The sequence below is a fragment of the Trematomus bernacchii genome, unplaced genomic scaffold, assembly GCF_902827165.1.
Source record: "Trematomus bernacchii unplaced genomic scaffold, fTreBer1.1, whole genome shotgun sequence".
NCBI lineage: Eukaryota > Metazoa > Chordata > Actinopteri > Perciformes > Nototheniidae > Trematomus > Trematomus bernacchii.
Window position 1 is genome coordinate 4,746,784 of NW_022987739.1, and position 144,179 is coordinate 4,890,962.

At 38.5% G+C, this 144,179-nt stretch overlaps 10 protein-coding genes across 16 annotated transcripts; 1 reads left to right on the forward strand and 9 right to left on the reverse strand.

Moving 5' to 3' along the window:
- Positions 1-4,812: 4,812 nt before the first annotated feature.
- hsd11b1la (hydroxysteroid (11-beta) dehydrogenase 1-like a) lies at positions 4,813-10,174 on the reverse strand. The gene is made up of 6 exons (XM_034147376.1): positions 9,954-10,174; positions 7,075-7,205; positions 6,238-6,441; positions 6,010-6,103; positions 5,228-5,393; positions 4,813-5,072 (listed from the first exon to the last, which is right to left on the reverse strand). Exons 1-6 carry the CDS (start codon positions 10,036-10,038, stop codon positions 4,889-4,891), a joined length of 864 nt encoding a protein of 287 aa, XP_034003267.1. The 5' UTR covers positions 10,039-10,174; the 3' UTR covers positions 4,813-4,888.
- A 1,525-nt stretch (positions 10,175-11,699) lies between these two features.
- On the forward strand, positions 11,700-14,555 carry micos13 (mitochondrial contact site and cristae organizing system subunit 13). Its single transcript, XM_034146964.1, has 4 exons — positions 11,700-11,844; positions 12,378-12,534; positions 13,310-13,367; positions 13,639-14,555. Exons 1-4 carry the CDS (start codon positions 11,816-11,818, stop codon positions 13,734-13,736), a joined length of 342 nt encoding a protein of 113 aa, XP_034002855.1. The 5' UTR covers positions 11,700-11,815; the 3' UTR covers positions 13,737-14,555.
- LOC117495611 (spindlin-W-like) lies at positions 14,243-20,591 on the reverse strand. Of its 4 annotated transcripts, none has more exons than XM_034146960.1 (5): positions 20,255-20,591; positions 19,536-19,574; positions 19,081-19,328; positions 18,676-18,909; positions 14,243-17,839 (listed from the first exon to the last, which is right to left on the reverse strand). In XM_034146960.1, exons 2-5 carry the CDS (start codon positions 19,553-19,555, stop codon positions 17,634-17,636), a joined length of 708 nt encoding a protein of 235 aa, XP_034002851.1. In that variant the 5' UTR covers positions 19,556-19,574; positions 20,255-20,591; the 3' UTR covers positions 14,243-17,633. The 4 variants fall into 4 exon arrangements, with proteins under 4 accessions (XP_034002851.1, XP_034002850.1, XP_034002852.1 ...); XM_034146959.1 differs by having other exon boundaries at positions 19,536-19,577; positions 20,255-20,588; XM_034146961.1 differs by lacking the exon at positions 19,536-19,574 and having other exon boundaries at positions 20,255-20,590.
- Positions 20,592-21,401: 810 nt separating this feature from the next.
- LOC117496135 (serine protease 57-like) lies at positions 21,402-23,918 on the reverse strand. The gene is made up of 5 exons (XM_034147843.1): positions 23,814-23,918; positions 23,568-23,721; positions 22,982-23,111; positions 22,633-22,887; positions 21,402-21,697 (listed from the first exon to the last, which is right to left on the reverse strand). Exons 1-5 carry the CDS (start codon positions 23,854-23,856, stop codon positions 21,545-21,547), a joined length of 735 nt encoding a protein of 244 aa, XP_034003734.1. The 5' UTR covers positions 23,857-23,918; the 3' UTR covers positions 21,402-21,544.
- A 1,753-nt stretch (positions 23,919-25,671) lies between these two features.
- Positions 25,672-70,125, reverse strand: LOC117496177. Its single transcript, XM_034147899.1, has 14 exons — positions 69,961-70,125; positions 69,878-69,886; positions 66,757-66,892; positions 66,503-66,635; positions 40,924-41,184; positions 40,556-40,833; positions 40,299-40,431; positions 39,788-40,010; positions 28,829-28,866; positions 27,129-27,275; positions 26,709-26,824; positions 26,464-26,587; positions 25,928-26,188; positions 25,672-25,833 (listed from the first exon to the last, which is right to left on the reverse strand). Exons 1-14 carry the CDS (start codon positions 70,016-70,018, stop codon positions 25,672-25,674), a joined length of 2,079 nt encoding a protein of 692 aa, XP_034003790.1. The 5' UTR covers positions 70,019-70,125.
- Positions 55,132-56,723, reverse strand: LOC117496126 (granzyme K-like). The gene is made up of 5 exons (XM_034147829.1): positions 56,557-56,723; positions 56,325-56,469; positions 56,068-56,200; positions 55,519-55,779; positions 55,132-55,428 (listed from the first exon to the last, which is right to left on the reverse strand). The coding sequence occupies exons 1-5, from the start codon at positions 56,612-56,614 to the stop codon at positions 55,267-55,269; spliced, it is 759 nt and encodes a 252-aa protein (XP_034003720.1). The 5' UTR covers positions 56,615-56,723; the 3' UTR covers positions 55,132-55,266.
- Positions 70,126-76,411: 6,286 nt separating the features above from the next.
- On the reverse strand, positions 76,412-85,412 carry LOC117496134 (mast cell protease 1A-like). 2 transcript variants are annotated; one of them, XM_034147842.1, is made up of 5 exons: positions 85,342-85,412; positions 77,894-78,044; positions 77,629-77,761; positions 77,163-77,414; positions 76,412-77,070 (listed from the first exon to the last, which is right to left on the reverse strand). In XM_034147842.1, the coding sequence occupies exons 1-5, from the start codon at positions 85,397-85,399 to the stop codon at positions 76,915-76,917; spliced, it is 750 nt and encodes a 249-aa protein (XP_034003733.1). In that variant the 5' UTR covers positions 85,400-85,412; the 3' UTR covers positions 76,412-76,914. The 2 variants fall into 2 exon arrangements, with proteins under 2 accessions (XP_034003733.1, XP_034003732.1); XM_034147841.1 differs by lacking the exon at positions 85,342-85,412 and adding an exon at positions 78,120-78,229.
- LOC117496122 (plasminogen-like) lies at positions 84,055-90,746 on the reverse strand. The gene is made up of 9 exons (XM_034147825.1): positions 90,585-90,746; positions 90,353-90,497; positions 90,110-90,242; positions 89,574-89,834; positions 89,342-89,483; positions 85,123-85,267; positions 84,855-84,990; positions 84,440-84,694; positions 84,055-84,338 (listed from the first exon to the last, which is right to left on the reverse strand). The coding sequence occupies exons 1-9, from the start codon at positions 90,640-90,642 to the stop codon at positions 84,189-84,191; spliced, it is 1,425 nt and encodes a 474-aa protein (XP_034003716.1). The 5' UTR covers positions 90,643-90,746; the 3' UTR covers positions 84,055-84,188.
- Positions 90,747-96,721: 5,975 nt separating this feature from the next.
- On the reverse strand, positions 96,722-98,217 carry LOC117496128 (trypsin-3-like). 2 transcript variants are annotated; one of them, XM_034147832.1, is made up of 5 exons: positions 98,107-98,217; positions 97,875-97,980; positions 97,618-97,750; positions 97,070-97,330; positions 96,722-96,979 (listed from the first exon to the last, which is right to left on the reverse strand). In XM_034147832.1, exons 1-5 carry the CDS (start codon positions 98,162-98,164, stop codon positions 96,821-96,823), a joined length of 717 nt encoding a protein of 238 aa, XP_034003723.1. In that variant the 5' UTR covers positions 98,165-98,217; the 3' UTR covers positions 96,722-96,820. The 2 variants fall into 2 exon arrangements, with proteins under 2 accessions (XP_034003723.1, XP_034003722.1); XM_034147831.1 differs by having other exon boundaries at positions 97,875-98,019.
- A 22,016-nt stretch (positions 98,218-120,233) lies between these two features.
- LOC117496132 (granzyme K-like) lies at positions 120,234-123,235 on the reverse strand. 2 transcript variants are annotated; one of them, XM_034147836.1, is made up of 5 exons: positions 123,069-123,235; positions 122,851-122,995; positions 122,594-122,726; positions 120,603-120,863; positions 120,234-120,508 (listed from the first exon to the last, which is right to left on the reverse strand). In XM_034147836.1, the coding sequence occupies exons 1-5, from the start codon at positions 123,124-123,126 to the stop codon at positions 120,350-120,352; spliced, it is 756 nt and encodes a 251-aa protein (XP_034003727.1). In that variant the 5' UTR covers positions 123,127-123,235; the 3' UTR covers positions 120,234-120,349. The 2 variants fall into 2 exon arrangements, with proteins under 2 accessions (XP_034003727.1, XP_034003728.1); XM_034147837.1 differs by lacking the exon at positions 120,603-120,863 and adding an exon at positions 122,058-122,318.
- Between the last annotated feature and the right edge of the window lie 20,944 nt (positions 123,236-144,179).

Consider the following 144,179-nt stretch of genomic DNA (forward strand, 5'->3'; position numbering starts at 1 on the left):
AGCGAGGACATACTGTGTGCTCACTGGAAAAAGGTTATAGACTTATTTTACATGTCGTTTGATTTTTACAACCGCTGCATATATACAGATTGTCTTTCTTTATCGGCCGACATAGAGATTAAATAATATGCTGTATCACGGACATTAAAGCAGAATTCAACCTCCATTACAAACCTCTGTAAGTAAGCGTCCAATTGGCCAATCAGTCAGCCACCTTTCAAGTTTTATGTGTAGTCAGTAAAGCAGCCAGCCTCAGCTTTGTTCTTGGCCTTGGCTGTTTGCAGTCATAATGAAAATGTTTGATCTTGATATAGAGCCCAGTGCAAGACCCTGGGGAAAACCGCCATGATGCTGAACCAATAGGAGAGAGATTATGTTAGTGTAGTGCAGTTTCACTTGCATCATGTAGGCTGGATGATACTGAGAAAAACAATGCATCAACTTTTCAGTCTTACATACCATATTTTGTATGTGTTGCTGTGAAGGATGTGGGCGGATGCTCCTCAGCCTATAAGATCCATGCTGGGTGGAGATGGAGATGCTAGAGAAGGGTGAGAGGAATTATTACCTAGCATTAGGAACTCTAATCTGTTGCAGGTGTTTCTGGCTGTTCTCCCTGGCCATGCCTTCTCTCCTACCCGGGAGGCCCCACCATATGTGTGTGTGTGTGTGTGTGTGTGACAGAGAAAGAGACAGAAGAAGCCAGAGGAGTTTTTTTCCCCTTCCACTGCATGTGCAAGGAGATGATACTACCTCCACAATATCTCAAATCATAAAGTTTCAAGATAAGGACAACGAGAACACTCACTCCAATGACATTCCCCCATCATTCATAGCATTGCAAAGACCTGAAATAAAAAGTGTGAGAGAGCTGTGCAAACTTTTATATTCAATATTCATGACCACTTGCTGTAGTGTCATGTATATGCACCCAGGAGAAAGTGCCCTTTATTCAGTTTCTCAACTTTTCAAATCAACCTTTTTTTTTTAGCAAGGCATTTCTTTTTGACAATGACAACTCTCTCTGGGAATACAGTAGAAAAACACTTTATCAGCAGGGTACAACCTCTAGGGTGTATTACAATAAAGAAAAGACCACCAGGATGGATTGAGCCAACAGCTTCACAGGAGGCCTGTGGTGCTTTTGCGGGAGGATGAACAAAGACAGAAAGGAACCCACTGAGAGGTCCTGCTCTGTAGGAAGTCTGCAAAGCCTACTGTGGCCGGCTTTGGAAAGACAGAACTAAGGGAAATAGAGAAGGATGGAGATGGAGAAAAATCAAGGGGTGAAGTGAAGACAGGAAGGGAAGGATGAGGTTTAAAAAACAAAAAAATCTGATGATTCAATCTATGAACACATGGGACCTGGTTATTTATTCCAGCAGAGACATGAGTAATGGAGATTAAATTATTTGAAACTAATTTGCTATATCAGTTTTAAATGCATGATAGTCTACAATCAAAATGTTTCTGTTGAGACTGAAGCCATCTGACTTCACTACTTTGGCATTACTGCCCTCATGTGGATATCCAAGGTAATACTCCATTCAGATTTTTCGTCAAAAGGTATGATGGTTCAAAGACTTACAGATTCAAAGTTCATCATATGATCAATAGCTAGTGAAGTTGCTGACATGAAAGTCCCAGGCTCCTCCAAAGTGCAAAATACAATATTCTCAAGACACAAAATAAATAAAAAGGTTGAGTGACGTATTTATATTACAAATTATGTGTTTTTTATGTCTGTCATTTTTGTGTCACATGGGTCCTGATGTTTAGGTGTTTAATACTTTATACCAGGGGTGTCCAAACTTTTTTCACCAAGGGCCACATACATACAAATATACGAAGGGCTGGGCCACTCCCTAGAGGTGAGGTATTTTGCCTTAAGGAAGTCAGCAAAATCAATCACATGAAGGTCAATTATGCTTTTTACTTGAATATGCTTTAAGAAAACAAACAGCCTACATCCCAGTTCTCTGTAGGTTTTTACTTATTTTGTTAGCAGCTCATTCCTTAAAACAGGAGCCTCAGATTGCTTAAAACAAGAGGAAATAGGAAGGGTCTATTTCAAGCTTCTTATGTAAATAAGTTATTATTATCAACTTAGATTTGTTAGAAATAGTTTTCAACTTTAATTGACTGAATGTATTTGAAACATTTGGCCTATTAACTCATGAATACTATGAAATATCCGTTTACATATATATTTGAGAAGTACAATATAAGACAAGCACAAGTTTCATTTGTGGGCCATATTTCATTACAATTTTGGAATTCGCTGAGGGCCGATTCAAAATGGCCCGCGGGCCGCATTTGGCTCCCGGGCCGTAGTTTGGACACCCCTGTTTTATACTGTTATAAACTTCGAAATGATGGCAATAACCCCATCAAAAAGTACATAAAAATACATTTTCACAAGCAGGAGGAATACAGCGTGATTTGGGAAAATGTATTTATACAACTATTTTACCAGGTCTTTCACACTTACCACAGAAATGCAGTTATGTGAAATGTTTGATCATTCAAACATCACTAAAATAAAGAAAAAGAGGGTCCTCTAATCTCCAGCAACTATGTGCAATATGTGCTATATGTGCAATATATATCAATCAATCAATCAATGTTTATTTATATAGCACGACACCCTCTGTCCGTAGACCCTCACATCGTACAAGGAAAAACTTCCAGAGAAAACCCACAGTTTAAAGGGGAAAAAGGGAGAAACCTCAGGGAGAGCAACAGAGGAGGGATCCCTCTCCCAGGACGGACAGACGTGCAATAGATGCCGTGTGTAAATTGAAAAGATAATACATTTGCAACATAGGTAGTCCAAATGTTTGGAAATGCATGTGTGTATAATAGGAAGATGAATCCACGAGGATATCCATCCAGGACTTATGATTCAGGACCACAGCAACAGGCACAGCCACGACTCAAGATCCAGGGCTCGCGATCCAGGACTCAGGACCACAGCAACAGGATCATCCATGACCCATATATATGCCGTTAATAACTGTGCAATATATAGGGAGACCAGGGACAGTTGCAACACTTTTTGGGCTTTTCCCCAATAAGTAAAAAGCCATTTACAATAGGATAGCCATTTTGCTATATTATACATTATCAATATGTCAGCTACTGAAACAATGTATTTAAGATGTTTTTATGAAATAAGTACAGGTTGGAAAATGTATTTAAAAAAAAAAAAACTCAACTGTTACAACTGTCCTTGTGTACAGGGACAGTTGTAGCACATGCCAGGCACGGTTGTAACATGTTAATAACGGTTACCTTTTTTCACACTACATGACAACAAATAGGGAAAGCTGTCAAATTCTAAGGCAACGAGATTTGAATGGGGTTTCACACATCCTCCAACAAACAATGAACAATGAACAGGATAACAGATTACACACACAGCTCTCACACTGTGAAGGATTAAACTGTTCTCTGAGAGGTGCTTCTACCTTAATTATGTAGACCTACCTCCTTTGAGCTGAGACCATAGTATAAATCAGCTGCCTCCATCAGATAGTCTCTCAAAAGCATCTCCTGCTCTGTTGAGAACACCTTCTTTGGTGTCCAGTAGCCTACTCTTGGGGGTGTTTGTGATCCCTGACTCTCCAACCTCAGCCTCTTTGTATGGAACCGGTACAGGGTGACATGGCATATATCCAGGGACTTTGCCACTTCCCTGAATGATTTGCCCTTCTCAACTTCATTTGAGGCCCTTTGCAGCAGAGCAAGTGGCACTCCCCTGTCTGTCTTCCTCTTTCTGACATTTGGCATACTGTAAACACACACACACACTTTAGGCCTACTGTACAGTATTTTATTCTGTTTATTTTTACAGGGACAATGCACACCAATCAACAATACAACTGTATGCTTGAATGAACAATTGATCATTCAAGCAAATGTGCCATCATTGTAAATGTGCCATGTTACAACCGTCCCGTTACAACCGTCCCAGGACCACCAGTCTTGCTTTCACCCCCTGTGAAACTGCCTGATTGCTAGCTTGACCCATATTTAGCTAGTTATATTTGTAGCTTACAAAACAGTGATTCTAATAATACTAGTTTGGATTCCTAGACATTTGAACTCAAGACAGTATCCAAAAAATACATCATATAATTTTAGTTAATATTTTACCTCAGAAACACACTTTTGCTGATATCTTACGCGAGAAATTCAAACGTGGCTCCTTTTTTTCTCAGCGATCTGACCATCTATCTGCGCATGTGCAGAGTGAGTTTCTTCACTCTAGCTTGTTTGTGATTGGAGATATTGAAGGTGTTACAACCAACCCGTGTTGCAACTGTACCTGGTCTCCCTACCTGGCTGCTAAATCCTAAGAACTGTTACAGGATGTGTATTTTGTAAATTGTGTAACTTTGTATTTTATTCAATTTTTTATTCTATTATAACTTTTTTTTAACTTTAATACTTTTGTATGCATGCTTCTTCGTAACATTAAGCTGTCTTTGGCTCTTTTTCTGCTGTAACAAGGTACATTTTCACTCTGTGGGACTAATAAAGGTATTCCGATCTGATTCTGATCTGATTTCCTGACTCGTATATCAACGCTGCACCTTATCCTACTGTCTACTGCCCCCTGTCTTGCCTTCTAAGTAGTTAACCCGTTTTTGTTTTTTTACTTGTCCTTAGCATTGGTGCTTCAGATGGTGAAAAACTCTGGCTGTGTGTTATGGACAACATTTATACAAACCCAGTCTATAAGCTTTCTTCCCTGTGAACCTGTTATAACATGACCTCTCACAAAAGCAAGACGAGGAAAGAACAAGATAGTCAATTTTTTCTCTTTTAATATTTTATAGGCAGATTTTATGTAGTGGAATATATCAATTACAATTAATGTTTTTCATGGGTTGTAGGTGTAGGAGTTCTGCATTATGTAGCCTGTGATGGAAGGGAATATTTCTTTGGTTATAGACACGATGTAGGTGAACCAAGGGTAGAAGAGCTCCGACTGTCTCGTTGCTCCAGTAATGATGATGTTCATCGCTGCTTCTGTGGCAGGGTAGGCTGGAACACTGGTGACTCCCCTAGGACACAGAGAAATACTGCTTTTAACTACTACTGAGGAAAGCGGCAATGTTTAATGCAAAAGAAAGTAGCAGGATATCAGTATAAATGTAATCCGTGATGACTTTGATGTATCTGTGAGACACTTTGCATTTGGTTTTTACACTTGACTCACTTGACTTTCTCCATAGCTGCTTCAGTGTCAATTAGCCCCAGTGTGCATATAGAGATGGACACGTTGCTCTTCTTCATAGACAGCTCGTGCTGAAGGGCCCCGAAGAAACCATTCAAGGCAAATTTTGTGGAGGTATACGGTGCCACAAAGGGACTGGGCATTTTACCTGTGAACCATGAATAACTATTACACTTCTAATACATTGTTTAACAGATGTAAAACATAAGAATATATTGTGGCCTTTTTTGGGCTTCATTCATAACACTGCAGTAGGCCTACTCATAACTAGTGCACATATTCACTTAACTATACTTTTAGATGTTTTAATTTATTGGAACAGAATATAAAACACAATTAATGCATCTGTAAAATACTGAAAATAAAAGATTTGAATAAATGTAGTATTTCATCATTTTACAAAACAGTATCACTAGGTGGTCCATTTAGTAGTCAGATGACCTTCTTGTGTTCAGGGTTTTTTTCTCTGAAGACTTTAAGAAAATAGTAAAATTATCAAATATTTATTTTAGTCCTCAGAAAAAACTGAAAGTCTGGACACATACATTCTGAATGACTGCTGATTAAGCAACATACCAGATACTAAATAGACATGGTGGGGAGTTTTTGATCTGCTGGTCAAAAATGTACTTTGAAATCCCAATTGTTTTCAAATATTATGATCATTTTTGTGAAATTCATAAATGAATACATTCATCATGTGTTTTTTAAATGTTTAATCTCATCATCAAGGTGTGTTTGAATAATGTCCCTATGTTGCTTACCTAAAAGCGATGAAACAATCACCAGTGATCCATTACTTTGTTCAAGGGAGGGCAAAGCTTTCCAGGCCATCTGAATGTAGCTGAAGAAATTGACCTTTGGAAAACACACACACGATTTTATTTTCCAAATCTACACTGTAGCTTTTGTGCATAAGATGATAAAGACTCTTTGAAAGTTGAATGTTGAAAACACAGAGATGCTGATAGACCATGAAAACGCTGCACTACCTTCATCAGCCACCTGGTGTGCTCCACGTCTCCCTCCCACATGCTGAAGGGGCTCGGGCCAATGTGGTTGAGAACCAGGTAATCCAGCCCTCCAAGCTTTTCAAGTGCAAAATCTACAACTTTGTCCGGGTCTGACTCACTGGCCATGTCTGCGGCTATGTAGAGAGCTTTCTGGGCTCCTAAACTCAGACACTTCTCTGCCACCTAGAAGCAAATATCAGAATGAAAAGATCAAATGCATTTCTGAAAAAAATACAGAAAAAGCTTGTGGCTTAAAGGTGGGGTAGGTAAGTTTGAGAAACCGGCTCGAGATCGCTAGAATTTGAAAATACACAACCGGAGAAAATCTGCCACTTCCTTATAGAGCCCCTCCTCCAACACACAAGAACGTGCACATGACCAATGAGGGCACGAGATAAGTTTGTGCACAGATGGAAGGCTGACAGGCAGGTAGGCCATCCAATCATTTTAGCCGGGCCGGCTAAAATGATTGGTCGTACTTTTTACAGTACTACGGCTTCCACAGATGACATTTTTTTATGGATTTTTTGTCAAAGCACTTAAGATATTCATTGCTATCGGGATGTTAAGAGCATTCCATGGAATATAACAAAAAGTGTATCTCGAGCCGGTTTCTCAAACTTACCTACCCCACCTTTAATGCAGGCACTTTGAAGAATGTGTTATTATAACCTATTGCCAGACATAATGTTGTTACATGTCTGACTTGATTTATAAACAAATACACTTTACATGATATGATGGACACAGAACTGAATGATTAACACTTAAATATTTGAGCGTCAAGTCCACTATGATGCTGTTAAGATCACTAACCTGCTGTAACACTTTCTCCCTCCTTGCTGTAATTACTATCTGAGCACCAAAGCTGGCATAGTGGTATGCCATTTGTTCTCCAATACCCGCACTGGACCCAGTCACCAATACCCTGGCCCCTTTGAGAGATTCTGAAAGAAACACAAAAACAAAGACATAGTCAAATTTGAGTTGTGATGGTGGAAATTAATTAAATGTTTAACTTGAGTGCCATTGATACAGCTTTTGAAACAATAATGGTGCTTTGCCTGGGCAAGTATATGTGCCAACTGGTATTAACTCTGTAGATATCTAATTGGGAAGTCATAAAAGATATGATAAGATATCAGACTTTATTGTCAATATAATGCTCTGCAAGACTAATAGGGTCAGGGTTAGGATCACACTTCTTTAATTAAAAAACCATAATAAAGAAGCAGTGATTAAATTGCTATCCATAGTGACATGTTGCACAATAGAGAGTTAAGCAGGCCTTTTTATCATTCAGTGATAAACCAGTTCCCGATATGCCAGTTTTCAGTTGACAAGGCATTTAGACAACTCTTTGCTCATTGGACTCTGACACTGACCCTAGACACGGCCACATTCGTCTGCCATATCTTTGAACAGGGAGGTAAAATTGTCAGATACATTGTTTTAAAAAAACCTAATACTACATGTTTAATGTTAATGTTAATGCTATTTCTGTGTATGTACAGAGGGAAACACAAACTGAAGTCAGATTCCTCGTAATTGTGATTCTCAACCCTCCTTAAATATGTGCATATGGCACATATTATGAGCACCTTTGTTCCCTTCATAAATCCATTTATATGTGCAGACAGATAACACCTTGTCATACAGTTTTTTAACAAAGTAAATACAAAAAGAAGAATTTGAAGAGTATACAGGCAGAACTGCACCTCCTTTAATATACTTTGAATGGCTGTGGATGCAGAGTGCATCTGAAACAAATCATAACATTTCATTAACTATGTGTAAGTTGTAGTCATAAAAAGTTTCTATGTTATCTTAATGAAGCTGTAGTATCAGCAATGGTAGTAGCTGTTCATAAGGCAATATACTGTTGCAATTGTGGGAAATATGACACACTAGCCTATTCACTTTACCCCATGATTTCATTACTTGTGGAAACTGGCTTGTACACTGAATCCTCACATCATGGATAAATGCTACTTTCTCTCTCTGGTAATGCAAGAGTCACAAGCGTAAAGCGTGTCTGATTATCACCAATTACTCGCTCAGCTTGTGCTTCTTTTCCTAAACTTCCCCAGTGAAGCTTTACACTCTATCATTATTATACACGGATATTTAGAGCATTGCAGAGCGGTCAGCAGTACAGCATCCCATCACTGGACATGATGAGTTCACATGATTCAAATTCAAGAGATGACCACGTAGTTCAGACGTCACGTGGTCCACACTGTTAGCCATGGGATGGGATGGTGCTATATATAGTGATTTTTTATTAAGGACAAATTACACCTTAGATTTTCTAATATTTTTGTCATTAGAATAAAGCCTTTTAGGAATATAACTTCCCTTCTATATTGTGTATATTTCTGTTTAATTGCTTCCTCTTATAACTGCCCATGTTTTGGATTCCCAGTGAACATTATTATTTTCTTATTGGACTTGCTTTTGTGTATATTTATATTTTTTGTAAACATTGATTTTCAAACTTTTAAATGTAATACTATATTGTATATTAATTTATATGATTTATATATTTATGTTTTTACAACTCAATTCAACTTAATATGATATGGTCATCATTATGTTGTAAATATACCCTAGTTTCTATTTGCTTAATGCACTTTTAATAGTTTGGTCATCCTTAATATGCTTTTAATTACCTTTTTTCTAATATGAGCCATCCCTAATTTATTGTCAGATTGCATAAATGAATATATCTTAAAAAGTTAAATACATTTTTTTTTTTTTAATTACTTAATGAGATTTAGGATATTTTGGATCCTAATTTTATATTTCATAATGTGCAAACAGGTCTTAAAAACCAAGTGCACGAAGCTACACTTTATCTTAAATAAAACATTGCATTTTCAAACGTAGTCTAACAGGAGACCATTAATCTATAACAGTGAAGTTATTGAATATTCTCAGGAGAAATATCACCAAAATAATGCAACAGCATATTTTCCCACACTTTGTGTTATAGTAAAATCAACCAGAAAGAAATGCATGTTGATGTGATTCAGGTAGACTACTGCAAAGCAGTGGAAGTATTACATATTTTTCAAAAGAATAATAATCTACATTTAGCAAAATACCCTTTTCTCAAACTAAGTGTTGTAGTATAACCAACAGGGGATCATTCATTTGTAACTTTATTTGAGTAGGTCAACACTTTACAGCAGTGAAGTTGCTACATGTTTTGTGTACTTAACCTATCTCTTTTCGGCATTGCACTTTGTAGACGGTCCCTGTGCGCTTGCCCCTCACTTGGCTTCACATGAACAATATCATTAGTCCATCTCCAAGGACTCTTTGTTTTGGCTCGTTTTGTTTAAAATTAGGTTGTAGGTCTTTGTCTACTTTGCTAGCCAACTGCAAGAAAGAGGAGTCCTTAATGTTAAAACAATGCAAAGAACAATTCGTCTTTGCACACACATGATATGCACCTTTAGCATGAAAGCTACACCCACACTCCGGGTATTTAAATGTGTAAATGCCTGTGCATTTTAAGCGACTTCAATGTAATTTGTGTGTAACTGGTATTTAAAACACAGCCGTTTAGGACCGTTTCAAAACTCTTCAGTAATCAGCACAAATAAAAAAAAACGTCTAAACAAGAATCCTATGCAAACATCCCAAAGTATCGTTAGTCAACAACAAGGTTAGTTAACCCACTCTCTTACCTTTATTAAAACTGGGTGAAGTCCACTTGACAGCTAGGAAAGCAACACATAGAGACGCTAACAGGATCTTTGTAAAAGTTCCCATTTTTTGACCTTGTTTGTAGCTTTGTTACAGCCTTCTTCCTTGCACTGGGATGAGGACTAAAAAGGAGTGCCGTTTACCAAACCCTTCCCCTCTTCAACTTGACATGCATAGGAGGGGTAAGGTTATTTTTCTGATAAAAGTTGAACATGTTGAACTAGTTCTACTCGCTTGGATGTGGGCGGAGCCGAAGGACAACGTGACGGAGTGCTTAAACTGGATACATTGGATTCTTTCCCATTATATTTATTTTGTCATTTAAATGAACTGAATATGCTTTATTGTTTCAAATGTACAGACATTTTCATTTTAATATAGTTTAACTTACATAGGCTACACATGGTTACATTCTTCTACTGCTTTACTGTTGCTTTACTGCAGCACCCCCTAGCGGCAGGCTAGTCTGCACATTTTATTTTTTTATATATATATTTTAATTTCATTTAATTGTGCCTAAGATATATTTTATATTATATATTAGTATTCAAATGATCATTTTAAACTATATAATAAATTATTTAGCTTCAGGGAAGAAAAAAGGGAAGAAAAAAAAGTGTTTTGTTTTTAGTCTGCTACTTTTAACATATGCTTTTAACCTATATATACAGTCTATGCTTTTAACGTGATGCACAACACAAGTGACAAGTAACTGACATGGCGCAAAAACGTATCTCGGAATTCTTTCTCACAAAAAACGCTAAATCTGCTAAAAATATTGAAATAGAAGATGCAGGGGCAGGGCATTATTATGCAGAATGTGTGTAATATGTAGCCAGGAATTAGCAATGCCTGATAACTTCAATGAATGTAAATTCCACATTGATGGTAAAATAATATTTTGTGTGTGTGTGTGTGTGTGTGTGGTGTGTGTGTGTGTGTGTGTGTGTGTGTGTGTGTGTGTGTGTGTGTGTGTGTGTGTGTGTGTGTGTGTGCTCGCGCTTTTGTGCATGCTCTATAGTGCCCGTAATAGCGTGCACTGGAGTCCATTGTTATGCACTGTGTGTGTGTGGTTTTGCTCAATGTATGTCATCATCACCCCCCCGTGCGTAATATGCACATCGGACAGCACCTCAGCACCCCCAACTCAAAATACCTTCCCGTGCCTCTGGCTTTACTCCAAACGTTTCCCCTGACATCTGATTTGATTTATTATGATACTTAATGGTACATCTATATAACGTCTTTCTGTAGAGTAAAATGTTTTTATCTAATGAAGACACAATTTCATTAATATGTGCTTTCATACTTTTCTGAAACAGTTCAAAGGATCAAACGTTCCCTTGCTTTTGTATCCACAAGCTATTACTATTTTCGTTTTAGATTAAGTATGTACTTTTAGCCAGGAACCACTCACTAATAGTGTTGCAAATAAGGGCTATTGGTCAAGAACTAGATTTCTTATACATAATTTAAGCTTCATGATACGCTTCCTCATCATCCTGTATAAAGAACTACAATTTATTTGACATTTTCCTTGAGACGCCTTTCAGAAAAGAATTACATATTCTATTTGTTTGGTATCAAAAATCTGCTTCAAATATTTATTGTGTGAAATAACACACAAGGTGTCAAAGTTGTGATTTAAGTCAAAATACATGCAAAACGAGAATTAGATCGAATCTGCTGCTCTTAAATACCACTAACGCTGGCTTTTGAAAGGGCAACTTTATTGACACAGCCCTTGTACGCAGTGTTGTCCTTCAGCATAGCCTTCATTCAAGCTTTTTCCTGGCGTAACTGGAATAACCCTGCGTTGAAGGACACTACACCACTGTGGACCATGGCGGCAAAGATTCTGCCCGTAGTAAAGTAAGTAATTGTAATTTTACTCGTAATTTTCATTATGTTTTTGCTGCAGTGGAGCGTGCTAGTCGCTCCATTAGCCATGTAGCTTAGTGACGCAAAGCTAACTGTCAGTGTGCCGGAGAGATTTCCAGCTGTCATGAACCACTGTGATTACTGGATAGATAGCTTAGTCTGTTTAATAGATCACTATTTAGCTTATCATAGTCTACCTGGAACGTTATACATTGCACTTTAACTGTAGCTTTATACACACCAAGCTTCGTCGTTCACCAACGTGAGCTAATGTTGTATAACTAGCTAACGATACTAGCTAACCGTTGAATAGTTAACTGATTATTTATACATAGATACTTTATTCATCACTGTTCTATAAAAGGCCAAAATACTACAGCAACTTCAGAGACACTTTAAGCTGTACACCGCACTAATGGTAACATTTTAAGCGTGTTATTCATCTGTTTGACATGTATTTGACAGGATACTGAGGTGGGTTTTCTTGGTTTGTTGCTTGACTGCCTCTCTCCCCATATTTTTAGACTGGCCACCAAGGTGACCATTGGAGGAGCAGCTCTCTACGTCGCCTACGGCTCTGGCCTGTTAGGAAGCAGCGAGCAGGGCTCCGTGGCCCTGGGGAAGGCCAAGGCTGCGATCCCCCCCGCCGTACAGGAGTGGATGAAGTACTTTGGCCTGGAGGTACAGATAAGATGCTCTACTTATGATATGAGGTGGTAGTAGGCATGGCCTTGCAACTATAGGAAAATATGAAAAGCAAACCCATTGATATCTATCTTTTGTTTTTTAAATGTGCCTGCAGTAGCTAAAAAGGTAAATACTTTAAACACTGCTGATGATGCTATATTTGTAGACATGGATATTATGTTCTATTCTAGTGTCCTACCATCTCATAGTCCTCCCAAACATAATTTGAATCCACTATTACAAGATGAAAATAATGTATTGTTAGTTTGTTACATTCAATGAAAAGTTCTCAGTTGTGTTTACTACAAACCAGACCAAGTTATTTAAAAGTAACAATCATAAACCAATGGAATCACTAAATATGTTTTGTTGTGGATTATTTTTAAACAAGCATTGATCCGACCCATTCAAATCTACCAGCTCACTTGTATTCTTTCCCATTAAACAAACTATCATGACTTTCCAGGTACAAAGCCCGGTAACAAAAAAACATAAGATGAAGATAACTGTCAGATTATTCTTAAAAATATCCAAATTATTTCAGTATATATTCCTATTCCGGTGGAATTCTGGAGTATCATGCCCACCTTTTTTAAGATAATGTATAAGGTAGTATTGGGAGTCATCAGCCAAACTAATATCTCTCAGATTGCACACTGTCTATTTGCACCGGTGTTACAATATTTAATATAAATGCAATATAATATACATATTTACAAATCATGTAAGCAAGTCCTGTGGTGTTTCAAACTTCTCATCCCCTCCTCAGGCTCAGCTTCCAACCATACCTACAGTGGAATTTTCTCCCGTTCAGGCCTGGAACTCTGGTAAGAACTGAAAGAAAACTTGTTCCCTTTTTTTGAAGAGATTTTAACACGTCTGATACCATCATGAATTTGTTCTTAATACCCACATTTTAAATTGTGGCAGTGACTTAGATATAGTGATATAGTTAGCATTTCATTTGGTCTGTTATCAATTGAAGCATCACTACTATCGCTCCAATATAATTGTTGTTGTATTGGTTTATACCTGTAATGCTTTGAATGTATTTCCGATATCTCTAAACCAAACCATTGATTTTTATTTGTATTGCAGGGGTGCGGAAAACCATTTCAACTCTTTCAGAGGCGCCAACAAACGCAGTTGGATACACAAATCAGGGTTTTCAGTACATGAAAGACCTGACGAAGTAAACAGGACCTCAACCTGGACAACCTGACATTTATTCATGTTTTTGAGTTTTGCACTTGAGAAATTCTTCAAAAGTTGTTTCCCCTCCCAGGAAAGAAGAAACTCCCAACATAGAAGGAAACAGTTCAGCTATAACGAGTGGAGACTGAATGGGTACTTTGGTTCTCTAAATGTTAGCGGCATTCGTTTTGAGTTGTTTTGTACATAATGCTAGGAAGCTAAATGTATGTTAAAAAACAAATTTATTTTTTCCTTTTGTGTATTCCATCCAAATTAATTTTGCTTAATACTGTCTAATAATCAGTATTTCACCCTCCTTTGTTCTCAAACAATCCAAGTAATCTTATGAAGAGAATGTCTGTATATTGTGTATATATATATGCAATTTCACCAGTTGTCACAAAAAATACATCAATCTTAAAACAAGTCACGTCTTTAGTTTGATTTATTAAGGAAAGAAATACTGCATGTTGATCAAGGCAGCGTGTCTTAAGAACAAGACCAGACAAATGTGCAAAAATCTTTATTACTCATGACAGAATAATAACGACACAAATTGCCTGTTGATGCTGCTACATCTTGGAACAGGAGGTGATTTAAAGCATAAAGAATAGCGCTTACAGTCATTTGTAACTCCACTTTACACAACACAGAAACACTACACAGCACCACTAGTGGTGATGTACAGTGAGAACCTTTTTTTTTTTCAATGTAGGTTAAACTAACGGTACCTATTCTGCCACACATTGTCACTTCCCTACTGTCAAAATAAGGTTTAAATATCTCCAGACACTCTGATCAGATAATGCATGCAGTGTTTTGAAAGCTAAAAATAACAGGAACAGTTAAACCACTGATTGACTAGTTAACTGAGGGATACACTTGAAGAAGACTGACGGGGCTAGACCAATTCAACAACTGAAAAAGTGTGGATGAGACCAATTTTGCAAGCATACATGTTGGCAAGAGACAAAGTTATAAAGCCTATAACCAGAGTTAGTGAGTTGCTGTCAACAAACTTATTTTTTCAGTTGAATATACCTGTTATCATTTTTGGAAATAAACAACCCTTTCACTAAAAGCTGGTGTTGTTTGGATGAGAAATTTATATAAATGAGAGTAACCACTACAAGCAACATTACAAGGCATTTTACACAAGTCTTACATATTGAATACTGTCATTTGAACATATTGCAACACATTTTTCTTTTTTTCTTCCATGCGTATGATATAAAGCATTTATTCCGCCACATTTTCTCTGAAGGAAAAAGCATTTTGGGGAAACTACAGTTGTGGTCAAAAGTGTACATACACTTGTAAAGAACATGTATTTCATGACAGTCTTGACTTTTCAATAATTTCTACAACTCTTATTTTTCTGTGATAGAGTGATTGGAGCACATACACAAAACAAAAATCATGAAGTTTGGTTATTTTATGAATTTCTAATGAGTCTTCTGAAAATGTGATCAAATCTGCTGAGTTAAAAATATACATACAACAACGAAAAAAATTGGTAACATTTCCCTTGGCCATTTTCACCTCAATTAGGCGCTTTTGGTAGCCATCCACAAGCTTCTGGTTGAATCTTTGACCCCTCCTCTTGACAGAATTGGTGCATTTCAGCTAAATTAGTTGGCTTTCTGACATGGATTTGTTTCTTCAGCACTGTCCACATGTTCTCAGTCAGGTTTAAGTCGGGACATTGGGAAGCCATTCTAAAACCTTAATTCTAGCCTGATTTAGCCATTCCTTTCCACTTTGTATGTGTGTCTGCAGTCATTGTCCTGTTGGAGCGCCCAACCTTCTGGCCGATGATTTTAGGTTCTCCTAAATAATTTGGAGGTAATCCTCTTCATTATTCCATTGACTTTAGGAAAAGCACCAGTTCCATTGGCAGCAAAACATGCTCAGCACATAATAGTAGCACCACCATGCTTGATGGTAGGCATGGTGATGTTGGGGTTAAAGGCCTCACCTTCTCTCCTCCAACATATTGCTGGTAATTGTGGCCAAACAGATACATTTGTGTTTCCTCTTTACTCTAGAAGGCCGTTTCTTCGTCCATTTGATCAGCAGCAAACTTCAGTCGAGCCTCAATGTGCCGCTTCTGGAGCGAGGGCTTCCTTCCTGCACGGCAGCCTCTCAGCCCATAGTGATGTAAAACACGCTTGACTGTGGACACTGACACCTGTGTTCCAGCAGCTTCTAATTCATTGCAGACCTGCTTTTTAATGGTACTCTGTTGACTCTTGACCATTTTTCTCTCCGTAGCAGGTGATGGCTTGCGTTTTCTTCCTGATAATGGCAGTGACGCAACTGTGCCATGCACTTTATACCTACAAACAATTGTGTGCACAGTTGATCTTGGGACCTGTAGCTGCTTTGAAATGGCTACAAGTGACTTTCCTGACTTGTTGAAGTCAATGATCCGCTTTTTCAGATCCATGCTGAGGCTCCTTTGACCTTTCCATTGTGGATGAGTCTAACGATTGTATCATATGAACCCTATTTAAATGGGGTACCAGCTATAGTCAATTATAATCACTCACAAGAAGTTAAGAGGCCATGTCACAAAGTTAATTTAAAACAACTTTCTACATCCCAAAAATTGATAATTCATGTTGCTGTAAGTATATTTTTGACCCAGCAGATTTGATCACATTTTCAGAAAACCCATTATAAATTAATAAAAGAACCAAACTTCATGATTTTTGTTTTGTGACAAAGTAGTATGTGCTCCAATTACTCTATCATAGAAAAATAAGAGTTGTAGAAATTATTGAAAAGTCAAGACTGTCATGAAATACATGTTCTTTACAAGTGTATGTAAACTTCCGACCACAACTGTGTATAGCGTACTATAACCTAAACATGTAAACTTTATACAATAAAGTGCTCCCCGAAGATCAACAGTGAGCTTATACAACCAATGAAGTGTGTAATATTTAAAGAACATTTGATACTGCATTAACAGCAAAACACAGCACTCATAAACTGATGGTTGCAAAACTTTCCTCAAGCTGTCAGTGTCCTTACATCTGAATGAAATCCAAATAGCAGCCTTCATACGCAATGATTTAATAAGGGCGTAGATGGTGGAGATATAGTATTTACAATATTGCAAAATGACAAGCCGGAAGGCACTTTATGATTTGTGTGGGATCTAATTTATATGAGAATTTGGCAAACTGTGTCTTTTCCACCAGTGCAAAGTATCTTATAACTTGCTAAATATGGTGCAACGGTGCAGGAGAATCTTTACACAAAGCATAATTAATCTAAAAGGCTTTTGTAAATATAAGGGACCTCTTTTACAATGCTGATATCAGTCATTCCTACCATTATTAACAATAATTGTATAATATTGTTAGATTAATACAATACACATATTCATCTACCCATTTAATTTAATAAATGCCTCAGTGGAATGTGTCTATCCCAAACGTTATGTGTATATCGTGCTTACTAGCTATTTAGTAGATCCAAAGAAAAGTGTCTTCATAGGAATATTTTGAGCAGCTTTTTAGTCACACTTTGATTTAATTAGGATAATTACTCCAAGGACAGATTAGCGAACATCTCAAGGAAAAACAAAACAAAATGCAGAAATCAACTGCCCTCTTTGCAGCTGTTGGGCCATCCTGAACTGTCCAACCTTAAATAAAAATGCAGAGCAGCAACAATAAAAACAAGTTGACTCCATCTCCTTGCGATAGCCGAGCATAGCGGTGCTACAGTTCTGCTGTGCATATGAAAAACAGATTGCACTTTCTTCTGAACAATAAAGCGTTTTAACTATTCAACCCTGCCATGGCTTTGGATAACAGATTATAACGATGAGTGGAACAGACGCAGATGGAGGGAGGCTGGAGAGTGAGATAAAGTGTCCACTATGCCTAGGTGGTTTTCACCAGGTCATAGACATGGATATGAAAGTCATCATCATATTTGATATAGTAGACAGAGGGCTTGGCTGGGACCTGGTAGATGACCAGGCCTGTTCTCTTCACACCTTTGTCAGTAACATACTCCACCTGTTTCCCCACCAGACTCTCCGTCTCTTCTCCGGGCTTCCTGTCTGCAGGCAACAGGTGTTTGTTTTCTGAGGAGTGAAACATTATAGCGTTACATGTGAGTAAGTCCAAGTTAGTTTGACATTTGCTTGTGTGTAACTCACCAAACACGGCCTACTTAAAGTATAAAGTGGATACAACATACAGTGGTTTGTTTTTCAAGCAAAATGTGCACGGAAAATGATTAAAACCAAGAGTTCTTTATTATTCTAGAAATGATCTGTCCCATCATTTATCTTATTCATAACAATAATAGGATGTGCTAACTGTCATCAGCAGAAGTATACATCCTAATTTTCCCTTTCCAGTCTTAATTTCTAAATGTCCTCTTTACTTCAATAAATGTACATACCTTAAAATAATTCTCTAGACTTTAGACAACTTTTAAGGCAAGTGTAAGGATCCTGGTTATCTTTATTTTACTTTCTCAAGCCTAAATTAAGCATGTAATCTGTATAATATAAATAATGATGGCAACAAATCTTTAAAATAACAAACAATGTGAGTTTTTAAATGTGTTCAATATTCAGATTTAGAGTATTGGATATAATTCGACCTCATACAGAATATATCTCTTATCTCCAAACACAACTCCAAGCGTAACTTTAAATTATGTACTTAAGCCTGTTTACTATTACGAGTATAATTATTTGATGAATACTATTGATAAATACAGACTTCTAAGACCACCATGAACTCACATGCTATCCATGTCAAAGAAGTTTAAACAGTCCTCCAAAGTGGAAAATTAATTTCCATCACATAGCAGATCTTGATCTATAAAGCTTTAGGACACAGTTATTGAAGACTTAAGAAAGCCTTGTTAAGTATCAATCAGTCTTTGTTTAAAAAAAATCCCCAGTACCTGCTTCAGGCAGAATCCTGAGGTCTCCGTCAGCATAGTCGTCCCACAGCTGGTACATATAAAGCACGGGGTCCTTTTCATAAGTGATATAATACCAGTTGGTCATGATGGGAGCTCTGGAGAGGACCATGCCTCTCCACTCGTTCTTCTCTCCATCCTCCTTTTCAAACAGATGCTCCACAGCTTTGCCCACCAGCTCCTCCGCCCCTGGTGGCATCTTGATCTTGTTGTTTACTTTGGAAACACAGCCACAAACGATGTAAACATTAAAAGTGAGAAACATGGCAATTGGTTGCCAAACTGCAAGTAAACGTGAATAGCATCTTCATTATATGACAAATGTTTCTCTTTGTTAAAAAGTCTAAAACGACATGGTGCAGATTAACGAGAGGTGTGGTAACTCACCAACTTTTTCTGACAGGACCTGCAGGTTCGACACTCTCTCGTCCTTGAACAGCTCGATGCCATAGACGCAGTCGAAGCCGTCATACTTCACCATGAAGAGAGAAGTGTTCACACTCAACCTGTCCAGTACCGTTCCCTTCCATTTGCTCTGGTTCCCCTTCTCACGCCAGTTATGCTGAATGCGGACTCCCAGAATGCTGTTCGGATCCGGGGTCAATGTGTCACTCAGCTCCCCGCTACTCCGCTTTCTGAGAAAACAGGAATATTAAGGGCTGTGCGTCTGTTCTCGCCATTAAAAAATAATCTGTTGTTTTGTATACAGCTGTTTATTTGAATGCAGTGGGATTTTTTACCATTTACATTATGTTATAAAACCACCTCTAATAACTATTACACTATATTTTAAAACAATCATTAATGGCCTCATGTGATGACATAGCTTTGTTTCAACATACCTGCCTCTTTTCTTGGACATGCCTCCAGAAAGTCAAAGGCTACTGATAAAGAGAAAGACAGGGACACGTTTCAGTGATTATGAGAGAGTATGACAGCTGCCATACCTCTATGTCCTGTATATAACCTATATAACAGCATGAGGAAGGCCTCTGCTCCAGCTAAGAGGCTGTCCTCTCTACAGAAACCTGTGACAGACTGCAGGCTGCTCAACAGAGACTGACAACTGCAGCAGCCAATAGCTTAGCATGCAGGAATAACTTCCTGGGTATTTACTCTAACTACACAGACATGGAGGTCATGTCTGGTGCGAGACTTGGTCATATTTCTTACACAACTTCAGCTCCGTTAAGGATTTAAAACACAATCTGGCAGACACAACTTCAATATGTCAGCCATTTCACTGTAGCTGACATATTACAGTATACAACGTTAGCCGGTTACATATGACTGTAAATAACTTGAATATTAGCAGCATACATGAACAATATATTGAGGTGAGTACCATAAACCACGTTATAAGGCATACCGTATACCACCTGTCCTGGACTTAATCCAACACACCTACACCTCACTGTACGTTATCAATAAGGCTAGCTCTACCTCAATGCAGATGTGAAGGCAGCTAGCTAAACCCGTGTCCCTGAAACCAGGTATCACACACCAGCAACAACTGGGTGGTTACAGCCCATTTTCTCCCCACGTAACATCTCTCCATTACCTTTACGCAGATTTCATATCAGTATTGTTCAGTTCGTCTGGCAGGGAAATGCTGCCACACACCAGCCCGCCTATGTAAATCTCGCGAAACCTGTGGAAAATGGGAGATGCGGAGACGAGACTCTAGTTCCCAGGGAGCCTTCGGTTGCCACGACCACAGAGAAAGACAGCAACACTCGCGCAATGAACGCTGGGAAATGGTGTTTTAATGACAATGATGTGGACTTTTTTTAACAACCGGAGTTACACAGGTGTTGTGCTGCATGCTGCGTTCGAGTGTTTTCGGAAATAGCGTCATTACGGTATTATAGCGCATGATAGACATGAAAAGGTACACAGCAACTAACCACAGCAGGAGAGTGAGGTCGGAATTTTCTGTGACGCAAGACTCGCCAATAATTTGACTTAAAGGGGCAGAGAACGTTAAGGAGATTTTAAAGTTAGAAAAGCAACATTAGCATAAGATCTGGTGTTTGGACTGTATTGCCAAGCATACTCTTTCTATAACATGTATTGCAACTTTAGGTCTTTCACAACAATTAGAAAATCAAGTTTGATCCACATGTTAAATACATTGCACTGTTGTTAAATATGGTGCAACCAGTGTTGCAAATATTCAAGGGCACTAGGGCAGTAATGACCACATTTTAAATGTATCTTGAATTATGAACTGAATGCCTGCAATACAATTGTTCCAGTAATCTACAGGGTCGTTAGACAGCTACAGTGACCTCTTGCCTAGCATTTAGGGCAGGGTTAGTGAGCATGGGCAAATCAATGGTAAAATCAGCTGTGCCACTGACTTTAATGATGTCTCAAAGTGAGGTGTTCATACTTTATCTGTGAAAACATTCGTGAAATACGCCCTTTTTCTTTAACAAATTCAACATGATATATCCTGAACCTATATTGTCATTACTACTAATTCTGCTTAGTACTACATTTTTTTTCTAAAGCTGTAATGACAGAGTTCATGATTTCCTGGTGGTGTCACTGTTTGACAATTCAAAACGTAGTGCTGTGGGATTGACTACACTCATTTTCACTTTGTTGCAGGCCAGTATATTTTTTAAATTTGATGACGAAAAAACAAAAATCCTGACTTATTCAAAGGCATGATGCATAACAGAAACAAAAGGCAACAACAGTTGGGGTGACAAAAACTTCCTTTATTATCTTATCTCAACAGCCACAGCACTGCATGGCACATGACACCTCATTATAAAGAGCATTGTCTTACATTTGCATCCCAGTCAAGCATATTGACTCATAACCATTATACCTAATTTGCCTAATTCTTGTTTAACACTCTTGCTATCCAACTCCTGAAGGTTGAAATGCGTGTGTAGACATCAGGAGTCCTGGGGTCTCCACATCTCCGACCAGAGAAGGAGACGACGCCTGCTGTAGCTCCATCACACACCAACGGACCACCTGAATCCCCCTTAAACAGAAAAGATAAGAGACCGTTCACAAATTGTGTAGTTTGTTTGAAACATCCTGAGATATTGTTTTGTTCTCAGCCTTACTTAATAAGTGCAAATATAAAATAAGACGGTGTAGTGGTGTGAAAATAGAGACTTCTATCTTTGACTAGTCTGCCTCTGTGTTACGGGCCGTCTCCACGGCAGCGTTAAAAAATCTTGAAACGCTTCTGCCCATTCACTTTGAATGGGGTGACGTCACTTTTTTTCGCTTTCGCCGAAATGCATTGTGGGCAGGCGAGCGGAGATTCTCAGGATTTTCAAGATCCAAAGTTGAACAATGTTCAACTTTTGAGGCTGAGGTGGAAGCGTCAGCCAATCAAATCCTGTGTACGCAAATCTGACAGTTCAAGCTCTAGCCAATCAAACGGCGTGTATGCTGGGAGAGACAGACCGCAGGTCATTTCCTCATATTCCAAAAAATGGAGGAGAAATTAGCGGTAGCGAATCAATCACCCGGTGCTTTATGACCAGACCTACCGGGATATAAACCGGAGGAGCCAGGCATGGAGGGAGGTGGCAGAGACAGTGGTAGGTTTTCGCCTGTTTTGGGGAGTTTATATCCAGTTTACTTCGGGCTTTTTTGCTTCGTATGTCGCGGGCGGGAGATTCATGTGATTGGTTGCTCGCAAAAAATCCTCAAGCTTCAGATACGCCCACCTCCAAGATTTTTTTAACGCTGCCGTGGAGACGGCCCGTGTATGTGAAGATAAAACATCACAGAAAAGACACATTAGTTTCTAGTGTTTAACCACAAAAGGTTAATTATGTCCTTCGCTACAGTGGCATCATTTTGAAACGAAAAACAAAGATATTATTAACAAATGTAATGTTTATTTTTAACATATTGAAGCACACTCTTTGAAAGGTTTGCTTTTTAAGCGTATTCTCTTACCGAGCAGAAGCCTTGAAAGACACCGGCTCCAATGCCACAAACCATGCTCCTGGTGATGGGAACAGTTCTCCACCTTCTAATACACCCCCGCTGTGGCAGGGTGGTTACGTTGACTTCCTGAAGCCTGTTCGGTAAGGTGCCATTGTCTCCTACATCCCCCCAGCCAGCTGTGATGCACTGACTGGAAGTACGCAGCCTGCCTCTTTTCGGAGAGATCAGCTGCACGGAGTCCGTCAGTTGTGCACTTCCATTGAGCTGAGACAAGAACAATTCAATTGATAAAGAAATACGTACATCTAAACCTGAATTTCCCCTTAATAATCTCATTCACCAACAATGTAATCCTTACCTTTAAAAGCATGATATCATTTCCATGTCCATCATAGTTGGGATGTGGAATGGATCTGACTACAGTGAACTCCTGCTTTGTAGGCTCATTAGCGGTCAGGGAATTAGCTCCAAGCACGACTGTATATGGTCTAGAAATCACAATAAAATGATGGATAGGCGTTCGATATGATGTTAAGAGTTCAAATAATCTCTTTTGAGATTAACATTATTTTCAACATTGAAAATATCATTACATAAAAGAAAACAAATTGACCACTTCTAAGAAGAATTGATGTTTTCTAGTTGTCCTACAAATCAGCACTTTCCATTTATTTATTAAGTAGACAATCACCTTGCCGACTTTAAAGAAGAACGGTATTCACTACAGTAAAACATTGTCAAAGAGTGCATCCCCAAAAACATTTCCTGCTTGTAACTAAGCCTTACTTTGACAAATATGTAATATGTAAAAATGTTTGCTGTAATAAATTACTTCGGTCTGACAAATTAAAGGTCCCTGTAAGTTTATATTTATACTAAATTGACCTGATATGAAAAAACACAAAATAACAGAAACATCTCTGACTGTTTTTTTAAAATCTTACATGGGTATCTCACAATGTGCTGCTGTGAGCACAAAGTCCCCTCTCACCAGGGCCCCCCCACAGAGGTGGCGTCCTCGGACTTGCAGCGAGGCCATGTACGGTCGAGAATTAGGGGCAGCATCTCTTCCTCCAACAATATAAGAACCATCAGCCCCTGAAATACAAAATCACAATTCATTCATCGCCTGTGTTTATCCAAATTGCTCTCAGTTGGCAGCCAATGCTGATTTATATGTCTCATCTTACCATTAATGATGAGGAGCAGCAGTAGTAGGGAGCTGGTTGCCATGGTCTCTGCTCAAATCCACACCAGCCACTAAAGGTCTTGTCGTTTTTAGAGAAGTAAAGATATTACTTAGTTTGTGGTCTTTATTGCTTCAGTGTGTTTGCTAACAGTCTGTTGACTTTTCGTAAAAGGATGGTTGGATTACAAAACACGTGTAACTTGCATGTTCAAAACAGGCTTTCATAATAGATGCAAGAAACTTTTAGTGTTAAAGATAACGGCCATATTGAGGCCCACAACGCTTTAAGGGTTAAAACTGCTGTATGTGTCACAGGGTACAAGATTACAATTTAATGTTAAAGTTGTTTAGCAAAGGAAAAAAAGGCTACGAATAGACGTTTCCTGGTTCCACCCCTGGTACATTGCAGCCTCTGTCAGAAGTGTGTGTGTGTGTGTGTGTGTGTGTGTGTGTGTGTGTGTGTGTGTGTGTGTGTGTGTGTGTGTGTGTCGAGAACTCTTACAAACTTGTGTTTTATTTTAATGTTAGTGCTTAGATTTAACTCTTGCAAATTGTTGAAAGGATTATTTCTCTTTCCTCTTTTAGGTTACATCACATGTATGTGAACAAGAGCTTTATTGAAGAAATAATGTGGTTTAGTGTAATGCAACACATGGTAGACAGAAACGCTCTAACATGTAACTGAGTTCCTCAGTTATGTTGAAAATATTTTCAAATTCTCCTGTTGAAACTGCAGTAAATGTCAATATAAAACTGCCATTTTAAGAATCAAGTATCACTGTTTTGATTACTAAACACTAGAAATATATATTTTGCATTTCTCATAATGACTTAAATACCATTTTGTGTACCCTGTTGAAGACCGTTACCGTAGGAAACAAATACTACAATATTTAGAATTTGGTTTTGTTTTTTATCAAATGGTCGTATTTATTCATCATTATTTAGATGAATTAATGAGGACATGGTTCATGTGTGCCTCGCGTGACACAGCCCAATCAAACATTTCTCTGACTTGTGTGACAAACTAGCTGAACCTCAGTAACCACAGTTTCCAACCTCAGATATGAGTGTTGATGTCAGAAGACACCACACTCATATCTTCAAGTAAAGTGTCATGAAACGTGTCTTATCGTATTGGTATACTGCTGTATGTCAGACTGTATGCAGCGTTTCAAGTGGCTGCCCTTTGCCATTTTTTAGGAAAATAGGAAATAAATAAATAAAAATAAATATAATATTAGGAATACTATCATTCACAACCCTTTCTCTTTCCTGAATGGTCATTCTACATAATGTACGTGATTTACCAATAGTAGGACTGTTTCATTTTTAATCTATTATATTACATTATCTTATTTATAGTCTAATGGGATGGCATTCATATCTTGGAACCTGGAATAGCTTCTTAGCAATGTCATAGGACCTTCACTATGGTTTGCTGAGGTTATATAGCTTCATTGAGCTATATAGAACAACATGTTATATACATTATATTTATATATTTTTAAATATTTAAAATAATTTATTTATTTCCTGTTAGGTTAAAACACAAGTTAATTTATTTATTTCATTGTTTTTAACACACTTCTTCTGTAAAAAATCTTCTGTTAATCCCCTTGTATGAGTGTCTTGGCTGACCTGCTTCTCTGACTAAGCAGCTCAATAAATAAATATCTGCCTGCACAATCCAATCTGTTTCATTGAATGAATTGAATGAAAGAGAAAACGATATTTGAGAAACATTTTTAATGTTGCCATTGCATTAAAGAGCAAACACTCAGTGACTAAGACACATATTTTTCTACCAAATACAATACAAGTGTGCTGAAGCAAAGCTTTTTGAAATATTGTTACTATCATTTCAAACATTTATTCGCTATAATACGGGCGTTGATCCAGGAACGGTATTTTGAGATATCAATGTAGACGCTGGGTAAACCTGTGAAGGAACAGTCCTCGTTGACAGTCGCAATTCCAACAGCTTTCCCCTTGCACACGAGGGGTCCACCAGCATCTCTCTGTGAGCAGGAAATATCTTTATTTGTTAAAAAGATTATGCATGATGTTATACCTTCTTTTGGAATAAGAAACAAATGTATCTATGAAACATACCTTACAAAATCCTCCATTGTCTGTTGTCTGTTTACCACCTGTACAGATAGCATTGGCACGAAGTCCAGGAATCTGCACTTTGCAAGCCTTCGGGCTGATGACAGTCACGCCCACCACATGGAGCTGATCGACATAATCAGATCCATCGTTCTCCACTGGACCCCATCCAGCAAATTGGCACTTTTCATTTTCTTTTACATCCGTTTCAGGGTCTTGAAGTTGAATTTCTTTTGGTAGATCGTCTGGTTTTGTTCGATATATCTTTAGACCAATAAAATCAAAAAGCAGTTTTTCAAAACACAGTCCTACTCTACTACAAATTGGTTTGTTGGAGCGCATGAGTCACTTAAATAAAGGTTATTACGAGCAGTATTACAGTAAATCAACCGGTTTTTGGTTGTGCTGTGTAAATATTATAAGCAGGAATATTTAATACTATTTGCTTCGCCCCGTTTATTTACATTTACCCTCACTGAATCAAACTCAGTTGTTTAATTTTCTTCAAACCAAGGGACTACTGGGCTGAATAAACTTACTTCAATGAGCATGATGTCAGTCCCAATTCCAGGTGGGGGTTTGCATGTGGACATAATGTGTTCTTTTATTTTAGGGCCAGGTCTTCTGAGATGGTGGGTGCCGAGAACAACGATTCCTTCATCACTGAAAAATAAATCAGTGAGAGGTTATCGTTGTATTTTGTAAAGTTGTGACAACACAGAACAAATGAAACATGCTTTTTACATCAAACAACAAAACACTAGCTAGAAAAGGAGTAACTTACAATTTACACCCCCCATGGGTGACAACAAAATGTTTGCTGACAAGGAATCCTCCACATTTGTGTTCACCGTCTTCCTGCACCGATACCATATACTTCATCAAATTATCGTTGGCAATTTTTTTGTGTCCACCGCCTTCCTGCAGCCATACCAGTGGCGGACTGGCCATCGGGACGTTCGGGCGAATCTCGATGGGCCGGTACTGAAGTGGGCCGGGCTGACGATGTGGGCCGGTCGGATAAGTGTAAAAGCCCCCCCCCCCTCGTCGACAATTTACTAGCGGTATTTACTTGCGGTACCGAGGTGGGCCGACGGTACCGAGGTGGGCCGGTCGAGAGTCCCGGGCTGATTTTTAGTCCCAGTCCGCCCCTGACCGATTCAAACTTCATCAAATTATCGTCGTCAATTTTCCGATTTATGATTTTTCCATTTAATACGTCGTCGATCCAGGAACGGTATTTTGAGATATCAATGTAGACGTTGGGTAAACCTGTGAAGGAACAGTCCTCGTTGACAGTCGCAATTCCAACAGCTTTCCCCTTGCACACGAGGGGTCCACCAGCATCTCTCTGTGAGCAGGAAATATCTTTATTTGTTAAAAAGATTATGCATGATGTTATACCTTCTTTTGGAATAAGAAACAAATGTATCTAACATACCTTACAAAATCCTCCCTTGTCTGTTGTCTTTTTACCACCTGTACAGATAGCATTGGCACGAAGTCCAGGAATCTGCACTTTGCAAGCCTCCGGGCTGATGACAGTCACGTTCACCACATGGAGCTGATCGTCATAATCAGATCCATCATTCTCCACTGGACCCCATCCAGCTACTTGGCACTTTTCATTTTCTTTTACATCCGTTTCAGGGTCTTGAAGTTGAATTTCTTTTGGTAGCTTTTCTGGTTTTCTTGAATTTATCTTGAGACAAATAAAATCAAAAAGCAGTTTTTCAAAACACAGTCTTACTCTACATCATATGTCAGGTACAAATGTGTTTGTTGGAGCACATGAGTCACTTAAATAAAGGTTATTACGAGCAGTATTACAGTAAATCAACCGGTTTTTGGTTGTGCTGTGTAAATATTATAAGCAGGAATATTTAATACTATTTGCTTCCCCCCGTTTATTTACATTTACCCTCACTGAATTAAACTCAGTTGTTTAATTTTCTTCAAACCAAGGGAATACTGGGCTGAATAAACTTACTTCAATGAGCATGATGTCAGTCCCAATTCCAGGTGGGGGTTTCCATGTGGACATAATGTGTTCTTTTATTTTATTGACATCTCTGCTGAGATCGTGGGTGCCGAGAACAACGATTACATCTCCGTCTTCATCACTGAAAAAGACATCAGTGAGAGGTTATTGTTGTATTTTGTAAAGTTGTGACAACACAGAACAAATGAAACATGCTTTTTACATCAAACAACAAAACATTAGCTAGAAAAGGAGTAACTTACAATTTACACCCCCCATGGGTGACAACAAATTGTTTGCTGACAAGGAATCCTCCACATATGTGTTCATCGTCTTCCTGCACCGATACCATATACTTCATCGAATTATCGTTGGCAATTTTTTTGTGTCCACCGTCTTCCTGCACCGATACCAGAGGCGGACTGGCCATCGGGACGTTCGTGACGAATCCCGATGGGCCGGTACTGAAGTGGGCCGGGCTGACGATGTGGGCCGGTCGGATAAGTGTAAAAGCCCCCCCCCTCGTCGACAATTTACTAGCGGTATTTACTTGCGGTACCGAGGTGGGCCGGCGGTACCGAGGTGGGCCGGTCGAGAGTCCCGGGCTGATTTTTAGTCCCAGTCCGCCCCTGACCGATTCAAACTTCATCAAATTATCGTCGTCAATATTGCGATTTATGATTTTTCCATTTAATACTTTGTCGATCCAGGAACGGTATTTTGAGATATCAATGTAGACGTTGGGTAAACCTGGGAAGGAACATTTTTCGTCGACAGTTGCAATTCCAACAGCTTTCCCCTTGCACACGAGGGGTCCACCAGCATCTCTCTGTGAGCAGGAAATATCTTTATTTGTTAAAAAGATTATGCATGATGTTATACCTTCTTTTGGAATAAGAAACAAATGCATCTATGAAACATACCTTACAAAATCCTCCATTGTCTGTTGTCTGTTTTCCACCTGTACAGATAGCATTGGCACGAAGTCCAGGAATCTGATCTTTGCAAGCCTTCGGGCTGATGACAGTCACATCCACCACATTGAGCTGATCGTCATAATCAGATTCATCGTTCTCCACTGGACCCCATCCAGCTAATTGGCACTTTTCATTTTCTTTTACATCCGTTTCAGGGTCTTGAAGTTGAATTTCTTTTGGTAAATCTTCTGATTTTGTTCGATATATCTTGAGACGAATAAAATCAAAAAGCAGTTTTTCAAAACACAGTCCTACTCTACTACAAATTGGTTTGTTGGAGCACATGAGTCACTTAAATAAAGGTTATTGCGAGCAGTATTACAGTAAATCAACCGGTTTTTGGTTGTGCTGTGTAAATATTATAAGCAGGAATATTTAATACTATTTGCTTCCCCCCGTTTATTTACATTTACCCTCACTGAATTAAACTCAGTTGTTTAATTTTCTTCAAACCAAGGGACTACTGGGCTGAATAAACTTACTTCAATGAGCATGATGTCAGTCCCAATTCCAGGTGGGGGTTTGCGTGTGGATTTAATTTGTTCTTTTATTTTAGAGCCAGGTTTGCTGAGATCGTGGGTGCCGAGAACAACAAATACTTCTCTGTCTTTATCACTGAAAAATAAATCAGTGAGAGGTGATCGTTGTATTTTGTAAAGTTGTGACAACACAGAACAAATGAAACATGCTTTTTACATCAAACAACAAAACACTAGCTAGAAAAGGAGGAGTAACTTACAATTTACACCCCCCATGGGTGACAACAAAATGTTTGCTGACAAGGAATCCTCCACATTTGTGTTCACCGTCTTCCTGCACCGATACCGTATACTTCATCAAAGTATCGTCTGCAATTTTCCCCTTTATGATTTTACTTCCAAGTACTGTAAATAACAAAGAGTTAAAACTAGTTATTATCTAATTTTCAGGATGAAGAAAAGTCATCAGAGCAATTTACCGTTTTGATCTTGGCATGCCAGAAGAAAAAGAAGCAGAAGCTTGTAGAGCCCACGCATCGTGGCGACAGGATGATCAGCCCGCTGTCAAGTGGAACGTTTTTACTGCAGAGTTCGAACTACACAATATGATTGCCATCTATTTATCTTCACTTCCAACCACATCCTGCGGGAGATGCTATTTTGCAACATTGAAAAAAACATACATCATGTAAATACTATGTGTTCGGACATACATTTATAAATTCCTCCTCTTCCTCCATGTCACTCCCCATCCATTTTCACAAAGATCTTTTATAAACCTATTACTTGCATCATTTCCTGTGTCAGTGTGGCGATGCAGTTGTTTTGACATGTGTATAATTTCAAATGTATTTCTTAATTTGTTCAGCTTTATTTCTATTGATATTGGCACAAAATAAATACTTTAACATGTAAATGGAAGGGGTTATTTACATACAAGTTGTTTTATTAGTACAGTACTAATGGCAGCAAACCTGCGTCCTGCAACATTGCTGCCGTTAGTAGGCGAAACTGGCAGGCTGTGTCCAGTAACCAGGACTTTCCCACAAGCATATGTAGAAGCAAGGGTGTAACTTTGGTTTGAGAAGTGGGGGGGACACAAAACAGGGGGTCCTCCGCAATGAAACATTTTTCTCAATTTAATTCAATTTCCTGCCTTTCTACGAATATATTAGGGACTATGGTGTTAAAAAATCCAAGAAAAATGTGTAGTATATATAATGAGGAGAAGATTTTTGTCTTTAAATTGAAGTTAAAAGCATCAATCTGGTGCACTTTGAGAGCAAAATTAAGAGATTTATGGATACAGCTCTCAACACTCATATGAAACAGAACTGTATACATTTCAATATTCCAAAAACCATTAGAATATGCTCACAACCAATAACACATAATTGATATACTCCTCTCTCCTATCTTAAACTTACCTAGTCTGCATTCTTTCTTTTTATGTATGCATATTTTACTAATCACTCCCCTTTTAAACTGTGTCTTTTAATTTTTTACTGACATTGAAATGATTTCTTAACTTATTTTGAACAACTATATTAAATAGATGGAAATATTTCTTTACATAGATGACCAAACCGTTTGAGACCCACTGAGATAACTTAGACTAAAGTTTACAATCTAATCACTCAGCGAGTCCTTTACATCGGCTAAACTGACGTTATCTCAGCCTCTCAGTCTTAATAAACACATTTGAAAAGTGGGGGGGGACACAAACGGGATTTTGAAAAGTGGGGGGGACATGTCCCCCCTGTCCCCAGTGGAAACTACGCCCATGAAGTGAATAAAAGTGACCAGCTAGGGGTTTTCTTTTAGCCTGTAAAGCCTACATTTGGTTGCCTCTGTCACATTTTAAAGCCACTATTTCATCGTACACACAGAAACTTATGACTGTTAACCCAATTTTGACATGCAGTGAAATATTGAGGAACATTAAGTCCTTGTGCATTTTCCCCTCTCTCTGTAAATAGCTATTCATATTGAAAACCACACCTTTTCCTAACCAGCACTTTTGTAACTGAGCATCATTAGACCTTAATAGTATTTTTGTATGAATCTATTGAAACCTTCACCACATGTTATACTTAATTGATATACTGATAATACACATTATTTATATAGCACCTCTTTAGAACTGCTTTTAATCTGTAATTAATGTTGTGTTTTATATATTTTAAGTGTTTTGTTTTAATTATGTTTTAATTAATTTTATTACTGTGTAAAGTGTCTTTGAGTTTCTAGATAAGCGCTCTTTAAATAAAATGCATTATTATTATTATTATTATTATTATTATTATTATTATTATTATTATTATTATTATTATTATTATTATTATTATTATTATTATTATCATTATTATTATTATTATTATTATTATTATTATTATTATTATTATTATTATCATTATCATTATTATAGAACCTTTAATGCAAGATGCAGCCTAAGGTGCTTTACAGATACAAAAAACAATAAAACATAAACAGTGATACCTCTAAAATGACTCCAAATTCAAAGATAGGTCTTCAATTTACTTTTAAAAACTCCAATGGAGTTTGCTGTTCTAAGATCCAATGGGAAAAACATAAAGCAGCCTCCCCAGATTTATTGTGTATTACTTTAGGTACTTCTAAAAGAAATGCATCGGAGGATCTGAGTGTCCTTGTTGGGTTATCAAAAGAAAGGCAGTCCCTGATGTGTGTAGGGCCCGGGTTATGTAAAGCCTTGTAAATAATTAAAAGCATTTTAAAATAAACTCGGAAAGACACCGGTAACCAGTGCAGTGATGCCAGCACAGGGAACATGTGATCCCTTTTTTCTGTGTTTGTTAAAATCCTGGCCGCAGCAATCTGAATTAATTGCAATTTCTTTAAAGATTTTTTTGGAGACCACGAGAATTGCAGTAGTCCAAGCGACTAGTAATAAAAGCATGTAAAACAATTTCAGCTGAGTTAGATTTCTGATACTGTTTGCCATTTTTTTATTTTATATTAATAGATTTTATTTTATCTATTCAAAGATAGCGGATAAAGGAAGTTATACTCACTCGGCGCTACAGTGCGCAGCAGTGAGCACAAAGTCTCGTTGCTTTGCAGGGAGACTAAAAACTTGAACGTATCATCTGGGGCTATTGCTCCTTTTATGATTCTACTCCCATCTGCTGAAATAAGTAAAAGGTCATAGGTTAATTTCAGTTAGTGATTGGAGCATAATAAACAGAGTTCGGAGTATTACCATTTTGTCCGAGAGATGTCAGGACCTGAAAAAGCAGGAGTTTGTGCAGAGCATGCATGATGCCTGCAAGACAATTGACTTGCCTTTGATCTTCGGGGCATTAAGTCGATCCTTTTATGCAGCACTTGGTCTCATTAAAGGTCCCATGTTTTTGCCATTTCTACTGATCATAATTCCATTGTTGAGGTCTACTAGAATAGATTTACATTGTTCAATGTTCCAAAATCACATTGGTTTTCTCATACAGCATCTCTGTATAGTATGTGTAATCACTCTCTGTCCTACACGGCTTGTTGGAGCTCTTGCACCACCATCCCTATGAGCCCACTGTGCTCTGATTGGTCAGCTCGCCCACTCTGTTCTGATTAGTCAACCACCGTTACAGCTGAACATCAGTGTTTATGTTTTACAATGGCGTTTGTTAGCAACCAGAAAATGACACCAGTAATGACAAACAGATGAGAATGCTGGGGTCTGGGTGCCGTGTTGGCGGGACGTTGCGGGGCTCGCTGCTCCGCCCTTTGAGGCTCGAGGAGCGGACAGTGTGAGGTGGATTACTGGTGTAGTTTCCTGGTTGCTGTGTGGGGTCTGTGTGCGTGCCATGCCAGTGGACACCGCGGAGCTCAGCCTGAGCACCGCGGTGTCTGCTGGCATGGCACTTGGTCTATATCCAGCATCCAGGGAAACACAGCGGGAAATCCACCTCACACTGTCCGCTCCGGTAGCCTCTGTAGAGCCTGCACTCTATGTAGGGTGTGCCTATTGTTCTATAGCTGTGTGCCAATTGGTCCATTTGGACTTAGTGACGTCAATAGGCCCCGGAAGAAAAACATGGAAAAATAAAAATCTACAACGAGGCGTTCTGGGGCAGCATAGACACGTCTTTTCTGTGTTAGAGTTTTACTCGCTACAGGGTGTACTTTGAGGGTTTGTGACTTTGCAGACCGTTTACATGCAGAAAAAGCTACATAACACACTACATGTTTTCACTACAGTAAAACATTGTCAAAGAGTGCATCCCACAAAAACATTTCCTGCTTGTAACTAAGCCTTACTTTGACAAATATGTAATATGTAAAAATGTTTGCTGTAATAAATTACTTCGGTCTGACAAATGAAAGGTCCCTGTAAGTTTGTATTTCTACTAAATTGACCTGATAACAGAAACATCTCTGACTGTTTTTTAAAATCTTACATGGGTATCTCACAATGTGCTGCTGTGAGCACAAAGTCCCCTCTCACCAGGGCCCCCCCACAGATGTGGCGTCCTCGGACTTGCAGCGAGGCCATGTACGGTCGAGAATTAGGGGCAGCATCTCTTCCTCCAACAATATAAGAACCCTCAGCAACTGAAATACAAAATCACAATTAATTCATCGCCTGTGTTTATCCAAATTGCTCTCAGTTGGCAGCCAATGCTGATTTATATGTCTCATCTTACCATTAAAGATGAAGAGCAGCAGTAGTAGGGAGCTGGTTGCTACGAATAGACGTTCCCTGGTTCCACCCCTGCACTCTAAAAAGAAATACACCGGCTCTACTTAAAGGGGACCTATCATGCAAAATGCACTTTTGTACGTCTTTTCTACATGAATATGTGTCCCCGGTGTTCCAGGGAACTCACCAAGTGTCAGAAAACACAACCCTCTCTATTTTCCTCCATACCCAAATCTCTAAAAAAGGGGCTGCAACGGATCTGATAAAAACTGATCCAGATTTGAACACTGTCCTGACGTCAGGACAGTGGCGCTACGGCTATTGGGCCAACTCCACCAATCAGGAGGAGACAGCCACGGCCATTGCCGTTCGAAAGCGCTGGAGACGCTGTAGTACATATGCCAGGCCTGTAGGTGGTGCTGTTCTCACAGAATCAGCCCTTGCAAAAACAGGGGTAAAAAAGTGCAAATTGAGTGAAATGAGGCATGGCTAAAATGCATGATCTGTTTGGTATTTTGAAAAAAAAAAAGTATAAATATGCCTTATATAGGTATGGTCCTACACTATATTATTATAATATAGCATGATAGGTCCACTTTAAATAAATTGAGGTAACAATTGGCGTTGATCTTTGTAAGTAGTTCCAACTGAATCGATTATTAAGTTAATCCGAGTACCCATTTTACCTGATTAACTCAATTAGTTCAATACTCCAAACAGAATTTGCTTTCACCTTTCACCTAAATTAAGTTGAACCAACTTAATTTGAATCGTAAAGATGTAGTGATATTAAAGTTTGTTTCGATTGCTAACACACATTCTTTTTTTAAATTGCTCAGTTTCTCAGAACACTAAACACAATTCACAAAACCACACACCCAAAGTGCAAAACACCTAATCTCTCCTGCTAAATGAAGAACTGCACTCAAAACTACATAAACACTTACCAAATGCAAACTTTTGCACCAAAATGTACACACTTCATTCATAATACTAGATTGTTTGACCACCCACTACACACTGAGCATAATCTAAAGCACTTTCATCTTGTATGGGCTATGCTCTGTACATAGAGGTTTCTGCAGAGAAAGATTGCTTGATACAGAAATACAGTAAATGAAGAAATACAAATGAGTTGTTGAAAAAAATCACATTTTATTCAAAAATAACATTGTGCAACATGCATCTCAGCACATAGTTACTATGCTTCGGATCTCTCTAAGTGTGATGGCCTTGTTCGACAACACCAAGTTTGTAACTGCTGCTTCCCGTGCCTCATTGAAAATCCTTAGCCTTCCACCTGCACCTCTTTGTTTCTCAGTCCTTCAGATAAACAACAAAGATATAGTGGTTGGTCAGTGTCTGTGTTGCATAAAAGTAAGTTTACCACAGTAAATTGTGCAGGATTGTTGTACAGTTATAGTATGCAACATGCCAACAATTCAATTACAGTAATGAAGTAAATACTTTTCACACAACAGATATAAGCACTGATATATCATGAATTATGCAGAGCTAAAAACTGGTAACTAACCTGTTATCAAGTCTAAGTGTCCGGATTACAGAGGCAACAGTAAATCGGCTTAGATTAGGCTGAACCCTGTGTCCAGCCTCTCTCATCGTCAAACCATGGTTGATAACATTTCATTTCATTCGAGAGTATTCTTCTTTGTCCACTCTCACTCTCACCCCACCTCTTCCTCCTCCTCTCACTCTCAGCCCAGCTCTTCCTCTTCCTCTTGCTCTTGCTTCCATGTTGGCTTCCATTGTTGCTGTAAGAAAGTACTCACCTGTGGTCTTTTTATAATGCTAACATCCTGATTGATGAGCCAACAGGCCAACATGTGTGAGGCATTTTGAATATCAGTGTTTTAAACCTGCTAACACGTGACTTTATGTCAGATTCCTGTGTCTTACGTGGAGAAACGTGTGCAGTGGTTTGCAAAAAGTGCCATGTTGATTTGCAAATTGTGTGAAAAGCTGAAAACTTGTTTAGAGTTTTGGAGATTTGAGCCGATGTTTTGCTCTTTGAGTGTCAGTTAAAGTGGACCTATCATGCTATATTTGAATAATATAGTATAGGACCATACCTATATAAGGCATATTTATCCTTTTTTTTTTTTCAAAATACCAAACAGATCATGCATTTTAGCCATGCCTCATTTTGCTCAATTTGACATTTTTTAGCTCTGTTTTTGCAAGGGCAGATTATGTGAGAACAGCACCACCTACAGGCCTGGCATATGTACTACAGCGTCTCCAGCGCTTTCGAACGGCAATGGCTGTGGCTGTCTCCTCCTGATTGGTGGAGTTGGCCCAATAGCCGTAGCGCCACTGTCCTGACGTCAGGACAGTGTTCAAATCTGGATCAGTTTTTATCAGATCCGTTGCAGCCCCTTTTTTAGAGATTTGGGTATGGAGGAAAATAGAGAGGGTTGTGTTTTCTGACACTTGGTGAGTTCCCTGGAACACCGGGGACACATATTCATGTATAAAAGACGTACAAAAGTGCATTTTGCATGATAGGTCCCCTTTAAAATAATTGTGCTTTATGTATAATTTTAGAGTGTTAGCAATCGAGAAAAACTGTAACAGTTTATTTAAAAATGTTATTTACACAATGACCTTTTAAATATGTTCTCAAACATGAAATAAAGTAAATACACAAATGTAAATAAAGGCATGAACCTTTAAATAGCTGTTGGCAGGCCCTCTTTTCTCTCTGTTTCTCCTCTTCAACTTCAGTCAACTCTCAATAATAACATTGACAACAATTCAACAATGGCAACTTTCCACAACTGTGCTATTTCAGATCTCACCTTATATATAAATACATACAGTGAAATATCTAAGAACAATATATAAATAACAAACTGAAACCAATAAACTGGCATATAACAGTCTGAATAATCAGTATTAACGTAGCATCTTTGACACTAACATTTTGAGCCATAACATGAGGCTAATGTGGGCTGTATGTTAACAAAACATCCACATACATATTAACATTACATAACTAACATGCATACTACCTTGACCTTTCTGACAGCATTTACTGTAAGAGGACAGCAGTTTGTTTTTTAGGCTCATTACCTTGGGGCAAGCCTTCATGCCATCCATTAAAGGAGTATTTTTTGAAACGCTTCCGAAGTTTTTAACATCTCTTTTGGGTAGTTTGGACTCAGTGCATATATTAGCCCCATCAGCATGGCTCTTGACGCATCCGGGATTTGAAGGACTTCTGTTCCTTCAATCACTATTCTTGCATCCGCACCCCTGGTCAAGTCAATCTTCAGCACCTCATTGCTAACTTCCACTTCACCATCCTGGAATAAGTAGATTAGAAAATACATTTCAGTGTTTTTTGTGCAATCGGATTCGAAAACATTGCATTGTGTTTCAGGTTAACACAAGTTACAGTTTGATTTAAGCATCGTCTTTACTTACCAAGCTTTCCTTGAAGAGTTCCTCCTTTTCACGAAGACACACCACCAAGCAACGGATAGCTCTCTTTTTTTCCACCAAATCATCCTTAAAAGGAGAACATTTTAATGTTGAGAAGGCTTGTTTGCAAAAAAAACTAATAAAACATGCCGGGCATTGTCAGTTGTTGTTCATATTTATTTTAATCAGTTTTTATCAAATGTTACGTTAATTCTAACAAGAAAAAAATATATATAAATAAATATATACATACTGTATTACAAATAACCCAAACCTTTGGAGACCATGTTTGAAGGCAAACAAAAAGAGGAAATAACAGGTCAAATCAAGCAAATCCCCCTCTCAGATTCCACAGCAACCAGAAGAACATAAATACTGGCTGGTGATTTGATTAATCAGCTTTGTGATGGAATAAAAAATGCACAGTGCATTTCCTTAGCTGTGGATGAGTCCACTGACACCACTGACAATGCTCAGTTGCTGGTGTTTGTGAGTTTTTATGATGAGGCAAAGGGGGAGTTTGTTGAAGATGTGTTGGGCCTGACGAACCTCAGTGGACACACAAGGGGGCAAGACATTTATAAAGCAATAATGGGAATGCTGAATGAAAGAGGGTGCAGCTGCCTTTATTCATAACTGTGCAGCTCTTACACTGCGACTCTGAGGGATCAAGCACAGACACAATAACAATGAAAACTGCTGCATACAGATTATTTTTGTTTTTGCAACCTCGTGTTAAGAATCTTGTTGCAATTGTTTAAAAGTTTGAATGACCGTAATAAACGGACCTTTGTCTTATTGAAACATTTTTTTTTGACCTTTAAGATTTGTATTTGAGTACCCCTGGTGTAATGCAACACATGGCAGAAACGCTCTGCTCTGAGTTCCTCAGTAACATGTATGTTGAAAATATTTTCAAATTCTCCTGTTGAAACTGCAGTAAATGTCAATATAAAACTGCCATTTTAAGAATCAAGTATCACTGTTTTGATTACTAAACACTAGAAATATATATTTTGCATTTCTCATAATGACTTAAATACCATTTTGTGTACCCTGTTGAAGACCGTTACCATAGGAAACAAATACTACAATATTTTGAATTTGGTTTTGTTTTTTTATCAAATGGTCGTATTTATTCATCATTATTTAGATGAATTAATGAGGACATGGTTCATGTGTGCCTCGCGTGACACAGCCTAATCAAACATTTCTTTGACTTGTGTGACAAACTAGCTGAACCTCAGTAACCAGTTTCCAAACTCAGATATGAGTGTTGATGTCAGAAGACACCAGACTCATATCTTCAAGTAAAGTGTCACACAACGTGTCTTATCGTATTGGTATACTGCTGTATGTCAGACACGTATGCAAACAGCGTTTCAAGTGGCTGCCCTTTGCCATTTTTTAGGAAAATAGGAAATAAATAAATAACAATAAATATGATATTAGGAATACTATCATTCACAACCCTTTCTCTTTCCTGAATGGTCATTCTACATAATGTACGTGATTTACCAATAGTAGGACTGTTTCATTTTTAATCTATTATATTACATTATCTTATTTATATCTTGGAACCTGGAATAGCTTCTTAGCAATGTCAAAGGACCTTCACTATGGTTTGCTGACGTTATATAGCTTCATTGAGCAATATAGAACATCAAAATGTTATATTTATATATTTTTTAATATTTTAAATAACTTATTTATTTCCTGTTAGGTTAAAACACAAGTTAATTTATTTCTTTAATTGTTTTTAACACACTTCTGTAAAAAATCTACTGTTAATCCCCTTGTATGAGTGTCTTGGCTGACCTGCTTCTCTGAATAAGCAGCTCAATAAATAAATATCTGCCTACACAATCCAATCTGTTTCATTGAATGAATTTAATGAAAGAGAAAACTATATTTGAGAAACATTTTTAATGTTGTTAAAGAGCAAACACTCAGTGACTAAGACACATCATTTTCTACCAAATACAATACAAGTGTGCTGAAGCAAAGCTTTTTGAAATATTGTTACATTTTACAAACATTTCTTCGCTTTAATACAGGCGTTGATCCAGGAACGGTATTCTGAGATATCAATGTAGACGTTTGGTAAACCTGTGAAGGAACAGTCCTCGTTGACAGTCGCAATTCCAACAGCTTTCCCCTTGCACACGAGGGGTCCACCAGCATCTCTCTGTGAGCAGGAAATATCTTTATTTGTTAAAAAGATTATGCATGATGTTATACCTTCTTTTGGAATAAGAAACAAATGTATCTAACATACCTTACAAAATCCTCCCTGTTTTCCACCTGTACAGATAGCATTGGCACGAAGTCCAGGAATCTGCACTTTGCAAGCCTCCGGGCTGATGACAGTCACATCCGCCACACGGAGCTGATCGTCATGATCAGATCCATCGTTCTTCACTGGACCCCATCCAGCAAATTGGCACTTTTCATTTTCTTTTACATCCGTTTCAGGGTCTTGAAGTTGAATTTCTTTTGGTAGCTTTTCTGGTTTTTTTGAATTTATCTTGAGACAAATAAAATCAAAAAGCAGTTTTTCAAAACACAGTCTTACTCTACATCATATGTCAGGTACAAATGTGTTTGTTGGAGCACATGAGTCACTTAAATAAAGGTTATTACGAGCAGTATTACAGTAAATCAACCGGTTTTTGGTTGTGCTGTGTAAATATTATAAGCAGGAATATTTAATACTATTTGCTTCCCCCCGTTTATTTACATTTACCCTCACTGAATTAAACTCAGTTGTTTAATTTTCTTCAAACCAAGGGACTACTGGGCTGAATAAACTTACTTCAATGAGCATGATGTCAGTCCCAATTCCAGGTGGGGGTTTGCATGTGGACATAATGTGTTCTTTTATTTTAGAGCCAGGTTTGCTGAGATGGTGGGTGCCGAGAACAACAAATACTGTTCCGTCTTCATCACTGAAAAAGACATCAGTGAGAGGTTATCGTTGTATTTTGTAAAGTTGTGACAACACAGAACAAATGAAACATGCTTTTTACATCAAACAACAAAACGTTAGCTAGAAAAGGAGGATTAACTTACGATTTACACCCCCCATGGGTGACAACAAAATGTCTGCTGACAAGGAATCCTCCACATATGTGTTCACCGTCTTCCTCCACCGATACCATATACTTCATCAACTTATCGTCGGCAATTTTCCGATTTATGATTTTTCCATTTAATACTTTGTCGATCCAGGAACGGTATTTTGAGATATCAATGTAGACGTTGGGTAAACCTGGGAAGGAACATTTGTCGTCGACAGTCGCAATTCCAACAGCTTTCCCCTTGCACACGAGGGGTCCACCCGCATCACTCTGTAAGCAGGAAATATCTTTATTTGTTAAAAAGATTATGCATGATGTTATACCTTCTTTTGGAATAAGAAACAAATGTATCTAACATACCTTACAAAATCCTCCATTGTCTGTTGTCTGTTTTCCACCTGTACAGATAGCATTGGCACGAAGTCCAGGAAGCTGATCTTTGCAAGCCTTCGGGCTGATGACAGTCACGTTCACCACATTGAGCTGATCGTCATAATCAGATCCATCGTTCTCCACTGGACCCCATCCAGCAAATTGGCACTTTTCATTTTCTTTTACATCCGTTTCAGGGTCTTGAAGTTGAATTTCTTTTGGTAAATCTTCTGGTTTTGTTCGATATATCTTGTATATATATATAAAATCAAAAAGCAGTTTTTCAAAACACAGTCCTACTCTACTACAAATGTGTTTGTTGGAGCACATGAGTCACTTAAATAAAGGTTATTACGAGCAGTATTACAGTAAATCAACCGGTTTTTGGTTGTGCTGTGTAAATATTATAAGCAGGAATATTTCATACTATTTGCTTCCCCCCGTTTATTTACATTTACCCTCACTGAATTAAACTCAGTTGTTTAATTTTCTTCAAACCAAGGGACTACTGGGCTGAATAAACTTACTTCAATGAGCATGATGTCAGTCCCAATTCCAGGTGGGGGTTTGCGTGTGGATTTAATTTGTTCTTTTATTTGAGAGCCAGGTTTGCTGAGATGGTGGGTGCCAAGAACAACAAATACTTCTCTGTCTTTATCACTGAAAAATAAATCAGTGAGAGGTGATCGTTGTATTTTGTAAAGTTGTGACAACACAGAACAAATGAAACATGCTTTTTACATCAAACAACAAAACATTAGCTAGAAAAGGAGTAACTTACAATTTACACCCCCCATGGGTGACAACAACATGTCTGCTGACAAGGAATCCTCCACATTTGTGTTCACCGTCTTCCTGCACCGATACCGTATACTTCATCAAAGTATCGTCTGCAATTTTCCCCTTTATGATTTTACTTCCAAGTACTGTAAATAAAAAAAGTTTAAACTAGTTATTATCTAATTTTCAGGATGAAGAAAAGTCATCAGAGCAATTTACCGTTTTGATCTTGGCATGCCAGAAGAAAAAGAAGCAGAAACTTGTAGAGCCCATGCATCGTGGCGACAGGATGATCAGCCCGCTGTCAAGTGGAACCTTTTTACTGCAGAGTTCGAACTACACAATATGATTGCCATCTATTTATCTTCACTTCCAACCACATCCTGCGGGAGATGCTATTTTGCAACATTGCAAAGAACATACATCATGTAAATACTGCAATGAAACATTTTTCTCAATTTAATTCAATTTCCTGCCTTTCTACGAATATATTAAGGACTATGCTGTTAAAAAATCCAAGAAAAATGTGTAGTATATATAATGAGGAGAAGATTTTTGCCTTTAAATTGAAGTTAAAAGCATCAATCTGGTGCACTTTGAGAGCAAAATTAAGAGATTTATGGATACAGCTCTCAACACTCATATGAAACAGAACTGTATACATTTCAATATTCCAAAAACCATTAGAATATGCTCACAACCAGAGTTGGGTAATAATATTACTTTTGTCGGTAACGGAGTAGTGTAACGCGTTACTTTTATAATTCGGTAATCACACTACAGTTACTAACATTGCCCCGACACGCGTTACTTCGTTACTTTTATAAAATCAGTCATAATCACACTGACAGACAAGAGGGGTTTCCGCCGCAGGTTTATATGTACGTAATCTGCGCGACTTGCACGTCCACATCTCCCCGTGCAGTGCTGCATAAACATGGCAGAGTCAGTGATAACTTTCGAGGGGTGGATGTATGCCCATTATTTTGAGTTCGTCCGAAGAATAGACAGGAATGTGACGGTGAGGTGCAAACTGTGTCCAGGCCAGAAGCTGTTATCCACTGCTGCAAACACCACGTCAAACCTCAACAAACACCTGCAAAGAACACATGCTAAGGTGAAGCTAATAGCTAAGGACCCCCGAACCCAGAGTGAGGATGTTGTGAGTGCGCCGCCGCCGACTCCGAAGCAGCACAAATTAGAATTTGGAGGACCGGTAACCAAAGCAGAGATGGACAGGCTTGTAGCATCCTTCATAGTAGAGGTAATGTTGCCCATTTGCACAGTGGAATCACCATCGCATCGTTCAGAGATATACTGCGCAAAATACAGATAGCAGGAGACAGAGGACAGCCATAGTCAGAGCTATCTGGATCAGTCTTATGCGACTGAACTAAAGAGAACATTTGAAACTTTAGCAGTCTGCGTGATCTGCCTGTAGGGAGGGGTGGGCCGGCCCTGCGAGTAAAGTAACGAGTAAAGTAACGAGTAAAGTAACGAGTAAAGTAACGAGTAAAGTAACGAGTTACTTTATGTAGAGAGTAACGAAGTAGTGTAATATATTACTTTTCTTTAAAGTAATATGTAATATGTAATATATTACTTTTTTTTAGTAACGACCCCATCTCTGCTCACAACCAATAACACATAATTGATATACTCCTCTCTCCTATCTTAAACTTACCTAGTCTGCATTCTTTCTTTTTATGTATGCATATTTTAATAATCACTCCCCTTTAAACTGTGTCTTTTAATTTTTTACTGACATTGGAATGATTTCTTAACTTATTTTGAACAACTATATTAAATAGATGGAAATATTTCTTTACATAGATGACCAAACCGTTTGAGACCCACTGAGATAACTTAGACTAAAGTTTACAATCTAATCACTCAGCGAGTCCTTTACATCGGCTAAACTGACGTTATCTCAGCCTCTCAGTCTTAATAAACACATTTGAAAAGTGGGGGGGGACACAAACGGGATTTTGAAAAGTGGGGGGGACATGTCCCCCCTGTCCCCAGTGGAAACTACGCCCATGAAGTGAATAAAAGTGACCAGCTAGGGGTTTTCTTTTAGCCTGTAAAGCCTACATTTGGTTGCCTCTGTCACATTTTAAAGCCACTATTTCATCGTACACACAGAAACTTATGACTGTTAACCCAATTTTGACATGCAGTGTAATATTGAGGAACATTAAGTCCTTGTGCATTTTCCCCTCTCTCTGTAAATAGCTATTCATATTGAAAACCACACCTATTCCTAACCAGCACTTTTGTAACATTTTGCATCATTAGACCTTAATAGTATTTTTGTATGAATCTATTGAAACCTTCACCACATGTTATACTTAATTGTATACTGATAATACACTTTATTTATATAGCACCTCTTCAGAACTGCTTTTAATCTGTAATTAATGTTGTGTTTTATATATTTTAAGTGTTTTGTTTTAATTATGTTTTAATTTATTTTATTACTGTGTAAAGTGTCTTTGAGTTTCTAGATAAGCGCTCTTTAAATAAAATGCATTATTATTATTATTATTATTATTATTATTATTATTATTATTATTATTATTATTATTATCATTATCATTATTATAGAACCTTTAATGCAAGATGCAGCCTAAGGTGCTTTACAGATACAAAAAACAATAAAACATAAACAGTGATACCTCTAAAATGACTCCAAATTCAAAGATAGGTCTTCAATTTACTTTTAAAAACTCCAATGGAGTTTGCTGTTCTAAGATCCAATGGGAAAAACATAAAGCAGCCTCCCCAGATTTATTGTGTATTACTTTTTTGGAGACCACGAGAATTGCAGTAGTCCAAGCGACTAGTAATAAAAGCATGTAAGACAATTTCAGCTGAGTTAGATTTCTGATACTGTTTGCCATTTTTTTATTTTATATTAATAGATTTTATTTTATCTATTCAAAGATAGCGGATAAAGGAAGTTATACTCACTCGGCGCTACAGTGCGCAGCAGTGAGCACAAAGTCTCGTTGTTTTGCAGGGAGACTAAAAACTTGAACGTATCATCTGGGGCTATTGCTCCTTTTATGATTCTACTCCCATCTGCTGAAATAAGTAAAAGGTCATAGGTTAATTTCAGTTAATGATTGGAGCATAATAAACAGAGTTCGGAGTATTACCATTTTGTCCGAGAGATGTCAGGACCTGAAAAAGCAGGAGTTTGTGCAGAGCATGCATGATGCCTGCAAGACAATTGACTTGCCTTTGATCTTCGGGGCATTAAGTCGATCCTTTTATGCAGCACTTGGTCTCATTAAAGGTCCCATGTTTTGGCCATTTCTACTGATCATAATTCCATTGTTGAGGTCTACTAGAATAGATTTACATTGTTCAATGTTCCAAAATCACATTGGTTTTCTCATACAGCATCTCTGTATAGTATGTGTATTCACTCTCTGTCCTACCCGGCTTGTTGGAGCTCTTGCACCACCATCCCTATGAGCCCACTGTGCTCTGATTGGTCAGCTCGCCCACTCTGTTCTGATTAGTCAACCACCGTTACAGCTGAACATCAGTGTTTATGTTTTACAATGGCGTTTGTTAGCAACCAGAAAATGACACCAGTAATGACAAACAGATGAGAATGCTGGGGTCTGGGTGCCGTGTTGGCGGGACGTTGCGGGGCTCGCTGCTCCGCCCTTTGAGGCTCGAGGAGCGGACAGTGTGAGGTGGATTACTGGTGTAGTTTCCTGGTTGCTGTGTGGGGTCTGTGTGCGTGCCATGCCAGTGGACACCGCGGAGCTCAGGTGTCTGCTGGCATGGCACTTGGTCTATATCCAGCATCCAGGGAAACACAGCAGGAAATCCACCTCACACTGTCCGCTCCGGTAGCCTCTGTAGAGCCTGCACTCTACAGAGGGTGTGCCTATTGTTCTATAGCTGTGTGCCAATTGGTCCATTTGGACTTAGTGACGTCAATAGGTCCCGGAAGAAAAACATGGAAAAATAAAAATCTACAACGAGGCGTTCTGGGGCAGCATAGACACGTCTTTTCTGTGTTAGAGTTTTACTCGCTACAGGGTGTACTTTGAGGGTTTGTGACTTTGCAGACCGTTTACATGCAGAAAAAGCTACATAACACACTACATGTTTTCACTACAGTAAAACATTGTCAAAGAGTGCATCCCACAAAAACATTTCCTGCTTGTAACTAAGCCTTACTTTGACAAATATGTAATATGTAAAAATGTTTGCTGTAATAAATTACTTCGGTCTGACAAATTAAAGGTCCCTGTAAGTTTATATTTCTACTAAATTGACCTGATATGAAAAAACACAAAATAACAGAAACATCTCTGACTGTTTTTTAAAATCTTACATGGGTATCTCACAATGTGCTGCTGTGAGCACAAAGTCCCCTCTCACCAGGGCCCCCCCACAGATGTGGCGTCCTCGGACTTGCAGCGAGGCCATGTACGGTCGAGAATTAGGGGCAGCATCTCTTCCTCCAACAATATAAGAACCATCAGCCCCTGAAATACAAAATCACAATTAATTCATCGCCTGTGTTTATCCAAATTGCTCTCAGTTGGCAGCAAATGCTGATTTATATGTCTCATCTTACCATTAATGATGAGGAGCAGCAGTAGTAGGGAGCTGGTTGCTACGAATAGACGTTCCCTGGTTCCACCCCTGCACTCTAAAAAGAAATACACCGGCTCTACTTAAAGGGAACCTATCATGCAAAATGCACTTTTGTACGTCTTTTATACATGAATATGTGTCCCCGGTGTTCCAGGGAACTCACCAAGTGTCAGAAAACACAACCCTCTCTATTTTCCTCCATACCCAAATCTCTAAAAAAGGGGCTGCAACGGATCTGATAAAAACTGATCCAGATTTGAACACTGTCCTGACGTCAGGACAGTGGCGCTACGGCTATTGGGCCAACTCCACCAATCAGGAGGAGACAGCCACGGCCATTGCCGTTCGAAAGTGCTGGAGACGCTGTAGTACATATGCCAGGCCTGTAGGTGGTGCTGTTCTCACAGAATCAGCCCTTGCAAAAACAGGGGTAAAAAAGTGCAAATTGAGTGAAATGAGGCATGGCTAAAATGCATGATCTGTTTGGTATTTTGAAAAAAAAAAAGTATAAATATGCCTTATATAGGTATGGTCCTACACTATATTATTCAAATATAGCATGATAGGTCCACTTTAAATAAATTGAGGTAACAATTGGCGTTGATCTTTGTAAGTAGTTCCAACTGAATCGATTGTTAAGTTAATCCGAGTACCCATTTTACCTGATTAACTCAATTAGTTCAATACTCCAAACAGAATTTGCTTTCACCTTTCACCTAAATTAAGTTGAACCAACTTAATTTGAATCGTAAAGATGTAGTGATATTAAAGTTTTTTTCGATTGCTAACACACATTTTTTTTTTAAATTGCTCAGTTTCTCAGAACACTAAACACAATTCACAAAACCACACACCCAAAGTGCAAAACACCTAATCTCTCCTGCTAAATGAAGAACTGCACTCAAAACTACATAAACACTTACCAAATGCAAACTTTTGCACCAAAATGTACACACTTCATTCATAATACTAGATTGTTTGACCACCCACTACACACTGAGCATAATCTAAAGCACTTTCATCTTGTATGGGCTATGCTCTGTACATAGAGGTTTCTGCAGAGAAAGATTGCTTGATACAGAAATACAGTAAATTAAGAAATACAAATGAGTTGAGGTCCCCTTTAAAATAATTGTGCTTTATGTATAATTTTAGAGTGTTAGCAATCGAGAAAAACTGTAACAGTTTATTTTAAAATGTTATTTACACAATGACCTTTTAAATATGTTCTCAAACATGAAATAAAAGTAAATACACAAATGTAAATAAAGGCATGAACCTTTAAATAGCTGTTGGCAGGCCCTCTTTTCTCTCTGTTTCTCCTCTTAAACTTCAGTCAACTCTCAATAATAACATTGACAACAATTCAACAATGGCAACTTTCCACAACTGTGCTATTTCAGATCTGCCCTTATATATAAATACATACAGTTAAATATCTAAGAACAATATATAAATAACAAACTGAAACCAATAAACTGGCATATAACAGTCTGAATAATCAGTATTAACGTAGCATCTTTGACACTAACATGTTGAGCCATAACATGAGGCTAATGTGGGCTGTATGTTAACAAAACATCCACATACATATTGACATTACATAACTAACATGCATACTACCTTGACCTTTCTGACAGCATTTAAGAGGACAGCAGTTTGTTTTTTAGGCTCATTACCTTGGGGCAAGCCTTCATGCCATCCATTAAAGGAGTATTTTTTGAAACGCTTCCAAAGTTTTTAACATCTCTTTTGGGTAGTTTAGACTCAGTGCATATATTAGCCCCATCAGCATGGCTCTTGACGCATCCGGGATTTGAAGGACTTCTGTTCCTTCAATCACTATTCTTGCATCCGCACCCCTGGTCAAGTCAATCTTCAGCACCTCATTGCTAACTTCCACTTCACCATCCTGGTATAAGTAGATTAGAAAATACATTTCAGTGTTTTTTGTGCAATCAGATTCGAAAACATTGCATTGTGTTTCAGGTTAACACAAGTTACAGTTTGATTTAAGCATCGTCTTTACTTACCAAGCTTTCCTTGAAGAGTTCCTCCTTTTCACGAAGACACACCACCAAGCAACGGATAGCAACCTTTCTTTTTTCCACCAAATCATCCTTAACCTGTTACGCACCGCCCCCCCGGTATCGGGCGGATAAACGCGTCATTTGCAGGAAACAACGTCTAAGGAATCTTGATATTTAATAAACTATGAATGTTTTATATCCATGTAACGGGAAGAAACTCAGCTAACTGATCTTTTTAATTTTTTTTCTCCAAAAAAACCCCACAATGCTAACACTCAGCCTCTGAATTAGCCACAAGCGAAAAAATGTAACCTAAAACTGCACCTAAACGCACTCATAACTCCCTTATTACTTATCTTAGATGCACAGCCAACCCATTGATTAGCATCTACTGGAGACACAGAATCTGTGTAAAAAACCTCAACACTCAGTGATAAACATTTGCGACGCTATAAACCAGGGGTCGGCAACCCCTGGCACGCGTGCCACCAATGGCACGCGGCACCGTAACCAGTGGCACACTAGGAATAAGTGGAATAAGTGTACAAAATATTTATTTTATTTTCGGATCCTGAACGAGACCGCCGCCAGAGCGCGTCTCCCCGTTACCTGCAGAAGGAAGCCATGCACGCAGCGCAGCCCCACTCTCTTTAACTCCAGGCGACTTTCTGCCGCTTTCCTCCGTAATGCAGTGCTGATAGTTTCACCACAGAGGAAAGCACTTCACAAATTGCATTAAGGAGCTGTAAAAATGCCGCAGTTTTTGCGTGGCGATCGATATTGGCCGATACTCACTCTCTGCCGATCGATCGGTGCTCTCTAAAAAGGCCGATCGCGAGACGTAACATCCATGACACTTTTCTCTGTGTGCGGCAAAACAAGCTCGCCAAAATCGCTTCACTAGTCTGGCAGTATTTTAAGGTGTCCGAAAAGGACAATAAAATAGCGGTGCAACTGAAGCAGAAATCCTGCAGCTCCACCCGCTGTGACGGACCGGTGAGCGGAGCAAAACACACAAGAGTTAGACCTAACACACTTAGCTATTTTATCTACCTTTGGAACTAGTTATAAATATATTTATTCTTCACTGTCACTCATTACTGGATCAGTGAGCTGCATGAGATACTGACAGGCTGTCAGGAGAGAGAGAGAGAGGGGGAGAGAGGAAAAGAGAGCGCTTCCGCTCATTTCTCCTGTGTTATTATCCAAAGTTAATGTAAACTTGAATAATGTAGGCTACTTCATTTGAATGTAACAATTATGTTGGTTGTTGTTTGTGGAAGCGCCAGTGAATGAGCCCCATTAACTGAGTTTTAAACATCACTTTTCACGAGTGTTTTTGTCGAGCTCTTCAACCCCCCCCCCGTTGATAATTCACGATCGTCGGCACGCTGATAAAAAAATGTTTTTAGAATGTCACTTCATATCAAAAAGGTTGCCGACCCCTGCTATAAACGAAAGCATACATCAGAACATGTGGAGCTAGGTAGCTAGAAACGCTAACATGGCTTACTGTACCTTGGTCAAAACTGGTCTTCAATGGCATTAAAACGATAAAAAAAACGATGCTGCAGTTAATCCATAGGTTAATCCAATGTGTCTGTGTCCTCTTTGAAATTATTTCTGATAATCCATAAGCAATAAAACTGCTTTTTCGTTTCCAAATGTCAGAGCGAGAGATCGGTCCACTCTGATGCAAAATTACATGCACGAAGCCCCCACCTCTTCTCTTCACAACGTGTGTGTGTGGGGGACGCCCCCTTCGATTCTATTGGCTCTAACGGTCAGAAAGAGGTGTCAACCATCACAATCGAGCAAGGGGGGCCAGAGATATGGAAAAAAAAACATTTCCACCCAAATCACCTCAGAGGTGGGGTGGTTTTGGCTAAACCTCTCTAAAAATGTCAAATGTAAATTGTTTTGCATCAATCTTGATACAGGGTACTTATTATATGTTGTACTTTGGATTACTAAAGCTTTTAGTCTACTAACCCATCATCCAAGGGTAGTTTTCACTATCTGTAAAAAAGAATATTTGGACGGACACTATAATTTACAGTTTTTTACTATGTTTTTTACTATGTTTACACTATTTTAAAATAAAAAACATCTATATTGATTCTGACACTTCTACATCCAACTCACAGATGTAACCTTGCTTTGATCAAATAAATTATTCATATAACCCTTTTAGAAGTTAAGTTGTAGTCATTTGTTTTGGGCATGTCATTTTCGAGCCTGTAACATGAAAAACAAGCTTGGTGCTTAACAGGTTAATGTTGAGAAGGCTTGTTTGCAAAAAAACTAATAAAACATGCCGGGCATTGTCAGTTGTTGTTCATATTTATTTTAATCAGTTTTTATCAAATGTTACGTTAATTCTAACAAGAAAAAAATATATATAAATAAATATATACATACTGTATTACAAATAATGAACTTTGACTGCATCTGTGAAACAAAGGATACAGGAGGATACAAACAGCTAGCTAATCAGTGTGCTATGCATGCTACAGTAGCTTAAAACAAGTAACTGATGACTACCTTACAGTTTGTGTTAGATGCAGTAAGCAGCTGTTATAAATGAAGCTCAACAAAAATGGCTACTTACCAGGTAACTTGATTATTAACCTGTTAAGCACCAAGCCTGTTTTTCATGTTTCAGGCTCGAAAATGACATGCCCAAAACAAATGACTACAACTTAACTTCTAAAAGGGTTATATGAATTATTTCTTTTATCAAAGCAAGGTTACATCTGTCAGTTGGATGTAGAAGTGTCAGAATCAATATAGATGTTTTTTATTTTAAAGAAAATTCAGATTTTACATAGTAAAAAACTGTAAATTATAGTGTCCGTCCAAAAATTATTTTTTACAGATAGTGAAAACTACCCTTGGATGATGGGTTAGTAGACTAAAAGCTTTAGGAATCCAAAGTACAACATATAATAAGTACCCTGTATCAAGATTGATGCAAAACAAGTGACATTTGACCTTTTTAGAGAGGTTTAGCCAAAACCACCCCACCTCTGAGGTGATTTGGGTGAAAATGTTTTTTTTTCCCATATCTCTGGCCCCCCTTGGTCGATTTGGATGGTTGACACCTCTTTCTGACCGTTAGAGCCAATAGAATCGAAGGGGAAGGCCCCCACACACACACGTTGTGAAGATAAAAGGTGGGGTCTGCGCACATGTAAATGTGCAGCAGGGTGGACCTATCTCTAGCTCTGGCATTTGGAAACGAAAAAGCAGTTTTATTGCTCATGGATTATCAGAAATAATTTCAAAGAGGACACAGATACATTGGATTAACCTGTGGATTAACTGCAGCATCGTTCTTTTATCGTTTTAATGCCATTGAAGACCAGTTTTGACCAAGGTAAGCCATGTTAGCGTTTCTAGCTACCTAGCTCAACATGTTATGATGTACGCTTTCGTTTATAGCGTCGCAAATGTTTATCACTGAGTGTTGAGGTGGGCACCCCCAGATTCTGTGTCTCCAGGAGACCCAAAATTAGTGGTTGGCTGTTCATCTAGGATAAGTAATAAGGGAGTTATTGTGAGTTTAAGTGCCGTTTTAGGTTACATTTTTTCGCTCGTGGGTAATTCAGAGGCTGAGTGTTAGCATTGTGGGTTTCTTTTGGAGAAAAAAAATTAAAAAGATCAGTTAGCTGAGTTTCTTCCCGTTACATGGATATAAAACATTCATAGTTTATTAAATATTAAGATTCCTTAGACGTTGTTTCCTGCAAATGACGCGTTTATCCGCCCGGTACCAGGGGGGCCGTGCGTAACAGGTTAAAGGGGACCTATCATGCAAAATGCACTTTTGTACGTCTTTTATACATGAATATGTGTCCCCGGTGTTCCAGGGAACTCACCAATTGTCAGAAAACACAACCCTCTCTATTTTCCTCCATATCCAAATCTCTAAAAAAAGGGGCTGGAACGGATCTGATAAAAACTGATCCAGATTTGAACACTGTCCTGACGTCAGGACAGTGGCACTACGGCTATTGGGCCAACTCCACCAATCAGGAGGAGACAGCTACGGCCATTGCCGTTCGAAAGCGCTGGAGACGCTGTAGTACATATGCCAGGCCTGTAGATGGTGCTGTTCTGCCCTTATCTGCCCTTACAAACACAGAGCTGAAAAATGTCAAATTGAGCAAAATGAGGCATGGCTAAAATGCATGATCTGTTTGGTATTTTGAAAAAAAAAAAGTATAAATATGCCCAGAGTTGGGTGTAACGCGTTACAAAGTAACGCGTTACTGTAATAATATTACTTTTGTCGGTAACGGAGTAGTGTAACGCGTTACTTTTATAATTCAGTAATCATACTACAGTTACTAACATTGCCCCGACACGCGTTACTTCGTTACTTTTATAAAATCAGTCATAATCACACTGACAGACAAGAGGGGTTTCCGCCGCAGGTTTATATGTACGTAATCTGCGCGACTTGCACGTCCACATCTCCGCGTGCAGTGCTGCATAAACATGGCTGAGTCAGCGATAACTTTCAAGGGGTATGGGGTATGCCCATTATTTTGAATTTGTCCGAAGAATAGACAGGAATGTGACGGTGAGGTGCAAACTGTGTCCAGGCCAGAAGCTGTTATCCACTGCTGTAAACACCACGTCAAACCTCAACAAACACCTGCAAAGAACACATGCTAAGGTGAAGCTAATAGCTAAGGACCCCCGAACCCAGAGTGAGGATGTTGTGAGTGCGCCGCCGCAAGAATTTGGAGGACCGGTAACCAAAGCAGAGATGGACAGGCTTGTAGCATCCTTCATAGTAGAGAAAATGTTGCCCATTTGCACAGTGGAATCACCATCGCATCGTTCAGAGATATACTGCGCAAAATACAGATAGCAGGAGACAGAGGACAGCCATGGTCAGAGCTATCTGGATCAGTCTTATGGAATGGAAACTGAACTAAAGAGAACATTTGAAACTTTAGCAGTCTGCGTGATCTGCCTGCAGGGAGGGGCGGGCCGGCCCTGCGAGTAAAGTAACGAGTAAAGTAACGAGTAAAGTAACGAGTTACTTTATGTAGAGAGTAACGAAGTAGTGTAATATATTACTTTTTTTTAAAGTAATATGTAATATGTAATATATTACTTTTTTTTAGTAACGACCCCATCTCTGAATATGCCTTATATAGGTATGGTCCTACACTATATTATTCAAATATAGCATGATAGGTCCACTTTAAGTTAAAATCCTGTTGTTCCACTGCTATCAGTGATCCGCTTCCAGGATGAATGCAGATTGCTCCAACTCCACATGCGGTCTTGGCAGAGTCCAGGCGTGGGTTCAGTTTTGAAACTTTACCGTTGAAACTCAATAGATATGAGTTAGTATTTCTCTGTAGTTGAGTCAACACGGATTTTTTTTTCTGTGTGTGTGTGTGTGTGTGTGTGTGTGTGTGTGTGTGTGTGTTGTGTGTGTGTGTGTGTGTGTGTGTGTGTGTGTGTGTGTGTGTGTGTGTGTGTGTGTGTGTGTGTGTGTGTGTGTGTGTGTGTGTGTGTGTGTGTGTGTGTGTCGAGAATTCTTACATACTTGTGTTTTATTTTAATGTTAGTGCTTAGATTTAACTGGCAAATTGTTGAATTTTTTTTTTATCTTTTCACTAGTTTACATCACATGTATGTGAACAAGAGCTTTATTGAAGAAATAATGTGGTTTAGTGTAATGCAACACATGGTAGACAGAAACGCTCTGCTCTAACATGTAACTGAGTTCCTCAGTTATGTTGAAAATATTTTCAAATTCTCCTGTTGAAACTGCAGTAAATGTCAATATAAAACTGCCATTTTAAGAATCAAGTATCACTGTTTTAATTACTAAACACTAGAAATATATATTTTGCATTTCTCATAATAACTTAAATAACATTTTGTGTACCCTGTTGAAGACCGTTACCATAGGAAACAAATTGAATTTGGTTTTGTTTTTTTATCAAATGGTCGTTTTTATTCATCATTATTTAGATGAATTAATGAGGACATGGTTCATGTGTGCCTCGCGTGACACAGCCTAATCAAACATTTCTTTGACTTGTGTGACAAACTAGCTGAACCTCAGTAACCAGTTTCCAACCTCAGATATGAGTGTTGATGTCAGAAGACACCACACTCATATCTTCAAGTAAAGTGTCATACAACGTGTCTTATCGTATTGGTATACTGCTGTAGACACGTATGCAAACAGCGTTTCAAGTGGCTGCCCTTTGCCATTTTTTAGGAAAGTAGGAAATAAATAAATAAAAATAAATATAATATTAGGAATACTATCATTCACAACCCTTTCTCTTTCCTGAATGGTCATTCTCCATAATGTACGTGATTTACCAATAGTAGGACTGTTTCATTTTGTATCTATTATATTACATTATCTTATTTATATCTTGGAACCTGGAATAGCTTCTTAGCAATGTCATAGGACCTTCACTATGGTTTGCTGAGGTTATATAGCTTCATTGAGCAATATAGAACATCAAAATGTTATATTTATATTATATTTATATATTTTTTAATATTTTAAATTATTTATTTATTTTCTGTTAGGTTAAAACACAAGTTAATTTATTTATTTCATTGTTTTTAACACACTTCTTCTGTAAAAAATCTTCTGTTAATCCCCTTGTATGAGTGTCTTGGCTGACCTGCTTCTCTGACTAAGCAGCTCAATAAATAAATATCTGCCTGCACAATCCAATCTGTTTCATTGAATGAATTGAATGAAAGAGAAAACGATATTTGAGAAACATTTTTAATGTTGCCATTGCATTAAAGAGCAAACACTCAGTGACTAAGACACATCCTTTTCTACCAAATACAATACAAGTGTGCTGAAGCAAAGCTTTTTGAAATATTGTTACTATCATTTCAAACATTTCTTCTCTTGAATACAGCGGTTGATCCAGGAACGGTATTTTGAGATATCAATGTAGACGTTGGGTAAACCTGTGAAGGAACAGTCCTCGTTGACAGTCGCAATTCCAACAGCTTTCCCCTTGCACACGAGGGGTCCACCAGCATCACTCTGTGAGCAGGAAATATCTTTATTTGTTAAAAAGATTATGCATGATGTTATACCTTCTTTTGGAATAAGAAACAAATGTATCTAACATACCTTACAAAATCCTCCCTTGTCTGTTGTCTGTTTTCCACCTGTACAGATAGCATTGGCACGAAGTCCAGGAATCTGCACTTTGCAAGCCTTCGGGCTGATGACAGTCACATCCGCCACACGGAGCTGATCGAGAGGATCATTGTCATCGTTCTTCACTGGACCCCATCCAGCTACTTGGCACTTTTCATTTTCTTTAACATCCGTTTCAGGGTCTTGAAGTTGAATTTCTTTTGGTAGATTTTCTGGTTTTTTTGAATTTATCTTGAGACGAATAAAATCAAAAAGCAGTTTTTCAAAACACAGTCTTACTCTACATCAAATGTCAGGTACAGATTGGTTTGTTGGAGCACATGAGTCACTTAAATAAAGGTTATTACGAGCAGGATTACAGTAAATCAACCGGTTTTTGGTTGTGCTGTGTAAATATTATAAGCAGGAATATTTAATACTATTTGCTTCCCCCCGTTTATTTACATTTACCCTCACTGAATTAAACTCAGTTGTTTAATTTTCTTCAAACCAAGGGACTACTGGGCTGAATAAACTTACTTCAATGAGCATGAAGTCAGTCCCAATTCCAGGTGGGGGTTTGCATGTGGATATAATGTGTTCTTTTATTTTAGAGCCAGGTTTGCTGAGAACGTGGGTGCCGAGAACAACAAATATTTTTCCGTCTTCATCACTGAAAAAGACATCAGTGAGAGGTTATTGTTGTATTTTGTAAAGTTGTGACAACACAGAAAAAATGAAACATGCTTTTTACATCAAACAACAAAACACTAGCTAGAAAAGGAAGAGCAACTTACAATTTACACCCCCCATGGGTGACAACAAAATGTTTGCTGACAAGGAATCCTCCACATTTGTGTTCACCGTCTTCCTGCACCGATACCATATACTTCATCGAATTATCTGTGGCATTTGTCCCATTTATGATTGTACTTCCAAGTACTGTAATCATATGAATAAAATAACAAAAAGTTTAAACTAGTTATTATCTAATTTTCAGGATGAAGAAAAGTCATCAGAGCAACTTACCGTTTTGATCTTGGCATGCCAGAAGAAAAAGAAGCAGAAGCTTGTAGAGCCCACGCATCGTGGCGACAGGATGATCAGCCCGCTGTCAAGTGGAACCTTTTTACTGCAGAGTTCGAACTACACAATATGATTGCCATCTATTTATCTTCACTTCCAACCACATCCTGCGGGAGATGCTATTTTGCAACATTGAAAAGAACATACATCATGTACATACTATGTGTTAGGACATACATTTATAAATTCCTCCTCTTCCTCCATGTCACTCCCCATCCATTTTCACAAAGATCTTTTATAAAGCTATTACTTGCATCATTTCCTGCCGTTAGTAGGTGAAACTGGCAGGCTGTGTCCAGTAACCAGGACTTTCCCACAAGCATATGTCGAAGTGGATAAAAGTGACCAGCTAGGGGTTTTCTATTAGCCTGTAAAGCCTACATTTGGTTGCCTCTGTCACATTTTAAAGCCACTATTTCATCGTACACACAGAAACTTATGACTGTTAACCCAATTTTGACATGCAGTGAAATATTGAGGAACATTAAGTCCTTGTGCATTTCCCCCTCTCTCTGTATATAGCTATTCATATTGAAAACCACACCTATTCCTAACCAGCACTTTTGTAACTGAGCATCATTAGACCTTAATAGTATTTGTTTATGAATCTATTGAAACCTTCACCACATGTTATACTTAATTGATATACTATACTCCACATAATGGCAGCAAGCATTTTTCTATTTATTTGTAATAATGATAATACACTTTATTTATATAGCACCTCTTCAGAACTGCTTTTAATCTGTAATTAATGTTGTGTTTTATATATTTTAAGTGTTTTAATGTTTTCTTTTTAGTTTCTAGATAAGCGCTCTTTAAATAAAATGCATTATTATTATTATTATTATTAATATTATAGAACCTTCAATGCAAGATGCAGCCTAAGGTGCTTTACAGATACAAAATAAAGAAGGAGGAACATAATTAAAAACAAGTTATAAAAAACAATAAAACAATACAACATAAACAGTGATACCTCTAAAATTACTCCAAATTCAAAGATAGGTCTTCAATTTACTTTTAAAAACTCCAATGGAGTTTGCTGTTCTAAGATCCAATGGGAAAAACATAAAGCAGCCTCCCCAGATGTCTTGTGTATTACTTTAGGTACTTCTAAAAGAAATGCATCGGAGGATCTGAGTGTCCTTGTTGGGTTATCAAAAGAAAGGCAGTCCCTGATGTGTGTAGGGCCCGGGTTATGTAAAGCCTTGTAAATAATTAAAAGCATTTTAAAATCAACTCGGAAAGACACCGGTAACCAGTGCAGTGATGCCAGCACAGGGAACATGTGATCCCTTTTTTCTGTGTTTGTTCAAATCCTGGTCGCAGCAATCTGAATTAATTGCAATTTCTTTAAAGATTTTTTTGGAGACCACGAGAATTGCAGTAGTCCAAGCGACTGACATCTTGGTGCCAGGAGAACAACCTCCATCTCAACATCAGCAAAACAAAGGAGCTGATTGTGGACTACAGGAAGCAGCAGGGAGAGGGACACGCCCCCATCGCCATCAATGGGACTACGGTGGAGAGAGTCAAAAGCTTCAGGTTCCTTGGGGTCCACATCACTGAGGACCTGACATGGTCTCTTCACACCACCACCATCACCAAGAAAGCTCGACAGCGGCTCTTCTTCCTCCGCAGGTTGAGGAGGTTCAAAATGGATTCCAGGATACTCTGCAACTTCTACAGGTGCACAATAGAGAGTATCCTCACTGGCAGCATGACGGCCTGGTACGGCAGCTGCACCGACCTCGATCGTAAGGCTTTACAGAGGGTGGTGAAAACTGCACAGCACATCACCAGGACGGAGCTGCCATCCATGGAGGACCTTTACTCCCAGCGGCTCAGGAAGAAATCACTACAGATTATCAAAGACCCCCATCACCCCAGCCACAAACTGTTCTTTCTGTTGCCGTCTGGCAGACGTTACCGCAGCATCCTGGCAAGGACAAGAAGATTCGGAGACAGTTTCTTCCCGCGGGCAGTGAGACTTTTAAAAAATGGAACTGTTGAAACAACTTCAAACATTCAACTGCTACTCAGTAGTATGTATCTAATACCTAATATATATATATCATTCCAATAACTTGTATATAGACTCATACTGCACTATTCCACATCATAACTTTATTTCATTTTTATAACTATTATTATTTTTGTATTGCTCATGCTCTTATTGTTATTATGTTATGTTATTATGTTGCATTGTTGGAGAAGCCTGTGACATAAGATTTTCAACTGCATAATTACTCTGTAGCTATGTCAGATTGACAATAAAGAACCTTGAACCTTGAACCTTGAACCTTGACTAGTAATAAAAGTATGAAAAACAATTTCAGCTGAGTTAGATTTCTGATACTGTTTGCCATTTTTTTTTCATTAGTTAATTCTATTGAAGTGCGTTCTATGAGTGTTAAAAGTTGCTTATAATAATGCTTATAATCCTATGGTGACGTCACATGCTCAACCTCTCCAAGTGCCGGATCTCATTATTATGATTATTTAAACATACAAAATGAATGTCTACTGATTAAATAAATCTTGATAGACCAATCTGTGACACCACAAAGCCTCCATATTACAATGAATCTTTGCTGAAGTAAAACTTTTTCCTAAAAGAGATTCAAACCTCATGTGTTCGGATAAAGAAAAGAGAAAACAACATTTGAGACATTTGCTTTATTTAGCTTTTCCATTAAAGTGTGAACACTGACAGAGCAGCTGAGACACAGCCTCCCCTCCTAAATACATTCAAAGTGTGCTGAAGCAAAGCTTTATGAAATTGTATATTAAGCTTTTTAATTGATGATACTGTTGATCCAGCCAAGGTATTTGGAGATCTCTCTGTAGACGTTGGGTTTATTTGGGTAGTCACAGATTCTGTCGTAGTTGTAAGACACAACACCAACAGCTATCCCGTAGCACACCAGAGGACCACCAGAATCACCCTGTGAACAAGGAATATTATTCATTATTGATTATTTTATTTAAGATTTTTAAAGCATTTTTATACCAGCTTACATTTTACATCAACAAAGAGAAATCATACCTGACAGATGCCTTTGTGGCTGCCATAACCGCCGGCACAGATAACATCGGAAGGAACAGAAGGACCCATGACTGAGAGCATTTCAATCAGGAGAGACGGTTTTGATGTAATAATACATATTTATTGCGCAGATGCACAAATGAATGCAATGGTAATTTTGGCGATTAGGCCCCGTTGTGCAGGAAGTATCATTCGGGAGGGTAGAACCGATCCGATGAAACCCCCCTGGGGTCTAGACACTGGTGGTGGTGAATGGATAGTTGGGTCGGTCTGAAGAGGAGTGGTTTAGCTTGACCCTGGATTCAGAGGGACAGGAGGTGAAAAGGGGGTGGAGGAGGGTTGCGCCGATTCACCTGGAATGAGAGCTGTCAGAGGGGAGAGCAGATTTAAAAGGTTTGACAGAGCGCTATGATAGGCTCTTGGGAATAGAGCGAAGTGATTGGTTAAGCTGAAGAGTGACGCCCCCGGTTACTTATTGAGAGGAGAGAGAGTAATAACATGGGAATAGAAATACATGAATGAGTAGAGACGGTCTTCCTGGTTGAACTTGCGCTGAGCTTCATGTGTCCAGGTTTATGACAGACACATCCACCTCCATCAGCCTATCAACAACTCCACCACCAGTCTCTGTGTTACCCCATCCAGCTACATGACAGGTTTTCTTTTCTTGAATGTGCATATTAGAAGGAGGAAGGGCAATGATTGGTTTTTTGTTCCCTGCAACTTTCCTCGTCAGCTGGAGATGAACAAAATCTCAAAGTAAATCTCACAAAACTAGCAATGTCTGTAATATAAGATAATGCTTTTTTATTCTTCAGACTTCAATGTAACAAAAAATGACTGAATATGAAGCTGAAAGTTACATTATTAATTTGATCCAAAAAAAATGTGTACTTACTTTGAGGAGCATGATGTCATAACCTCCGTCTACTTGTGTATAGGATCGGTGTTTGTAGCTCTGTTCAATGTATCTTACATTTTCATCACCAACGTTGAGGAGATTGTGAGTGCCAACAATGACCCTGTCCGGTTTCCTGAATGAAAGATTATATTCAATATTGAAAATAACATTAAAAAATAAAGGTGGTTAATATATCTTGAAGACTTTTCAAATTGAATTGAATGATTCAAAGATAGTGGATAAAGGAAGTTATACTCACTCGACGCTACAGTGCGCAGCAGTGAGCACAAAGTCTTCGCTGATCAGGAATCCTCCACACACATGTTTCTCGTCGCTTTGCAGGGAGACTAAAAACTCGTACGTATCATCTGGGGCTATTGCTTTTGGGATTATACTACCATCTGCTGAAATAAGTAAAGGGTCATAGGTTAAATTCAGTTAAGGATTGGAGCATAATAAACAGAGTTCGGAGTATTACCATTTTGTCCGAGAGATGTCAGGACCTGAAAAAGCAGGAGTTTGTGCAGAGCATGCATGATGCCTGCAAGACAATTGACTTGCCTTTGATCTTCGGGGCATTAAGTCGATCCTTTTATGCAGCACTTTTTCTGATTAAAGGTCCCATGTCATGGCCATTTCTACTGATCATAATTCCATTGTTGAGGTCTACTAAAATCGATTTACATTGTTCAATTTTCTGAACTCACATTGGTGCTCTGATTGGTCAGCTCGCCCACTCTGTTCTGATAAGTCCGCCACCGTTACAGCGGAACATCAGTGTTTATGTTTTACAATGGCGTTTGTTAGCAACCAGAAAAGGACACCAGTTATAACAAACAGATGAGATTGCTGCGTGGGCTCGCTGCTCCGCCCTTTGAGGCTCGAGGAGAGGACAGTGTGAGGTGGATTACTGGTGTCGTTTCCTGGTCGCTGCGTGGGGTCTGCGTGCCATGCCAGGGGGCACCGCGGAGCTCAGCCTGAGCACCGCGGTGTCCGCTGGCATGGCACTTGGTCTATATCCAACATCCAGGGAAACACAGCGGGAAATCCACCATACACTGTCCGGACTCGTGAGCTGCTCGGGAGTCCACCCTGGCAGAGGGTGTGCCTATTGTTCTATAGCTGTGTGCCAATTGGTCCATTTGGACTTAGTGACTTCAATAGGAATGGAAATGGAAAAAGAAAAATCTACAACGAGGCGTTCTGGGGAAGCATAGACACGTCTTTTGTGTGTTAGAGTTTTACTCGCTACATGGTGTACTTTGAGGGTTTGTGACTTTGCAGACTGTTTACGTGTCGAAAAAGCTATAACAAACAAGGGGACGGGTAATAACCGGAAAAGCAAATGATGGGACCTTTAACACATCGATTATTTTGAATTCTGACCACATCCACATGCAAGGTTTGCCTGCAAGTTTGCACTAACATATTTCATTAGTCCCCATTTTGCCGTTGTTTTTATTTGTTAAAGCAGCCCACTCAAACATTTCTTGTGAAATCTGCAACAAACCAGCTGAACCACAGAAACTGGTTTCCTGCTTCACTTCTGAGCTAACATCAAAGTTGTAAAACAAATACTATTTAATCACTTTGATCATCATTTCACAGAAAAATGATCTAAATGTAAAATCTAAATTGGGGGTGAATGGCCGCTTCCTTCATATCAATCCAAACTGTATCCGCAAAGTCTTGAGACTGCATGTGACACGGTTGCTTAAGGTGACAAAATCTATCCACAGACACACGAGTACTAGGTATATGTTCATTTAGTAGAGTCCTTTTCATTTGGCTCTATACAAATAACATTTATGATAAATATAATCTTAAATTATAAGACCCTGTATTAAAAGCTAACATGTTGGGGACATGACCAAGTGATGCGACTGCATTCATCAAAATCTGCACATATCTTTAAAACTTAAATGATCTGCACAGCCACAGTTAATGTTCAATGTTTCCAGACAGACATGAATTAATCTAATGTTACAGGCAGATTGGAAACCAGGCATAACAGTTATGGTTGAAAGGATATTGAAAAAATAAACAAAATGAATATGCAGTGCAAATGTTAGGCCTTTACTCGAATATGGAGATTTCTTAAAAGGCCCAACCAGTCACTTAATGACATTAATAACTAAGGATTTCATGTCTTGTAAGAAAGTAAATTCTAATAAAGATACAAATGTATGTAAATGTGCTCTTTCTAAAGAATAAAAAACACTTCATTCAAGGCCGCATTACAAAGATGATATCCGGCACCTGCCCTCGGCATATATACGTTTTTAATATTATGTTGTTTGGCACCTATAACTCTCCTTATTTCTTAGTGATACCTTTTGTATTTGGCTATTGTGTTTCTGATTTGAAGGTATTTTATCCTGGGGTTATTTCGTGACCTTGGCGTTTCTGTTTCCTGTTTTATTTTGTAAAAAGCACTCACCTTGTTTCATTGACTTCCTGTTTATGTGGTTTCCCACTTTATGTGAGTGTTGGCCTCGTCCTGATTGGATCCACCTGTGTGTATCTTGAATCATGAACTGAATGCCTGCAATAGAATTGTTCCAGTAATCTACAGGGTCGTTGGACAGCTACAGTGACCTCTTGCCTAGCATTTAGGGCAGGGTTAGTGAGCATGGGCAAATCAATGGTAACATCAGCTGTGCCACTGATTTTAATGATGTCTCAAAGTGAGGTGTTCAGACTTTATCCGTGAAAACATTCATGAAATACGCCCTTTTTTAAAAGGATGGTTGGATTACAAAACACGTGTAACTTGCATGTTCAAAACAGGCTTTCATAATAGATGCAAGAAACTTTTAGTGTTAAAGACAACAGCCATATTGAGGCCCACAACGCTTTAAGGGTTAAAACTGCTGTATGTATCACAGGGTACAAGATTACAATTGCATGTCAAAGTTGTTTAGCAAAGGTGGACATTTTGAAAAAAAAGCTACGAATAGACGTTTCCTGGTTCCACCCCTGGTACATTGCAGCCTCTGTCTGTGTGTGTGTGTGCGTGTGTGTGTGTGTGTGTGTGTGTGTGTGTGTGTGTGTGTGTGTGTGTGTGTGTGTGTGTGTGTGTGTGTGTGTGTGTGTGACTATCCATGTTGGCATGTTTTCATGTTTTGTATTAAGGAGCAATGTGGTTGGTAGACTAGTAAAATGTAATCTATATATCTGTAAGATACCCATATTCATTAAAGTGACAGAGATAAAAGTATGTGTGTGTGTGTGTGTGTCGAATTTTTACAAACTTGTGTTTTATTTTAATGTTAGTGCTTAGATTTATTTCTTGCAAATTGTTGAAAGAATTATTTATTTCCTCTTTTCACTAGGTTACATCACACGTACAGTATGTGAACAAGAGCTTCATTGAAGAAATAATGTGGTTTAGTGTAATGCAACACATGGTAGACAGAAACGCTCTGCTCTAACATGTAACTGAGTTCCTCAGTTATGTTGAAAATATTTTCAAATTCTCCTGTTGAAACTGCAGTAAATGTCAATATAAAACTGCCATTTTAAGAATCAAGTATCACTGTTTTGATTACTAAACACTAGAAATATATATTTTACATTTGTCATAATGACTTAAATACCATTTTGTGTACCCTGTTGAAGACCGTTACCATAGGAAAAACAAATACTACAATATTTTGAATTTGGTTTTGTTTTTTATCAAATGTTCGTATTTATTCATCATTATTTAGATGAATTAATGAGGACATGGTTCATGTGTGCCTCGCGTGACACAGCCTAATCAAACATTTCTTTGACTTGTGTGACAAACTAGCTGAACCTCAGTAACCACAGTTTCCAACCTCAGATATGAGTGTTGATGTCAGAAGACACCACACTCATATCTTCAAGTAAAGTGTCATGAAACGTGTCTTATCGTCTTGGTATACTGCTGTAGACACGTATGCAAACAGCGTTTCAAGTGGCTGCCCTTTGCCATTTTTTAGGAAAATAGGAAATAAATAAATAACATAAAATATAATATTACGATTACTGTCATTCACAATCACATTCTTTCCTGAATGATCATTCTCCATAATGTACGTGATTTACCAATAGTAGGAATGTTTCATTTTGAATCTATTATATTACATTATCTTATTTATAGTCTAATGGGATGGCATTTATATCTTGGAACCTGGAATAGCTTCTTAGCGATGTCATAGGACCTTCACTATGGTTTGCTGACGTTATATAGCTTCATTGAGCAATATAGAACATCAACATGTTATATACATTATATTTATATATTTTTAAATATTTAAAATAACTTATTTATTTCCTGTTAGGTTAAAACACAAGTTAATTTATTTACTTCTTCTGTAAAAAAATCTTCTGTTAATCCCCTTGTATGAGTGTCTTGGCTGACCTGCTTCTCTGACTAAGCAGCTCAATAAATAAATATCTGCCTGCACAATCCAATCTGTTTCATTGAATGAAAGAGAAAACGATATTTGAGAAACATTTTTAATGTTGCCATTGCATTAAAGAGCAAACACTCAGTGACTAAGACACATCCTTTCCTACCAAATACATACAAGTGTGCTGAAGCAAAGCTTTTTGAAATATTGTTACATTTTACAAACATTTCTTCGCTTTAATACAGGCGTTGATCCAGGAACGGTATTCTGAGATATCAATGTAGACGTTTGGTAAACCTGTGAAGGAACAGTCCTCGTTGACAGTCGCAATTCCAACAGCTTTCCCCTTGCACACGAGGGGTCCACCAGCATCTCTCTGTGAGCAGGAAATATCTTTATTTGTTAAAAAGATTATGCATGATGTTATACCTTCTTTTGGAATAAGAAACAAATGTATCTAACATACCTTACAAAATCGTCCCTCGTCTGTTGTCTGTTTTCCACCTGTACAGATAGCATTGGCACGAAGTCCAGGAATCTGCACTTTGCAAGCCTCCTGGCTGATGACAGTCACGTTCACCACATTGAGCTGATCGTCATGATCAGATCCATTGTTCTTCACTGGACCCCATCCAGCAAATTGGCACTTTTCATTTTCTTTTACATCCGTTTCAGGGTCTTGAAGTTGAATTTCTTTTGGTAGATCGTCTGGTTTTTTTCGATATATCTTGAGACGAATAAAATCAAAAAGCAGTTTTTCAAAACAGTCTTACTCTACATCAGGGCTATTCAATTGGCGGCCCGCGGGCCAAATCCGGCCCCGGGGTGATATTTACTGGCCCTTTGAGTATAATGTTAAAAAGTCATAAATTTTTTTTTTTAAGATTTTTTTTTTTTTGTGCCATAGTGCCTTTATTCCAGAGAGGGTGTTACATTGAGAGATAGAGGGGTAGACAATGCCTGAAAACTTCGACGGGCTCGGGTTTCGAACCCACCTACTATACTGTAGTGACAACTCCTGTCATTGATTGCATCTCTGCGTGAATGATTAGATCATTTCACCTAAATGAAATCAAATGAAACATGTAGGCCTACTGAGTTCTGAACTTGCCATTTAGATCTATAAAGGCCTTGGGGCTATGTTGTTTGATTGAATTAAACACAATATATGCACTCCACTATGCTGTTGTAGTATTTACTGTATCTGAAGCTCTTAAATATGATTGCTCATATTTCAAGCCATCTTTTTCCCGGCCCCTTGCTTTGGATCATTTTCATCAACCGGCCCCCATTCCAAACTAATTGAATAGCCCTGCTCTACATCATATGTCATGTACAGATTGGTTTGTTGGAGCACATGAGTCACTTAAATAAAGGTTATTACGAGCAGTATTACAGTAAATCAACCGGTTTTTGGTTGTGCTGTGTAAATATTATAAGCAGGAATATTTAATACTATTTGCTTCCCCCCGTTTATTTACATTTACCCTCACTGAAATTAAACTCAGTTGTTTAATTTTCTTCAAACCAAGGGACTACTGGGCTGAATAAACTTACTTCAATGAGCATGATGTCAGTCCCAATTCCAGGTGGGGGTTTGCATGTGGATTTAAAGTGTTCTTTTACTTTAGAGCCAGGTTTGCTGAGATAGTGGGTGCCGAGAACAACCATTACTTTTCCGTCTTCATCACTGAAAAAGACATCAGTGAGAGGTTATTGTTGTATTTTGTAAAGTTGTGACAACACAGAAAAAATGAAACATACTTTTTACATCAAACAACAAAACATTAGCTAGAAAAGGAGTAACTTACAATTTACACCCCCCATGGGTGACAACAAAATGTTTGCTGACAAGGAATCCTCCACATTTGTGTTCATTGTCATCCTGCACCGATACCATATACTTCATCAACTTATCGTCGGCAATTTTCCCATTTATGATTTTACTTCCAAGTACTGTAATCATATGAATAAAATAACAAAGAGTTAAAACTAGTTATTATCTAATTTTCAGGATGAAGAAAAGTCATCAGAGCAATTTACCGTTTTGATCTTGGCATGCCAGAAGAAAAAGAAGCAGAAACTTGTAGAGCCCACGCATCGTGGCGACAGGATGATCAGCCCGCTGTCAAGTGGAACCTTTTTACTGCAGAGTTCGAACTACACAATATGATTGCCATCTATTTATCTTCACTTCCAACCACATCCTGCGGGAGATGCTATTTTGCAACATTGAAAAAAACATACATCATGTACATACTATGTGTTAGGACATACATTTATAAATTCCTCCTCTTCCTCCATGTCACTCCCCATCCATTTTCACAAAGATCTTTTATAAAGCTATTACTTGCATCATTTCCTGCCGTTAGTAGGTGAAACTGGCAGGCTGTGTCCAGTAACCAGGACTTTCCCACAAGCATATGTCGAAGTGGATAAGAGTGACCAGCTAGGGGTTTTCTATTAGCCTGTAAAGCCTACATTTGGTTGCCTCTGTCACATTTTAAAGCCACTATTTCATCGTACACACAGAAACTTATGACTGTTAACCCAATTTTGACATGCAGTGAAATATTGAGGAACATTAAGTCCTTGTGCATTTTCCCCTCTCTCTGTATATAGCTATTCATATTGAAAACCACACCTATTCCTAACCAGCACTTTTGTAACTGAGCATCATTAGACCTTAATAGTATTTGTTTATGAATCTATTGAAACCTTCACCACATGTTATACTTAATTGATATACTATACTCCACATAATGGCAGCAAGCATTTTTCTATTTATTTGTAATAATGATAATACACTTTATTTATATAGCACCTCTTCAGAACTGCTTTTAATCTGTAATTAATGTTGTGTTTTATATATTTTAAGTGTTTTGTTTTAATGTTTTGTTTTTAGTTTCTAGATAAGCGCTCTTTAAATAAAATGCATTATTATTATTATTATTATTAATATTATAGAACCTTCAATGCAAGATGCAGCCTAAGGTGCTTTACAGATACAAAATAAAGAAGGAGGAACATAATTAAAAACAAGTTATAAAAAACAGAAAGAGTTATATCACATAACAATAAAACAATAAAACATAAACAGTTATACCTCTAAAATTACTCCAAATTCAAAGATAGGTCTTCAATTTACTTTTAAAAACTCCAATGGAGTTTGCTGTTCTAAGATCCAATGGGAAAAACATAAAGCAGCCTCCCCAGATTTCTTGTGTATTACTTTAGGTACTTCTAAAAGAAATGCATCGGAGGATCTGAGGGTCCTTGTTGGGTTATCAAAAGAAAGGCAGTCCCTGATGTGTGTAGGGCCCGGGTTATGTAAAGCCTTGTAAATAATTAAAACCATTTTAAAATCAACTCGGAAAGACACCGGTAACCAGTGCAGTGATGCCCGCACAGGGAACATGTGATCCCTTTTTTCTGTGTTTGTTAAAATCCTAGTCGCAGCAATCTGAATTAATTGCAATTTCTTTAAAGATTTTTTTGGAGACCACGAGAATTGCAGTAGTCCAAGCGACTAGTAATAAAAGCATGTAAAACAATTTCAGCTGAGTTAGATTTCTGATACTGTTTGCCATTTTTTTACATTAGTTAATTCTATTGAAGTGCGTTCTATGAGTGTTAAAAGTTGCTTATAATCCGACATTGAAACTATGGTGACGTCACATGCTCAACCTCTCCAAGTGCAGGATCTCATTATTATGATTATTTAAACATACAAAATGAATGTATACTGATGAAATAAACCTTGATAGACCAATCTGTGACACCACAAAGCCTCAATATTACAATGAATCTTTGCTGAAGTAAAACCTTTTCCTAAAAGAGATTCAAACCTCATGTGTTCGGATAAGGAAAAGAGAAAACAACATTTGAGACATTTGCTTTATTTTGCTTTTCCATTAAAGAGCGAACACTGACAGAGCAGCTGAGACACAGCCTCCCCTCCTAAATACATTCAAAGTGTGCTGAAGCAAAGCTTTATGAAATTGTATATTAAGCTTTTTAATTGATGATACTGTTGATCCAGCCAAGGTATTTGGAGATCTCTGTGTAGACGTTGGGTTTATTTGGGTAGTTACATATTCTGCCGTAGTTGAAAGACACAACACCAACAGCTATCCCGTAGCACACCAGAGGACCACCAGAATCACCCTGTGAACAAGGAATATTATTCATTATTGATTATTTTATTTAAGATTTTTAAAGCATTTTTATACCAGCTTACATTTGACATCAACAAAGAGAAATCATACCTGACAGAAGCCTTTGTGGCTGCCATAACCGCCGGCACAGATAACATCGGAAGGAACAGAAGGACCCATGACTGAGAGCATGTGTTCAGGTTTATGACAGACACATCCACCTCCATCAGCCTATCAACAACTCCTCCACGAGTCTTTATGAAACCCCATCCAGCTACATGGCAGGTTTTCTTTTCTTGAATGTTCATATTAGAAGGAGGAAGGGCAATGATTTGTTTTTTGTTCCCTGCAACTTTCCTCGTCAGCTGGAGATGAACAAAATCTCAAAGTAAATCTCACAAAACTAGCAATGTGTGTAATATAAGATAATGCTTTTTTATTCTTCAGACTTCAATGTAACAAAAAATGGCTGAATATGAAGCTGAAAGTTACATTATTAATTTGATCCAAAAAAAAAGTGTACTTGAGTAGCATGATGTCATTACCTCCGTCTAGATGGGTATACTGTCCGTGTTTGTATATCTGTTCAATGTATATTACATTTTCATCACCAACGTTGAGGAGATTGTGAGTGCCAACAACGACCCTGACCGGTTCCCTGAATCTAAGATAATATTCAATATTGAAGATAATATTTAAAAATAAAGGTGGTTAATATATCTTGAAGACTTTTCAAATTGAATGATTCAAAGATAGCGGATAAAGGAAGTTATACTCCCATCTGCTGAAATAAGTAAAAGGTCATAGGTTAATTTCAGTTAAGGATTGGAGCATAATAAACAGAGTTCGGAGTATTACCATTTTGTCCGAGAGATGTCAGGACCTGAAAAAGCAGGAGTTTGTGTAGAGCATGCATGATGCCTGCAAGACAATTGACTTGCCTTTGATCTTCGGGGCATTAAGTTGATCCTTTTATGCAGCACTTTGTCTGATTAACAAATCGATTATTTTGAATTCTGACCACATCCACATGCAATGTTTGCCTGCAAGTTTGCACTAACATATTTAGTCCCCATTTTGCAATTGTTTTTTTTTTGTTAAAGCAGCCCACTCAAACATTTATTGTGAAATCTGCAACAAACCAGCTGAACCACAGAAACTGGTTTCCTGCTTCACTTCTGAGCTAACATCAAAGTTGTGAAACGAATACTATTTAATCACGTTGATCATAATTTCACAGAAAAATGATCTAAATGTAAAATCTAAATTGGGGGTGAATGGCCGCTTCCTTCATATCAATCCAAACTATATCCGCAAAGTCTTGAGACTGCATGTGACACGGTTGCTTAAGGGGACAAAATCTATCCACAGACACATGAGTACTAGGTATATGTTAATTTAGTAGAGTCCTTTTCATTTGGCTCTATACAAATAACATTTATGATAAATATAATCTTAAATTATAAGACCCTGTTCTATATTAAAAGCTAACATGTTGGGGACATGACCAAGTGATGCGACTGCATTCATCAAAATCTGAACATTTAAAACTTAAATGATCTGCACAGCCACAGTTAATGTTCAATGTTTCCAGACAGACATGAATTAATCTAATGTTACAGGCAGATTGGCAACCAGGCATAACAGTTATGGTTGAAAGGATATTGAAAAAATAAACAAAATGAATATGCAGTGCAAATGTTAGGCCTTTACTCGAATATGAAGATTTCTTAACCCTTATGCTGTGTTCGGGTCTCCCGTGACCTGTTTCAAGTTAAAATTATATAATAACTACGCTCTAGTTTTTTTGATCGGAACAAGGCTTCATGATATCCTCCACGGCTTTATAAACACTACAAAACAGATTTTGACAATTTTAGCCAAGTCTGAAGGTCTCTAAAAAAAAAGTGAATAATTTCCTGTTCTGGTCTGGGGAGACCCAGCAGCATTGTTGTGGGTCACTCGGAGTCAAATTTGGCCCAATCAAGATTCATCTTTGACCTTACACACCCCACCCCCACCCCCTTCATCTCCACCTTTCTCAAAGAATATGCACACTAACACTTGAACCTGAACACGCACATGCACATGTGCAATATGTGTTTTGGGGCCAGGGCCGGCCCATAGCACTGGCGACATAGGCGGTCGCCTAGGGCGCCAGATCTGGGGGGGGGGGCGCTGCGCTGGTAGCTCTGGGAGGGAAAACATTTTTTTTTACTGCTGGCTCATCCTAATTTTCAGCCTTGATGTAACAACATTCATAATTAAGTCAAGGTAACACCCTTTTCACCCCGGTTACACTTTTCATTTGCCCTGTACGATGGGCGCTGTAAGTGATGAAAGTGGGGGATGTTGACTTATCTGGCGCCCGCACAGGGTTGGGTTGTAACGTAATACATGTAACGGCGTTACGTAATCAGAATACAAAAATCAAGTAACTGTATTCAGCTCGTGTTACATTTGAAAAACGAGTAATCTGATTACAGTTACTTTCGTAAACCTGAAGTGAATACATTTTGGATTACTTATTGGAATTATTGGTGGAAAGATTTCCTCACAACTTTTAATATTCATTACTAAAGGTACAGCCGAATCATCACAGCGCACAAAACCTATTACCGCTGCAGATGGACCAAAAAAGGGAGCGTTTGAAAAAAATGTGCGGGTCCGCTCAGTGAAACAATAACAACGAAACATGGAGGAACAAAAGTCTGCGTTTAAATCGTGGCGATATCGACACCACTTCGAATTTAAACAAGACCATGAATATCACGGTCCAGTGTACCTTGTGTTTTCCAACCATCAATACAATGTCTGCATCAAAGGACTCCACGTCTAATCTTAAAAAACACTTGGAGGTAAGTCAACGGTTGCTTTTGCTCTCTTTATTGTTGAAATTATATGAAGTCCGTTATCCCGACTTCGACAAAGTTACCTTACTGTTTTATAAAAGGGAAAAAAACACACACACACACACACACACACACACACACACACACACACACACACACACACACACACACACACACACACACACACACACACACACACACACACACACACACACACACACACACACACACACACACAATGCACCTTGGCAGGCACGTGCACACATAGACATCAAAGTGGGCTTGAGCCCCTGCCCTTTTTCTTCCTCCAGAGAAAGTGCCCTTTCCCCCCCCCTTTTTTAATTTTTTTTTAATTAATATATATCTACTGCTGTTTGCGCACAGTTTCCCTTTCCAAAAATACACCAAGAGTGCGGAAAACTTAAATTAATCTATTTATTTAAAATGTGAAATGTTACCAATATACCCACGGACCACTAGGGGGCGCTCACGGACCACCAGTGGTAGTAACAGCTAACACAAGGGTTAAAAGGCCCAATCACTTAATGACATTAATAACTAAGGATTTCATGTCTTGTAAGAAAGTAAATTCTAATAATTAAAAGATAAAAATGTATGTAAATGTCGTCTTTCTAAAGAATAAAAAACACTTCCTTCCAGGCCGCATTACAAACTAGATATCCGGCAACTGCCCTCGGCATATATACGTTTTTAATATTATGTTGTTTGGCACCTATAATTCTCCTTATTTCTTAGTGATACCAAGCTATTGTGTTTGTGATTTGGAGGTATTTTATCCTGGGGTTATTTCATGACCTTGGCGTTTGTGTTTCCTGTTTTATTTGTAAAAATCACTCACCTTGTTTCATTGATTCATTTATTATATGTAATGTCTTGTCTTTTATCTGGACTCTGAGTCTGTAATAAAGTTTTGATTGATTGATTGATTGATTGACTTCCTGGTTGCGGTCGAATAATCCAAAAATCAGCTCCTAAATTCTAACCCTATCGTCTATTCCTTGACCTCTGAGTGAAACGTCATGGGGTTAAGGGATAGTGGATAGGAGAATTCAAAAGGATTTAGGAGAAGAGACTGCGGTACTTTAGAAAATCCGACTGCACTTTCACTATCCGACGTGTTTATGATGCGCCAGCGGACGTCATAAATGTGCGTCTGCTGCTGTGGGGAAACTATGGAAACTACAGTTTTCTATACAGCGGACTACGGCCCCACTCACACGGGAACGTTTGCGTTTATGCACAGTATGCGTATTCAAAGAAGTCTTCCGTTCACATGCATTCGTTTCATTTAACGTGTCTGTTCAAACGAGGCCGCTGGAAACGCTGTAGTACATATGCCGGGACTGTAAGTGGCGCTGTAACTTCCGCCAAAATACACCAAAAGCGAAGAAGAAGAGCAGCCCGAGCAGCCCCGCAGCAATGTTGCCATGGCTACCCTTCTGTTTACGCCCCACGGTGTATTTAGCAACATGTAGTTCATGTAATTCTCCATGTCCACTTGTTGCTGATGGTTGTGGTAGAGGAGCTGTAGATTTTGCCCTAATATCTGTAGCATGGTCAGTAGCAGTAGCACTAGCAGTAGCTACTGACAGGAGGAAGTGTGTGTGGCGATTGCTGGTATTCAGCGGGATATAGTCATTTCCTCAGCATGTAAATATATGGATAAATGCAACGGGGAAGTTAACTGAAAGAAACCGAATCTGTGGATATTGCATCGACCGACCAAGAAGCACGTCTCTGTGGAGAGGACGGCTCAGAAAGAGAGATATTCTCTACAAACACCGGGTGAGATCGCACCTTTGTCAATATAATGGATCAATGCATGAAATCTGACTCTGTTTATTTTGTTTAAGGAGTATATTGGGCGTTAACAATTCTGGTTTGCCTTTTATAATATTATTTCATTCAAGAACCCCTTGTGCGTTTAATTAACACAGCTATTTTTGATAGTTGCTACAGCAGTGAGCAGGAGAGGTGGGGAGAGGTGGGGCTATCGCTATTTTTTCAGGAAATATTTGTATAGAGGTGATTACACGGACTCGGTTGACCCCCCAGAGCGTTTCGTTTGCAAATCTATCCACCTTGGGACCCGTTATCGTTTGTGGGGTCAGTTTCTATCGGCCTCGTGTAAATAATAGGGCTATACGCACGCGAAACTATGCAGATACAAGCAGTTTTCTCCTCGTGTAAACGGCGTGTAAACATGGATGTATAATAAGAACGAGGGACAACTGTAAACTCATCTAGAGACTCTGCACCGTGCTCTGATGCTGTTGTTTTATGCTTTATGAACGGGGACAACAGAGAAACATATTCTTCATGACCAAAGTTGGAATTGAAATAAAAAAGGAAAGTGAAACTTATGCTCGTCACCCTCTCCCTCCGGTCCACATTAATACAAATGATCCCAATACGTATGATTGTATGAAAATATCTTAAAATCAATACAAATGTATTTATTATAAACGTTAGTCCTTAACATCTATCACTGTGTATATCACCATTCAAACATCTTTTACAAGTTGATCAAACCCCACACAGCTTAGTAAACACTGTGAAATGTTCATTTGATCATTTCAGTAAAAACTAACATTCATATTTCTCTTTTTGATTATAATACTAATGAACGTTCAAAACAAAGCACTTTGGCAACTTACCACATACGTTTTAAAAAGCTTAATAAGCACCGTAACTTTCATGATATCATTTCTCGTTCATAATCGGTTGTTTCCGTGAACGGCCGACTGTTGTGTGACGGCAAATGCCGCGGCCGCAAGGCATTGTGGGGCAGCATTTTCTCCTCTCCTTTCGGTTAGGGAGGTCCAGTGGTTCCTAAGCTAAAGGAGGTTATAAAGGAAGTTTGAAACCTCCTTTCCTATCATCTAGAGAATTCGAACGGCTCTTATCATGGCTGCCACTGAGGGACTTCCGGGTCATTTCCTAAGCTAAATGGACTATTCGACCGCAACCCTTGTGTGGTTCGCCACAGTGCTCGTCACTACTTTAATCCTCTTCTACCCCGTTGATGTTCTCCCTGTTTGTTCTAAGTTTAGTTTACTCTTTCTTGTTTTTGTTTTTTTAAGCTCCCGTTTTTTGTTATCTTTACCTGCTTGCCTACCTGTGACATGTTATTGTTGTTTTACTTTTCTTTATGTCATTTTCTTTAAAGCTAGAGTAAAGACAGACCTCTTATATCAAGTGTTGGTTAGGCCCACTGTTTGCCACTAACAGGACTATTTGGGCTGTCACAGTCTTACAGGTAGTTTGGTACAGTGGGGAGATGTTTTATTTGTATTTCATGCTTTTTCTCAGTTTTAGCTCCTCTGTGCTTCTGTCTTGCAGTATGAGTGTCGGCTTTCTACATGATATTGGTACTGGTTTTAGAGCCTTCCCAATATTCTCCTCTGACTGCGGGTTTCCTGGACATGCTCTCCTGTACTGGTAGGCCTTTGTTTTTGTTTTTGTCCCCCTCTTTGTGGATAAGACTTGGTAACAGTAAGTGAGCTTTAGTTGCATTGATCTAACGAGTAAAGACCACCAACACCGTTATTGTTTGAGGTGGACATTCTCGACACATGCCATTGAAACCTTTCTTTGAAATCGACAACAAACTAAGAAACCACAGAAACCAGTTTCCAGATACAGGTTTGAACATTTATGTTCTCACGGTTATGCAGCAATGATTTAGTTAGTAGGCCTCGAGGCAGGGGAGAACAAACACAGATCTAGTTTGGCCATTAATTACCTTGTTTCTCATGTAACATTATATATTATAAACTCACATGTTTTGTTTTTGAAAGAACTTTGAAAGGATTTGACTGATTATTACATTATTCATTAAACACATCTGACTACATCATTCACTGTTTCTCTCACCACAATTCCATATTCAGATACTCTACCAACACATGTAATATTTGATAAACATATTGCAAGCTGCTGCTCTCATTATAACATCATTCTACTGTATATACTCAGTAGAGAAGGCCTGTGTCGGACCACAGAGCTGTTTCTCTGCTTTTTGGCCTTTAGTGGGCGCCACTCCAATCAGTTTTTGTTATATCCATCCTCTGCAGTGCTTCTGAGTCCAAGGCAAACATGTGTGTGTCATCGGTCATGCTTGTGTGTTTGAAGTATTTATTTATCTGTACTCCCCCTCTGTGCCCTGTAGTTAATATTATGTTACTGTCCAATAATTAAAGTAAACTAGTTCGACAGCCAAAATAGAGTGTGGCATTGTACAAAGTTAAAACATAATTGTTAATTATTAACTCTGCGACAAGCAATAACGCCACAAGGGAAACAAACTCATTAATGCATATTTTTAATAACACCGCAGGTAGACACATTTCAAATTCATAAAAGCAGTTTTGAAGAAATCCTAAAATCATAACAAATTAAATCTGCCACCATTTAACCCTCCGAATTTTTTTAAAAAACTTGCAGACTTTTAGTACATCAAGTCCTTTGAGCATCAGATCTGAAACCATTGCAACTGGTTGAGGGGTACACACACTTCAACCTGTTTCATAGGGTCAGGTGTGAACATGTTAACTCATCTTGGATGACAAACCAGCTTAAGTGGATTTGAAGTTTCTTTGTGCAACATTACCCAATTATAAGACTAAAAGCTGCGCCATATTTATAAAAATTCTACAAACGAAATTCAAAAAGGTTTAAGTGATTGACGTTAACACATACAACACGGTTGGCTACATGTGATAAGAAACTGGCTTTACTTTAAGGAGAATACATGACCCTTTGTGTTTGAAAAAGGTGAACAACAGATGCAACATATGTAGATGTACATGTTGATATAATATTGATATATTGGTGAACTGCCAAGCAACAATGTTTGTTATGAACAAAGCTTTTATTTTTCAAGTTTTGAGATTACATTTAAGGAGCCAGTACATAAGAGTATGTTGATCTGTTACATTTAACAATCCGTCATCATCTTTCTGATCCAGGGAAGGTATTTTGATACATCTGTGTACACATTGGGCCTATTTGGGTATCTGCAGTTCTTGCTCCAGTTGTAAGACACAACACCAGCTGCCTTCCCGTTGCACACCAGAGGACCCCCAGAATCACCCTGTGAGGAGGAAGAAGCTATATTAGTTCATTTGCTTTCTAATAACCTTTTTATAATGAGACCATACCCCTATGACAGGAAAGGAAGCATACCTGACAGAATCCTTTATCTGTGCCATATCCACCAGCACAGATAACGTTTTCAGGAAGCATGTTAGGCCATTTGCTCTTACAGACATCCAGGTCAACAATGGGCACATTCACCATTTGCAGCTCATCAGGTTCACCAACACTTGTTAGGCCCCATCCAGCTACAGTGCACGTTTCTATATTTGTAATCTTAGTCTCAGTTTCTGGAAGTGAAATTGGCTGCAATCTTTGGTTCAGTTGAGCTTTCTTGGACAGCTGGAGAAACAAAATCACAAGAGAAAATTAGTGAAAATAACAGAGGTCTGATATGGGGATACTTCTTATCCCCATATCAGACCTCAAGCTTGAAAATAGTTGCTTGAAAATGAAGCTGCTCATAGGATTGATGTAAATGCTTTGTTGTTTTAACGGTTTTGTTGAGACTAAAAGTGAATTTAACAGAACATCAAATTACTGGAACTCTACTTACTTTGAGGAGCATGATGTCCGACCCCTCTTCAACTTTCTCATAACATCGATGCTTGCATTTCTTCACACTGTATCTCATTGTGTCATCAATATTCTTGAGATTGTGGGTACCAAGAACAACACTTGTAGGATTCCTAAGCAAATGATCATCAGGAGGCAATCAGTAGTGTTTATTAATAGCTGCTGCATGTTTTGCAAAAATAAGGTTCTTTGGATTGGTCCAATAACATTAATAATTGAGTATTGAAAGAGCAAAGGTAACTCACCCATCATCACAATGTGCAGCAGTGACCACAAAGTCTTCATTGATGAGGAATCCTCCACAGATATGTTTGTTTCTGCTGTTCTGAACCGAGGCCATAAACAGCATTTTGTTCTCCGGGACCTTTTCACCATTTATGATTTCACTACCAAGAGCTGAAAATAAGTAAAAGGTCATAGGTTCATTTCAGTTAATGATTGAGGCATAATAAACAGAGTTCGGAGTATTACCATTTTGTCCGAGAGATGTCAGGACCTGAAAAAGCAGAAGTTTGTGTAGAGCATGCATGATGCCTGCAAGACAATTGACTTGCCTTTGTTCTTCAGGGCATTAAGTTGATCCTTTTATGCAGCACTTTGTCTGATTAACACATAGATTATTTTGAATTCTGACCACATCCACATGCAATGTTTGCCTGCAAGTTTGCACTAACATATTTCATCAGTCAGCATTTTGCCGTTGTTTTTGTTTTGTTGGAGCAGCCCACTCAAACCTTTCTTGTGAAATCTGCAACAAACCAGCTGAACCACAGAAACTGGTTTCGTGCTTCACTTCTGAGCTAACATCAAAGTTGTGAAACAAATACTATTTAATCACTTTGATCAAAATTTCACAGAAAAATTATCTAAATGTAAAATCTAAATTGGGGGTGAATGGCCGCTTCCTTCATATCAATCCAAACTATATCTGCAAAGTCTTGAGACTGCATGTGACACGGTTGCTTAAGGTGACAAAATCTATCCACAGACACACAAGTACTAATAGGTATATGTTCATTTAGTAGAGTCCTTTTCATTTGCTCTATACAAATAACATTTATGATAAATATAATCTTAAATTGACCCTGTTCTATATTAAAAGCTAACATGTTGGGGACATGACTGTGATGGTTCTGTTTTGTTTTGGTTTTGTTGTGCTTTTTTTGTGTTTTCTTCTGTCTCCCCCCACCCTTCTCTGTTTTCCTCTGCTGGGCTGGTGTGTGACAGAGAGTTGGCTGGCTCCTCCCAGCAGCAGACGAGGCACACCTGTTTCCACTCACCTCTTCACCTGTTGATTTAAAAGCCCGGTCCTCATGCCACTTCCCTGCCAGATAATTCCTTTGTGTTCGACCCTCCGGTGTCTCGCTGCTCTCCTCGTCCCTGTGATCTCTTCGCCTGGATTTTTGCCTCCTGTCCCTGACGTCTCCGTGCCAGCCAGCTTCCTGCCTCCACTGCCGTTTACTGTGCCTCTGCTTAAAATAAACTTTTAGTTTTTGACCATCTCTCTCTCTAAGTCTTTTGCTTTGGGGTCCAATATCTCTAGGCGGTAACAATGACCAAGTAATGTGACTGCATTCATCAAAATCTGCACATACCTTAAAAACTTAAATGATCTGCACAGCCACAGTTAATGTTCAATGTCTCCAGACAGACATGAATTAATCTAATGTTACAGCAGGTTGAAAGGATATTGAAAAAATAAACAAAATGAATATGCAGTGCAAATGTTAGGCCTTTACTCGAATATGGAGATTTCTTAAAAGGCCCAACCAGTCACTTAATGACATTAATAACTAAGGATTTCATGTCTTGTAAGAAAGTAAATTCTAATAATTAAAAGATAAAAATGTATGTAAATGTGCTCTTTCTAAAGAATAAAAACACTTCCTTCAAGGCCGCATTACAAACTAGATATCCGGCACCTGCCCTCGGCATATATACGTTTTTAATATTATGTTGTTTGGCACCTATAATTCTCCTTATTTCTTAGTGATACCTTTTGTATTTGGCTATTGTGTTTGTGATTTGGAGGTATTTTATCCTGGGGTTATTTCATGACCTTGGCATTTCTGTTTCCTGTTTTATTTTGTAAAAAGCACTCACCTTGTTTCATTGACTTCCTGTTTATGTTGTTTTCCACTTTATGTGATTGTTGATGTGCTTCCACTGTATTTGTTCTTAAATGTCTTTTATTTCATTTTGTAAAGCGCTTTGGGTTGCCGTGTGCTGAAAGGTGCTGTATAAATAAACTTGCCTTCCAACTGTTCTCCTTCAGTGCGTTGTTAATGTTCCCTTGTGTGGTTCGCCACAGTGCTCGTCACTACTTTAATCCTCTTCTACCCCGTTGATGTTCTCCCTGTTTGTTCTAAGTTTAGTTTACTCTTTCTTGTTTTTGTTTTTTTCAAGCTCCCTTTTTTTGTTATCTTGAGCAGTTTTAGCTCCTGTGTGCTTCTGTCTTGCAGTATGAGTGTCGGCTCTCTACATGATATTAGTACTGGTTTTAGAGCCTTCCCAATATTCTCCTCCGACTGCGGGTTTCCTGGACATGCTCTCCTGTACTGGTAGGCCTTTGTTTTTGTTTTTGTCCCCTTATTTGTGGATAAGACTTGGTAACAGTAAGTGAGCTTTAGTTGCATTGATCTAACGAGTAAAGACCACCAACACCGTTATTGTTTGAGGTGGACATTCTCGACACATGCCACTGAAACCTTTCTTTGAAATCGACAACAAACTTAGAAACCACAGAAACCAGTTTCCAGATACAGGTTTGAACATTTATGTTCTCACGGTTAGCAATGATTTAGTTAGTAGGCCTCGATGCAGGGGAGAACAAACACAGATCTAGTCAGAACATTAATTACCTTGCTTCTCATGTAACATTATATATTATAAATTCACATTTTGTTTTTGAAAGAACTTTGATGAAAGGATTCGACTGATTATTACGTTATTCATTATACACATCTGACTACATTATTCACTGTTTTGTTCTCATCACAAATCTATATTCAGATACAGTAACAAAAAAGGCTATATTTGATAAACATAAATGCAAGCTGTTGCTCTCATAACATCATTCTACATATACTCAGTAGAGAAGGCCTGTGTCGGACCACAGAGCTGCAGAGTTTCTCTGCTTTTTGACCATTAGTGGGCGCTAATAGGACATTTTCTGTTACATGTAGGTTGTTGCAGGAGGCCTACATTCAAACTTTGGTATAGGAAATGACATGTATGTACAGTTGTCATTTGTTGTCTGAGAATAAGTTATTATTTTGTTATTTATATTCTCACTTGTGGTGAGTGAGTGATGAGTGAGAGAGAGAGAGACTGCCCTTTGTACATGTAGCTGTGGCTGACAATACATAATGTTATTATGAATACATTTGCCTCCGAGTCCTGCATGAACTGCATAGACTGTATTTTAACGTTGGTCATATGGTGGTACTTGGAGAGCCAACTATTTTCTCAGGTGGTAGGCCTACTTGGTGTAAAAAGGTTGAGAACCACTGCTGTAGATTATGTTACAGTCCAATAATTAAAGTAAACTAGTTCGACAGCCAAAATAGAGTGTGGCATTCTACAAAGTTAAAACATAATTGTTTAAGGTCCCATGTCATGCTTTTCTGGTTATTACCCGTCCCCTTGTGTGTTACGTAGCTTTTTATGCATGTAAACCGTCTGCAAAGTCACAAACCCTCAAAGTACACCATGTAGCGAGTAAAACTCTAACACAGAAAAGACTTGTCTATGCTGCCCCAGAACGCCTCGTTGGGGATTTTTCTTTTTCCATTTTTTTCTTGCTGACCAGTGACCACAAAAGTCTTTATTGATGAGGAATCCTTTATTGATGAGGAATCCTCCACAGATATGTTTGTTTTCTGCTGTTCTGCGCTTGCAGCAAACTGAACCTGTTGTCTTTGGGTGTCGTGTCGACCCTTTTTATAAACCAGTTCCCTCAGTCAGCGACCCTGTGCAAACTTTAAATGTGTTAAAGTGATGAGTGCATGTGGTAATAAAGAAATGACACCTCATGAAGTGTTGCAGATGTTTCAGTAAATATAAGGCCTGTGGTTCTGCGGCCTCCAAAGCCTGAAGCACATGAATTATGTGAACAGCATGGCTGAGTTTTCACATGGTCAACAATTTATTCTCTACAACATTTGATGTCATTTGCTTGAAGTGATCCTTTTTTATCTATTTAAATATCAAGTATTGTGCTTTTTCTGAAAATTCTGGGATATTCTTGTCACTGTTTGGATAATACTTATCCTTAATGTGACAAAATAAGCTTTAGTCACATTTAGTTGGATGAAATATGTGAAATATAATCAAAATTGTTTGGTATGGATCTACATTTCAGCTTTCACATTCGGGCTGTTGTCTTGTATTACTGCGATGTTGCACCATGCATGCAACAAGTTGCTGTAACCACAGTTTCCATCTCAAAGTCTGAGTGTCAGTATTATCACAGTCGAGTGTGAAGATAATTCTGTGAAAACATGTCAATGCTGACTGACAACTAATCTAAAAGAGAATTGTGGCTCATTAGTCAGTGTCTGACCAAAATGTATTATAGTCTTTTTTTGCTATTATCTGCTATAATCTACCCGATGTTCATTTTATATCTGACATTTTCAATCACGCGATTCTTTTAATTAATTAATACTTTTTGGACATTGCTGCACTGTTTGTGCATACTATTATGTGGCTAAGTCAAATGAACTTTGTCAGCCAAAAGAAAAGTGAGCTGATTTATCTGCTACAACCCAGACATTTCTTTGCATAGCGTTTCAATCTAGATGAACCACAGAAACCACAGTTTCCAACTAAAGATTTGAGTAGTGACGTTCCCACACTAGCAGTTATGAAACTAGAGCTCAATGATTTTATCATTGTTTAACAGCTACAGATGTATCAGTGCTATAAACACATATTTTGACTGGATACTAAAGGCCTCATGCAAACCCTTGACACTGTCTGGTGCTGCTGCTGCTGGTGACATTCTCTGCACCTCAAACTAGTACTAGTCCCATCTGACCTTTTTATTGTTTGTTCTTAAACATGTATTTGCCACCTTTACCATCGTCAACAAGTTGATTGAAAACATTTAGATTTGTTTTCTCCCTGCTCCTTTCCATCATGGCCTACAAAAACTGTGTAAAGAGTACATGTTTTGTTTTATAACAATTGCCATAAGTGGAATAAGCTAATAAATAAAAAAAGCAATGTATCTGCATCTATAGTTCAAATCAAATATTGATGATATATACAATATTTTAGAATGGAGCGTCTACATAATGAACAGTTTAACTTATGGTAATATATTGAAGTATATTTTGATAAACTTTTTTTCTCTTCATATTAGGTACGGTTTCTTTGTACTGAGAAGTAAGATTGCCTCCCCTCTCTTCTCCCCTACAGCTCAATGGATACCTTTTTTTTTTATCATGCCAAGATAATGCATTTGCATATAACCCTATTGCTTTACTGTGTAAAGTGTCTTTGAGTTTCTTGATAAGCACTCTTTAAATAATGCAAGATGCAGCCTAAGGTGCTTTACAGATAGAAAATAAAGAAAGAGGAACATAAGTTATATCACAGAACCATAAAACAATACAACATTAACAGTTATACCTCTAAAATTACTCCAAATTAAAAGATAGGTCTTCAATTTACTTTTAAAAACTCCAATGGAGTTTGCTGTTCTAAGATCCAATGGGAAAAACATAAAGCAGCCTCCTCAGATGTCTTGTGTATTACTTTAGGTACTTCTAAAAGAAATGCATCGGAGGATCTGAGCGTCCTTGTTGGGTTATCAAAAGAAAGGCAGTCCCTGATGTGTGTAGGGCCCGGGTTATGGAAAGCCTTGTAAATAATTAAAAGCATTTTAAAATCAACTCGGAAAGACACCGGTAACCAGTGCAGTGATGCCCGCACAGGGAACATGTGATCCCTTTTTTCTGTGTTTGTTAAAATCCTGGTCGCAACAATCTGAATTAATTGCAATTTCTTTAAAGATTTTTTTGGAGACCACGAGAATTGCAGTAGTCCAAGCGACTATAAAAGCATGTAAAACAATTTCAGCTGAGTTAGATTTCTGATACTGTTTGCCATTTGTTTACATTAGTTCATTCTATTGAAGTGCGTTCTATGAGTGTTAAAAGTTGCTTATAATAATGCTTATAATCCTATGGTGACGTGACATGCTCAACCTCTCAAAGTGCCGGATCTCATTATTATGATTATTTAAACATACACAATGAATGTATACTGATGAAATAAACCTTGATAGACCAATCTGTGACACCACAAAGCCTCAATATTACAATGAATGTTTGCTGAAGTAAAACTTTTTCCTAAAAGAGATTCAAACCTCATGTGTTCGGATAAAGAGAAAACAACATTTGAGACATTTGCTTTATTTTGCTTTTCCATTAAAGAGCGAACACTGACAGAGCAGCTGAGACACAGCCTCCCCTCCTAAATACATTCAAAGTGTGCTGAAGCAAAGCTTTATGAAATTGTATATTAAGCTTTTTAATTGATGATACTGTTGATCCAGCCAAGGTATTGGGAGATCTCTGTGTAGACGTTGGGTTTATTTGGGTAGTCACAGTTTCTGTCGTAGTTGTAAGACACAACACCAACAGCTATCCCGTCGCACACCAGAGGACCACCACCATCACCCTGTGAACAAGGAATATTATTCATTATTGATTGTTTTATTTAAGATTTTTAAAGCATTTTTATACCAGCTTACATTTGACATCAACAAAGAGAAATCATACCTGACAGAAGCCTTTGTGGCTGCCATAACCGCCGGCACAGATAACATCGGAAGGAAAAGAAGGACCCCATGACTGAGAGCATGTGTTCAGGTTTATGACAGACACATCCACCTCCATCAGCCTATCAACAACTCCACCACCAGTCTCTGTTTTACCCCATCCAGCTACATGGCAGATTTTCTTTTCTTGAATGTGCATATTAGAAGGAGGAAGGGCAATGATTTGTTTTTTGTTCCCGGCAACTTTCCTCGTCAGCTGGAGATGAACAAAATCTCAAAGTAAATCTCACAAAACTAGCAATGTCTGTAATATAAGATAATACTTTTTTATTCTTCAGACTTCAATGTAACAAAAAATGACTGAATATGAAGCTGAAAGTTACATTATTAATTTGATCCAAAAAAAACGTACTTACTTTGAGGAGCATGATGTCATAACCTCCGGCTACTTGTGTATAGGATTCGTGTTTGTAGCTCTTTTCAATGTATCTTACATTTTCATCACCAACGTTGAGGAGATTGTGAGTGCCAACAACGACCCTGTCCGGTACCCTGAATGAAAGATAATATTCAATATTGAAGATAACATTTAAAAATAAAGGTGGCTAATATATCTTGAAGACTTTTCAAATTGCTTTCTAATTGAATGATTCAAAGATAGCGGATAAAGGAATTTATACTCACACGGCGCTACACTGCGCAGCAGTGAGCACAAAGTCTTCCCTGATCAGGAATCCTCCGCACACATGTTTCTCGTTTTTTTGCAGGGAGACTAAAAACTCGTACGTATCATCTGGGGCTATTGCTTTTGGGATTATACTACCATCTGCTGAAATAAGTAAAGGGTCATAGGTTAATTTCAGTTAGTGATTGGAGCATAATAAACAGAGTTCGGAGTATTACCATTTTGTCCGAGAGATGTCAGGACCTGAAAAAGCAGGAGTTTGTGCAAAGCATGCATGATGCCTGCAAGACAATTGACTTGCCTTTGATCTTCGGGGCATTAAGTTGATCCTTTTATGCAGCACTTTGTCTCATTAAAGGCCCCATGTCATGGCCATTTCTATTGATCATAATTCCATTGTTGAGGTCTACTAGAATAGATTTCGATTGTTACATTTTCCAAACTCACATTGGTTTTCTCATACAGCATCTCTGTATAGTATGTGTATTCACTCTGTCCTAAACGGCTTGTTGGAGCTCCTGCCCCCTCCCTCCCTATGAGCCCACTGTGCTCTGATTGGTCAGCTCGCCCACTCTGTTATGATTAGTCCACCACCGTTACAGCGGAACATCAGTGTTTATGTTTTACAATGGCGTTTGTTAGCAACCAGAAAAGGACACCAGTTATAACAAACAGATGAGATTGCTGCATGGGCTCGCTGCTCCGCCCTGTGAGGCTCGAGGAGAGGACAGTGTGAGGTGGATTACTGGTGTCGTTTCCTGGTTGCTGCTCAGCCTGAGCACCGCGGTGTCCACTGGCATGGCACTTGGTCTATATCCAGCATGCAGGGAAACACAGCAGGAAATCCACCTCACACTGTCCGGACTCGTGAGCTGCTCGGGAGTCCACCCTGGCAGAGGGTGTGCCTATTGTTCTATAGCTGTGTGCCAATTGGTCCATTTGGACTTAGTGACGTCAATAGGAATGGAAATGGAAAGAGAAAAATCTACAACGAGGCGTTCTGGGGCAGCATAGACACGTCTTTTCTGTGTTCAAGTTTTACTCGCTACAGGGTGTACTTTGAGGGTTTGTAACTTTGCAGACTGTTTACATGCCGAAAAAGCTACATAACACACAAGGGGACGGGTAATAACAGGAAAAGCAAATTATGGGACCTTTAACACATCAATTATTTTGAATTCTGTCAGTTTGCCTGCAATGTTTGCACTAACATATTTCATTAGTCCCCATTTTGCCGTTGTTTTTTTGTTGTTAAAGCAGCCCACTCAAACCTTTCTTGTGAAATCTGCAACAAACCAGCTGAACCACAGAAACTGGTTTCCTGCTTCACTTCTGAGCTAACATCAAAGTTGTAAAACAAATACTATTTAATCACTTTGATCATCATTTCACAGAAAAATGATCTAAATGTAAAATCTAAATTGGGGGTGAATGGCCGCTTCCTTCATATCAATCCAAACTGTATCCGCAAAGTCTTGAGACTGCATGTGACACGGTTGCTTAAGGTGACAAAATCTATCCACAGACACACGAGTACTAGGTATATGTTAATTTAGTAGAGTCCTTTTCATTTGCTCTATACAAATAACATTTATGATAAATATAATCTTAAATTATAAGACCCTGTATTAAAAGCTAACATGTTGGGGACATGACCAAGTGATGCGACTGCATTCATCAACATCTGCACATATCTTTAAAACTTAAATGATCTGCACAGCCACAGTTAATGTTCAATGTTTCCAGACAGACATTAATTAATCTAATGTTACAGCAGGTTGGAAACCAGGCATAACAGTTATGGTTGAAAGGATATGGAAAAAATAAACAAAATGAATATGCAGTGCAAATGTTAGGCCTTTACTCGAATATGAAGATTTCTTAAAAGGCCCAACCAGTCACTTAATGACATTAATAACTAAGGATTTCATGTCTTGTAAGAAAGTAAATTCTAATAAAGATAAAAATGTATGTAAATGTCCTCTTTCTAAAGAATAAAAAACACTTCATTCAAGGCAGCATTACAAACTAGATATCCGGCACCTGCCCTCGGCATATATACGTTTTTAATATGATGTTGTTTGGCACCTATAACTCTCCTTATTTCTTAGTGATACCTTTTGTATTTGGCTATTGTGTTGCTGATTTGGAGGTATTTTATCCTGGGGTTATTTCATGACCTTGGCATTTCTGTTTCCTGTTTTATTTTGTAAAAAGCACTCACCTTGTTTCATTGACTTCCTGTTTATGTGGTTTCCCACTTTATGTGAGTGTTGGCCTCGTCCTGATTGGATCCACCTGTGTGTATCTTGAATCATGAACTGAATGCCTGCAATACAATTGTTCCAGTAATCTACAGGGTCGTTGGACAGCTACAGTGACCTCTTGTCTAGCATTTAAGGCAGGGTTAGTGAGCATGGGCAAATCAATGGTAACATCAGCTGTGCCACTGATTTTAATGATGTCTCAAAGTGAGGTGTTCAGACTTTATCCGTGAAAACATTCATGAAATATGCCCTTTTTCGTAAAAGGATGGTTGGATTACAAAACACGTGTAACTTTCAAAACAGGCTTTCATAATAGATGCAAGAAACGTTTAGTGTTAAAGACAACGGCCATATTGAGGCCCACAACGCTTTAAGGGTTAACATTGCTGTATGTGTCACAGTGTACAAGATTACAATTTAATGTTAAAGTTGTTTAGCATAGGTGGACATTTTGAAAAAAAAGCTATGAATAGACTTTTCCTGGTTCCACCCCTGGTACATTTCAGCCTCTGTCAGAAGTGTGAGTGTGTGTGAGTGTGTGTGTGTGTGTGTGTGTGTGTGTGTGTGTGTGTGTGTGTGTGTGTGTGTGTGTGTGTGTGTGTGTGTGTGACGATCCATGTTGGCATGTTTTGTTTTAATGAGCAATTTGGTTGGTAGACTAGTAAAATGCAACTGTAAGATACCCATATTCATTAAAGTGACAGAGACAAAAGTGTGTGTGTGTGTGTGTGTGTGTGTGTGTGTGTGTGTGTGTGTGTGTGTGTGTGTGTGTGTGTGTGTGTGTGTGTGTGTGTGTGTGTGTGTGTGTGTGTGTGTGTGTGTGTGTGTGTGACAGACAGACAGACAGACAGACAGACAGACGAATTCTTACAAACTTGTGTTTTATTTTAATGTTAGTGCTTAGATTTAACTCTTGCAAATTGTTGAAAGAATTATTTATTACCTCTTTTCAATAGGTTACATCACATGTATGTGAACAAGAGCTTCATTGAAGAAATAATGTGGTTTAGTGTAATGCAACACATGGTAGACAGAAACGCGAGAGCAGTGGCGGAGCCAGGACATTTTCAGTGGGGTGGCCAGGATAGAACCAGTGATCATTTTGGGGTGGCATTGAAATCACTATTATATGAACATAAAAATACATCTCACTAGAAAAGAAGGGGTTATTTAAGGCACCTACAACACACCTCTACATTATTTGGAATTAAGTGGTGGAATAGATCAAATAATATTCAGTATATCTAACTATTTTTTTCGTATTCCCGCAGGCAAAGTATCAACGAAGCTTACATTATACAAATGTAATGCAATATACAGACTATTTAGCTTATGATGATCAGCAGCACTATGAGCTCATTCTCTCAGTGTATCATCAGGAATACAGTGACACACGGCCACCACCCAGCTCCGCCACTGAGAGACTCATATCTTCAAGTAAAGTGTCATACAACGTGTCTTATCGTCTTGGTATACTGCTGTATGCCAGACACATATGCAAACAGCGTTTCAAGTGGCTGCCCTTTGCCATTTTTTAGGAAAATAGGAAATAAATAAATAACAATAAATATAATACTACGAATACTATCATTCACAACCCTTTCTCTTTCCTGAATGATCATTCTCCATAATGTACGTGATTTACCAATAGTAGGACTGTTTCATTTTTAATCTATTATATTACATTATCTCATTTATAGTCTAATGGGATGGTATCCATATCTTGGAACCTGGAATAGCTTCTTAGCAATGTCATAGGACCTTCACTATGGTTTGCTGACGTTATATAGCTTCATTGAGCAATATAGAACATCAACATGTTATATGCATATTATATTTATATATATATATTTTTTTTAAATAACTTATTTATTTCCTGTTAGGTTAAAACACAAGTTAATTTCTTTCTTTCATTGTTTTTAACACACTTCTTCTGTAAAAATCTTCTTACCATTTAATACTTTGTCGATCCAGGAACGGTATTTTGAGATATCAATGTAGACGTTGGGTGAACCTGGGAAGGAACATTTGTCGTCGACAGTCGCAATTCCAACAGCTTTCCCTTTGCACACGAGGGGTCCACCCGCATCACTCTGTGAGCAGGAAATATCTTTATTTGTTAAAAAGATTATGCATGATGTTATACCTTCTTTTGGAATAAGAAACAAATGTATCTAACATACCTTACAAAATCCTCCCTCGTCTGTTGTCTGTTTTCCACCTGTACAGATAGCATTGGCACGAAGTCCAGGAATCTGCACTTTGCAAGCCTTCGGGCTGATGACAGTCACGTTCACCACATGGAGCTTATCGTCATAATCAGATCCATCGTTCTCCACTGGACCCCATCCAGCTAATTGGCACTTTTCATTTTCTTTTACATCCGTTTCAGGGTCTTGAAGTTGAATTTCTTCTGGTAGATCTTCTGGTTTTGTTCGATAGATCTTGAGACGAATAAAATCAAAAAGCAGTTTTTCAAAACACAGTCCTACTCTACTACAAATGTGTTTGTTGGAGCACATGAGTCACTTAAATAAAGGTTATTACGAGCAGTATTACAGTAAATCAACCGGTTTTTGGTTGTGCTGTGTAAATATTATAAGCAGGAATATTTAATACTATTTGCTTCCCCCCGTTTATTTACATTTACCCTCACTGAATTAAACTCAGTTGTTTAATTTTCTTCAAACCAAGGGACTACTGGGCTGAATAAACTTACTTCAATGAGCATGATGTCAGTCCCAATTCCAGGTGGGGGTTTGCGTGTGGATTTAATTTGTTCTTTTATTTTAGAGCCAGGTTGCGTGAGATTGTGGGTGCCGAGAACAACAAATATTTTTCCTTTTTCATCACTGAAAAAGACATCAGTGACAGGTTATCGTTGTATTTTGTAAAGTTGTGACAACACAGAACATGCTTTTTACATCAAACAACAAAACAAGCTAGAAAAGGAGTAACTTACAATTTACACCCCCCATGGGTGACAACAACATGTTTGCTGACAAGGAATCCTCCACATATGTGTTCACCGTCTTCCTGCACCGATACCATATACTTCATCAAAGTATCGTCTGCAATTTTCCCCTTTATGATTTTACTTCCAAGTACTGTAAATTAAAAAAAAGAATAACAAAGAGATAAAACTAGTTATTATCTAATTTTCAGGGTGAAGAAAAGTCATCAGAGCAATTTACCGTTTTGATCTTGGCATGCCAGAAGAAAAAGAAGCAGAATCTTGTAGAGCCCACGCATCGTGGCGACAGGATGATCAGCCCGCTGTCAAGTGGAACCTTTTTACTGCAGAGTTCGAACTACACAATATGATTGCCATCTATTTATCTTCACTTCCAACCACATCCTGCGGGAGATGCTATTTTGCAACATTGCAAAGAACATACATCATGTAAATACCAACAAGTCCTCCAACTCATACGACCAAATGGGTCGATTGTTCAAGCGCTTAATACGACCTATAATTACGTTTTAAAGTTTTCGGCCTCTAGTGCTCCCGTTGAATGCAAACGTTACAGAGGGTCGTTTATTCACAAATAACCTGTGTTTGAATTGGGCCGGTACTCAGCCGCCGGCCGCCGACGGCACGTCATGACGCATGACAACAAATATGCCCAGCGTACCTCTAGGTACGCTGGGCATATTTGTCCGAAAAGACAGCGGTTGTCGCCGGACAAGGAGCCGACTGCAAATACAGAAAATGCTGTGCCTGTGTTAGAAATTGTGTCTGACGGGGAGCCTTCTCGAGCCTCCTGCTCCAAGTTCTGCATCCCATAAACCACCGTCTGGATTCCCCTGTGTCCTCCCTGGCAGCTCCATTGATTCCCTCTCACCTTTCCTGCTGAAAGATGAGTGTACTCAGGGACGAGGAGTCATTTAACCAGCCGCCAGTAGGAGTCAGGCTTTACTTTCTTTTATATCCATAAAGAAAAAGTAAATCTGTTTACAGTTCTGTTTCATATGGATGTTGAGAGGTATCCATATATCTCTTCATTTTGCTCTCAAAGACTTTGAGAGCAAAATGAAGAGATACATTGAGTCAAAAGTCAAAGTGCACCAGATTGATGCATTTAACTTCAATATTTAAAAAAAAATCTTCCCGGGGGAGCACGCCCCCGGACCCCCCTAGAGGGTGTCAGGTCCACTCCCCACTTATAAAAATAGCACTTTACCACTGCACCCCCTCTAATCTCAGATGCACCCTGAGTCATTTTGTTTAAGTACAGTGAGCCTTTCTAAAATATACAGCAAAGAGACAAACCCACCAGCATTATAGGATATACTATGACTTTGAGCCAAATTCTTGTTTTTGGGCTGTATAAATAAATTGACTTGAAACAGTTGCTGATTTAGAGTACTGGCACCTTTTTTATTCCAATTCAAGCACTGCAAATAACCCTCTCTGTAAAATCCTAAATTGTAGGATAGTTTGGTCATCAAAATGCTTTTTGATTAGATTTCTAGCGAGAAGTGTATATTGTACTTTTAGAATCCACTTCCACTCGATATGTAGGATCTATAGTTTGATAGATATTACAAAGATGATTTGAAGTTTCGTCAGGAGAACGTGTATATGCGGCAAGCTTCCATGTAAAGTTGCGGGTTGAAAACAGTATTTCCGGTCTCGACGTTTTCATAATAAAACCAATGATCACATTATTCAACAGTGATATCTGCAGTACTCATCCACTAAAAAACATCAGTTTATCCTTGTTAATTATACGACATTAATTAGTTTAAATTGTGTACAATGCTTTTGTGTTTTTCCCATAGGTTTTTCTCTTTCGATTCTGAGAGACACCTTTCTTTTTTCAGAGGTTTTGATAGGCTAAAACCAGAGGTGGGGACTCGAGTCACATGACTTGACTCGAGTCGCATATTTTTTTACTTGAGACTTGCTTGACTAACATTGATAAAAGACTTGACTTGACTTTGACTTGGTATTCATGACTTGAGACTTGACTTAAGCTTGAGACAGATGACTTGAAAGGACTTGTCTGTTTAAAATTAAATATTTCCGTTTGTTTTTGTATTGAGATATTACGTTTAGTTTTTTCGAAAAACGTGATTGGGTGATTATAGCGCCATGCGCGCAAACCTGGCAACCCACTAGACGGCAGGAGTGTCAGTTAACATGGCAGCGGCTAGCGTTACTCCAAAAATAGTGAAGTTTGGATTCAAGGATTATGTTGTCGATGACGCTAATAAGAAGAGAACAGCGGTATGCAGGGTCTGCAGCATAAAGACCAGTGACACGACCACCACAACATCCAACTTCATTCGTCTACACTACAAAAAAACCCACAGAGAAAGGTGCGTGAATGTGTTGTGTTAGCTAGAAAGCTAACGTTAAGTTTAAGCTACGTTAGACTTGGTTTCAAATCGATTAAGCATTGCAAAGAGAAGACAAAACGGTAAATGAACACTAGAACCGCCAAGGGATTCATTTTGACTAACCCCGATACTGACGGGCTGTCAGGAGAGGGAGAGAGAGAGAGAGAGGAAAAGAGATGCCTCGTTTATTTCCCCTGTGTTATTATCAGAAGTTACTGTAAACTGTTGAATAATGTAGTTCATCTACTTTTAGTAGTTTGTTTAAATGTTTTAATTATGTTGTTTTTGTTTATAGAAGTGCATCATTCCTTGATTTATTGTAAAATGAATCTGAACTTTTTGATCTGTTATGATGATAACCTGAAGCAATTTCTAAATTAACCCAATTAAGTGAGTTTTAAATCGTCCTACTTAGTTTATAAGGAAATTATGAAGAGGAACAAATTAAATGATTTGAAAATGATATCTATGTAGGTGCTGACGCTGTTGGCGGTTCTAGTGTTAACAGACATTTAAATTATGTAATGAAGATCATATGGGTTAAATCCATTTTCACAACCACTGTCTTTTAACTGATTTAAATGCGGAAACTGGGCTTATTCATCAGAATTTCGTATGACTTGACTTGACCTGAGCAATGACTTGACTTGTCTTGCTTGACTCTCACCACAGTGACTTGGGACTTGCTTGATACTTGTAGGTCAAGACTTGAGACTTGCTCATGACTTGCACATGTAGGACTTACTCCCACCTCTGGCTAAAACATCGAACTACCCATAATCCTGGATGTTTTAGCCGAAATGCACGTCGGGATGTGGTGTTTATGTGATATGAAATCGGAAAACATTTTTAAAAAAAAATAATATTACTTTATTCCGAGTTTGCTTGCTTTTCTCTTTGGAAGTCATCACATAACGGCATTGTAATACACGGTTCGGCTGTATTACATATTACACATCTGCCGTAGTTCTTTATTTATAGAGCCCTGATGAGAAGACTTCTGGACAAACAGGAAGCACTGCCGCCAAAACTGAATACGTGACGTGGATCATAAATATATCAGCAATTAAACAACATCTTCCATTTCTTTTCACACAATACGTCTCCTTGCAGTATCAAGTATCGATTTTCTTTTGTGCCTTTTTTTAAACCTTTTTCACCTCGTCAAGAGTGTCGATCCTTATTTGTACTTCCTATTTTTGGAATAAAGTACTTTTCGCATACTTTACCTTTGTCTCCCGGGTCGTGCATTTGAGTCTTGTACCTTGTGTTTCCAAGTTCGTGACAATTTTAAAGCCACTATTTCATCGTACACACAGAAACTTATGACTGTTAACCCAATTTTGACATGCAGTGAAATATTGAGGAACATTAAGTCCTTGTGCATTTTCCCCTCTCTCTGTAAATAGCTATTCATATTGAAAACCACACCTTTTCCTAACCAGCACTTTTGTAACTGAGCATCATTAGACCTTAATAGTATTTGTTTATGAATCTATTGAAACCTTCACCACATGTTATACTTAATTGATATACTGTACTCCACATAATGGCAGCAAGCGTTTTTCTATTTATTTATAATAATGATAATACACTTTATTTATATAGCACCTCTTCAGAACTGCTTTTAATCTGTAATTAATGTTGTGTTTTATATATTTTAAGTGTGTTGTTTTAATTATGTTTTCTTTTTTTTTTGTTACTGTGTAAAGTGTCTTTGAGTTTCTATATAAGCGCTCTTTAAATAAAATGCATTATTATTATTATTATTATTATTATTATCATTATTATAGAACCTTCAATGCAAGATGCAGACTAAGGTGCTTTACAGATACAACATAAAGAAGGAGGAACATAATTAAAAACAAGTTATAAAAAACAGACAGTTATATCACAGAACCATAAAACAATAAAACATAAACAGTGATACCTCTAAAATTACTCCAAATTAAAAGATAGGTCTTCAATTTACTTTTAAAAACTCCAATGGAGTTTGCTGTTCTAAGATCCAATGGGAAAAACATAAAGCAGCCTCCCCAGATTTCTTGTGTATTACTTTAGGTACTTCTAAAAGAAATGTATCGGAGGATCTGAGTGTCCTTGTTGGGTTATCAAAAGAAAGGCAGTCCCTGATGTGTGTAGGGCCCGGGTTATGGAAAGCCTTGTAAATAATTAAAAGCATTTTAAAATCAACTCTGAAAGACACCGGTAACCAGTGCAGTGATGCCAGCACAGGGAACATGTGATCCCTTTTTTCTGTGTTTGTTAAAATCCTGGTCGCAGCATTCTGAATTAATTGCAATTTCTTTAAAGATTTTTTTGGGAGACCACGAGAATTGCAGTAGTCCAAGCGACTAGTAATAAAAGCATGTAAAACAATTTCAGCTGAGTTAGATTTCTGATACTGTTTGCCATTTTTTTATTTTATATTTATAGATTTTATTTTATCTATTCAAAGATAGCGGATAAAGGAAGTTATACTCACTCGGCGCTACAGTGCGCAGCAGTGAGCACAAAGTCTCGTTGTTTTGCAGGGAGACTAAAAACTTGAACGTATCATCTGGGGCTATTGCTCATTTAATGAGCAATTTGGTTGGTAGACTAGTAAAATGCAACTGTAAGATACCCATATTCATTAAAGTGACAGAGACAAAAGTATGTGTGTGTGTGTGTGTGTGTGTGTGTGTGTGTGTGTGTGTGTGTGTGTGTGTGTGTGTCGAATTCTTACAAACTTGTGTTTTATTTTAATGTTAGTGCTTAGATTTATTTCTTGCAAATTGTTGAAAGAATTATTTATTTCCTCTTTTCGCTAGGTTACATCACACGTATGTGAACAAGAGCTTCATTGAAGAAATAATGTGGTTTAGTGTAATGCAACACATGGTAGACAGAAACGCTCTGCTCTAACATGTAACTGAGTTCCTCAGTTATGTTGAAAATATTTTCAAATTCTCCTGTTGAAACTGCAGTAAATGTCAATATAAAACTGCCATTTTAAGAATCAAGTATCACTGTTTTGATTACTAAACACTAGAAATATATATTTTGCATTTCTCTTAATGACTTAAATACCATTTTGTGTACCCTGTTGAAGACCGTTACCGTAGGAAACAAATACTACAATATTTTGAATTTGGTTTTGTTTTTTATCAAATGTTCGTATTTATTCATCATTATTTAGATGAATTAATGAGGACATGGTTCATGTGTGCCTCGCGTGACACAGCCTAATCAAACATTTCTTTGACTTGTGTGACAAACTAGCTGAACCTCAGTAACCACAGTTTCCAACCTCAGATATGAGTGTTGATGTCAGAAGACACCACACTCATATCTTCAAGTAAAGTGTCATACAACGTGTCTTATCGTCTTGGTATACTGCTGTAGACACGTATGCAAACAGCGTTTGGCTGCCCTTTGCCATTTTTTAGGAAAATAGGAAATAAATAAATAACATACAATATAATATTACGATTACTATCATTCACAACCCTTTCTCTTTCCTGAATGATCATTCTCCATAATGTACGTGATTTACCAATAGTAGGACTGTTTCATTTTGAATCTATTATATTACATTATCTTATTTATAGTCTAATGGGATGGCATTCATATCTTGGAACCTGGAATAGCTTCTTAGCGATGTCATAGGACCTTCACTATGGTTTGCTGAGGTCATATAGCTTCATTGAGCTATATAGAACATCAACATGTTATATATATTATATTTATATATTTTTAAATATTTAAAATAACTTATTTATTTCCTGTTAGGTTAAAACACAAGTTAATTTATTTATTTCATTGTTTTTAACACACTTCTTCTGTAAAAAAAATCTTCTGTTAATCCCCTTGTATGAGTGTCTTGGCTGACCTGCTTCTCTGACTAAGCAGCTCAATAAATAAATATCTGCCTGCACAATCCAATCTGTTTCATTGAATGAAAGAGAAAACGATATTTGAGAAACATTTTTAATGTTGCCATTGCATTAAAGACCAAACACTCAGTGACTAAGACACATCTTTTTCTACCAAATACAATACAAGTGTGCTGAAGCAAAGCTTTTTGAAATATTGTTACATTTTACAAACATTTCTTCGCTTTAATACAGGTGTTGATCCAGGAACGGTATTCTGAGATATCAATGTAGACGTTGGGTAAACCTGTGAAGGAACAGTCCTCGTTGACAGTCGCAATTCCAACAGCTTTCCCCTTGCACACGAGGGGTCCACCAGCATCTCTCTGTGAGCAGGAAATATCTTTATTTGTTAAAAAGATTATGCATGATGTTATACCTTCTTTTGGAATAAGAAACAAATGTATCTAACATACCTTACAAAATCCTCCCTTGTCTGTTGTCTGTTTTCCACCTGTACAGATAGCATTGGCACGAAGCCTAGGAATCTGATCTTTGCAAGCCTCCTGGCTGATGACAGTCACGTTCACCACATTGAGCTGATCGTCATGATCAGATCCATCATTCTCCACTGGACCCCATCCAGCTACTTGGCACTTTTCATTTTCTTTTACATCCGTTTCAGGGTCTTGAAGTTGAATTTCTTTTGGTAGATCGTCTGGTTTTGTTCGATATATCTTGAGACGAATAAAATCAAAAAGCAGTTTTTCAACACAGTGTTACTCTACATCATATGTCAGGTACAAATGTGTTTGTTGGAGCACATGAGTCACTTAAATAAAGGTTATTACGAGCAGTATTACAGTAAATCAACCGGTTTTTGGTTGTGCTGTGTAAATATTATAAGCAGGAATATTTAATACTATTTGCTTCCCCCCGTTTATTTACATTTACCCTCACTGAAATTAAACTCAGTTGTTTAATTTTATTCAAACCAAGGGACTACTGGGCTGAATAAACTTACTTCAATGAGCATGATGTCAGTCCCAATTCCAGGTGGGGGTTTGCATGTGGATTTAAAGTGTTCAATTAGTTTAGAGCCAGGTTTGCTGAGATCGTGGGTGCCGAGAACAACCATTACTTTTCCGTCTTCATCACTGAAAAAGACATCAGTGAGAGGTTATTGTTGTATTTTGTAAAGTTGTGACAACACAGAACAAATGAAACATGCTTTTTACATCAAAGAACAAAACATTAGCTAGAAAAGGAAGAGTAACTTACAATTTACACCCCCCATGGGTGACAACAAAATGTTTGCTGACAAGGAATCCTCCACATATGTGTTCATCGTCTTCCTGCACCGATACCATATACTTCATCGAATTACCTGTGGAATTTGTCCCATTTATGATTGTACTTCCAAGTACTGTAATCATATGAATAAAATAACAAAAAGTTAAAACTGGTTATTATCTAATTTTCAGCATGAAGAAAAGTCATCAGAGCAACTTACCGTTTTGATCTTGGCATGCCAGAAGAAAAAGAAGCAGAAACTTGTAGAGCCCACGCATCGTGGCGACAGGATGATCAGCCCGCTGTCAAGTGGAACCTTTTTACTGCAGAGTTCGAACTACACAATATGATTGCCATCTATTTATCTTCACTTCCAACAACATCCTGCGGGAGATGCTATTTTGCAACATTGCAAAGAACATACATCATGTAAATAGCAACAAGTCCTCCAACTCATACGACCAAATGGGTCGATTGTTCAAGCGCTTAATACGACCTATAATTACGTTTTAAAGTTTTCGGCCTCTAGTGCTCCCGTTGAATGCAAACGTTACAGAGGGTCGTTTATTCACAAATAACCTATGTTTGAATTGGGCCGGTACTCACCGGTACGCAGTACCGGCACTTCTGATTTTTACCCATGTGGTACCGGCACTTCTTACTGAGTACCGGCAAGGTACTCAGTAAGATGCCGGTACTCAGCCGCCGGCCGCCGACGGCACGTCATGACGCATGACAACAAATATGCCCAGCGTACCTCTAGGTACGCTGGGCATATTTGTCCGAAAAGACAGCGGTTGTCGCCGGACAAGGAGCCGACTGCAAATACAGAAAATGCTGTGCCTGTGTTAGAAATTGTGTCTGACGGGGAGCCTTCTCGAGCCTCCTGCTCCAAGTTCTGCATCCCATAAACCACCGTCTGGATTCCCCTGTGTCCTCCCTGGCAGCTCCATTGATTCCCTCTCACCTTTCCTGCTGAAAGATGAGTGTACTCAGGGACGAGGAGTCATTTAACCAGCCGCCAGTAGGAGTCAGGCTTTACTTTCTTTTATATCCATAAAGAAAAAGTAAATCTGTTTACAGTTCTGTTTCATATGGATGTTGAGAGGTATCCATATATCTCTTCATTTTGCTCTCAAAGACTTTGAGAGCAAAATGAAGAGATACATTGAGTCAAAAGTCAAAGTGCACCAGATTGATGCATTTAACTTCAATATTTAAAAAAAAATCTTCCCGGGGGAGCACGCCCCCGGACCCCCCTAGAGGGTGTCAGGTCCACTCCCCACTTATAAAAATAGCACTTTACCACTGCACCCCCTCTAATCTCAGATGCACCCTGAGTCATTTTGTTTAAGTACAGTGAGCCTTTCTAAAATATACAGCAAAGAGACAAACCCACCAGCATTATAGGATATACTATGACTTTGAGCCAAATTCTTGTTTTTGGGCTGTATAAATAAATTGACTTGAAACAGTTGCTGATTTAGAGTACTGGCACCTTTTTTATTCCAATTCAAGCACTGCAAATAACCCTCTCTGTAAAATCCTAAATTGTAGGATAGTTTGGCCATCAAAATGCTTTTTGATTAGATTTCTAGCGAGAAGTGTATATTGTACTTTTAGAATCCACTTCCACTCGATATGTAGGATCTATAGTTTGATAGATATTACAAAGATGATTTGAGGTTTCGTCAGGAGAACGTGTATATGCGGCAAGTTTCCATGTAAAGTTGCGGGTTGAAAACAGTATTTCCGGTCTCGACGTTTTCATAATAAAACCAATGATCACATTATTTAACAGTGATATCTGCAGTACTCATCCACTAAAAAACATCAGTTTATCCTTGTTAATTATACGACATTAATTGGTTTAAATTGTGTACAATGCTTTTGTGTTTTTCCCATAGGTTTTTCTCTTTCGATTCTGAGAGACACCTTTCTTTTTTCAGAGGTTTTGATAGGCTAAAACCAGAGGTGGGGACTCGAGTCACATGACTTGACTCGAGTCAGACTCGAGTCGCATATTTTTTGACTTGAGACTTGCTTGACTAACATTGATAAAAGACTTGACTTGACTTTGACTTGGTATTCATGACTTGAGACTTGACTTAAGCTTGAGACAGATGACTTGAAAGGACTTGTCTGTTTAAAATTAAATATTTGCGTTTGTTTTTGTAGTGAGATATTACGTTTAGTTTTTTCAAAAAACGTGATTGGGTGATTATAGCGCCATGCGCGCAAACCTGGCAACCCACTAGACGGCAGGAGTGTCAGTTAACATGGCAGCGGCTAGCGTTACTCCAAAAATAGTGAAGTTTGGATTCAAGGATTATGTTGTCGATGACGCTAATAAGAAGAGAACAGCGGTATGCAGGGTCTGCAGCATAAAGATCAGTGACACGACCACCACAACATCCAACTTCATTCGTCTACACTACAAAAAAAACCCACAGAGAAAGGTGCGTGCATGTGTTGTGTTAGCTAGAAAGCTAACGTTAAGTTTAAGCTACGTTAGACTTGGTTTCAAATCGATTAAGCATTGCAAAGAGAAGACAAAACGGTAAATGAACACTAGAACCGCCAAGGGATTCATTTTGACTAACCCCGATACTGACGGGCTGTCAGGAGAGGGAGAGAGAGAGAGAGAGGAAAAGAGATGCCTCGTTTATTTCCCCTGTGTTATTATCAGAAGTTACTGTAAACTGTTGAATAATGTAGTTCATCTACTTTTAGTAGTTTGTTTAAATGTTTTAATTATGTTGTTTTTGTTTGTAGAAGTGCACCATTCCTTGATTTATTGTAAAATGAATCTGAACTTTTTGATCTGTTATGATGATAAACTGAAGCAATTTCTAAATTAACCCAATTAAGTGAGTTTTAAATCGTCCTACTTAGTTTATAAGGAAATTATGAAGAGGAACAAATTAAATGATTTGAAAATGATATCTATGTAGGTTGGCGGTTCTAGTGTTAACAGACATTTAAATTATGTAATGAAGATCATATGGGTTAAATCCATTTTCATAACCACTGTCTTTTAACTGATTTAAATGCGGAAACTGGGCTTATTCATCAGAATTTCGTATGACTTGACTTGACTTGACCTGAGCAATGACTTGACTTGTCTTGCTTGACTCTCACCACAGTGACTTGGGACTTGCTTGATACTTGTAGGTCAAGACTTGAGACTTGCTCATGACTTGCACATGTAGGACTTACTCCCACCTCTGGCTAAAACATCGAACTACCCATAATCCTGGATGTTTTAGCCGAAATGCACGTCGGGATGTGGTGTTTATGTGATATGAAATCGGAAAACATTTAAAAAAAAAAATAATATTACTTTATTCCGAGTTTGCTTGCTTTTCTCTTTGGAAGTCATCACATAACGGCATTGTAATACACGGTTCGGCTGTATTACATATTACACATCTGCCGTAGTTCTTTATTTATAGAGCCCTGAAGAGAAGACTTCTGGACAAACAGGAAGCACTGCCGCCAAAACTGAATACGTGACGTGGATCATAAATATATCAGCAATTAAACAACATCTTCCATTTCTTTTCACACAATACGTCTCCTTGCAGTATCAAGTATCGATTTTCTTTTGTGCCTTTTTTTAAACCTTTTTCACCTCGTCAAGAGTGTCGATCCTTATTTGTACTTCCTATTTTTGGAATAAAGTACTTTTCGCATACTTTACCTTTGTCTCCCGGGTCGTGCATTTGAGTCTTGTACCTTGTGTTTCCAAGTTCGTGACAATTTTAAAGCCACTATTTCATCGTACACACAGAAACTTATGACTGTTTACCCAATTTTGACATGCAGTGAAATATTGAGGAACATTAAGTCCTTGTGCATTTTCCCCTCTCTCTGTAAATAGCTATTCATATTGAAAACCACACCTTTTCCTAACCAGCACTTTTGTAACTGAGCATCATTAGACCTTAATAGTATTTGTTATGAATCTATTGAAACCTTCACCACATGTTATACTTAATTGATATACTGTACTCCACATAATGGCAGCAAGCGTTTTTCTATTTATTTATAATAATGATAATACACTTTATTTATATAGCACCTCTTCAGAACTGCTTTTAATCTGTAATTAATGTTGTGTTTTATATATTTTAAGTGTGTTGTTTTAATTATGTTTTCTTTTTTTTTTGTTACTGTGTAGTGTCTTTGAGTTTCTATATAAGCGCTCTTTAAATAAAATGCATTATTATTATTATTATTATTATTATTATAGAACCTTCAATGCAAGATGCAGACTAAGGTGCTTTACAGATACAACATAAAGAAGGAGAAACATAATTAAAAACAACTTATAAAAAACAGACAGTTATATCACAGAACCATAAAACAATAAAACATAAACAGTGATACCTCTAAAATTACTCCAAATTAAAAGATAGGTCTTCAATTTACTTTTAAAAACTCCAATGGAGTTTGCTGTTCTAAGATCCAATGGGAAAAACATAAAGCAGCCTCCCCAGATTTATTGTGTATTACTTTAGGTACTTCTAAAAGAAATGCATCGCAGGATCTGAGTGTCCTTGTTGGGTTATCAAAAGAAAGGCAGTCCCTGATGTGTGTAGGGCCCGGGTTATGTAAAGCCTTGTAAATAATTAAAAGCATTTTAAAATCAACTCTGAAAGACACCGGTAACCAGTGCAGTGATGCCAGCACAGGGAACATGTGATCCCTTTTTTCTGTGTTCGTTAAAATCCTGGCCGCAGCATTCTGAATTAATTGCAATTTCTTTAAAGATTTTTTTGGGAGACCACGAGAATTGCAGTAGTCCAAGCGACTAGTAATACAAGCATGTAAAACAATTTCAGCTGAGTTAGATTTCTGATACTGTTTGCCATTTTTTTATTTTATATTTATAGATTTTATTTTATCTATTCAAAGATAGCGGATAAAGGAAGTTATACTCACTCGGCGCTACAGTGCGCAGCAGTGAGCACAAAGTCTCGTTGCTTTGCAGGGAGACTAAAAACTTGAACGTATCATCTGGGGCTATTGCTCCTTTTATGATTCTACTCCCATCTGCTGAAATAAGTAAAAGGTCATAGGTTAATTTCAGTTAGTGATTGGAGCATAATAAACAGAGTTCGGAGTATTACCATTTTGTCCGAAAGATGTCAGGACCTGAAAAAGCAGGAGTTTGTGCAGAGCATGCATGATGCCTGCAAGACAATTGACTTGCCTTTGATCTTCGGGGCATTAAGTCGATCCTTTTATGCAGCACTTGGTCTCATTAAAGGTCCCATGTTTTGGCCATTTCTACTGATCATAATTCCATTGTTGAGGTATACTAAAATAGATTTACATTGTTCAATGTTCCAAAATCACATTGGTTTTCTCATACAGCATCTCTGTATAGTATGTGTATTCACTCTCTGTCCTACACGGCTTGTTGGAGCTCTTGCACCACCATACCTATGAGCCCACTGTGCTCTGATTAGTCAACCACCGTTACAGCTGAACATCAGTGTTTATGTTTTACAATGGCGTTTGTTAGCAACCAGAAAATGACACCAGTAATGACAAACAGATGAGAATGCTGGGGTCTGGGTGCCGTGTTGGCGGGACGTTGCGGGGCTCGCTGCTCCGCCCTTTGAGGCTCGAGGAGCGGACAGTGTGAGGTGGATTACTGGTGTCGTTTCCTGGTTGCTGTGTGGGGTCTGCGTGCCATGCCAGTGGACACCGCGGAGCTCAGCCTGAGCACCGCGGTGTCTGCTGGCATGGCACTTGGTCTATATCCAGCATCCAGGGAAACACAGCGGGAAATCCACCTCACACTGTCCGCTCCGGTAGCCTCTGTAGAGCCTGCACTCTATAGAGGGTGTGGCTATTGTTCTATAGCTGTGTGCCAATTGGTCCATTTGGACTTAGTGACGTCAATAGGCCCCGGAAGAAAAACATGGAAAAATAAAAATCTACAACGAGGCGTTCTGGGGCAGCATAGACACGTCTTTTCTGTGTTAGAGTTTTACTCGCTACAGGGTGTACTTTGAGGGTTTGTGACTTTGCAGACCGTTTACATGCAGAAAAAGCTACATAACACACTACATGTTTTCACTACAGTAAAACATTGTCAAAGAGTGCATCCCACAAAAACATTTCCTGCTTGTAACTAAGCCTTACTTTGACAAATATGTAATATGTAAAAATGTTTGCTGTAATAAATTACTTCGGTCTGACAAATTAAAGGTCCCTGTAAGTATATATTTCTACTAAATTGACCTGATATGAAAAAACACAAAATAACAGAAACATCTCTGACTGTTTTTTAAAATCTTACATGGGTATCTCACAATGTGCTGCTGTGAGCACAAAGTCCCCTCTCACCAGGGCCCCCCCACAGAGGGTGGCGTCCTCGGACTTGCAGCGAGGCCATGTACGGTCGAGAATTAGGGGCAGCATCTCTTCCTCCAACAATATAAGAACCATCAGCCCCTGAAATACAAAATCACAATTTATTCATCGCCTGTGTTTATCCAAATTGCTCTCAGTTGGCAGCCAATGCTGATTTATATGTCTCATCTTACCATTAAAGATGAAGAGCAGCAGTAGTAGGGAGCTGGTTGCTACGAATAGACGTTCCCTGGTTCCACCCCTGCACTCTAAAAAGAAATACACCGGCTCTACTTAAATAAATTGAGGTAACCATTTGCATTGATCTTTTTAAGTAGTTCCAACTGAATCGATTATTAAGTTAATCCGAGTACCCATTTTACCTGATTAACTCAATTAGTTCAATACTACAAACAGAATTTGCTTTCACCTTTCACCTAAATTAAGTTGAACCAACTTAATTTTAATCGTAAAGATGTAGTGATATTAAAGTTTTTTTCGATTGCGAACACACATCTTTTTTTAAATTGCTCAGTTTCTCAGAACACTAAACACAATTCACAAAACCACACACCCAAAGTGCAAAACACCTAATCTCTCCTGCTAAATGAAGAACTGCACTCAAAACTACATAAACACTTACCAAATGCAAACTTTTGCACCAAATATAACACACTTCATTCATAATACTAGATTGTTTGACCACCCCACTACACACTGAGCATAATCTAAAGCACTTTCATCTTGTATGGGCTATGCTCTGTACATAGAGGTTTCTGCAGAGAAAGATTGCTTGCTTATACAGAAATACAGTAAATGAAGAAATACAATTGAGTTGTTGAAAAAAATCACATTTTATTCAAAAATAACATTGTGCAACATGCATCTCAGCACATAGTTACTATGCTTCGGATCTCTCTAAGTGTGATGGCCTTGTTTGACAAAACCAAGTTTGTAACTGCTGCTACCTGTGCCTCATTGAAAATCCTTAGCCTTCCACCTGCACCTCTTTGTTTCTCAGTCCTTCAGATAAACAACAAAGATATAGTGGCTGGTCAGTGTCTGTGTTGCATAAAAGTAAGTTTACCACAGTAAATTGTGCAGGATTTGTGTACAGTTATAGTATGCAACATGCCAACAATTCAATTACAGTAATGAAGTAAATACTTTTCACACAACAGATATAAGCACTGATATATCATGAATTATGCAGAGCTAAAAACTGGTAACTAACCTGTTATCAAGTCTAAGTGTCCGGATTACAGAGGCAACAGTAAATCGGCTTAGATTAGGCTGAACCCTGTGTCCAGCCTCTCTCATCGTCAAACCATGGTTGATAACATTTCATTTCATTCGAGAGTATTCTTCTTTGTCCACTCTCACTCTCACCCCACCTCTTCCTCCTCCTCTCACTCTCAGCCCAGCTCTTCCTCTTCCTCTTGCTCTTGCTTCCATGTTGGCTTCCATTGTTGCTGTAAGAAAGTACTCACCTGTGGTCTTTTTATAATGCTAACATCCTGATTGATGAGCCAACAGGCCAACATGTGTGAGGCATTTTGAATATCAGTGTTTTAAACCTGCTAACACGTGACTTTATGTCAGATTCCTGTGTCTTACGTGGAGAAACGCGTGCAGTGGTTTGCAAAAAGTGCCATGTTGATTTGCAAATTGTGTGAAAAGCTGAAAACTTGTTTAGAGTTTTGGAGATTTGAGCCGATGTTTTGCTCTTTGAGTGTCAGTTAAAGTGGACCTATCATGCTATATTTGAATAATATAGTATAGGACCATACCTATATAAGGCATATTTATACTTTTTTTTTTTCAAAATACCAAACAGATCATGCATTTTAGCCATTTTTGCTCAATTTGACATTTTTTAGCTCTGTTTTTGCAAGGGCAGATTATGTGAGAACAGCACCACCTACAGGCCTGGCATATGTACTACAGCATCTCCAGCGCTTTCGAACGGCTGTGGCTGTCTCCTCCTGATTGGTGGAGTTGGCCCAATAGCCGTAGCGCCACTGTCCTGACGTCAGGACAGTGTTCAAATCTGGATCAGTTTTTATCAGATCCGTTGCAGCCCCTTTTTTAGAGATTTGGGTATGGAGGAAAATAGAGAGGGTTGTGTTTTCTGACACTTGGTGAGTTCCCTGGAACACCGGGGACACATATTCATGTATAAAAGACGTACAAAAGTGCATTTTGCATGATAGGTCCCCTTTAAAATAATTGTGCTTTATGTATAATTTTAGAGTGTTAGCAATCGAGAAAAACTGTAACAGTTTATTTAAAAATGTTATTTACACAATGACCTTTTAAATATGTTCTCAAACATGAAATAAAGTAAATACACAAATGTAAATAAAGGCATGAACCTTTAAATAGCTGTTGGCAGGCCCTCTTTTCTCTCTGTTTCTCCTCTTCAACTTCAGTCAACTCTCAATAATAACATTGACAACAATTCAACAATGGCAACTTTCCACAACTGTGCTATTTCAGATCTCACCTTATATATAAATACATACAGTGAAATATCTAAGAACAATATATAAATAACAAACTGAAACCAATAAACTGGCATATAACAGTCTGAATAATCAGTATTAACGTAGCATCTTTGACACTAACATGTTGAGCCATAACATGAGGCTAATGTGGGCTGTATGTTAACAAAACATCCACATACATATTAACATTACATAACTAACATGCATACTACCTTGACCTTTCTGACAGCATTTACTGTAAGAGGACAGCAGTTTGTTTTTTAGGCTCATTACCTTGGGGCAAGCCTTCATGCCATCCATTAAAGGAGTATTTTTTGAAACGCTTCCGAAGTTTTTAACATCTCTTTTGGGTAGTTTGGACTCAGTGCATATATTAGCCCCATCAGCATGGCTCTTGACGCATCCGGGATTTGAAGGACTTCTGTTCCTTCAATCACTATTCTTGCATCCGCACCCCTGGTCAAGTCAATCTTCAGCACCTCATTGCTAACTTCCACTTCACCATCCTGGAATAAGTAGATTAGAAAATACATTTCAGTGTTTTTTGTGCAATCGGATTCGAAAACATTGCATTGTGTTTCAGGTTAACACAAGTTACAGTTTGATTTAAGCATCGTCTTTACTTACCAAGCTTTCCTTGAAGAGTTCCTCCTTTTCACGAAGACACACCACCAAGCAACGGATAGCTCTCTTTTTTCCACCAAATCATCCTTAAAAGGAGAACATTTTAATGTTGAGAAGGCTTGTTTGCAAAAAAACTAATAAAACATGCCGGGCATTGTCAGTTGTTGTTCATATTTATTTTAATCAGTTTTTATCAAATGTTACGTTAATTCTAACAAGAAAAAAATATATATAAATAAATATATACATACTGTATTACAAATAACCCAAACCTTTGGAGACCATGTTTGAAGGCAAACAAAAAGAGGAAATAACAGGTCAAATCAAGCAAATCCCCCTCTCAGATTCCACAGCAACCAGAAGAACATAAATACTGGCTGGTGATTTGATTAATCAGCTTTGTGATGGAATAAAAAATGCACAGTGCATTTCCTTAGCTGTGGATGAGTCCACTGACACCACTGACAATGCTCAGTTGCTGGTGTTTGTGAGTTTTTATGATGAGGCAAAGGGGGAGTTTGTTGAAGATGTGTTGGGCCTGACGAACCTCAGTGGACACACAAGGGGGCAAGACATTTATAAAGCAATAATGGGAATGCTGAATGAAAGAGGGTGCAGCTGCCTTTATTCATAACTGTGCAGCTCTTACACTGCGACTCTGAGGGATCAAGCACAGACACAATAACAATGAATGTCTTATCGTCTTGGTATACTGCTGTATGCCAGACACGTATGCAAACAGCGTTTGGCTGCCCTTTGCCATTTTTTAGGAAAATAGGAAATAAATAAATAACAATAAATATGATATTAGGAATACTATCATTCACAACCCTTTCTCTTTCCTGAATGATCATTCTCCATAATGTACGTGATTTACCAATAGTAGGACTGTTTCATTTTTAATCTATTATATTACATTATCTTATTTATATCTTGGAACCTGGAATAGCTTCTTAGCGATGTCATAGGACCTTCACTATGGTTTGCTGAGGTTATATAGCTTCATTGAGCAATATAGAACATCAAAATGTTATATTTATATATTTTTTAATATTTTAAATAACTTATTTATTTCCTGTTAGGTTAAAACACAACAAGTTAATTTATTTCTTTAATTGTTTTTAACACACTTCTGTAAAAAATCTACTGTTAATCCCCTTGTATGAGTGTCTTGGCTGACCTGCTTCTCTGACTAAGCAGCTCAATAAATAAATATCTGCCTGCACAATCCAATCTGTTTCATTGAATGAATTTAATAAAAGAGAAAACTATATTTGAGAAACATTTTTAATGTTGTTAAAGAGCAAACACTCAGTGACTAAGACACATCATTTTCTACCAAATACAATACAAGTGTGCTGAAGCAAAGCTTTTTGAAATATTGTTACATTTTACAAACATTTCTTCGCTTTAATACGGGCGTTGATCCAGGAACGGTATTCTGAGATATCAATGTAGACGTTTGGTAAACCTGTGAAGGAACAGTCCTCGTTGACAGTCGCAATTCCAACAGCTTTCCCCTTGCACACGAGGGGTCCACCAGCATCACTCTGTGAGCAGGAAATATCTTTATTTGTTAAAAAGATTATGCATGATGTTATACCTTCTTTTGGAATAAGAAACAAATGTATCAATGAAACATACCTTACAAAATCCTCCATTGTCTGTTGTCTGTTTTCCACCTGTACAGATAGCATTGGCACGAAGTCCAGGAAGCTGATCTTTGCAAGCCTCCGGGCTGATGACAGTCACATCCACCACATGGAGCTGATCGACAGGACCATTGTCATCGTTATCCACTGGACCCCATCCAGCAAATTGGCACTTTTCATTTTCTTTTACATCCGTTTCAGGGTCTAGAAGTGGAATTTCTTTTGGTAGCTTTTCTGTTTTTCTTGAATTTATCTTGAGACAAATAAAATCAAAAAGCAGTTTTTCAAAACACAGTCTTACTCTACATCATATGTCAGGTACAAATGTGTTTGTTGGAGCACATGAGTCACTTAAATAAAGGTTATTACGAGCAGTATTACAGTAAATCAACCGGTTTTTGGTTGTGCTGTGTAAATATTATAAGCAGGAATATTTAATACTATTTGCTTCCACCCGTTTATTTACATTTACCCTCACTGAATTAAACTCAGTTGTTTAATTTTCTTCAAACCAAGGGACTACTGGGCTGAATAAACTTACTTTAATGAGCATGATGTCAGTCCCAATTCCAGGTGGGGGTTTGCATGTGGACATAATGTGTTCTTTTATTTTAGAGCCAGGTTTGCTGAGAACGTGGGTGCCGAGAACAACGATTCCTTCATCACTGAAAAATAAATCAGTGAGAGGTTATCATTGTATTTTGTAAAGTTGTGACAACACAGAGCAAATGAAACATGCTTTTTACATCAAACAACAAAACATTAGCTAGAAAAGGAGTAACTTACAATTTACACCCCCCATGGGTGACAACAAAATGTTTGCTGACAAGGAATCCTCCACATTTGTGTTCACCGTCTTCCTCCACCGATACCATATACTTCATCAACTTATCAACGGCAATTTGTTTGTGTCCACCGTCTTCCTGCACCGATACCAGTGGCGGACTGGCCATCGGGACGTTCGGGACGAATCCCGATGGGCCGGTACTGAAGTGGGCCGGGCTGACGATGTGGGCCGGTCGGATAAGTGTAAAAGCCCCCCCCCCTCGTCGACAATTTACTAGCGGTATTTACTTGCGGTACCGAGGTGGGCCGGCGGTACCGAGGTGGGCCGGTCGAGAGTCCCGGGCTGATTTTTAGTCCCAGTCCGCCCCTGACCGATTCAAACTTCATCAAATTATCGTCGTCAATTTTCCGATTTATGATTTTTCCATTTAATACTTTGTCGATCCAGGAACGGTATTTTGAGATATCAATGTAGACGTTGGGTAAACCTGGGAAGGAACATTTGTCGTCGACAGTCGCAATTCCAACAGCTTTCCCCTTGCACACGAGGGGTCCACCAGCATCTCTCTGTGAGCAGGAAATATCTTTATTTGTTAAAAAGATTATGCATGATGTTATACCTTCTTTTGGAATAAGAAACAAATGCATCTATGAAACATACCTTACAAAATCCTCCATTGTCTGTTGTCTGTTTTCCACCTGTACAGATAGCATTGGCACGAAGTCCAGGAAGCTGATCTTTGCAAGCCTTCGGGCTGATGACAGTCACGTTCACCACATTGAGCTGATCGACATAATCAGATCCATCGTTCTCCACTGGACCCCATCCAGCTAATTGGCACTTTTCATTTTCTTTTACATCCGTTTCAGGGTCTTGAAGTTGAATTTCTTTTGGTAAATCTTCTGATTTTGTTCGATATATCTTGAGACGAATAAAATCAAAAAGCAGTTTTTCAAAACACAGTCCTACTCTACTACAAATGTGTTTGTTGGAGCACATGAGTCACTTAAATAAAGGTTATTACGAGCAGGATTACAGTAAATCAACCGGTTTTTGGTTGTGCTGTGTAAATATTATAAGCAGGAATATTTAATACTATTTGCTTCGCCCCGTTTATTTACATTTACCCTCACTGAATTAAACTCAGTTGTTTAATTTTCTTCAAACCAAGGGACTACTGGGCTGAATAAACTTACTTCAATGAGCATGATGTCAGTCCCAATTCCAGGTGGGGGTTTCCATGTGGATTTAATTTGTTCTTTTATTTTATTGCCAGGTTTGCTGAGATGGTGTGTGCCAAGAACAACAAATACTTCTCTGTCTTTATTACTGAAAAATAAATCAGTGAGAGGTTATTGTTGTATTTTGTAAAGTTGTGACAACACAGAACAAATTAAACATGCTTTTTACATCAAACAACAAAACATTAGCTAGAAAAGGAGGATTAACTTACAATTTACACCCCCCATGGGTGACAACAAAATGTTTGCTGACAAGGAATCCTCCACATTTGTGTTCACCGTCTTCCTGCACCGATACCGTATACTTCATCAAAGTATCGTCTGCAATTTTCCCCTTTATGATTTTACTTCCAAGTACTGTAAATAACAAAGAGTTAAAACTAGTTATTATCTAATTTTCAGGATGAAGAAAAGTCATCAGAGCAATTTACCGTTTTGATCTTGGCATGCCAGAAGAAAAAGAAGCAGAAGCTTGTAGAGCCCACGCATCGTGGCGACAGGATGATCAGCCCGCTGTCAAGTGGAACGTTTTTACTGCAGAGTTCGAACTACACAATATGATTGCCATCTATTTATCTTCACTTCCAACCACATCCTGCGGGAGATGCTATTTTGCAACATTGAAAAAAACATACATCATGTAAATACTATGTGTTCGGACATACATTTATAAATTCCTCCTCTTCCTCCATGTCACTCCCCATCCATTTTCACAAAGATCTTTTATAAACCTATTACTTGCATCATTTCCTGTGTCAGTGTGGCGATGCAGTTGTTTTGACATGTGTATAATTTCAAATGTATTTCTTAATTTGTTCAGCTTTATTTCTATTGATATTGGCACAAAATAAATACTTTAACATGTAAATGGAAGGGGTTATTTACATACAAGTTGTTTTATTAGTACAGTACTAATGGCAGCAAACCTGCGTCCTGCAACATTGCTGCCGTTAGTAGGTGAAACTGGCAGGCTGTGTCCAGTAACCAGGACTTTCCCACAAGCATATGTAGAAGCAAGGGTGTAACTTTGGTTTGAGAAGTGGGGGGGACACCAAACAGGGGGTCCTCCGCAATGAAACATTTTTCTCAATTTAATTCAATTTCCTGCCTTTCTACGAATATATTAGGGACTATGGTGTTAAAAAATCCAAGAAAAATGTGTAGTATATATAATGAGGAGAAGATTTTTGTCTTTAAATTGAAGTTAAAAGCATCAATCTGGTGCACTTTGAGAGCAAAATTAAGAGATTTATGGATACAGCTCTCAACACTCATATGAAACAGAACTGTATACATTTCAATATTCCAAAAACCATTAGAATATGCTCACAACCAATAACACATAATTGATATACTCCTCTCTCCTATCTTAAACTTACCTAGTCTGCATTCTTTCTTTTTATGTATGCATATTTTACTAATCACTCCCCTTTTAAACTGTGTCTTTTAATTTTTTACTGACATTGAAATGATTTCTTAACTTATTTTGAACAACTATATTAAATAGATGGAAATATTTCTTTACATAGATGACCAAACCGTTTGAGACCCACTGAGATAACTTAGACTAAAGTTTACAATCTAATCACTCAGCGAGTCCTTTACATCGGCTAAACTGACGTTATCTCAGCCTCTCAGTCTTAATAAACACATTTGAAAAGTGGGGGGGACACAAACGGGATTTTGAAAAGTGGGGGGGACATGTCCCCCCTGTCCCCAGTGGAAACTACGCCCATGAAGTGAATAAAAGTGACCAGCTAGGGGTTTTCTTTTAGCCTGTAAAGCCTACATTTGGTTGCCTCTGTCACATTTTAAAGCCACTATTTCATCGTACACACAGAAACTTATGACTGTTAACCCAATTTTGACATGCAGTGTAATATTGAGGAACATTAAGTCCTTGTGCATTTTCCCCTCTCTCTGTAAATAGCTATTCATATTGAAAACCACACCTTTTCCTAACCAGCACTTTTGTAACTGAGCATCATTAGACCTTAATAGTATTTTTGTATGAATCTATTGAAACCTTCACCACATGTTATACTTAATTGATATACTGATAATACACTTTATTTATATAGCACCTCTTCAGAACTGCTTTTAATCTGTAATTAATGTTGTGTTTTATATATTTTAAGTGTTTTGTTTTAATTATGTTTTAATTTATTTTATTACTGTGTAAAGTGTCTTTGAGTTTCTAGATAAGCGCTCTTTAAATAAAATGCATTATTATTATTATTATTATTATTATTATTATTATTATTATTATTATTATTATTATTATTATCATTATTATAGAACCTTTAATGCAAGATGCAGCCTAAGGTGCTTTACAGATACAAAAAACAATACAACATTAACAGTTATACCTCTAAAATGACTCCAAATTCAAAGATAGGTCTTCAATTTACTTTTAAAAACTCCAATGGAGTTTGCTGTTCTAAGATCCAATGGGAAAAACATAAAGCAGCCTCCCCAGATTTATTGTGTATTACTTTAGGTACTTCTAAAAGAAATGCATCGGAGGATCTGAGTGTCCTTGTTGGGTTATCAAAAGAAAGGCAGGCCCTGATGTGTGTAGGGCCCGGGTTATGTAAAGCCTTGTAAATAATTAAAAGCATTTTAAAATAAACTCGGAAAGACACCGGTAACCAGTGCAGTGATGCCAGCACAGGGAACATGTGATCCCTTTTTTCTGTGTTTGTTAAAATCCTGGCCGCAGCATTCTGAATTAATTGCAATTTCTTTAAAGATTTTTTTGGAGACCACGAGAATTGCAGTAGTCCAAGCGACTAGTAATAAAAGCATGTAAAACCATTTCAGCTGAGTTAGATTTCTGATACTGTTTGCCATTTTTTTATTTTATATTAATAGATTTTATTTTATCTATTCAAAGATAGCGGATAAAGGAAGTTATACTCACTCGGCGCTACAGTGCGCAGCAGTGAGCACAAAGTCTCGTTGCTTTGCAGGGAGACTAAAAACTTGAACGTATCATCTGGGGCTATTGCTCCTTTTATGATTCTACTCCCATCTGCTGAAATAAGTAAAGGGTCATAGGTTAATTTCAGTTAATGATTGGAGCATAATAAACAGAGTTCAGAGTATTACCATTTTGTCCGAGAGATGTCAGGACCTGAAAAAGCAGGAGTTTGTGCAGAGCATGCATGATGCCTGCAAGACAATTGACTTGCCTTTGATCTTCGGGGCATTAAGTCGATCCTTTTATGCAGCGCTTGGTCTCATTAAAGGTCCCATGTTTTTGCCATTTCTACTGATCATAATTCCATTGTTGAGGTCTACTAGAATAGATTTACATTGTTCAATGTTCCAAAATCACATTGGTTTTCTCATACAGCATCTCTGTATAGTATGTGTATTCACTCTCTGTCCTACACGGCTTGTTGGAGCTCTTGCACCACCATCCCTATGAGCCCACTGTGCTCTGATTGGTCAGCTCGCCCACTCTGTTCTGATTAGTCAACCACCGTTACAGCTGAACATCAGTGTTTATGTTTTACAATGGCGTTTGTTAGCAACCAGAAAATGACACCACTAATGACAAACAGATGAGAATGCTGGGGTCTGGGTGCCGTGTTGGCGGGACGTTGCGGGGCTCGCTGCTCCGCCCTTTGAGGCTCGAGGAGCGGACAGTGTGAGGTGGATTACTGGTGTAGTTTCCTGGTTGCTGTGTGGGGTCTGTGTGCGTGCCATGCCAGTGGACACCGCGGAGCTCAGCCTGAGCACCGCGGTGTCTGCTGGCATGGCACTTGGTCTATATCCAGCATCCAGGGAAACACAGCGGGAAATCCACCTCACACTGTCCGCTCCGGTAGCCTCTGTAGAGCCTGCACTCTATAGAGGGTGTGCCTATTGTTCTATAGCTGTGTGCCAATTGGTCCATTTGGACTTAGTGACGTCAATAGGCCCCGGAAGAAAAACATGGAAAAATAAAAATCTACAACGAGGCGTTCTGGGGCAGCATAGACACGTCTTTTCTGTGTTAGAGTTTTACTCGCTACAGGGTGTACTTTGAGGGTTTGTGACTTTGCAGACCGTTTACATGCAGAAAAAGCTACATAACACACTACATGTTTTCACTACAGTAAAACATTGTCAAAGAGTGCATCCCACAAAAACATTTCCTGCTTGTAACTAAGCCTTACTTTGACAAATATGTAATATGTAAAAATGTTTGCTGTAATAAATTACTTCGGTCTGACAAATTAAAGGTCCCTGTAAGTTTGTATTTCTACTAAATTGACCTGATAACAGAAACATCTCTGACTGTTTTTTAAAATCTTACATGGGTATCTCACAATGTGCTGCTGTGAGCACAAAGTCCCCTCTCACCAGGGCCCCCCCACAGATGTGGCGTCCTCGGACTTGCAGCGAGGCCATGTACGGTCGAGAATTAGGGGCAGCATCTCTTCCTCCAACAATATAAGAACCATCAGCCCCTGAAATACAAAATCACAATTTATTCATCGCCTGTGTTTATCCAAATTGCTCTCAGTTGGCAAGCAATGCTGATTTATATGTCTCATCTTACCATTAAAGATGAAGAGCAGCAGTAGTAGGGAGCTGGTTCCACCCCTGCACTCTAAAAAGAAATACACCGGCTCTCCTTAAATAAATTGAGGTAACAATTTGCATTGATCTTTGTAAGTAGTTCCAACTGAATCGATTATTAAGTTAATCCGAGTACCCATTTATTACCTGATTAACTCAATTAGTTCAATACTACAAACAGTGCAAAACACCTCATTTCTCCTGCTAAATGAAGAACTGCACTCAAAACTATATAAACACTTACCAAATGCAAACTTTTGCATCAAATATAACACACTTCATTCATAATACTAGATTGTTTGACCACCCACTACACACTGAGCATAATCTAAAGCACTTTCATCTTGTATGGGCTATGCTCTGTACATACAGGTTTCTGCAGAGAAAGATTGCTTGAGTATACAGAAATACAGTAAATGAAGAAATACAAATGAGTTGTTGAAAAAAAATCACATTTTATTCAAAAATAACATTGTGCAACATGCATCTCAGCACATAGTTACTATGCTTCGGATCTCTCTAAGTGTGATGGCCTTGTTTGACAAAACCCAGTTTGTAACTGCTGCTACCTGTGCCTCATTGAAAATCCTTAGCCTTCCACCTGCACCTCTTTTTTTTGGTTGGTCAGTGTCTGTGTTGCATAAAAGTAAGTTTACCACAGTAAATTGTGCAGGATTTTTGTACAGTTATAGTATGCAACATGCCAACAATTCAATTACAGCAGTGGTGGGGAACCTTTTTCCTCTCAAGGGCCATTTACATTTTTCAACATCCTCCGAGGGCCGTACAAATTATTGACCTCTGCTTAAAAATACTAAAATCACAGCCCATTCATTTGGCCTTTCTTTCATGCTGTGCAAAGAAAAAGCAACCTCTTAATCCAGATATCTTACCATGACTCGCGCATGCATGCACGTGGCATGACCACCAAAACAGAAAGATATGGACACAAGATGTGTGCAAATGTATTTAGTTTCTTATTCATGTGGACATGATTTAAATGGGGGGGGGAGGGACCTAACCTCCTCTAGGGGGTCCGGGGGGCATGCTCCCCCGGGAAGATTTTTTTTTAAATGTTGAAGTTAAAAGCATCAATCTGGTGCACTTTGAGAGCAACATTAGGAGATCTATGGATACATCTCTCAACACCCATATGAAACAGAACTGTAAGCAGATTTTCTTTATGGATATTTTACAAATCACTCCCCTTTTAAACTGTATTCTTGTTTAACTTTTTTTTACTGTCATATAGTATTTTATACCTGTTTACTTTATTCTCTTATTTTTTTATAACTATAATGATCATATAAAAATGTGCCTTTACCTCACTGGTTGGAGAAAAAGCTTCTTATATTTGTTAGCATAGCTAGCTAACCAGATGCTAATAACAACAAAGTTATTGACTGTATGATCAGTAGGCTATGACAGATGAGCAGATCGCCACTGGGCTTTCAACTAAGACACAGCCACGCAAAAACTGCGGCATGTGTACGGCTCCTTATGGGTACTGCAATTTGTGAAGTCCCGGCCCGGAGCCGCGTTCTGGTGCTCTCCTGCAGAACTGCACCCGTCAGACGGGACATAGACCACGTGAACACAACACGTTAGGCTCGTGTTGTGTTCAAGGACCCTGACCTAACCCAGGAAAAACAGGTACTCGCTTGTCTAATTTGTTTGCGGTCTAGATTTCTTAAAATGTTTTCTTTTTTGCGTGTGTTTATAAATTACCTCGAGGGCCGTATACGGCCCGGGGCCCGGAGGTTCCCCACCCCTGAATTACAGTAATGAAGTAAATACGTTTCACACAACAGATATAAGCACTGATATATCATGAATTATGCAGAGCTAAAAACTGGTAACTATCCTGTTATCAAGTCAGTAAATCGGCTTAGATTAGGCTGAACCCTCTGTCCAGCCTCTCTCATCGTCAAACCATGGTTGATAACATTTCATTTCATTAGAGAGTATTCTTCTTTGTCCACTCTCACTCTCACCCCACCTCTACCTCTTCCTCCTCCTCCTCCTCTCACTCTCAGCCCAGCCCAGCCCAGCTCTTCCTCTTCCTCTTGCTCTTGCTTCCATGTTGGCTTCCATTGTTGCTGTAAGAAAGTACTCACCTGTGGTCTTTTTATAGTGCTAACATCCTGATTGATGAGCCAACAATTATGCTATCAGGTGTTTGGTCAGGTGGAACGTGTTTCTTGATCATTGGTCCATGTGTGAGGCATTTTGAATATCAGTGTTTTAAACCTGCTAACACGTGACTTTATGTCAGATTCCTGTGTCTTACGTGGAGAAACGTGTGCAGTGGTTTGCAAAAAGTGCCATGTTGATTTGCAAATTGTGTGAAAAGCTGAAAACTTGTTTAGAGTTTTGGAGATTTGAGCTGATGTTTCGCTCTTTGAGTGTCAGTTAAAATAATTTTGTTTATGTATAATTTTAGAGTGTTAGCAATCGAGAAAAACTGTAACAGTTTATTTTAAAATGTTATTTACACAATGACCTTTTAAATAATGTTCTCAAACATGAAATAAAAGTAAATACACAAATGTAAATAAAGGCATGAACCTTTAAATAGCTGTTGGCAGGCCCTCTTTTCTCTCTGTTTCTCCTCTTAAACTTCAGTCAACTCTCAATAATAACATTGACAACAATTCAACAATGGCAACTTTCCACAACTGTGCTATTTCAGATCTGCCCTTATATATAAATACATACAGTGAAATATCTAAGAACAATATATAAATAACAAACTGAAACCAATAAACTGGCATATAACAGTCTGAATAATCAGTATTAACGTAGCATCTTTGACACTAACATGTTGAGCCATAACATGAGGCTAATGTGGGCTGTATGTTAACAAAACATCCACATACATATTAACATTACATAACTAACATGCATACTACCTTGACCTTTCTGACAGCATTTAAGAGGACAGCAGTTTGTTTTTTAGGCTCATTACCTTGGGGCAAGCCTTCATGCCATCCATTAAAGGAGTATTTTTTGAAACGCTTCCAAAGTTTTTAACATCTCTTTTGGGTAGTTTAGACTGCATATATTAGCCCCATCAGCATGGCTCTTGACGCATCCGGGATTTGAAGGACTTCTGTTCCTTCAATCACTATTCTTGCATCCGCACCCCTGGTCAAGTCAATCTTCAGCACCTCATTGCTAACTTCCACTTCACCATCCTGGAATAAGTAGATTAGAAAATACATTTCAGTGTTTTTTGTGCAATCGGATTCGAAAACATTGCATTGTGTTTCAGGTTAACACAAGTTACAGTTTGATTTAAGCATCGTCTTTACTTACCAAGCTTTCCTTGAAGAGTTCCTCCTTTTCACGAAGACACACCACCAAGCAACGGATAGCTCTCTTTTTTCCACCAAATCATCCTTAAAAGGAGAACATTTTAATGTTGAGAAGGCTTGTTTGCAAAAAAACTAATAAAACATGCCGGGCATTGTCAGTTGTTGTTCATATTTATTTTAATCAGTTTTTATCAAATGTTACGTTAATTCTAACAAGAAAAAAATATATATAAATAAATATATACATACTGTATTACAAATAACCCAAACCTTTGGAGACCATGTTTGAAGGCAAACAAAAAGAGGAAATAACAGGTCAAATCAAGCAAATCCCCCTCTCAGATTCCACAGCAACCAGAAGAACATAAATACTGGCTGGTGATTTGATTAATCAGCTTTGTGATGGAATAAAAAATGCACAGTGCATTTCCTTAGCTGTGGATGAGTCCACTGACACCACTGACAATGCTCAGTTGCTGGTGTTTGTGAGTTTTTATGATGAGGCAAAGGGGGAGTTTGTTGAAGATGTGTTGGGCCTGACGAACCTCAGTGGACACACAAGGGGGCAAGACATTTATAAAGCAATAATGGGAATGCTGAATGAAAGAGGGTGCAGCTGCCTTTATTCATAACTGTGCAGCTCTTACACTGCGACTCTGAGGGATCAAGCACAGACACAATAACAATGAATGTCTTATCGTCTTGGTATACTGCTGTATGCCAGACACGTATGCAAACAGCGTTTCAAGTGGCTGCCCTTTGCCATTTTTTAGGAAAATAGGAAATAAATAAATAACAATAAATATGATATTAGGAATACTATCATTCACAACCCTTTCTCTTTCCTGAATGATCATTCTCCATAATGTACGTGATTTACCAATAGTAGGACTGTTTCATTTTTTATCTATTATATTACATTATCTTATTTATATCTTGGAACCTGGAATAGCTTCTTAGCGATGTCAAAGGACCTTCACTATGGTTTGCTGACGTTATATAGCTTCATTGAGCAATATAGAACATCAAAATGTTATATTTATATATTTTTTAATATTTTAAATAACTTATTTATTTCCTGTTAGGTTAAAACACAACAAGTTAATTTATTTCTTTAATTGTTTTTAACACACTTCTGTAAAAAATCTACTGTTAATCCCCTTGTATGAGTGTCTTGGCTGACCTGCTTCTCTGACTAAGCAGCTCAATAAATAAATATCTGCCTGCACAATCCAATCTGTTTCATTGAATGAATTTAATGAAAGAGAAAACTATATTTGAGAAACATTTTTAATGTTGTTAAAGAGCAAACACTCAGTGACTAAGACACATCATTTTCTACCAAATACAATACAAGTGTGCTGAAGCAAAGCTTTTTGAAATATTGTTACATTTTACAAACATTTCTTCGCTTTAATACAGGCGTTGATCCAGGAACGGTATTCTGAGATATCAATGTAGACGTTTGGTAAACCTGTGAAGGAACAGTCCTCGTTGACAGTCGCAATTCCAACAGCTTTCCCCTTGCACACGAGGGGTCCACCAGCATCACTCTGTGAGCAGGAAATATCTTTATTTGTTAAAAAGATTATGCATGATGTTATACCTTCTTTTGGAATAAGAAACAAATGTATCTATGAAACATACCTTACAAAATCCTCCATTGTCTGTTGTCTGTTTTCCACCTGTACAGATAGCATTGGCACGAAGTCCAGGAATCTGATCTTTGCAAGCCTCCTGGCTGATGAGAGTCACGTTCACCACATGGAGCTGATCGTCATGATCAGATCCATCGTTCTTCACTGGACCCCATCCAGCAAATTGGCACTTTTCATTTTCTTTTACATCCGTTTCAGGGTCTTGAAGTTGAATTTCTTTTGGTAGCTTTTCTGGTTTTCTTGAATTTATCTTGAGACAAATAAAATCAAAAAGCAGTTTTTCAAAACACAGTCTTACTCTACATCATATGTCAGGTACAGATTGGTTTGTTGGAGCACATGAGTCACTTAAATAAAGGTTATTACGAGCAGGATTACAGTAAATCAACCGGTTTTTGGTTGTGCTGTGTAAATATTATAAGCAGGAATATTTAATACTATTTGCTTCCACCCGTTTATTTACATTTACCCTCACTGAATTAAACTCAGTTGTTTAATTTTCTTCAAACCAAGGGACTACTGGGCTGAATAAACTTACTTCAATGAGCATGATGTCAGTCCCAATTCCAGGTGGGGGTTTGCATGTGGACATAATGTGTTCTTTTATTTTAGGGCCAGGTCTTCTGAGATGGTGGGTGCCGAGAACAACGATTCCTTCATCACTGAAAAATAAATCAGTGAGAGGTTATCGTTGTATTTTGTAAAGTTGTGACAACACAGAACAAATGAAACATGCTTTTTACATCAAACAACAAAACATTAGCTAGAAAAGGAGTAACTTACAATTTACACCCCCCATGGGTGACAACAAAATGTTTGCTGACAAGGAATCCTCCACATTTGTGTTCACCGTCTTCCTCCACCGATACCATATACTTCATCAACTTATCAACGGCAATTTGTTTGTGTCCACCGTCTTCCTGCACCGATACCAGTGGCGGACTGGCCATCGGGACGTTCGGGACGAATCCCGATGGGCCGGTACTGAAGTGGGCCGGGCTGACGATGTGGGCCGGTCGGATAAGTGTAAAAGCCCCCCCCCCTCGTCGACAATTTACTAGCGGTATTTACTTGCGGTACCGAGGTGGGCCGGCGGTACCGAGGTGGGCCGGTCGAGAGTCCCGGGCTGATTTTTAGTCCCAGTCCGCCCCTGACCGATTCAAACTTCATCAAATTATCGTCGTCAATTTTCCGATTTATGATTTTTCCATTTAATACTTTGTCGATCCAGGAACGGTATTTTGAGATATCAATGTAGACGTTGGGTAAACCTGGGAAGGAACATTTGTCGTCGACAGTCGCAATTCCAACAGCTTTCCCCTTGCACACGAGGGGTCCACCAGCATCTCTCTGTGAGCAGGAAATATCTTTATTTGTTAAAAAGATTATGCATGATGTTATACCTTCTTTTGGAATAAGAAACAAATGCATCTATGAAACATACCTTACAAAATCCTCCATTGTCTGTTGTCTGTTTTCCACCTGTACAGATAGCATTGGCACGAAGTCCAGGAAGCTGATCTTTGCAAGCCTTCGGGCTGATGACAGTCACGTTCACCACATTGAGCTGATCGACATAATCAGATCCATCGTTCTCCACTGGACCCCATCCAGCTAATTGGCACTTTTCATTTTCTTTTACATCCGTTTCAGGGTCTTGAAGTTGAATTTCTTTTGGTAAATCTTCTGATTTTGTTCGATATATCTTGAGACGAATAAAATCAAAAAGCAGTTTTTCAAAACACAGTCCTACTCTACTACAAATGTGTTTGTTGGAGCACATGAGTCACTTAAATAAAGGTTATTACGAGCAGTATTACAGTAAATCAACCGGTTTTTGGTTGTGCTGTGTAAATATTATAAGCAGGAATATTTAATACTATTTGCTTCCCCCCGTTTATTTACATTTACCCTCACTGAATTAAACTCAGTTGTTTAATTTTCTTCAAACCAAGGGACTACTGGGCTGAATAAACTTACTTCAATGAGCATGATGTCAGTCCCAATTCCAGGTGGGGGTTTCCATGTGGATTTAATTTGTTCTTTTATTTTAGAGCCAGGTTTGCTGAGATGGTGGGTGCCGAGAACAACAAATACTTCTCTGTCTTTATTACTGAAAAATAAATCAGTGAGAGGTGATCGTTGTATTTTGTAAAGTTGTGACAACACAGAACAAATGAAACATGCTTTTTACATCAAACAACAAAACATTAGCTAGAAAAGGAGGATTAACTTACAATTTACACCCCCCATGGGTGACAACAAAATGTTTGCTGACAAGGAATCCTCCACATTTGTGTTCACCGTCTTCCTGCACCGATACCGTATACTTCATCAAAGTATCGTCTGCAATTTTCCCCTTTATGATTTTACTTCCAAGTACTGTAAATAAAAAAAGTTTAAACTAGTTATTATCTAATTTTCAGGATGAAGAAAAGTCATCAGAGCAATTTACCGTTTTGATCTTGGCATGCCAGAAGAAAAAGAAGCAGAATCTTGTAGAGCCCACGCATCGTGGCGACAGGATGATCAGCCCGCTGTCAAGTGGAACCTTTTTACTGCAGAGTTCGAACTACACAATATGATTGCCATCTATTTATCTTCACTTCCAACCACATCCTGCGGGAGATGCTATTTTGCAACATTGAAAAGAACATACATCATGTAAATACTATGTGTTAGGACATACATTTATAAATTCCTCCTCTTCCTCCATGTCACTCCCCATCCATTTTCACAAAGATCTTTTATAAAGCTATTACTTGCATCATTTCCTGTGTCAGTGTGGCGATGCAGTTGTTTTGACATGTGTATAATTTTAAATGTATTTCTTAATTTGTTCAGCTTTATTTCTATTGATATTGGCACAAAATAAATACTTTAACATGTAAATGGAAGGGGTTATTTACATACAAGTTGTTTTTTTAGTACAGTACTAATGGCAGCAAACCTGCATCCTGCAACATTGCTGCCGTTAGTAGGTGAAACTGGCAGGCTGTGTCCAGTAACCAGGACTTTCCCACAAGCATATGTAGAAGCAAGGGTGTAACTTTGGTTTGAGAAGTGGGGGGGACACAAAACAGGGGGTCCTCCGCAATGAAACATTTTTCTCAATTTAATTCAATTTCCTGCCTTTCTACGAATATATTAGGGACTATGGTGTTAAAAAATCCAAGAAAAATGTGTAGTATATATAATGAGGAGAAGATTTTTGTCTTTAAATTGAAGTTAAAAGCATCAATCTGGTGCACTTTGAGAGCAAAATTAAGAGATTTATGGATACAGCTCTCAACACTCATATGAAACAGAACTGTATACATTTCAATATTCCAAAAACCATTAGAATATGCTCACAACCAATAACACATAATTGATATACTCCTCTCTCCTATCTTAAACTTACCTAGTCTGCATTCTTTCTTTTTATGTATGCATATTTTACTAATCACTCCCCTTTTAAACTGTGTCTTTTAATTTTTTACTGACATTGGAATGATTTCTTAACTTATTTTGAACAACTATATTAAATAGATGGAAATATTTCTTTACATAGATGACCAAACCGTTTGAGACCCACTGAGATAACTTAGACTAAAGTTTACAATCTAATCACTCAGCGAGTCCTTTACATCGGCTAAACTGACGTTATCTCAGCCTCTCAGTCTTAATAAACACATTTGAAAAGTGGGGGGGACACAAACGGGATTTTGAAAAGTGGGGGGGACATGTCCCCCCTGTCCCGTGGAAACTACGCCCATGAAGTGAATAAAAGTGACCAGCTAGGGGTTTTCTTTTAGCCTGTAAAGCCTACATTTGTTTGCCTCTGTCACATTTTAAAGCCACTATTTCATCGTACACACAGAAACTTATGACTGTTAACCCAATTTTGACATGCAGTGAAATATTGAGGAACATTAAGTCCTTGTGCATTTCCCCCTCTCTCTGTAAATAGCTATTCATATTGAAAACCACACCTATTCCTAACCAGCACTTTTGTAACTGAGCATCATTAGACCTTAATAGTATTTTTGTATGAATCTATTGAAACCTTCACCACATGTTATACTTAATTGATATACTGATAATACACTTTATTTATATAGCACCTCTTCAGAACTGCTTTTAATCTGTAATTAATGTTGTGTTTTATATATTTTAAGTGTTTTGTTTTAATTATGTTTTAATTTATTTTATTACTGTCTAAAGTGTCTTTGAGTTTCTAGATAAGCGCTCTTTAAATAAAATGCATTATTATTATTATTATTATTATTATTATTATTATCATTATCATTATTATAGAACCTTTAATGCAAGATGCAGCCTAAGGTGCTTTACAGATACAAAAAACAATAAAACATAAACAGTGATACCTCTAAAATGGTCTACAAATAGACGAATCTACTGACAGTGGGGCTGCCCAACTTCTGGCAAACGTCAGGTGAGGGCACAAAACCCACATATCGTGACAAACCACTGCATTTTGCATAGAGAGGCATTAGTTGCCAAAACCATGCCCCCGGAGTTGACTGAGGTGCTGAATCAGGCTGTGCAGATGGTGAATTACATCAAATCAAGGCCCCTGAAATCTCGCCTCTTCTCCCAGCTGTGCGCCGAGATGGGAGCCGACCACAAAAGCCTGATCCTCCACAATTTTTTATTTTGTGACCTGTCTGGTTTAAATGAGTGTGTTGCTGCTTTGATGAAGCCTAATTTGATAAAGTTTCAAATTAATTTCTGAAATATTTCGTTAATAAATATTTCATGAGTAATATAGTTGTCTTTGTCACATTTTATTTGGCATTAGTAAATAATTATGCACATTTACAGATATTTTACATGATATGAGTGATAACACGTGTTATAAGGGCTATTTTGCACAATAGGTGTGCCTTGAGATTTTTACTTGTCCTTTGGTGTGCCTTGGGCACAAAAAGTTTGGGAACCACTGATCTAAAGCACTTTCATCTTGTATGGGCTATGCTCTGTACATACAGGTTTCTGCAGAGAAAGATTGCTTGAGTATACAGAAATACAGTAAATGAAGAAATACAAATGAGTTGTTGAAAAAAAAAATCACATTTTATTCAAAGATAACATTGTGCAACATGCATCTCAGCACATAGTTACTATGCTTCGGATCTCTCTAACGGCCCCTACACACGGCGGCGTGCGGTGACTCTTCAACGCTTCTGCCCATTCACTTTGAATGGGGTGACGTCACGATTCGCCGAACTGCATTCTGGGAGCAAAGCGTAGCTTTCCTCGCGGTGCTTGCTGCAAAAGTAGAGCAATGTTCTACTTTTGAAGCTGAGGCGGAGGCGGCAGCCAATCAAATCCCGCGTATGCAAATCTGACAGTTCAAGCGCTAGCCAATCAAACCGCGTGTATGCTGGGAGAGCCAGACCGCAGTTCATTTCCTCATATGCCAAAAAATTGAGGAGAAAATAATCGTAGCGGTAGGGAATCACCCGGTGCTTTCAGTCCCTGTACACCTACCGGGATACAAACCGGAGGAGCCAGGCATGGAGGGAGGTGGTAGAGACAGTGGGTGAAACTGGTAGGTTTTCGCCTGTTTGGGGAGTTTATATCCAGTGTACTTCGTTTGAATGGACAGCAGGCATAGACAGTATATTTAGCCACCATGCAATGTTGCATAAAATAGCACCATAGACATTAATTAAAAATCGCTTTTTAGACATTAATGTCTATGGTGAGATTCATACACGGGAGCCTTTTTAAAGCCTTTTTACCCCGCTGCAAACAGAACCCCCCCCCCCCCCCCCCCCCTTCCCATCACAAACTTTACACAGATCCCCCCTTCCAATTATCAACTCATGTCTTGTTTCCGCAAACTCTTGTGTCCTGCAGCAGCTAAACGTTTTGCAAGCCCCCGTTCGTTTAGTACCTAAAATAATAGACATCGCTTTTTCCAGCTGACAAACCCGACTTTCTGGTCACTTCTTCAATTTTCCAGCCCTTGGGGAGAGACACGGTAGATTCATGTGATTGGTTGTTGGTCGCGTTGCTCGCGTAAACTCCCCAAGCTCAAGACACGCCCACCGCCAAGCGGCAACGCACGCCGCCGTGTGTAGGCTGCGTAAGTGTGATGGCATTGTTTGCCAAAACCAAGTTTGTAACTGCTGCTTCCTGTGCCTCATTGAAAATCCTTAGCCTTCCACCTGCACCTCTTTTTTTCTCAGTCCTTCAGATAAACAACAAAGATATAGTGGTTGGTCAGTGTCTGTGTTGCATAAAAGTAAGTTTACCACAGTAAATTGTGCATGATTTTTGTACAGTTATAGTATGCAACATGCCAACAATTCAATTACAGCAGGGGTGGGGAACCTTTTTCCTCTCAAGGGCCATTTACATTTTTCAACATCCTCCGAGGGCCGTACAAATTATTGACCTCTGCTTAAAAGAAGCCTAAAATCACAGCCCATTCATTTGGCCTTTCTTTCATGCTGTGCAAAGAAAAAGCAACCTCTTAATCCAGATATCTTACCATGACTCGCGCATGCATGCACGTGGCATGACCACCAAAACAGAAAGATATGGACACAAGATGTGTGCAAATGTATTTAGTTTCTTATTCATGTGGACATGATTTAAATGGGGGGGGGGGACCTAACCTCCTCTAGGGGGTCCGGGGGGCATGCTCCCCCGGGAAGATTTTTTTTTAAATGTTGAAGTTAACAGCATCAATCTGGTGCACTTTGAGAGCAACATTAGGAGATCTATGGATACATCTCTAAACACCCATATGAAACAGAACTGTAAGCAGATTTTCTTTATGGATATTTTACAAATCACTCCCCTTTTAAACTGTATTCTTGTTTAACTTTTTTTTACTGTCATATAGTATTTTATACCTGTTTACTTTATTCTCTTATTTTTTAATAACTATAATGATCATATAAAGATGTGCCTTTACCTCACTGGTTGGAGAAAAAGCTTCTTATATTCGTTAGCATAGCTAGCTAACCAGATGCTAATAACAACAAAGTTATTGACTGTATGATCAGTAGGCTATGACAGATGAGCAGATCGCCACTGGGCTTTCAACTAAGACACAGCCACGCAAAAACTGCGGCATGTGTACGGCTCCTTATGGGTACTGCAATTTGTGAAGTCCCGGCCCGGAGCCGCGTTCTGGTGCTCTCCTGCAGAACTGCACCCGTCAGACGGGACCTAGACCACGTGAACACAACACGTTAGGCTCGTGTTGTGTTCAAGGACCCTGACCTAACCCAGGAAAAACAGGTACTCGCTTGTCTAATTTGTTTGCGGTCTAGATTTCTTAAAGCTCCCATGTCATGCTTTTCCGGTTATTACCCGTCCCCTTGTGTGTTATGAAGGTTTTTATGCATGTAAACGGTGTGCAGAGTCAAAACCCTCAAAGTACACCCTGTAGCGAGTAAAACTCTAACACAGAAAATACCTCCCCAAAACGCCTCGTTGGAGATACGTCACTGCCCATTTGATTCTTCCGGGTACCGCATGATGTCATGCGTTACCCGGAACGAAATGGACCAATCCCGAAGAGCTATGGCCACACCCAGCGGTGCTGGCTGTACCCTCTGCCAGCCTAACATTTACTGTTGGAAGCTCTGGTTCAGTTCACAATCGATCCAGTCATGCCACTGCCAAGGACCTGTTTCCTGAAATGTGAGGAGAAATCTGAGCTGTTTGTCCTACCGACGGAAGAACCACGACGAAGTCAGTGGTTGAAATTTCTTTTTAACACTGTTCCTTCAGAGGTTTGAAGAACCGGCATTTCACAGACGAAAGCTTCCAAAACATTGCCCAGTTTGAGGCCGGATATGCACAGTATTTGAAACTGAAGGACGATGCTATTCCTAGTTTGTTTGGACCGTTTGGAGCAGGGGAAGATTCGGGTACACAACCTGTAAGTTTGCATTGTTATTTGTGTATTTATCAAACAAGACTGTTTAAATGTGTAAACTGTGTCGGACTGCTAAGCCATTGACACAGTGCTAACTGTGCTAACTAAGTTGCTAGCGTTTCCATATATCAACTCTAATATCAGCAGATGGCCTTGCATACATGTATCTCATAGCAGGAGAATGTCTGCATTCACACACAAAATACCTATTGACAGTATACTCCGGGTGATTTGCCGTGCGGTCAGTCGCGAAACATAATTACATTATAGCTGGCGTAGCATGTATGCTACCGATCTAACCAACGGAGCTAGCCATGGGTTTGCTCGGAAAAACATTTGTGTTATGCTACGTTGCTAGCGTTTAAATATATCAACTACAATGTCAGCAGATGGCCTTACATGTTTGTCATGGCAGGAGAATGTCTGCAGTCACACACACGGAATACTCATACAGCAGCGACGTGCAGTCAGTGGAGGCAGGGGAGGCAGAGCCTCACCTGTTATACTCCAATGTAACGGAAAAACAACTAAAGAAAAACGAAATAGTAATAATAATAAAATGTCTCCACTGATCTGTGTTGTAAGTGTGATTTATGTATGATTCTAATCGCTTTTTATAGTCAAAATCAGCAAATTTGCCGAGCTCCGCTACGGGAGCGATGACAAGTGAGGCAGGGGCGTGCTCTGCCTCTCGTAAGCCCACAGTAACTTGCTGGAGCGCGGGCACTAATGTAGCGCGGGCACTTATTTTGTGAGCGCGCTCAAGCCATTTACTGTGGGCTGAGGTGAGGCACAGATGAGCTCTGCCTCAATTCAGAATGCGTCACCCCACAGAAACTGGCTGGAAAGCGGGGCCCTAAGCGCATGCCTGTCACCATCTCACTGTAGGTCACCAATGTAATGTATGTAGATCCCTTTATTACATTTATCCTCGCCATCCATAGTCTCTAAATAACTTATTTCACGTATATATGATATTTAGGCTCGCTGGTCTCAACGGCAATGAAAATGCACCAGGGGAGGCAGCCATAACCTCTGCCGCACTGAAGGGGGCGCACGTGAGCCCACAGGTTCTTGTTGCTACTGTAATTCTACGCAGAGACGGTAGACGTAACAACAAACTAGACTTTTGAAACTACAGGAAGATAAGGAGGACTTTTACAAAAAAGTAATAGAGATTGTTGTCCAGAAGGATAGCATGGACTTCATCTTCAAGTCAAGGTAAGACCACATTTGTAATGAAAATGGGATCTTACTAAGAAAGAACAATCCAATATTTAGATTTTGGGTATCCTTTTGTTGAACGGTCTGTTTAAAATGAATCGAAGCATCAGACTAAAAAAGCTTTTGAAAATAACCGAATATTTCGATTAAGGTCAAAATATAATATTTGTAAATCTGACTCAGTGCCTCACCAGCCATGAACCTCACCGCACGTCACTGTCATACAGTATACTCCGGGTGATTTACCGTACATTGTGACAGTACATGTACATACTGCATGTATAGCTAACGAGGCTAGCTATACATGCTAGCGCAAAACAATGTATTCATGCAAGTTACAATGTATGACCGAACGTAGCAGAATACCCGTATAAGATTGCAATTATAAACACGTTATTGCTAGCCTAATATGAACCACTAGCTTTTGTTCATAGTAGTTTTATTACACTACATTATAGTTGCCGTTCCTCCGAGCTAGCGTTCATATCGTGTTAGCTACCAAAGTAAACAAGAAAGCTAGGTTAGCATATTAGCTGGCAAGCTGTTCATTAGATGGATTAGATCGATCCACACTCCTACCACAACTACTACTAACGAATCTAAAACAACTAAGTTTCTCTAATATTTTGTGATTTGCATTTGATTTCGTCCAGCCAGATCCTGGCGGACAATACATGACGGGGACGGGACTACCACACTGAGGCCTCGTCCTAAAAAGCACCGGCTGCGCAAGATGCGATGCGGGGAGGAATGGATGATATACCGTGTATATATGTATATTTATGTTCATTTTGTACATTTCTAAAAATAAAATTTAATGGAAATACTTAGTAGGCCTATCCTTTCTTCCCTGAATTATTTGCTCCTATAACATATCATTCATATATAGCAAACCATGATTTGATTTCTCATCAAACAGTAGTAGTTTATTACAGGTAAAAATAACTTACTCTTTGTTATGACCGGCTCGTAGGCCACAACCGAAAGACAAGGAGACATACACGAGTTTACAAAACCACGGCACATTTATTGTGGTAAATGCAGAGATAGGTGGTCGAGGGGAGAGGATCGCCGAGCCGCTTTGGAGAGAGACGGGCCGCCGTGTGACTCCCGGCAGCTGGGCTTAATAGCACCTCGGCTCCGGAGGTGTCCGTGATCGCGCTGATTAGCCTCTTCAGCTCCACCCCATCGTAAGACCTGCAACACACCTGCACAAAGACCCTGGGGCCGTCACACTCTTCTATAACAACAGTTGTAGATACAGTTCGGTTAGTTAGCGTATAAAATATACGGCTGTACCGACGCCATTATAAGACTGATGTTCCGCTGAGAGCGAGCCGAAAAAAGCGGGCGGAGCCTCTCTGGTGGTTGACTAATCAGAACAGAGTGGCCGAGCTGACCAATCGGAGCACACTAGGCTCACAGGGAGGGGGGGGCAAGAGCTCCAACGAGTCGTTTAGTGGAGAGAGTGAATACTGCTGAATACACATGCTTGACAGAGATGCTGTATGCGAAACCAATGTGAGTTTGGAAAATTGCACAGTATAAATCTATTTTAGTATACCTCAACAATGTAATTATGATCAGTGGAAATGGCCATGACATGGGCCCTTTACATTTTTTTCTTTTTTGCGTGTGTTTATACATTACCTCGAGGGCCGTACCAAATGGTCTCGCGGGCCGTATACGGCCCGGGGGCTGGAGGTTCCCCACCCCTGAGTTACAGTGATGAAGTAAATACGTTTCACACAACAGATATAAGCACTGATATATCATGAATTATGCAGAGCTAAAAACTGGTAACTAACCTGTTATCAAGTCTAAGTGTCCCAGAGGCAACAGTAAATCGGCTTAGATTAGGCTGAACCCTCTGTCCAGCCTCTCTCATCGTCAAACCATGGTTGATAACATTTCATTTCATTAGAGAGTATTCTTCTTTGTCCACTCTCAATCTCACCCCACCTCTTCCTCCTCCTCTCACTCTCAGCCCAGCTCTTCCTCTTCCTCTTCCTCTTCCTCTTGCTCTTGCTTCCATGTTGGCTTCCATTGTTGCTGTAAGAAAGTACTCACCTGTGGTCTTTTTATAGTGCTAACATCCTGATTGATGAGCCAACAATTATGCTATCAGGTGTTTGGTCAGGTGGAACGTGTTTCTTGATCCACGTGTGAGGCATTTTGAATATCAGTGTTTTAAACCAGCTAACACGTGACTTTATGTCAGATTCCTGTGTCTTACGTGGAGAAACGTGTGCAGTGGTTTGCAAAAAGTGCCATGTTGATTTGCAAATTGTGTGAAAAGCTGAAAACTTGTTTAGAGTTTTGGAGATTTGAGCCGATGTTTTGCTCTTTGAGTGTCAGTTAAAATAATTGTGCTTTATGTATAATTTTAGAGTGTTAGCAATCGAGAAAAACTGTAACAGTTTATTTAAAAATGTTATTTACACAATGACCTTTTAAATATGTTCTCAAACATGAAATAAAGTAAATACACTAATGTAAATAAAGGCATGAACTTTTAAATAGCTGTTGGCAGGCCCTCTTTTCTCTCTGTTTCTCCTCTTCAACTTCAGTCAACTCTCAATAATAACATTGACAACAATTCAACAATGGCAACTTTCCACAACTGTGCTATTTCAGATCCAGTGGCGAGCCGTCAGGGCCCTCTAGGCCCTCTGTGAGGGCCTAAGATATTCCAAAAAATAATATTTAAAAACATTAAAAAAAATAATATTTTTTTTAAATATATATTTTTTTAATATTATTTTTGTTATCTTTTTCATTAGTTTTACCGAAAAAAAACTTGATTTAATTGTATTTAAAATAACATTTCCAAAGAAATAAATCCTTCGAATCTGCCTGTTCATTCTCTGTTTGAATGTAGGGGTTACATGAAAGAAGCTGTCTGGCCCTCTCTGCGATTCACAGAGGGCCCGCTATAGTAACTGAACGAGAGAGTAATGTCAAATGACAGTACAATTGACCAATCATATCTTCCCTCTAAATGGGTGGGTTTTATTATCGCGGACATTATGACAAGTTCCGCCCGCTGTGAAACTTTTCTTGTTTCCAAAGCAACAACAACTTCCTGTCAACAGCGTGAACTCGCCTTCAAAATAAAAGCATGCCAAATTACACTTAGGACATACAACGGCAACGAAAGTAAGAAACACAATGCAATATCATTTTCAATGTCAAAAAACACAAATTGGGTTCACAGGTGTTGTTTTGTGTGGTAGAGGGTCGCTGTCATTGATGCGTTTTGCACCCTGGGCCGTTGTTTTGATATTCCGCTGCAACCGCTCCAAGCACCACGGCAGGCCGCAAGCCGTTTGCTGTAACGGACAAAGACAAATATCTTCAAGCTGACGACATTATGCATTTAAACAACAAAAATGGACTACATATTTTTCATCTGAACACTAACAGCCTGAGACACAAACTGGCTGAACTCAGGCAACTGTTCATGAACGGTAAGGCAAGCATATTATGCTTTTCTGAGACCAAATTGGACAATTCCATTACAGATTCAGAGATTGAAATTGAAGATTATCTTGTAGTGAGAAGGGACAGGAACGTGAATGGAGGTGGTGTCTGCATGTACATACATAAAGACAACAATTTCAAAAACCGTACTGACCTGCATCATGAAAATATTGAATCTGTGTGGGTTGAAATTCTTTTTGACAATGCTAAATCTGTAATAGTCGGGACAATCTATAGACCACCGGAACAGAGTGACTTTTATGATACATTAGATGGGTGTTTGGCTGATGTGGGGGATGTAGAGACAATTATTATTGGAGACTGGAACACGGATATGCAACGTAAAGACACGTCCGTCTTCAAGTCCTTCAGTAGGATTTGTGATCTGCACGGCTTCAGCCAGCTAATCACCCAACCCACCCGGGTATGTGAAACAACACAAACTACCATTGATCTCATTCTGACCTCTGACAGGTCCAGGATCTCCAGTAAAGGGGTTATAGCATGCGGTTTAAGTGATCATTATATGATATTCTGTACCCGCAAAAAGCTAAAACAAAAGGCCGGCTGTCACAAAACAGTCATATCTAGAGACCTCAAAAACTACTCTAGCGAGGCCTTTAACCTAGAACTGGAGAGCCTGGACTGGTCAGATGAGCTCAGTGGTACACAAGTTGAAGAAACATGGCTTGGTTTCAAAAACAAATTCTCTGCAATACTCAATGATTTGGCCCCCCTAAGAACAACCAGGGTAAAAAATCGCGCTGAGCCGTGGATGCACTCCGGCATACTGACCGCCATGAAAACCAGAGACAAAAAATGCTCTGAGTTTCATAAAAGTCAGTCAATGCTTTCCAAAAGCACGAGCAGTGAACTCCAGGCCCACGTGACTGAACTAAAAATTGAAAGAAACAGACTAAGAAATGACGTAAGCTCCATGATCAAAACTGCCAAAAAGAATTTCATCAATGACAAAACTGAGGAAAACAAAAATAAACCCCGTGAACTTTGGAAATTACTCAATAACCAGCTTGGCTGCAGTAAAAAACTCAAAACGAGATTTTCAAACGTAAACATAAAGACAGATAACAGGCTCATCACAGACAAACTGGATGTGGCCAAGTACTTGAACATTTTTTTCACAAACATAGCCACAACTCTTGTAAATAAATTACCCTCCCACTCAGGGCTTTTTGGAGTAGATCACATCATGACCTACTACAAAAACCTAGGGGTACGCAAAGATGATTTCAGTCTAGCAAGGGTAACAACAGCAGAGGTACTCATTAAACTGAGCGCCCTCAAACCTAACAAGGCCACTGGCCACGACAATATCCCCTCCAAATTCCTCAGAGACACAGCAACCGCCATCTCACCAGTCATAGCTCACATAATTAACCTCTCCATAAAACAGGGAAAAGTACCCAAAGACTTCAAAATTGCAAGAGTAACCCCCCTGCACAAAAAGGGCAGCAAATTGGACCCAGGCAACTACCCGCCCTGTTTCTATACTTACCTCCATCTCGAAAGTCATGGAAAAAATAGTATATGAACAGGTCGAAAAGTACCTCGCAGAAAAGAAACTAATCTATGAATTTCAATCTGGCTTTAGAACATCCCACTCCACTGACACATGCCTTCTTTATTTGAACGACCACATCAAACAAGAGGTGGACGAGGGTAAATACTGCGGCATGGTGATGCTGGACCTACAAAAGGCTTTCGACACTGTCAATCACCCCATTCTGATTGACAAGCTAAAAGCAATTGGTTTTGATAAACTATCGGTGAGCTGGATGCAATCCTACCTGGAGGGGAGAGAACAGATGGTGGAGGTAAACGGTACTCTGTCCCCCCCCCCTCCCAGTGAGCTGTGGTGTTCCACAAGGAAGCATATTAGGTCCGTTACTGTTCCTAATTTATGCAAATGACATGTCATCAGCATGTGACTGCAACTTGTTCCTGTTCGCGGACGACTCAGCCCTGCTGGTCTCTGACAGGAGCAGATTGCAGGTTGAAAAAACCCTCAGCTCCGAGCTCGGCAGAATCTGCACCTGGCTCGCCGATAATAAATTATCATTACACCTGGGTAAAACAGAGTCCATTCTCTTCGGTTCGAAACATAATCTCAGCAAATCCGACGACTTCTCAGTTGCAGTGGGTGACATTATTGTCACAAGTAAGAAGGAAATTACATACCTAGGATCTATTCTTGAGGCAAACCTCTCCTGTGACAAAATGGCATCCAATGTAATAAAAAAAGTCAATCAAAGAACTAGATTCCTATACCGGATCTCCTCTCTGGTAAACAAAAACACCCTGAAAACTCTGGCAGGAGCACTCATTCAAGGGTACTATGACTATGCTTGCACGTCATGGTACCATAGCACCTCCAAGGCGCTAAAAATAAAACTTCAAACATCGCAAAATAAACTGGTCAGACTACTGCTTGACCTTTCATCTAGAACCCACCTCACCTCTGCCCACTTTGACAACCTAGGATGGCTTAGAGTAGACGACAGAGTACAGCTACTTGCAATGGGCCTGGTCTACAAGATCCACTACACCTCTATGGTACCCATGTACATGTCAAAATTCTTCCCAAAGGTCAAGGAATACCATGATCATAACACCAGAGGGAGCTCCACAAATCATGTAAAACCCAGATTTGGCACAAAAAAAGGGGAATACACGTTTCGCAATTATGCCACATCAAGGTGGAACGCTCTTCCCACAACTGTAAAGGAAAGTAAAACTATACTTACCTTCAAAACCTCTCTTAAAGAGCACCTTCGGGGGAAAGCATTGCAAAACTGGCCCCGGTAATGGTACAAATCTCAACCTGTCGTACAATGGACAGCTTCCCCCCCCCCATCTATGTATATACTCGCATTTTAGACTCTGTTACTAACTGTATATCTGTAGACTTGGTATGTCTTAAATGTCCGGTTAGGATGTATTAGAACGAAATCTAAAATGAAAATTGTAAATAAGCCATCTGTATGTAAAAAACCACCTGTATGTAAATTGTAAATAAGCCATCTGTATGTCAAATATGTCTTATATGTCTTAAATGATATGATGAATTGGAAATGGGGGACCCTGATGTAAACAAGACGAAAGTCTTTCTCTGGTCTGCATCCCCTTAACAATTGTATGTTTTGAGCTGTACTGTACTGTACCCAATATACAAGCTGTTAATAAACTTTTCAATCAATCAATCAATCAACCCTGTCTCCTAGAAATTACGTTCCCACAAAACTAAACTGCATTCTCAAATTTCCTTCCACGTTACGTTTGTTATGAACATATCTTAAATACGTTTATTTTCTACATATCTTCTAGAAACCTATTTTCTCTCACATGACGTTTGTTATGAACGTATCTTAAATACGTTTGCTTTCTACCTATATTTGCCATTTCTTTTCTAGCTTATAATATTGATAATAGTCATTTATTAATATCATTTTAGAGCAAACTTATTTTCGCGCTGGCTGGCGGCTGACTTTTCAGTTGACCAAATCCGTTATTATGCTGGTTAATGGTTAATAATCACAATATTGTTTGTAGTCGTTTCATACAGCATTCTCAATTACGTTTAACAAGAAACGTCTTTTGTCCCACGTTACGTTTGTTCTGAACATATCTTAAATACGTTTGCTTTCTACCTATCTTTGACATTTCTTTTCTAGCTTATAATAATGATAATAGTCATTTATTAATATCATTTTAGAGCACACATTTGAAATCGACGATCGGGCTTGATATCCTATGGTTAAATTAAAATCAGTAGGCGAGGCTGTAATTTCGCCAGCTGCGAGGCAGAGTTTTAACATGCCAAAAAGCTGCTGTGTCGTTTATTGCACCTCAAACACCTCAAACTTCCTCTAAGGACAGCAGAAGAGCTCTGTGGCTTCAGGCTTGATCGCTGTTCAAATGACAGCGTTGGTTTCCCCAAAAGTGGGTGGGGCTGTGACGTAGATTTTACTCTCATCTATTATTCAAAACCATTCTATTTAATCCAAACGTAAATTACATGCCAGTGTTTTATCTTTTTATTAAGCGATTTGTTTATGTTGTTTAACTCATAGATATATATAAACATATGCTTTTATATATATCTATGGTTTAACTGGGAATGTTTTCACATTGAACCGGAAGTACGTCACTTCACTTTGTCTTCTTCGTCCCTTTTACGTTCCAGACAATGCATGGCTCAGCGTAACAGACTGAACAGCGACCCCAGGTGTGTCTACATTGGAATTACATCTTCATTACTGAAGGAAAAAACTTTGTGTTTGTTAACTGGGTTTTTAATGCAGTTGGCTTTTCTTAATGGTTACAATATTGCTATGAGTTACAGTATATATCTGAAGCAAATTATGTTTCTGAAGATGTGTAGTCAATTCCACCCTTCAATGTAGCATAAATGTGAACTCTCATTACAGGAACAATACCGGAAACAGACGTAGGAAAGATCCTCAGCTCGCTGATTGGATGTTTTAGCCGCAATGCACGTTGGGATATGGTGTTTATGCGATGTGAAATCCGAAAACATTAAAAAAAAGAATAATAATACTTTATTCCGAGTGTTCTTGCTTTTCTCTTTGAAAGTCATCACATAACGGCATTGTAATACACGGTTCGGCTGCATTAAATATTACACATCTGCCATAGTTCTTTATTTATAGAGCCCTGATGAGAAGACTTCTGGACAAACAGGAAGAACTGCCGCCGAAACTGAATACGTGATGTGGATCATAAATATATTAACAATTAAACAACATCTTACATTTCTTTTCACAAAATACGTCTCCTTGCAGTATCAATACTAATACGGCTGACTTTTATATTTGATCCAATTGGTAGATAGGTTATATTTACACCATAACGGTGCACAGCTGATAGAAAAGGACTTGTAGTTTTTAAAGATATTACTGATTTTCTTTGAATATAAGAATGTAAATACTGAGTTGAGAGAATAGTCAGGGGATTTGGGTGATGGGAGACACATCTATGGAATCACAATTTCAATAGCTTACCATTAAATGACGGATATACCTTTCTGTCTGTGATGTTTTACAAATCAGATATTAATGTGTAGAAGTAAACATGAGAAATAATATAGCAATATCCTGTACAATTATGTAAAAACATGAATAAAACTACACATCTTCAGATGTTATACATACATAAGTGTCCTACACTAGTAATACAAAGTTATTATTAGTATACTGTGTGTACCTTGTGTGCACCGCCTAGTGGTTAAAGCACGTTATTTAATTATTTTTGTTGAATAATGTTATTTTTGTTGAATAATGTTATTTGATGAATAAAATATTAAGAGTACATACTTTCATAGGGGGAAAGTAGAAGGTCAATGATAGAAATATAGAATATAAAAAATCAAGAAGATACTGTAAGTGATCTCTACAATAAAACAGTTTAGTGCCTGATGTACAAAGATATTAATATGAGGATGTGCAAAACAGACAAACTAATTAACCTTTATTAACACATTAAACAATACTTTAGGTTTTCTTTCAAATAAGAAAAAAGCTTTGGGGGTATCTATCTACAGATAAATATTAAGCCTGACAAAGTACTTAACGTCTAATATATTGCTTTCCTGCAATGTTAACTGTGTTGAAGCACTTATTTTAACTGATATTATATATATATTAATTATACTCTTATGTATGTAGATAGTATAAGACATGTGCAGAATTTGAGTTTAATGGTGGAGGAATACACACATATTGATAGATGTCTTGTAATGCACTGTTGAGGAACCTGTGACCCAAGTTTTTCATTAATTGCATAACTTCAACATAGTTGTGTATATGATATGTCAATAAACCTTAGAAAATCTTGAAAGGGATGTGCAAAATAGCTATTATATACAGTTTTTAATTAACTATTAGTAGAGAATAACGAGTAATGAATATACTTTATAGAGATCTGCAGATAAATGTTTAGTCTTCTCAAGCACCAACTAATATCTCTCCTGATTGTTGGCACTTGACAATCACCTTTCCCTGAATTTTACTCAGGTGTAACTAAAGTCTGCTTTAAGGGTTGTTTATATTTCACATCATTAATCAGAATCTGCAAAGTAACTAAAATAAATGTAGTGGAGTAAAAATACCAGGTTAACCTCTGAATTGTAGTGGAGTAGAATTCCAAAGTAACAATGAGCTGGCATGTGGGTATATATTAATGCTTCCCATTATGGACACAAGCGATTTTCACCCATTTATTAATGACATGTTTTACATTTGTACACACCAATTTGTTTCCTATCCCCTAAACCTCCAGGGCTGTACACAGTTTAATACTGTCAACTTCTAATTTTGGGAAAAACGAAAACGTCTTTTAAAACTCCAATTCCCAGTGGAGACGCCATAGAACATGTTGCGAAACACAATAGCCAGCATTTGTAGTTCTGGGGGGGCGTTCGAGTCCAGTTTTGGAAAGTCTGCCGTGGTTTCGTTCCATTTCAAAGAGCTGTTTGGCGCTCGGCGTAACCTTGGCGCACTGCCACTCCAACATCCAATCCCAGAGCTTGAAGATTAATCACGGGGTTTGTCAACGGGACTGTAGTCCCAAACGATAGCTGGGGATTATGGGTAGTGTAGTGTCTTCGGCCATCCTAAACTCTGATTCTTTTTTCGGATTTCATATCGCATTAACACCATATCCCGACGTGCATTGCGGCTAAAACATCCAATCAGCGAGCTGATGATCTTTCCTACGTCACTTTACAGCCCTGCCCACTTTTGGGGAAACCAGCTGTCATTTGAACGGCGATCAAGCCTGAAGCCACAGAGCTCTTCTGTTGTATACTGTCCTTTCTTCTTAGAGGAAGTACAGAAACACGTAACTCTGGATTTGTTTTAATGTTTGAGGTGCAATAAACGACACAGCAGCTTTTTGGCATGTTAAAACTATTATTTTCTGCCTCGCAGCTGGCGAAATTACAGCCTCGCCTACTGATTTTAATTTAACCATAGGATATCAAGCCCGATCGTCGATTTCAAATGTGTGCTCTAAAATGATATTTATAAATGACTATTATCATTATTATAAGCTAGAAAAGAAATGTCAAAGATAGGTAGAAAGCAAACGTATTTAAGATATGTTCAGAACAAACGTAACGTGGGACAAAATACGTTTCTTGTTAAACGTAATTGAGAATGCTGTATGAAACGACTACAAACAATATTGTGATTATTAACCATTAACCAGCATAATAACGGATTTGGTCAACTGAACAGTGAGCCGCCAGCCAGCGCGAAAATAAGTTTGCTCTAAAATGATATTAATAAATTACTATTATCATTATTATAAGCTAGAAAATAAATGTCAAAGATAGGTAGAAAGCAAACGTATTTAAGATATGTTCAGAACAAACGTAACGTGGGACAAAATACGTTTCTTGTTAAACGTAATTGAGAATGCTGTATGAAACGACTACAAACAATATTGTGATTATTAACCATTAACCAGCATAATAACGGATTTGGTAAACTGAACAGTGAGCCGCCAGCCAGCGCGAAAATAAGTTTGCTCTAAAATGATATTAATAAATTACTATTATCATTATTATAAGCTAGAAAAGAAATGGCAAATATAGGTAGAAAGCAAACGTATTTGAGATACGTTCATAACAAACGTCATGTGGGAGAAAATAGGTTTCTAGAAGATATGTAGAAAATAAACGTATTTAAGATATGTTCATAACAAACGTAACGTGGAAGGAAATACGTTTCTTGCGAAACGTATTTGAGAATGCAGTTTAGTTTTGTGGGAACGTAATTTCTAGGAGACAGGGTTGTCCGCTGAAGTATACGCTGTGACGTAATAACTATTTTTTTTTCTTTTTTCGAGGGTGGGGTGGGGATCAGAGGGCCTAGGTATAAAGCTCACGGCTCGCCACTGTTCAGATCTGCCCTTATATATAAATACATACAGTGAAATATCTAAGAACAATATATAAATAACAAACTGAAACCAATAAACTGGCATATAACAGTCTGAATAATCAGTATTAACGTAGCATCTTTGACACTAACATGTTGAGCCTTAACATGAGGCTAATGTGGGCTGTATGTTAACAAAACATCCACATACATATTGACATTACATAACTAACATGCATACTACCTTGACCTTTCTGACAGCATTTAAGAGGACAGCAGTTTGTTTTTTAGGCTCATTACCTTGGGGCAAGCCTTCATGCCATCCATTAAAGGAGTATTTTTTGAAACGCTTCCAAAGTTTTTAACATCTCTTTTGGGTAGTTTAGACTCAGTGCATATATTAGCCCCATCAGCATGGCTCTTGACGCATCCGGGATTTGAAGGACTTCTGTTCCTTCAATCACTATTCTTGCATCCGCACCCCTGGTCAAGTCAATCTTCAGCACCTCATTGCTAACTTCCACTTCACCATCCTGGTATAAGTATCCTGGTACATTTCAGTGTTTTTTGTGCAATCAGATTCGAAAACATTGCATTGTGTTTCAGGTTAACACAAGTTACAGTTTGATTTAAGCATCGTCTTTACTTACCAAGCTTTCCTTGAAGAGTTCCTCCTTTTCACGAAGACACACCACCAAGCAACGGATAGCAACCTTTCTTTTTTCCACCAAATCATCCTTAACCTGTTACGCACCGCCCCCCCCGGTACCGGGCGGATAAACGCGTCATTTGCAGGAAACAACGTCTAAGGAATCTTGATATTTAATAAACTATGAATGTTTTATATCCATGTAACGGGAAGAAACTCAGCTAACTGATCTTTTTAATTTTTTTTCTCCAAAAAAAACCCACAATGCTAACACTCAGCCTCTGAATTAGCCACAAGCGAAAAAATTTAACCTAAAACTGCACCTAAACGCACTCATAACTCCCTTATTACTTATCTTAGATGCACAGCCAACCCATCGATTAGCATCTACTGGAGACACAGAATCTGTGTAAAAAACCTCAACACTCAGTGATAAACATTTGCGACGCTATAAACGAAAGCATACATCAGAACATGTGGAGCTAGGTAGCTAGAAACGCTAACATGGCTTACTGTACCTTGGTCAAAACTGGTCTTCAATGGCATTAAAACGATAAAAAAAACGATGCTGCGGTTAATCCATAGGTTAATCCAATGTGTCTGTGTCCTCTTTGAAATTATTTCTGATAATCCATAAGCAATAAAACTGCTTTTTCGTTTCCAAATGTCAGAGCGAGAGATCGGTCCACTCTGATGCAAAATTACATGCACGAAGCCCCCACCTCTTCTCTTCACAACGTGTGTGTGTGGGGGACGCCCCCTTCGATTCTATTGGCTCTAACGGTCAGAAAGAGGTGTCAACCATCACAATCGAGCAAGGGGGGCCAGAGATATGGAAAAAAAAACATTTCCACCCAAATCACCTCAGAGGTGGGGTGGTTTTGGCTAAACCTCTCTAAAAATGTCAAATGTAAATTGTTTTGCATCAATCTTGATACAGGGTACTTATTATATGTTGTACTTTGGATTACTAAAGCTTTTAGTCTACTAACCCATCATCCAAGGGTAGTTTTCACTATCTGTAAAAAAGAATATTTGGACGGACACTATAATTTACAGTTTTTTACTATGTTTTTTACTATGTTTACACTATTTTAAAATAAAAAACATCTATATTGATTCTGACAATTCTACTTCCAACTCACAGATGTAACCTTGCTTTGATCAAATAAATTATTCATATAACCCTTTTAGAAGTTAAGTTGTAGTCATTTGTTTTGGGCATGTCATTTTCGAGCCTGTAACATGAAAAACAAGCTTGGTGCTTAACAGGTTAATGTTGAGAAGGCTTGTTTGCAAAAAAACTAATAAAACATGCCGGGCATTGTCAGTTGTTGTTCATATTTATTTTAATCAGTTTTTATCAAATGTTACGTTAATTCTAACAAGAAAAAAATATATATAAATAAATATATACATACTGTATTACAAATAATGAACTTTGACTGCATCTGTGAAACAAAGGATACAGGAGGATACAAACAGCTAGCTAATCAGTATGCTATGCATGCTACAGTAGTTTAAAACAAGTAACTGATGACTACCTTACAGTTTGTGTTAGATGCAGTAAGCAGCTGTTATAAATGAAGCTGAACAAAAATGGCTACTTACCAGGTAACTTGATTATTAACCTGTTAAGCACCAAGCCTGTTTTTCATGTTTCAGGCTCGAAAATGACATGCCCAAAACAAATGACTACAACTTAACTTCTAAAATGGTTATATGAATTATTTCTTTTATCAAAGCAAGGTTACATCTGTGAGTTGGATGTAAAAGTGTCAGAATCAATATAGATGTTTTTTATTTTAAAGAAAATTCAGATTTTACATAGTAAAAAACTGTAAATTATAGTGTCCGTCCAAAAATTATTTTTTACAGATAGTGAAAACTACCCTTGGATGATGGGTTAGTAGACTAAAAGCTTTAGGAATCCAAAGTACAACATATAATAAGTACCCTGTATCAAGATTGATGCAAAACAAGTGACATTTGACCTTTTTAGAGAGGTTTAGCCAAAACCACCCCACCTCTGAGGTGATTTGGGTGAAAATGTTTTTTTTCCCATATCTCTGGCCCCCCTTGGTCGATTTGGATGGTTGACACCTCTTTCTGACCGTTAGAGCCAATAGAATCGAAGGGGGAGGCCCCCACACACACACACGTTGTGAAGATAAAAGGTGGGGGCTGCGCGCATGTAAATGTGCAGCAGAGTGGACCTATCTCTAGCTCTGGCATTTGGAAACGAAAAAGCAGTTTTATTGCTTATGGATTATCAGAAATCATTTCAAAGAGGACACAGATACATTGGATTAACCTATGGATTAACTGCAGCATCGTTTTTTTATCGTTTTAATGCCATTGAAGACCAGTTTTGACCAAGGT

Coding starts and splice junctions, on each gene's coding strand:
- hsd11b1la (XM_034147376.1), bottom strand. CDS start 10,038: ATGGGAACTTTTACAAAGATCCTGTTAGCGTCTCTATGTGTTGCTTTC. Junction 7,206..9,953: donor TTCACCCAGTTTTAATAAAG/GTAAGAGAGTGG, acceptor TGTTTCTTTCAG/AATCTCTCAAAGGGGCCAGG. Junction 6,442..7,074: donor GGGAGAAAGTGTTACAGCAG/GTTAGTGATCTT, acceptor ATTTGCTTCTAG/GTGGCAGAGAAGTGTCTGAG.
- micos13 (XM_034146964.1), top strand. CDS start 11,816: ATGGCGGCAAAGATTCTGCCCGTAGTAAA. Junction 11,845..12,377: donor AAGATTCTGCCCGTAGTAAA/GTAAGTAATTGT, acceptor CCATATTTTTAG/ACTGGCCACCAAGGTGACCA. Junction 12,535..13,309: donor TGAAGTACTTTGGCCTGGAG/GTACAGATAAGA, acceptor TCCCCTCCTCAG/GCTCAGCTTCCAACCATACC.
- LOC117495611 (XM_034146960.1), bottom strand. CDS start 19,555: ATGTCCAAGAAAAGAGGCAG. Junction 19,329..19,535: donor ATGTCCAAGAAAAGAGGCAG/GTATGTTGAAAC, acceptor CTGTTTTCTCAG/AAAGCGGAGTAGCGGGGAGC. Junction 18,910..19,080: donor GGTCCTGTCAGAAAAAGTTG/GTGAGTTACCAC, acceptor GTGTTTCCAAAG/TAAACAACAAGATCAAGATG.
- LOC117496135 (XM_034147843.1), bottom strand. CDS start 23,856: ATGGCAACCAGCTCCCTACTACTGCTGCTCCTCATCATTAATG. Junction 23,112..23,567: donor GCACATTGTGAGATACCCAT/GTAAGATTTTAA, acceptor TGTGATTTCTAG/ACCATATACAGTCGTGCTTG. Junction 22,888..22,981: donor ATGATATCATGCTTTTAAAG/GTAAGGATTACA, acceptor TTCTTGTCTCAG/CTCAATGGAAGTGCACAACT.
- LOC117496126 (XM_034147829.1), bottom strand. CDS start 56,614: ATGCGTGGGCTCTACAAGCTTCTGCTTCTTTTTCTTCTGGCATGCCAA. Junction 56,470..56,556: donor GGCATGCCAAGATCAAAACG/GTAAGTTGCTCT, acceptor ATATGATTACAG/TACTTGGAAGTACAATCATA. Junction 55,429..55,518: donor ACAAGGGAGGATTTTGTAAG/GTATGTTAGATA, acceptor TCCTGCTCACAG/AGTGATGCTGGTGGACCCCT.
- LOC117496177 (XM_034147899.1), bottom strand. CDS start 70,018: ATGCATGCTCTACACAAACTCCTGCTTTTTCAGGTCCTGACATCTCTC. Junction 40,834..40,923: donor ACAATGGAGGATTTTGTAAG/GTATGTTAGATA, acceptor TCCTGCTTACAG/AGTGATGCGGGTGGACCCCT. Junction 25,834..25,927: donor ACAATGGAGGATTTTGTAAG/GTATGTTTCATA, acceptor TCCTGCTCACAG/AGAGATGCTGGTGGACCCCT.
- LOC117496134 (XM_034147842.1), bottom strand. CDS start 85,399: ATGCATGCTTTGCACAAACTCCTGCTTTTTCAGGTCCTGACATCTCTC. Junction 77,415..77,628: donor CGGACATCATGCTCCTCAAA/GTAAGTAGAGTT, acceptor TTGTTTCTCCAG/CTGTCCAAGAAAGCTCAACT. Junction 77,071..77,162: donor CAGATAAAGGATTCTGTCAG/GTATGCTTCCTT, acceptor TCCTCCTCACAG/GGTGATTCTGGGGGTCCTCT.
- LOC117496122 (XM_034147825.1), bottom strand. CDS start 90,642: ATGCGTGGGCTCTACAAGATTCTGCTTCTTTTTCTTCTGGCATGCCAA. Junction 90,498..90,584: donor GGCATGCCAAGATCAAAACG/GTAAATTGCTCT, acceptor TTTAATTTACAG/TACTTGGAAGTAAAATCATA. Junction 89,835..90,109: donor CTGACATCATGCTCATTGAA/GTAAGTTTATTC, acceptor ATTCGTCTCAAG/ATCTATCGAACAAAACCAGA.
- LOC117496128 (XM_034147831.1), bottom strand. CDS start 98,164: ATGCGTGGGCTCTACAAGTTTCTGCTTCTTTTTCTTCTGGCATGCCAA. Junction 97,751..97,874: donor ACCCATGGGGGGTGTAAATT/GTAAGTTACTCT, acceptor TGTCTTTTTCAG/TGATGAAGACGGAAAAGTAA. Junction 97,331..97,617: donor CTGACATCATGCTCATTGAA/GTAAGTTTATTC, acceptor ATTCGTCTCAAG/ATATATCGAACAAAACCAGA.
- LOC117496132 (XM_034147836.1), bottom strand. CDS start 123,126: ATGCGTGGGCTCTACAAGATTCTGCTTCTTTTTCTTCTGGCATGCCAA. Junction 122,727..122,850: donor ACCCATGGGGGGTGTAAATT/GTAAGTTAATCC, acceptor TTTATTTTTCAG/TAATAAAGACAGAGAAGTAT. Junction 120,509..120,602: donor ACAATGGAGGATTTTGTAAG/GTATGTTTCATA, acceptor TCCTGCTCACAG/AGTGATGCTGGTGGACCCCT.